Source organism: Euleptes europaea, chromosome 2 (genome assembly GCF_029931775.1).
Source record: "Euleptes europaea isolate rEulEur1 chromosome 2, rEulEur1.hap1, whole genome shotgun sequence".
NCBI lineage: Eukaryota > Metazoa > Chordata > Lepidosauria > Squamata > Sphaerodactylidae > Euleptes > Euleptes europaea.
Genome location: NC_079313.1, coordinates 37,037,185 through 37,181,363, shown reverse-complemented (window position 1 = coordinate 37,181,363; position 144,179 = coordinate 37,037,185).

Sequence of the window (144,179 nt, the reverse complement as noted above, 5' to 3'; positions counted from 1 at the left end):
GGTCCCTTCAAGAGGATTAAAAAAATACACTCACCCAGGACTTGAGCACATAGTATGTTGAGCCTGGGTCAATCAGATTTGCATTTTACACACACACACACACACACACACACACACACACACACACACACACACACACACGGAACCCCCTCACAAGTAACTTGCAATGTGTATCCATGCAAAAATGGAACTATACTATCCCTCAAAAAAAAGGTAGGGATCAGTCGGGGTGGTGAAACAAGCCAGCTGAGTGGGTTGGAGAGGGAAAAAGGCAGTTAGACAGAGGAAGGAATCAGGGCCCAATGAGGAGATAGGATATTCCCACCCCTAGGAATAATTATAAGTCTGTCTCTTGCATTACTATAATATCCAAAACAGATCATTTTTCTTAACAAGTAGATGTATAAGCTATCATCATTGGTGATTCTAAAAGAACTAGATGGGAAAAAACAAAGAGGTAACAGAGACCACTGGTAGGGAAACAAGACTTTTGCAATGCACATAAAGTAACAGAGAGGTCAATAAAATTTTAATCCATGTTATATGACCTTGACATTCTGTGACTGAGAACTGGGGAGTGAAACGGTTTAAGGACCCATTTTGGGAGAGCGCCCACTACCCCCTTGCTATCTATTGGAAACATCCCTTGCTCTGAGAATTTGCGCATCTCCCTTTTATGGATATCAGGATCTGTTTTAGATGTTATGATGATGTGAAAGAACAGGATGCTTCCTGTTCCTTTTTATTGGTCTCATATCCAGAGTGGCATAAAGTATCATTGAAAGTTGTGACCGAAGTACTTATAAGGAATAATATAAGATAAAATGCAGTGGGCAGGAAAACATGTTCTTTTGAAACTACCAAGTGACCACTTCAATGGATTCCTGGAAGCTGTACTGAAGCTCGAAGCCATATGTCCTTGCTGATGCTCCTGAAAAGATCTTGGTGTGCTATCAGTTCATCTGCTCTACTTGTTTTATGGTTGCAGTCCAAAGGCCAGAGATTACAAGTGATGTGTAAGACAAGATCAAACACTGGATGAAGTAAGTTGATCGGAAAAACCTGTGACTAGCACTGACTGGAGCTGTATGGTTCTCATACCATTTACCGAAGTGCGGCAAACTTTGTTCTAGTCAACACAAACAGCAATTCATGGACCAGATGGTTTCAGACTGCAAGAGCAGGAATAACATGGCTGACCATTCCATCATATAAAAAACCCAAATCCTTGAATACAGGCAACCGGGTGTCTGGGACACGTGTTCAGGCCTAGCCTTGACATGCCAGGGCCTAGCAGTGCAATTCTAACCAGAACAACACCCTGCAACGCCCATTCCATTTAGACAGTTGTAACTCTGCTTAGGATTGCACTGTATGTCTGTCTTGTTTGTAAAGGGGAGCATGCAGACATGCAACGCCACACCTGAAGTCAGTATAGCCTAGAAGCAGTTTAACCATGGTATCTGGTATCTGTTGTTTGTGTGGCTCAGACCAATGCTTACTTTGCTGGTACGACAGTGATACCTCTTCTCAGCCACTATCAGTTCAATCCTAAACAGAGTTACACCCTTCTAAGTCTACGGAAGTCAATGAGCTCAGAGGGTGCAAAACTGTTTAGAACTACATTGAACAAGTATTCACTAGCTTAGCAAGACTGGAGAAATTACTGGGGTGAATCTAACCAGCTTTCCCACTCAATCTTGCCTAACTCCCGTGCTTGCTACAGCCCCTGCATCACACAGCAGGGCTCATGATCCCCACCTTAACCCTTTTGGTTATTAAAGGGGGCACTTTCAACTTTTTTATCACTGGAAAAGCTGGATGGATCCAACAAACGATTACTATCCACTTACCGTCCAATTGCTGCTATTGTGAATTATCTCTCTATTTTTCATGATTACATCTGAATTTTACATAATTACATTTCATGGCCCCTTGACCTTGCTGTATATTTTTCTTTGTAATCTCAAGTATAAATACTTGCTAAGTGAGGAGCCACGTTGTTTGTTTACCCTTGTTTTTTCTCTCCAACAGGGGCCCAAAGCAGTTTACATCATTTTCTTTTCCTCCATTTTATCCTCCAACAACCCTGTGAGGTTGGCTAGGCTGACCATATGTGACTGGCCCAAAGTCCTCCAACAAGCTTCCCTGTTACAATGCATCTGACAAAATGGACTGACAACGTAAATCCACAAAAGCTGGTGCTTGAATAAAACCATGTTATTATTTAAGGTGGCTCCAGATGCCTTTTTATTTGCATTCTGCTGAAATGAGTGCCACTCTCAACATTTCTGTTGGTTCCTCCTCAACTATCTGCTCCATCAAACATTGTACCTTACACCAAACCTCACTAGTTTGTCTAGGCTGCCTTTGCCATTACAATGGCACTCAGCTTTTGTTGCAAGAAAGGCAGAAAAATGATGACTGTAGGCCACGACACAGCATGTGTCACTTATCAGGCTGATAAGGTTTGCCCCTTGCTCACGCGTTACAGTCCGATGCAGAAAACAATCAGAAGGAACACGGTTAATGTAACTATGAGCCATTCCGAGCAGCGCAATATACAGCCGTAAATTTGCCAGGACAGTTATTATAGTTATCTCCTCAACAATTACATACTGGATGGCTCTGAAAATGACTGCTTAGCTGTATGCTCATTTGAAATGGTTTTATAAGAAATGGGAAGGCATGAGGAAGGTGTGGGCAACTTGTTTTCAGGGGAAAAAATAACGAGCCTGAATTTTGGACTCAAGAGGGCTTCAGGAGATCACCACTTGACAAAGGTTCCCCACTTCCTTTCTGTCTCCACATCCGTTGAAACCCACCACCATTACACCACCCTCATCTCACACCTATTGGCATGTCTAGCAAACAACACTCTTCATGCTACAGGAAGGAGCAATGGTTACAAATACTTCACAGACTGAGAAGCAAAAGGTCAGAAATTGACATTTTTTCTGTGGAGATTCAGTAGTGAGTAGTATAAGGTTTAGGATATCAAAAAAGTCGTGAGAATTGCAAAGGTTTAGAAAGGGAGGAAACGGGAGTCATGGTAAGGCAGAGACTGTTGGGAAGACCCTGGGATTGCCATTCACCTGCCCAATAAGTTCTTTACATCAACATGTTCATACGGATTCTCCTTCTCATTATTTGATATCATGCTGATTAGGCAATAAGTCTTTTGATGATGGTAGCTTAGTACCGGACACCTAAATAAGCAGGAGGATTTCTACTTAGATTTTGAGGATTCTCTTCCTTTTTTATTTAAAATATTTATATCCCACTATCTCCTCATACTCAGGGTGGCTAACATTACCTTCTCAACTTTACTGTTATTAGGACATGAAATTGATCTTTCACAGCCATGTAAGGATTCCAGAATGGGACGAATGCCACAGTTTCTGTGTTTCTAAACAAGCCAGGTTTCTTTTGTCATGCTGTCTGAGACACGACAACTGAAGAAGTTACAGTGCACATCAGACACGTTAAGATATCATGCTGGGGAGATGCCACCAGACAGAGGCAGCAACAGGGCAACAACCTGCAACCATAAAAGTCATCTGGTGCAGCTTTGCAGGAGTGCACCATTCCCAGTTCATCCCATGTCTGCCCTGATTGGTGTTTTGTGGTCATGTGTTCCCCTGTCCTCTAAGCCCAGGCATCCAAGCTGAAGCAATTTGGCTCCAAGAACTTGTTGTTTTCTTCTTTTCATTCAACAAGTATAGGCATTGTTTATGAGCTTAATGGTCTCTCACACGCTCTGAAGCATTGTTTTTAGGACTGCACCTTTGAAAGAAACATTTTCCCTCCAATAAACGTATTGTCTGATTGTTGAAATCTTATCAAAGCAATGTTATTTTAGTTAAGAGAATATTTAGGAGAGGGAAAAGTTTGCGGCCAGGCAGCTGATTCCTGGAAAACCTCTGGAGAAATGCTTCTTTAAACACAGTTTGAAGAACGATGAGTCACAGGCTTCCTTGGCATTTTCTCTTTCCTAAGGGATGCTTTTGTGTTTTGAAGATTCGGCCCATTTTTCACTTCCTTGCCATTTTTGTGTCACTGCATTTGATGTGAACCTGCATGACTTTGCCCCATAAATTTGGTAGGTTGTTTTTCTGAATCCAGATTTATTCACTTCTATGTTTTCTGTCTTTTTCCTCTGAACATGCAGCACTTGTAGGCATTGGGGATCATTTACAAGGAGTTCCCACAGTTCTAATAGTAGCACTTTTAAAGTTAAACATTTTCAAAGGAATGTTCATTATGGATTTTGATTGGCTAACTTGTGGATGTGCCTTCCAAATATTTCCCTGTCAACCAGAAGAGAAAGCAGATATGTCGGCCAAACAAGATTACCCCCTCAGGTGTTTCAAGGCACAATATTTTCTTTTAAAATAGACATCAGCACCGTAATTGAAGTTCTCAGGAAAGGAGGAAAAACCCACTCATATGCCAGTGGTTTCACACACCCTTTTGGCTGCTCGGGAAGTGAAATTTTTACAGTGCAATCTTAAGCATGTATACTCAGTGGCACTCCTTCCTGGATTTTTAGGGGAAAAAGGGGGAGGTGCCGTGGCTCAGTGGTAGAGCATCTGCTTGGCATGCAGAAGGTCCTAGGTTCAATCCCCAGCATCGCCAGTTAGAGGGACTAGGCAAGCAGGTGATGTGAAAGACGTCTGCCTGAGACCCTGGTGAGCTGTTGAGTAGACAATGCTGACTTTGATGGACCAAGGGTCTGATTCAGTATAAGGCAGCTTCATGTGTTCATGTGACTTACCCTGTAGTAAGTGTGCTTAGGATTGCAACCTTAATTGACTGTAAAGCAGCAACACTTTCTCCAATCCGTATGAAATTTGATAGGGAAGATCGAAGGTGGCTGAGAGTGAGGGCAGTGTTTCTTTGGACTAGTCCAATGGGTAACTCCCGACAACTAGATTCACAATTGCCCTCACACTGTATGAGCATATACTTTTACCCTCTTTTGATGCCATCCTTGTTGCACTTTTCACCACTTTTTTTTTGCCATGAGTTTTAACATGTGAGATTGAAGGGAAAGAAGCAATATTTAACATATAGTAAATATACTTACCTTAATCCAGCATGAAGATGAAATATGCTACAATTTTAGAAACTCTCATAAACCAATGGATGTAGCAGTGGGGTTGGACCTTTAGAATACCTTAGGCCTTTGGGTATCAAAACTCATGGCACACCCTTAGTCCTCTCCCTCAGTTTCTGCCCACCAATACAGACAAAATTTGTCACATAGGGCTGAGGAAAGCATGACAATGTTATGCATGCTAACTTTGGGGCAGGTTCCATTTAACCCCCCCCCCCCGAATAATCATGCTTAAGATCAGGCTGTAAAGTACATGACTTTAGATCTGTGTTTCCCAAACTTCTGATCCTTCAGGCACATTTTTCCAAGTTAAAATTGGAATTACACTTCACAGTTATACCCACAAAAGTCTAGTTTTGAATGACCCACCCACCTCCAGGAGTCCACCTCTTGAGTTTCTGTATGAGTCACTTCTCTGGATGGGCTCACAGATGGGTAGGATCAAACTCATGAAGAGATTAAACATGTATCCTCTTTTCTGAGGGCAGAAAAGTATGCTGTGACATTACATCAGAGTGATTAAATAAAGTAACTATAAGAACACAGACACATGGCTGAATTACTATCCCCCACACCCCCACAAACCCAGAGTCAGGGCCAGAACAATGAATCATGCAGAGATGCAGTGAATGGCCTCCTTTGTGGGTTGATATTTAGGCTCCTGCCTTAGAAATCATCATCTTGTGACAACACACTAGGGATGAATGTTCCCTATTTAATTTCTTTATACTCAGATATTTTTGTCACCGATTTGAATTTTCAGCTTTCTGGAGTCAGTTTGTCTATTATGAGCATGTGTTGCAGGGTGCTTATACACAACTGATATATTATTTGTGCATACAATGCACATTATTTATATATTTCATATAATTCTGGTTTATTGATGTATGAAGAACATTGATAATGAATACATTTTGGCAGGAGGATAAAGAATCACCATTTGAGTTGCACAAGGGAGAAACAAAATCCAAATGAGAATTTGGGGGCAAAACAGCAGGGAGGAGAAATGTAAAGTCATCCCTGCAATAAAGGTGGTAGGTGACTGTAGATAGCATGATAATGTCCTTCTGTATCCTCTTAATTTTCCTCTTTAATCTTGGGTTCTCCTCTGCCTCTCTCATGCCCACAGATGGTCTTCAGTTTTGCACAGAAGCTTCTGTTCCCTGGTGGTTGCTATGCAACATGAGGCATCCTATCTGCATCCTTTCTGTGCTGTATCCCGTTTCCTTTCAGCAACTCAAAATAACCACCGCGGTGCTTCAATGTGCCTACTTCCTCTTCTCTTACGGAGCTGAATATCTATCAAGTATCTTCCTGGGTTTCCTATCTCTTCCTGTTTCAACCTTGAAAAAATGTGTTTGCTCTGAATTGATTTTCCTCATCATTTCCTATTTACACCAGCCCTCTTAGGGCCGAGGCAGGCAAACACTCACTCACACACAACCCTCCCCACACATAAATGAGTCACGCAGCTGTTGGCCCATAAAAAGCGCCAGCCAATTGTGCAGCCTATGAAACCAAGATTCTTCACTGCTGTCAGGTGTGGGGGTTCCTGTTTGTCTTTTTTTCCCTCCCCCAGTAATGGTTGTGTTTCCCTGCTGATACCAGAACAGTGAAAACAAACTTCCCTTTCTCTTTATGTACGAGAGGCCTGAAACAGCAAAATGTTCATTTGGCAGCACAATGTGAAACATGAAGGATAAGACTGGAAACTTCATTTGCTTGGGTTTCACAGTAGTCAAGATGAAACATCAAGTGCAGGCAATAAGTTAGTTAGAGTGTTGGTAGCTCTCAGATCACATTTTCTTATGCAGGCATCAATAAAATAATAACCATGATTGATCATTGTTATGTCCAGGCTGATAAAACCCTTGTAACAGCTATGACTTGCTGCAGAACGTGCAGATTTGACCAAGCAGAAGATATCCCAGGGGATGTCGGAAGAATGCAGAGAAGCTGCCTCATGCCGAGTCAGACCATTGATCTGTCAAAGTCAGTACTGTTTCCTCCGACTGACCGGCAGAAGCTCTCCAGGGTCTTTCACATCACCTCCCACCTGATCTTTTTAACTGGAGATGTTGGGGACTGAACCCGGGACCTTCTGAGCCACAGCTCCTCCCCTGATCCCCTTTCCCTTGCCTGCTCAACTTTGTGGCTTTCACAGGTTGAAGGATTGAGCTGATGAATTGTTAGCACATGGGAAAAATCATGCCCACAGTTTATTGTAACAGGGTAAGTTTATTATAAACTCTGTTCTCTTATCACACTACTTTATTGTGAAAATTAGCACACAGTGCCTCTTTTCGTGCATGTGTGCATGTATTTTCAGACCACGTTACTCACAAGACTCCAAAAGGAACAGAAAATGGCAAGACCCACAAAGAAATGCCAGCCGTTTCAAACATTTTTCTAAGAGGAGGGAACCGACCGGGGCATCATCATCTTCTTGGTACAGCTAATCTGGTGTTACCATGTTCTTCAATTTTCTGCAGGATCAAGGGACATTAAAGAGTGCCAAATATTGATAATGCTGCAGAGACCTTGAAAACAAATGGTGCAGTTAGAATTTATCATTTGAGCCGTTTTCCTTAAACCAAGCAATCAACAACAATTTATCTGCCAATATTTCAAAGGAGAAAGACTAATTTCCATTTAAGGTTTAGCAATCTTATGAAGACATAATAGATTTGAAAACATTTTGGGTATTTTGCTGAAATAAGACTTTAAAAAATGTATTGGCCCCAACCCAGCTATGCACACGAAAAGCTGCACCTGCCTTAAAGGATCCTTCCAATGTTATTGTTAGCAGTGTGACACCTTCCAATGCTGCAAATGTATGAGCAGCTTACAACATTATTCCCCCTCCTCTTCCTTGTTATTCTCATAGGTCAGGCTGAGAGAGTGAATGACTAGCCTAAGGTCACCGAGCATGTTTCCATGGCAGAGTAGGGATTCGAACCTGGGTGTCCCAGATCATAATTTGACATTCTAATCACCACACCATGCTGACTCTTAAGGTTACATAGGATGAATCTATGCTACGCCTCCTTCCACCATAGTCCAGTTGTCCTGGTATTGTTAGCTTTCACATTACAAATTACCTTTGGGGAGAAGAGAAAGGCATCTTATTCTGTTCCCTGTACATTAGTGACTGGATCTGTTAGAACTGGAACCACCAACTTTCCTGACTCATAATTCCCATTCCTGTTATAGAATCTCTGTGAGTAGCCCCAGTGTAACTAGTACACAAGAGCAGATGTACCAGGTCCATCTAGTCCTGCATCTTGTTTCCCATGGTGGCCAACGAGGTATCCCAGAAGGCCCAAGGAGGAGGCCAAATACCCAATGTTGCCCCTCCCAGCAATTGTTATTCAGAGGCATGCTGCTTCTGAACATGGATGTTCCATTTAACCATCAAGGCGAATAGCCATTGATGGACCTATCTTTCATGAGCATGTCACATCCTCTTCTAAAACCATCAAAACTACTGGCCATTGCTTCATCCTGTGGCTGGATGTTGTAAGGAAGTAGTATTAGTTTAATGAGATTCCCCTGTTTGCATAGACTGTTCCTCACCCAACATGTCTGCTCCCATGTGTGTCTCACTTTAGTTGAATGATGGTATGATTCTTTGTTAATCTTAGTCAAGCTAATACAGGGAGTAGTAGAGTAGTATAATATCGTGATCCACAAGCATTGCTATATTAACTGTGACCAGAATAGCAATATGTTGAAACCCATTTATTTGTACAGTTTTCAGTTGTACTCTGAAAGAAACAAAATCCACATTATAAATCTTAATTAGAAACAACCCACATGATCTTATAATATTAGGTCATCCTGTATCAGAGAACATGCTTTGTAAGAGGTTGTATATTTTCAATAAACACCTCCATTCTCTTTATTTATATCTTCTGGAGAATTATAGGAAGTGCGGAAACTGGGGAAGCTAAAACTTTCTTCATAAAAAAGGTATTTCCTGTCAAACTCACTATATTAACTTCCTATTGTTCAGAGGCATAAACAGTGCATTTACAATGAGATTGTTTGGGGAAGAACTTACCTTAGTGCTTTACTAGTATTCATCCGGGAAGTGCAGTGAAAATGTAAAATCATGCAACTGCGGAAAATACTCTTCAGTTTGAAGAGCAAACGGGTTGCAAATTCCGGACCATATAACCAGCCAGTGAACACAGAACAGGGAAAACAGCTATTGATCTATGGGCTAAGGATATGCACCCAATTTCTACGTATTTTGTATCTTTATTCATGGGGCTTGCTGCAAATATAAGTCATCTTCTGGCCACTAGAAAATTTGCAAACTTATTAAACAAGCTGCACGCTCCTCCTACCAGGGGCAGACAGCTATGTTAGCTGAGCCAAGCGGCCTCGGCAGGACTGACTTCCTACTCCTATTATTGTTGATACAGTCCAGGTGCAAACGAAGAGGACCCAGCAGCACCATCAGCCCCACAGAGGCCGCGGGACTTGGCTTGCTGATGGCCCCCAGTTGCTCTCCAAGGCCATGGCCCACCAGGAGATTTCCCTGTAAGAAAGAGCCATTCTAACTGGCCTGACAAAGTCATTTTCCTACTGACCCTTGCAGTATACCTGCTTGACTCTGCCCTACACTTGCCAGATCTGATCTATCCTGCCGGTTGGAATTTGGTCTGCAGGAGAATGTGGCCTGCTTGGTGGCATGCTGTGACTGCTTTGCCCAGCACATTGCATCTAAAATCTTTCCTATACATTTCAACTTGGATTCTCCATTGGCAGTGATAGGGTCAGATGGTGCCAGGGTGCCAACTTGTCCAGTTGTTTGGGATAATTTTCAGTTTATTCAATCTGAGGATATGGGCAGATCTAGGATTGGGTTGCCAGGTCCCGCTTCGCCTCTGGTGGGAGGTTTTGGGGGTGGAGCCTGAGGAGGGCAGGGTTTGGGGAGGGGAGGAACTTCAATGCCATAGAGTTCAATTGCCGAAGTGGCCATTATCTCCAGGTAAAGGCCCAGGTTAGTCTGATCTCGTCAGATCTCAGAAGCTAAGCAGCATCAGCCCTGGTTAGTATTTGGATGGGAAACCACCAAGGAATACTAGGGTTGCTGTGCAGAGGAAGGCACTGGCAAACCACCTCTGTTAGTCTCTTGCCATGAAAACCCCAAAAGGGGGTCGCCATAAGTCGGCTGCAACTTGAAGGCACTTTACACACACACACACACAAACTGATCACACACACATACATAGACCTTTATTGGCATAATAACCGCACTACAGCATGCATTTATACAGACACCTTAAAGAAAGAAATCATGTTCCATCGTAAAATGACCAACTGTTAAAATCAGTATATGGCTAACATTAAAAAAACTCTCCTTCTCATATGATAAGCTGATAATACCATATAGACCCTTTAATGTCAAATACACTGATGCATATTTATGGACACAGTTCCTATCCTATACCACCATTCTCTCTCTGGTCTTTTATGCATGGGTTGGATCTCCCTGCTTGGACCTGGGTTCATAGCACATTAAAGTAACCCGGGTTGGGGGGAACTGTATGCATTGGCTGGAATGATCAGGGACGAAACTGTGTGCTAATTGAACCATGAATACAGAAAAACAGTTTCCCAAGCTCAAATCAAGTCCCACGCCTTTAAATGCTGCTCTGTAATTGGCTTACTTCGCAGTGCTCCCCGTGACAGAAGATTTCCTTTCCCCCAAACCCAACTGCCGCATAAAAAAGCATTTTAAGAACAAAAAACAGAGCTACCTGAAAGAAGGGGGGGAGAAATCCAAGCCTCATTTTAAAAGAGCCTTTCTTTTGCTCAGAAAGAGCTCTGAGGTAGCAGAAAGCAGGAAGCACTTGAATCCCTGCCTCTTTACACACTGCTTCGTGATTGGCTGTGAAAGAAGCCCATCTACTGTTTCCCCCTGTTTAACCATCAGCATGCTACTTTGAGGAGGGGGTTGGAAAAGGGTGGGGCATGATTGAGTGGGGAAGCTCAACAGAAGAACCGAGTATGCACGCTCTGTGACTCCGGAATGAGCCAGGATGAATGGTTTATTTCGGGCCAGAAGAAGAATGGGAAAAGCCGGGTTCATTTTGCGTCAAAACAGCGTTGAGCTTCCAAGGAATGAGATATCGTGCATACTAAAAAATTTGATCCTGGCTGAAACAGGGAATATACCGTATATACTCGGGTATAAGCCGACCCGAGTATAAGCCGAGGTGCCTAATTTCACCCCCAAAATGGGGAAAAATTAGGCACCCACGTATAAGCCGAGGGGGAAATGCACCCCCCCCCGCAGGCTTACCTGACTGGGCTCCAGGCGCGCAGGCAGGCGGTGGCGGCGGCCCCCTCCCTGCGCGCAGGAGGCCCCGCACGCTGCTCCTGGCCCCGCAGGGAAGGCGCGCGGGCAGGTGGCGGCGGCAGCCCCCTCCCTGTGCGCAGGAGGCCCCGCAGGGTCAGCTGGCAAGCGGGAGGACCGGCCTGGGTGAGGTGGGTGAGGTGGGGGGAAGAAACCACCGCCGCCCAGCAGAAGGCGGGGTGGGGTTGAAGAAATCGCTGCCGCCGCACAGAAGGTGCCATCGGATGGGGGGGAAGAAACCGCCGCCGCGCAGAAGGCGCGGTGGAGTGGGGGGGGGAGAAGGCGGGACAGCCCGCCCATCAGCTGGCTGGCGGGAGCGCGCTGGGAGAGGGCCCGGCAGGCGAATTACCGTATTGACCCGAGTATAAGCCGAGGTGAGTTTTTTAAGCCAAAAATCATGGCTAAAAAACTCGGCTTATACTCGAGTATATACGGTAGGAGGATAAAGCGACCATGCATAAAACACCTCTGCCTCTTTATCTTTATAACAATTGCAAGAAATTCAGCAACATGCTCAGTGACTTCTGGGGTTTTATCCATCAATAAACATTTAATACTCTTGTCTACTGAGATTTTTTGGACTTGTAGGTGAGGATTAATTACTTGTGAATGCTGTTGGGTAAAAAATGGACAGCGCAAGAGGATATGTTGGACTGAGTCTGGTTCTTTAAGATGACAACTGCAAAACCTTTTCTTCCGTGGTACTTTCTTATAACTGCCACTAACCATAGCTGAAGGAAATATATTCAGCCTAGCCAACATGAAGGCTCTACGCTGCTGGGGGAGAACTAAATTTGAAAAATACTGGGCCATGGCCTTCTGTGTGTAGGTGAGGCCGAAGAAACATGGTGAACAGATCTTGTTTGCTCCAGCAATTATTATTTGTTGTTCTATATCCCAGATCCTCCTTTGGATCACCCAGAAGATGTAGGTTTCTCCAGAGTTGGCCATAGCCTCCAAATCAATACCTATGGAGTGAATTTTTTGTGATATTGAATGTGACCATTTATAAGGGTAAGGGTCAGCAAGTAGACTGACTATAAGACTATTGGAGGGAGATAGAAAATGGAGGTGCAGCGAAAATCTAATGGCCAGAAGCCACGCTCTAGATTCCAAAAGATGAAGTCCCAACTCGGCACATAATGTAAAGTATCCAACTGAATTGGGAATACCAAGTATGCAACATCCTGAGCCCTGGATAGGGTGGCTATGAGTGTGGCAGCAGTGGGAGCCTCTTGTTTTTCCCCTTCCATCAGGGACCAGGGCTATGGCTGGTTCGGCTCCCCCAAGCATGAGGCTCAGGTCAACTGCCCCTGTTGCCCATTGGCTAAGACTGCCCTTGCCCAGAATCACCTTTCGAGGTAGACAAGAGGGACTCATCTTTTTCACTAGCAGAAAAACTGGTTGGATCCAACCCTTCCTTATGGCTCAGTTGAGCAATAGGGTTGCCAACCTCCAGGTATTAGCTGGAGATTGCCTGTTTTTACAACTGATCTCCAGGCGATAGAGATCAGTTCACCTGGAGAAAATGGCCGCTTTGGCAATTGGACTCTATGGCATTGAGGTCCCTCCCCTCCCCAAAACCTGTCCACCTCAGGCTACACCCCAAAAGTCTCCAGGTATTTCCCAACTCAGAGCTGGCAACCCTATTGAGCAACGGCCCGCCCCCAGAATGCCCCCCTGCACCGGCGTGGCCTCTCCATGCCATTGCCAGCGCCACAGAGAGGCCTCGCCGGTGGAGGGGGGAGGTGTGGTCCTGCGGTGCTTGGCCTCACCGCCGGTGTGAATGCATGTAAACCTGTGATTACACACATTTATGCCAGCGGCAAGGTCATGCCACCTCCTAAAAACATTTGGCCCCATTTTCAGGAATGGGCTGTTAGTGTAGGTTTACCACAAACTCTTGCTGACTGTTCCACACGACAGCCATGTTGGAAGTTTGCCCTTTGGGGGGGCCTTAAGCCAAGGCATTCTCAGCCTAGCTTGAGACTGTTGTGAAGCTGAAATGATAAAACTGGACAACACATGGTTCACTTCACACAGGGGCAGGAGAAGACAGCTCACACCTTTACTACTCCATCCATTGTTACAACCCCACTTCCAATTAAACAATCCATGCAGTAGCCTAATGTATGAATCTGTCTTCGAGACTAACCACTTATTGAGAGCATTACACACTTTAGATTTGATCAGAGGCAGAACAGGCATGGTAGGTGGGCTAGGAGATAAACGTATGTTTTCCTCTGGCCTTTTTCCACAGTATGTAGGGCCATGCACTTTCCGAATCAGCCTTTAGAGGTAAGAGAGACTATAAATAAATGCTATTTGGAAGGCAAATATTGCTGACATTTTACTGAACAATGCTGCAAAAGCAGTGAACTGCTCTATGGTAGTCACGCCGATTATTTCTAGGTACACTCTGGCACATCTACATCATGCCTTTTGAAGTATTTGTTGCCATTGAATATCACTTCCCATTTCTAAAGTCCTTTTCTCTGCTTGTGCCATAAGCTTGTAGTAGATTGTAAAGAGGATATTGCAATGGCCAACATTTAATAAAGATATCAATGATATTGAAGTTTTCCAACAGCAACACTATCTTTGGTATTGACACACCAATACAAGAAAAGCAAATATAGTAATTAGCAATCAATTTTAGTATCACATAGATTTCCAGAAAACCAGAAGAGTCTCGATTCTACTTCCTTTCTCAGAAATCAGGCTGTATAACCCCCAAGTCCACAAATAAACTGCTTTTCACTGAGTTTAAGAGAACAGTGGCAGGAACATATTGTGAGCTAGTAATCTCAGATACTTTCAGTGCTCATGCAAAAATAATTTCAACCCCCTCCCTCGATATGATGCATCTCATGGGTAATTTATGCATGGTCGCTTAACCTTCCTTTATTCCCTGTTTCAGCCAAGATCAAAATTTTTGGGAATGCACCTTACCTCATTCCTTGGAAGCTCAACGCTGCTTCAACGCAAAACGAACCCGGCTTTTCCCATTCCTCTTCTGGCCCGAATTAAACTGTTCATCCGGCTCATTCCAAAGTCACAGAGTGTGCATACTCTGTTCTCGGGTTGAGCTTCGCCCCACCCTTTTCCAACCCCCTCCTCAAAGCAGCATGCTGATGGTTAAACAGGGGGAAACAGAAGATGGGCTTCTCTCACAGCCAATCACGAAGCAGTGTGTAAAGAGGCAGGGATTCAAGTGCTTCCTGCTTCCTCTGAGCTCTTTCTGAGCAAAAGAAAGGCTTTTTTAAAACAAGGCTTGGATTTCTCCCCCCCCCTTTCAGATTGCTCAGTTTTTTGTTCTTAAAATGCTTTTTTTATGCGAGAGTTGGGTCTGTGGGGGAAGGAAGTCTCTCAGGGTGAGTCAGCCAATTACAGAGCAGCATTTAAAGGGGTGGGACTTGATTTCAGCTTGGGAGACTGCTTTTCTGTATTCATGCCTCCATTAGCACACAGTTTCGTCCCTGATCATTCCAGCCAATGCATACAGTTTTCCCCATCCCAGGTTACTGTGATCCTGGCTGAAACAGGGAATAAAGGAGGTTAAAGCGACCGTGCATAAATTACCCTTGAGATGCATCATGACAAGGGAGGGGGTTGAAATTATTTTTCATAAAACACCATGGCCACTCACCACTTCTACCCTTTACTTATCACACGTTTGGGGACAATCAGATCCCATTTCCAAGAGTGGGGTGGGGGTGGCTCTTCATCAATAACCTTTCCTGAAAGAAGGGCAGAAATAGCCTTAAGATTGGGTGGGTCTACCCCCTCATTCCACTTGAACAGCCACCACAGAACTAAAGAAGCTGCTCTAATTTTCTTCTGTTTCATCTGCTTTTCCCATACCAACTTTTGTCTTCCTTTTAGTCAGTGATGCAGACTCAGATAATTTTAGACTCAAGACAATGATCTTATTCCCCCCTTTCACTCCGAGAGAGTTCTTCAAATGCGAAGCTACAGCTTGCCTTTGAGTTCATGAGCTAGGACCATAGACTTGCGCCCCAAAGTCCAGCCCAGATGCCACCATGATGTTTAGTACTCATGATCTGTCTCTAATAGAACTCTGGAGAAGCAGCATATTTTAAATAAATAAATAAATACATCTCTACTCTCAAACTCACCTTTCTCTTTCACCTAGACTTTTGCCTCTGTTGTCTCCTTCACTAGGCAGGTGCAGTCAAATGGTAACTAATCAAAATCCAAGCTGAGAACATCCTGTCCATTAACCTCAGGAGGGGATTTAATCTGACATAAACTTTCAGACATAAACTGACTAGGCCAGATGATCAGGCTGTTTTTCTAATGCTGCTGCAAGGCCTGTGGCCAAGCTCAGTTTTCAGTTAACACTACCTCACCCCATCTTTAACTGAGGGGTAAGAGGAAAGAGTGGGTGTTCTTGGTAGACCCACTGTACCAGTAGGGCTCTTAACGCATCCTCTGACTGCAGAATGACACATTTGATTTCTGAATACAGCATTTCCCCTAGTTGCTTTTCTCGTTCACTGGCTTAGGGATGGAATTTCTATCCCTTAATATGTGAAGAGGAGGTGGGGTGTGCTCTTATAAAAAATGGAGCATAGAGGCAAAGGGAAAGAAAACCCATGGCAAACCCATGGTTTAAAATTCTGAATGTGTTGTTCTATATTGTGTATTTTAAACTGTTGGAAGCCTCCCCAAGCCCTGCTTGATGGGGAAAAGGAGCGGGGTAAAAATTGAATAAAATAAATAAAATACTCCTTTTTTCATTGCTCTGCTGTTTGATGTGCTTCATTGTTGAAATGAATGAATCTAGAACAGGGTTTATGGGAATGAGCAGGGTTAATCTCCTTTGCCACTCTGTCTGCAACTTGGCAGAGGGTACAGCCTCCGAGAATTTCACCCCAATGGGTAGAAATATGTTTCTTATTGAAACCAATGCAAACATTGGTTACATTTAATGTCCTCACCTAACAATTACCAAAATCTTGGTAGTGTGTAAGGAACCCTTCTATTGAGGGACATTTAAATTAAAAGTACCCGGATTTAATTATCATGGTTAAATCAATAAATTATATTAAACTGAGAAGGGACTTGAAGAATTTTATCTTTTCAGGGTGTGTGTGTGTGAAGTGTTCCTTTCCCTAATTTTGAATTAAGACCTGTGATCTGAAACCAATGTCTTAGTGCTGTACATTGGGATAAAAGCCGGTGTATTTCGAGATATTAAACTAGGTATATACATGATTCACTATATTCTATTGATAAAATATTTTAAATGACAAGGCTATGAAACTGGGAAGTTTAGGTGATGAAGCATTTATTCCTGCTGCCTGACAACTTATTTTGAGACTAGAAGAAACACTTATAAAACATTTCTCTTTAATCTTAATGCTACCAATCTCGTATTAGGCCCATAATGTAATGATCACTTGATGTTGTAAGTACTCTTATACTTAAATTGATGCCAATGTTAAATATTGAGCACAAAAGACACTCCATTTTGCAAACGCACTGTTCTCATATAGTTAGCATATAGTTGAAACTCTCCTGTGTTGCTGGGTTTGTCCCAGAACATTTCTGGTCTCAGTCCTACACCCAACAGTCACAAGAGACAAATAACTTTGTATTGACATTGCTTTAAATATATTGAAAAGGCATAAATCAGAGTAATGAGATTCAAATACCCGTTAATATTAATGGCAAAATCTTTTGGGAAGCCTGTTGTAAAAAAAAAAAAAATCAAAGAAAAACATGAACCCTAGATATAAACGAGGAGTCTAGTTAAATGAATAAAAAAGCATTCAATTTATTGATTTATATTTATTAACTGTATTTGTACCTCACCCTTCCTTTAAAGAACTCTCATAAGCATAACCTCCAGATGGTGGTTGGAGATCTCCCGCTTCTACAATTGATCTCCAGGAGACAGAGATCAGTTCACCTGGAGAAAACGGCCATTTTGGAAGGTGGACTCTATGGCATTGAAGACCCTCCCCTCACAAAACCCCACCCTCCTCAGGCTCCACCCCCAAAATCTCTAGGTATTTCCCAACCCAGAGCTGGCAACCCTAAAAGTAGGGAGTATTTTAGCTGCGGCAATTGTCCCTTTCCCCCTTTGTTTTCACTATGCTTGAAAGAGGTGGGATTCAAACTGGCAATACCCCCTGTAATAACTCCACACCACCCAGTACCAAAACAGAACAGAACTTTATTAGAACATGAGTAAGGCCTGATCAGTAGAGTTGCCAGGTCCCTCTTCTCCTCCAATGGGAGGCTTTTGCGTGTAAGCGTGTGCGTGCGTGCATCGGCGCACGCACATCACTTCTGGTTTAGAACCGGAAGGGCCGCCTCGCAAGGGGCCTTATACCTCTTCATTTGAGTGGTAAAACGGCCCTTTACCACTCAAACTAAGAGGTATAAGGCCCCTCGCGAGGCGGAACTTTTGGTTCTAAACCAGAAGTGACGCGTGCGGTATGCACAGCTGCGTGCGTGCACGTTTGCCAGCTGACCCTCAGGTGGTTGGCAGGCAGAGGGGTCAATTGCCGGGGGGTTTGCCTGCCACCAGTTTGTCACCTGGCAACCCTACTGATCAGGGCCCCACTAGCCCATAACCAGCCACAGCTAGCAACCAACAACATAAGCAAAAAACTAAAGCAAAGGTATCATGTTAAAATAACTATGCCATACAATAAGGAAATATCAACAAATTCACAACTGCCATGATATAACACCCTCTAATGCTAAGCTCACCAGTTAGAGACTCCCCCAGTGAGGGGTATCAACTGAAGATGCTGGCAACCCCTGGGAGATTGGCGGGGGGGGGGGGAGGCAGAAACTTACTGAAATGGTGCTTGGTGACATCACTTCCAGCTGTGTAACCAGAAGTGATGTCACAGAATAGCTGGATGCTCTGGGATTTCCCCAGAACTCTATGTCCCCCCATCCCCTCCACTCTATTGAGGAGCAGCGGATGACAGAGGCCAAGGATGGACAGCCTAGCTACTCTTTCTGTTGTGGAAGGGGAAGTAGGACTGCCATTGGAGTCTGTGGGAATGAACATGTACGAAATACTGCTGATTGCACTGCACTATACAATCGGAATACTTGAAAAGTAATCTGATGGACAGGCTAAAACTGTTCATAAACAGTGAACTGACTGTTGGACCATCATCTCCTGTTTTCCAATTGCGAACAGTTGGTGAGCTGAACAAGCTAGTATTTAAGAGTCCATGCAATAGCACAAGATGGCAGTGATGTATAGTGAGGAATTCCTTTCACTAATCAAATTCCCTTTGGTCAATGAAATCTCTCTGTTAGTCTGTTTCCTTTTCACACAGGCACAAAATAACATTTACAGGGACCTAATTTTGTTCTCGGCAAAAATCTATCCTGTGTCTCAGTGCCAGGAGGGAATGTTCAGGAAATTTTTTTGTTGCTTTCATACCCCATTCAGGGTCTTCACAAAGCCAACAGACCAGCTTGGCTTCAGCGTTTCTTCTGAGGCAGATTTTCTTACCCCCCCATAGGTTCTTGAGCTCAAATAGACACTCTCACATTCTCCTCTGTCTAGTTCCTAAAAGACATTTGAGTTAGCCTCTCTGATCTTTTATGCATGAATACTTTGACTCATGTTCGCCCCTGGACTGACTCAGTTGTTCCTTGGAGTTATGCATGAGTTTTCCGTCCCTCAGAGTTGACCTTGTGCCCAGCCTACCTCTCATAACATGGGGGGGATCTAGAGAGAGCAAACAATGAAATACAGAGCCTGAGACCAAATTCCCCCATGGTGGAGAGATCCATGGTGGAAGGGTGGGGGCATAGGGCACTCTTGAACAGAGATAGGGAGCTACATCATGCTTCCTCCTGAAGTTTTCTAAAATAATACATCACATTCCTAGCAGTCCTAATCCTATGTCTTCTAAGTTCACTGAAGTCAATTGGTTTAGAAAGGTCTGCTTATGATGATACTGCTCATGTCTTACCATTCCGCATGCCTCTGCAGATGTGTTCCTCTCCTATAACTTAGAATGGAACTACATCTTGCCTGCATATTCATGTAACAAATGCCCGATGGATGTTTTTCAGAAGTTACAATTGAGAGTATCCTATCATATATATCAGGAGTGAAGGCTAGTCTCAACCCTCCCAATATGCTCGGTCGAATAGGGCACCACCCTTATTTTTGAGGGTTCACATTTGCATGTACAGAAGCTGGAAAACATATGTGGTGCCCTATTCAGATGAAACAGAGAATGCGTGTATCAGGAGGATCACAGGCAGTGTGCATTACCAGTACGCATGGTTGGCTATCATGTGAAAAAAGCTCTAGTGAAGCAGTTTCAGTAAGAGGTGATTTGGAGTGAAGAAGCTGTGAGAAGAGTTTAGTGCTACCTCTCCATTCAAAATCTTGCCCCCCAGCTATTTCCTGTCTGGTAGGCTTCCAAATATGGATATGCTCTGGCTAACATTCTTTTGGAACCCTATAGAGGGGAAAGTGTCTTGAGGATTGATTTGGAATGGAGACCAAATAAGCAGGGAAGGTTTAAGCACCCACCTATGGCTCCTTTGTTTCAAATCAGACCCTCATGAAGTTCCTTTTTCCTTAGAAAACACACATACATGGAGGGCCCTATGACAAGTAGACCCTCCTTTCCACATATAGCCTGTCTATCTTAATGATGGGCATGTGGTTATTCATAAGAGGCAGCTCCCCAGCGGGGCAATGTCATAATATAGACATCTCACATAAATATAGATATCTCAGAACATCTATTCTGATAAACTCCAAAAACTATGGCTATTATGTGCTTGGGGAAGTTCTCAAGTTTGCAAAAGACACTGCATATCTGAATGATAAATATGTTAATGAGTCGTATCTCAATGCAATTTCCCAGATCACTGCTGATCTTATGGGAATTTTAATGTTCCAAGAACCTGAAAGGATGCATACTTTATTTCCAAGCTGAGCTGTCTGTTTACATAACAATAGAAGTCACAAAAATTGTAGTATATTTTCTCCTTTAGAATTCCCCGTATAGATAATTCTCATCCAAGTGTAACTGGCTAGTGTACATCAATAGCATCTTCAAATCTCAGATCGATAACCTAGACATTTTCAGAGAATACTAATTAGTCTCACAGAGGAGTTATCCTGCTTGGTTGAAAAAAACAAACCCTGTAATCTGCAGCAAGCATTGACTGTACAATTTTTTTTTATCCCCCTAAGAGGTCAATTTAAGGGCTTTGAGCAATACACTTGAAGGAAAAGCACACCCTTTTCTACATGTTCATTTGCAAACCATGATGTTTTTCACATTAGGACTACTGAATAAAATCCATATGCTGCTCTGGCTGATGCAAACATAGTTATTGTTGGACCCCCTCATCCCTGCCATCTCCCATGTCCATGTCTGCAATGAAAGAGAAATTCACTGGAAAGAAAAAAGCTAGTCCTGGTTTGTTTCATGCAGCTACCGTTGCCAACCTCTAGGAGGGGACTGGAGGTCTCCCGGAATTACAACTGATCTCCAGACTACATAAATCACTTATTTATTTATTTAAAACATTTATTCCACTTTTCCTGAAGAAAGTGGCTGCTTTGGAAGGTGGACTGCATGGCATTATACCCTACAAAGGTCCCTCCCCCTCTCTAAACTCCATTCTCCCAAGCTCCACCCTCAAATCACCAGGTATTTCCAAACCTGGATTTGGTAATCCAAAACTGAGGGTATATATCACTGGGAGTCCTGCCAGACTTGGGATCTTGCAAGATTTCAGATGGGGAAAAATGGATGCCACAAATTTCTTAGCCAATATGTTTGGCAGCTGAACATACTGTGTTAGACACTTGTGACCAGACCCTGAGCTGATCCCAGATATGTTTCATTGGCACCAAACAATTTGAACGCCTGGAAGTGGACTTCCTTTCTAGGTTTTACCATAGTTTCCAGTGATTCCTAGCCAGGCATGACAACACTTCTGGGTTTTCCCTGGGAGTAATGTTATATGGTTGCCAATGGCTGCTTGGTTAACAGCCCATTCCTGAGAATTTGGCCGAAAGTTCTTTGGAGGTGGCATGACCTCGCCGCCAGTGTAAGTGCATATAATTGCGCGATTACACGCACTTATGCTGGCGGCGAGGCCAGCCCCACTGACGGCCGTGGGCTGCGAGACAGTGCCTCGCCCCTATGCCGGTGCGGCCTCTCTGTGGCGCAGGCCACAGAGTAGAGAGGCCGCGCCGGCGCAGGGGGGCGTTCCGGGGGCCAGCTCGGGGTAGGAGCTGTCAGTTAGGCGGCTTCCTATCCCGGTTCGCTGCAGTACGCCGGCGCCGGCAACGGCGTTGCTGTGCCTGCTTTTTGGCAGGCGCATCCTTGCTGTTTTCAATGGGGCTTTTGGCCCTGTTGAAAACAACAACAACAAAAAGCCGCGAAATGGCTTTTTTTGTTCCCACAGATTGCGCGAATTGGCTTAGGAAGAGGCGCCATTGCGCCTCTTCCCCACCGCTTCCGGACGCCGACTTTTCAGGAATGGGCTGTTAGAATAGTAAATGGCTGTCATCTATGGCTACCCCCCATGTCCCCGCCCTCCAGGTCTCCCACAGACAACCCTAGCCCAAGGAGAAGTGGTAGCAGAATTCAGAGTAAGGCCCTGGCAGGCCTGGCAGATCTAGTCATTTAACAGAGTAGGCCCAACCTACTAAATTATTATCTGAGGGTAGGGTTGCCAGCTCTGGGTTGGGAAATTCCTGGAGGTTTTTGGGTCGGAGCCTGAGGTGGGTGGGGTTTGGGGAGGGGAGGGACTTCAATGCCATAGAGTCCAATTGCCAAAGCGGCCATTTTCTCCAGGTGAACTGATCCCTATCAGTTGGAGATCAGTTGTAATAGCAGGAGATCTCCAGCTAGTACCGGGAGTTTGGCAATTACAACTGATCTCCAGGTGATCAGCTCCCCTGGAGAAATGGCCACTTTGGCCATTGGACTCTATGGCATTGAAGTCCCTCCCTTCTCCAAACCCTGCCCTCCTCAGGCTCACCCTCCAAAATCTCCAGGTAATTCCCATCTGGAGCTGGCAACCATATGCCCAGAAGATGGCCAAAAAAATCCCCCAGGATCCCTGGCCAATCTGTCCTGGAGGAAAATTGCTTCCTGACCCCAAAGTGGCAATCGGCATTTCTCTAGGCATGTAAGAATCAAACACTGGCCACAAGAGCGAAACACTGATGTAACCCTTTCTGTCCTCCCTCTCTTGATCTGCCTAAGTTCACAGAATCAGCATTGCGGACAGATGGCCAACTAGCCTCTGCTTAAAAGACTCCAAAGAAGGAGAGCCCATCACCTCCTGAGGAAGCCTGTTCCACTGACGAACTCCTCTGTCAGAAAGTTCTTCCTAACATTTAGCTGGAAACTCTTCTCTCTCTCTCTCTCTCTCTCTCTCTCTCTCTCTCTCTCTCTCTCTCTGTCTGTCTGTCTGTCTGTCTGTCTGTCTGTCTGTCTGTCTATCTATCTATCTATCTATCTATCTATCTATCTATCTATCTATCTATCTATCTAAAAGCATTAAAATAGCACAATGCTGAGGTTGATTACTGTAACCACATACCAAATGTGTTTTGGCCTATGGGGCCTTCATCAGTGGTTAATTAAAACCCTTTCTTAAGCCTGCACACATTTACAGAAATACAATAATGAATACAAATACAAACAGTTCAAACCCAACCAGGCATGTGTATATGTTGTAATTTCTATTCCCAATTACTCTAACATCTGGTATAATAGGTTCTTGTTGTAATACTGGTTAGTATAAGTCTCTCATATATTCTGTGTGCAGGTATCAAACTAGTAAAGCAGTAGCTTCAATGCCATGGAGTCCAATTGCCAAAGTGGCCATTTTCTCCAGGTGAACTGATCTCTATTGACTGGAGATCAGTTTTAATAGCAGGAGATCTTCAGGCACCACCTGGAGGTTGGCAGCCCTACGTGAAACATCAGTGTGATTAAGCAGACTGCACGGTGTAACTTGACACGAGTACATAAAACATCTGTGTAGCTCTGTCAAATATGATATTAACTACCACTTCAAAGTGCTGAGATTCTACAGACATTAGGTCTTCACTTTATGGCAGCCTGGGTAGCTCATAGCCATGAACAGATTATCTTATTTGGTTAAAAAAGATACAGTTTTGTGGAGTAAACCTCCCCCTTCCTTCAAGGGCTAGAAATTGCAGCCTGACTAAGACATAAGGCTTTACCTTGAAAGAACAGCAGGAACAATGTGACCTGAGGCGAGGCCTACTTGATAAGCATGTAACTTGCTGTCTCAGGCGTGGGGGAGACTTTCGGCTACATTATTATTGGCAGTGGGTCTGTGTATTTGTTATTTTATTTAGTGCCAAAATAAAAAAAGTTAAAACATAGCCAGCTAATCAGCTCTGAATGATTGCCCTGTTTGGATTATTGCTATTTTTGTTATCTGAATGCCATTTCATGATACAAGAAATTGAATTATGTCTTGCAAGGGCTGTGGATTGTCTGAATTGGACAGAATGATGATTCTCAAGAGAGAAGTAGAAGCAATTTTACCTAAGGCCCAGTTAATAAACCTATTCTGTCCCAGGTGAGTCCAACTGGAAGAATAGTTAAAGGTAAAGTTCCCCTGTGCAAGTACCGGGTCATTCCTGACCCATGGGGTGACGTCACATCCCGATGTTTCCAAGGCAGACTTTGTTTGCGGGGTGGTTTGCCAGTGCCTTCCCCAGTCATCTTCCCTTTACCCTCAGCAAGCTGGGTCCTCATTTCACAGACCTCGGAAGGGTGGAAGGCTGAATCAACCTTGAGCCGGCTACCTGATACCGGCTTCCGTCGGGATTGAACTCTGGTCGTGAGTAGAGCTTTTGACTGCAGTACTGCAGCTTACCACTCTGTGCCATAGGGCTCCTGGAAGAATAGACAGCAGCTGAAATCAGGCATCCCAGAGATAACACCATCCTGGGTGGAACAGAACCAATAAGAAAGTGCACATTGAACATTTTGGACAATGTGCCCATCAGTTAAGCTTGGACACTGAAAAAAAACCCTTATATTTTATACACACTGTATGTTTTGATAAAACAATAAATGTTAAAATGGAAAAGCTTGTTAATCTATGCCTAAGTAATAGTGTCTACTGTTATAGATCCAGGAAAACTTCAAGGTGAGAACATGCTGTCCAGCCTGAGCTCATTCATCCCAGTTGTGGCTGTTCTGATGAGTTCCTGTATGATTCCATTTTATGTAGAGGAGGAAACTAAGAGCTGCACCCAAAAGTAAATCAATATGAGCCAAAGGCTACTTTAATCATGTGTTACAGAGCCCATTGTGGTGAACAGTGACAGACACAATTCAGACCACTGTTGCTTCACATCGAAAAACTTCATGGTGGCCTCTTTGATGTAACCCTCAAGAGCACTGACCACCTGCGTTGTTCTTACACAGCATGTACTGTGATGATTTGCTAGTCAGGTAAACAAGTAACTCAATAGGTTCTTAAGTAAACCTTTGAGTAATTTTAGATTCAAAGACGTTTTTGATCTTGGTATTATAAATAGGAAGGATACAGAAAAATGATACTGCCATTCTTCTATAACCAATAGATTCTGGTATCACTACCAGCAGCAGAAATATGTTATGAAGGAAATGTGAATAGCAACTGCAGAAATTCCAGTTGACTCCATTTGTCTTGTAAATCTTTTATTGTCACCTGACATCATAATCTATTGAATAATGAATCACGATAATTTCTGATGGTGCAAGTGAACTTTGTCATAAAGCGTTCTCCATCTGCTTCGCAGCATTCTTTTTGCATACAGTTTACTGACCAAATACTGATCAATGGCAGAATGACAGATATCTTCCCCACTGTTCCATCATCTGTAAATCAAATTCATTAATTGTAACACAGGATGATGCTGAACAGTTAATATATCATGCTGCACAATACCCCAAGCATTCAAGAACGATAAACATTTCTTTAACTAGTATCAAAATGACACTTCTGAAAATTTTAATTCCAGCCATTTAAATAGAGTGGGAATGTGCATGGAATAGCTGAGCTTGTCGTTGTTCACCTCTGTGTTCTTGCTTTTTTGGTTCCAGGCCTGCTGAGTACCTAGGGTTGCCAGGTCCCTCTTCGCCACCTGCGGAAGGTTTTTGGGGTGGAGCCTGAGGAAGGCGGGGTTTGAGGAGGGGAGGGACCTCAATGTCATAGACTCCAGTTGCCAAAGCAGCCATTTTCCTCAGGTGAACTGATCTCTATAAGCTGGAGATCAGTTGTAATAGCGGGAGATCTCCAGCTAGTACCTGGAGGTTTCCAACGCTATCAGCATCTATTGCAATTCTATGAGATTTTTTGGTTGCTAGCATTGGAAGTAGATCTGAGATGAATATGGACATTGGCGTAATGGCTGAAAACATCACAAAGGCAGAGATCTTCTTAAGATAGAGAAGAGCAGTGATAGTTCCCCACATTGCTCTGGGTGGGCATTTGGGTAGTTCTCTCTCAAGTGAAAAATGAAAGCTCTCCAAATAAAATCTATTACTTTCTCCACCTTCAATACTTTCTAAAGGTAGTCCTTTCCAGCAAAGTGGTTTAGGAGAAGAATGCAGACAGACAGAGAGTCATAGACACCTGGGACATTATTATAAAATATTTAACTGCAGGCAACCATGGCCTTTAGTGAATGCAAACCCACATAAGGAAAAGATTTGACATAAATACTGAGCCAATTAGGAACTGCTCCTCATGTCACTCATCAGGGTTTTCTTAGTTGTCAGCTACAGAAATTTTTCTCAAAGACATGGACACAACTGTAAGTATTTAGTTTAAAATGCACTGCTGCCTCCTGTAGTATTCATGATACTGAAGAATTAAAATAAACTCATTTACATGCTAACATATATTTGCAAGTGATGGAAGCTTAATACTTTTATTGAGCTGGGTGTGCTCATTTAGAAATTGCCTAGCTCATATGCTATTCTGATGCAGTTGTTCCATACTCCTGATTTCTAAAGGTACACATTTAGACAAGTTCACAGAGATCTCTCATCTGATCTCATGACTAGTGGTGGGAAAAGTCTCCCAATATGATAGGCCTTACCAATTTGTTGCAAAAGTCTCCCAATATGATAGGCCTTACCAATAATTGACAAAAACATTTGGTATGATAGGCACAGATTTGGGATTGACCCGAGACCTTTACAGACGTTATAACTGAGTAGCAGAAACTTGCCAACCATGTGTATTGGAGAGCATGTGCTACCTGTGATCCTCCCCCTGCATGCAGTCACCATTTCATCTGAAATAGGCACCGTGCTGCTACAGTACATAAGAAAAGCCATGCTGGATCAGACCAAAGCCCATGAAGTCCAGCAGTCTGTTCATGTTATATGTACAGTTAGACAGCCCTAAACATAATGTCTGAAAAGGGCTCCATTCATTGTATTATTGGGATACATGTATGAAACTGTGAGAAGCGAAGATAGATTCTTTATAATAAATATTCTAGAAGCAGCAAAGAGCACACTTACAAAATGATGGAAGTAGAACATTTCCAAATGCAAACAAACAATTGACCAACTTCTGCTCAATAGCTGAGATTGAAAATTTAACCATTAAAATTGATTCACAAACTTGGATGATGGATTTTACTAGTTTTAATAATACCTGGTCAAGAGTAATTGTAAAAAAATATAAACCTGTACAAATCCAGCTAATTGAATTTGGATCATTTAAAATATCTTATAGCATGATATTTTATGGTCTGATAAATAGCCTTTCCTACACAAAATGCAAAAATGGCTTAACCCATGCGCCAGCTGTCTTTAACTTTTGATCTTCCCCCTTCCTGGGCTACATTCATAACAATGACCTAGAGGTCTAAGTCACAGCCTATGTCAAATCCCAGGAGCCATCCTCTCTCCAGCACCATATCTTTGCCTATATTTTGAACAGTTGCTTGACCATTCACAAGAGAATCTACCAGAATCTTGTAACACTCCCTTCTGTGGTCAAAGCAGCTGTTCAAAGCAGCTTTTTAAAAGCGTTGAATACTCCTGGAAGAAATTTAGAGTTTAAACTTCTGTCTGAATACATACATGTGAAATGTTGGATATAGTTTCACAAATCATTCCTTCTGGAATCATTGCAGGGTCACTTCAATAAGACTGAAAACAACTCACTGAGAAGGATAGAACATGCCCTGCCGGAATTAACACAAGTTCCTCCAGAATGGGCTGTGCCATTGTTAAAACAAAGAAGGAAACATAAATTGAGAACACATTAGAATTCAAGAGAAAGGCCGATTACAGTTGAATATGTAAAAGCGAACGTTAAGAAGATTAAGCAGAACTGACGACCAGTGTGCTATTCCAGAGGGGAATCCCTAACATCAACACTATCCCAATCAGTCATACCCAAAGGCAATCGCTATTTTGGTGTGTCGACCTGACTGAAGCAGGAACTCAGAGACTCTGGCCACGGGTAATGATAAATATTAAAAGCCTTTATTATTAATGTTTGATAGAAGTATGAAAAATTTATCCTTGTATACAAATTATGTTTCTTTTCACCATGATGACGCATGAGGTTCTTGCAATGCAATGGTCAAGTTATTTTTTGTTCCTTTTTTAAAAAGCAGAGAGAGAGAGAGAGAGAGAGAGAGAGAGAGAGAGAGAGAGAGAGAGAGAGAGAGACAATTATATTTTCTCAAATTTTTGCCAGTATTATCCACATTCAGTCACAGTGAATAGTAAGAATGTTGCTGGCAGCGAAATAGTTGATTTCATATGAAGGTCACAAGAGCAGCCTATTACTTTTTGTTTCATTTTTAATTTCCCCTCCCTCTGACTCTCTGTGCTCTTTTCAGAGTAGAGCTTCACAGTAGGGTCTGGGAGACCCAGGTCCGAATCCCCATCTTCCTGTGGAAGCTCACTGGGTGATTTTAGACCCGTCCCACACTTTCATCCCAACGGACCTCTCAGGGTTGTTGTGAGGATGAAAATATGTATTTACCACAGTTTCACTCCTTTTATTTAAAGTAAAATATTTTCAGTTAAACATGGGTGTATATAAAAGCAATTTGAAATTCCAGCACTTTTATGAATAAGAATTACTCTTTCAAAGGATGCCAGACAAACCTCCAGAATTCATGTAATGTATTTGGTACAGTACAGGGGAGGGGAAGGAAGAGAAGGACAGGAACATCTCAATGAATTGAGTTTTTAAAGTCTCCCAGCACTGTGGAAAGATGATCTATATCACTGAGGGTCACCATCTCTTTTCACGAATTCTGCTATTGCCACCTAAGTACTCCTGAGATTATGGAAAGTTATTTCCTCTAGACTTTTTTGATTTAACATCAAAATGTCTCTGACCATGTTCAAAGCGCCTTTCCTTTGCCTTTGTTGACTGGAAGGCCATTCCTCAATTGTATCCCATGTAAGATGCAGTTAGGAATATGTTGAGGGTCTTCTTCGGTAAAGAGAGTATAAGTTTATTCGGAACAAACAGTAGTAGTAATAGCAGTAAACAGCAGTAAACTTTACTAGAAACTTTACTAGAAATACAACCACCCCACATACAGTATACATTAACAACAAAAATAGCTCACCTGGAGTTATTTTGAATCCTCCAACTCTTGCAATGAGCAAAGACAGCAAAACTCGTGTAAAATCTGGGAGTAATATATATATGTAGTAAATGGAAAGCTTGACCTTTAAATCGTGAGACTTTGCACCTAATGCACAGTAAACAGTGGCTACAGAACTGTACTAGCTACCGGCTGAGGAATCCTTAACCAGCTCTAACTTTACTAAAAAACTAACAGTCCATTCCTGACTTCTGAGGATCGAAGTCCTCAGGAGGCCAGGAAGGGGCTGAACCAGTGTTGGGGCCCCTGCGCTGGACCCAGGCTACTTGCGCTATCATGAGTGGCCCCAATGCCAGTGGGGAGGCCTGGAAATCTTAAAAAAACAACACTGGGGAGTTAAAAAAAGCAAAATAAGAAATGGAGTGCCTGTAGCTTTAAGCAACATATTCCCTCTGTGGCTGCTGCTAGCTAACCACAGCGGTTAGAGCTTCAGAGTAGGGTCTGGGAGACCCAGGTCCGAATCCCCATCTTCCTGTGGAAGCTCCCTGGGCGATTTTAGACCCGTCCCACACTTTCATCCCAACGGACCTCTCAGGGTTGTTGTGAGGATGAAAAGAAGAGAGGAGAATAATGTCAGCTGCTCGGGTCCCCACTGTGGAAAAAGGCAGGGTGTAAATGAAGTCAATAAATAATAAATGTAGCTGAAGATGGAAAGTAGGTAAAAGGTAGGTTGGTCAACTGCCGGGAAGTGAATGAGGCAGGGGAAAGGGAAAGAGGAAATAGAGGGGGATAGAGTGGAAAGTGAGGGGCCACCCCACAAGTCCTTGAGGGTTCCCTGCCATGCAAATAGGCGTGGCCCATCACACAACTGGGCCACATTTTTTCCAGGTAGAGGCTGCTGGGGGGGGGCACTTAAGAAAGAGGAGCAGTTGGGTGGGAAGGAGGTAGGGCTCCCAATTCCAGGTTAGGAGATACTGTAATGCCCAGATATAAGGGCTGGTTTAGAACACTATGTATTCATACGCACACACATGGAAGCTTTGGGAACGTTGGCTTCCGGGAGCCATGAACCAACAAATCATGCTCTCTGTGCCTGGTACGGCCTCTCGCCAGTAGAGAGCTCTGAATTACGTTCATCTTCAGGAATGTGGTTTCTGGTTACCGAGCTCACAAAATCAGGCACTCACTAAGTGACGCCTTCGGCCAACATCTATCAGTTATGCTAATGAGAGTGAAGTAGACACTTAATGTGCATTGGTGCTTTTGTATCAATCTGCTTGTCAGCAGCCATGGGCCTGCCCCATGCGAATGCATAAATGATATTGACTTTCCTTTGTTTCTCGGATGAGTAACTCTGCATCTTATTTGTGGGTTATTTCACCCCAGGGTCTCTGTTTAGCTAAATAAAGAACTGTTGCTTATTTTAACCTCCTCCTAGTTGTCTTCATTGGACTCTATAAGACAACCGGGGCACTTCAATACCAGGAGATTTGGGGGAGAGGAAGCCTGGGGAGAGTGCAGTTTGAGGAGGGGAGGGAAGGGTATAATGCCTCAGACTCCACCCTCCAAAGCAGCCATTTCCTCCAAGGGAACTAGGGTTACCAACCTCCAGGTGGCGGCTGAAGATAGGGTTGCCAGGTCCCTCTTTGCCACCGGCGGGAGGTTTTGGGGGTAGAACCTGAGGAAGGCAGGGTTTGGGAAGGGGAGGGACTTCAATGCCATAGAGTCCAATTGCCAAAGTAGTCATTTTCTCTAGGTGAACTGATCTCTATCGGCTGGAGGTCAATTATAATCGCAGGAGATCCCCAGTTAGTACCTGGAGGTTAGCAACCCTAGCTGGTGATCGCCTGAGTCCAGATGACAGAGATCAGTTCCACTGGAGATAATGGGTGCTTTGGGGGGTGGACTCTTATGGCATTATACCCAGTTGAGGTCGCTTCCCTCCCCAAACCTTGCCTCCAAAGGCACAGCCCCCAAATATCCAGGATTTTCCCAACTAAGAGGTGGCAGTCCTAAAAAGGAAGCAAGAAAAGGGGAGAGGCTATGGGGGTTTTCAGGAAAGGGAAAGACGAAATAGTGGGGCCGGGGGAAATGAGATGCCTCCCACAAGTCCTTGCGGTTTCCCACTTGTGTGGATCTATTTGTATAATTTTATCCCTCTCTTCCTTAACTTTTATTTGGAGGGGCTGTGGCTCAGTGGTAGAGCATATGCTTGGCATGCAGAAGGTCCCAGGTTCAATCCCCGGCATCTCCAGTTAAAGGGACTAGGCAAACAGGTGATGTGAAAGACCTCTGCCTGAGACCCTGGAGAGCTGCTGCTAGTCTGAGTAGACAATACTGACTTTAATGGAGCAAGGGTCTGATTCAGTATAAGGCAACTTCATGTGTTCATGGGTTTATGTGTTTATTTACATTTATATGTTGCCTTCCCACCCAAATAGGGTACTCAAGACGGTGGACATCAGGCATTAAAAACCTTTAAACATTAAAACATTAAAATGTATATGTAAAAATTTAATAATACAATAAAGCATATATACACATAAACACACAAAGGTCTGTTTTGCATGGCTATTTCACTCATCGTCACCCCTCTGACAAATTTGAAAACGTGGGCAAAACGTGGGGAAAGGCAGGGGGAGAACGAGGCAACCTCTAATGGTCGGAAACAGCATGCATAATCAACACAAAGACCTGAAGTCGCTGGAGGGGTGACGGCGAGTGAAACAGCCATGCATAAAAGACCACAGACAACCAGGGAGGACAGCCAATAAGAGTTTACTTTAAGAAGCTTAAATCTACATGCATTTATTTATTTATTTTGCCTCATTTTTATACCCCACTTCCCCCCCCCCCAAAAAAAACAGTCTAACCCAAAGCAGGTGTGGGAAGCTGGCAGCATAGAGTTTGTGTGCGTGTGTGTGAGAGAGATTTTAATTCTTTCCTTGTCAACTACTTTCCCTATAAAAATCATCGCCCAAGCTGCTTTTCATTCCAAGTGGAAGGATATATGGGGGTAGGATACATTACTGTTTCCCAAGGCCTGTGTTAGTTATTAAAGTCACCTTGCTACAGCTGGTTGGAGCTGGTATGCTTTAGTGATCAGTATGCCCACTTAGGATTGGAAAAGGCAGCCTTTGGTTCAAATTGCCATGAAGTGGAGTGCCCCTGGATCATGCTGGACATTATTTATTTATTTACTTCATATATACCCTGCCTTTCTTCCCAGTGGGGACCCAAAGCAGCTCAACAACGTGCTCCTCGCCTCCATTTTGTCCTCACAACAACCCTGTGAGGTAGGTTGGGGCTGAGGATGTGCCACTTTCCTAAAGTCACTCAGGAAGTTCCATGGCAGAGTGGGGATTTGAACCTGGGTCTCCCAGATCCCAGTCTGACGCTTTAAGTACTGCGCCATGCTGACTTTCATATCACTCCACATGCCTGAGCCTACTGGCATAAGATACTGAGCCTTTGCTATGCCAAGGTTGTTTTTGGAAAAGACTAGAACCTGCTGGGAAAAGTGCCCTGGCAGTACACCTTAAAATATAAATGCTCCATATAGCTGCCATATTATGTCTAAACACGACAGTTTGCATATCACTGGGTTTAAGCTCCGGTTAGGTAAAACCACAGTCACTGATGTTACTTCGGTGTGATATATTTTGGCTTAGGCTGCGTTGTTTTGCTAGAACTTTCAGAGACCTACCTTCCAATTTCTTTCACGTATGAGAATAAAAAGAGGTCCTGATCTTAAACAGAAGTGTAATAAAATATAAAATGTGGTTTTTCTAAATCAAAAACTACTTTCCTATGCTAGAATAAGCATTGTTAAATTTTATTCTGCCACTCAGCGCGATGTAATACAGAAAACTCCTTAAATATCTGCAGCTGTAAATGAATGTTTTGGAATAAAATGAGTAATCTAAAGGTAATTAAATGTAGTTTATGTAGGCTACAATAAGCAGCTATTGTTGCGTCTACAAAGCATTCACTTATGCTATTGTGGCTGCAATGTCTTTTTTGCCCTTCTGTCTGCTTTGGGGAAATAAATTCGGAGGGCGCTTGTCTGAAAGAAACAAGGACACGATAATAGTGGGAGACAATTAATCTGTGTGTTTCTGAAGAGGGCCAACTGTTAACAACAATCATAGGAAAACTGTGCAGAGGTTGTACTGAGACAAGATAATGCCAGGCTTGGGGCGGGGGAGAGACTTTAACCAAGAACGTTAACAAGAGCACAGCAGTCATGAAAAAAGATGATGAAGAAACAAATGCAGAATGTATATAGTTATATTCCATATGGAACATTGGTGTCTAGTGGAAATCAAAGTGTTATTTCATTTAATGCCTTCTAAGGGGTTATAGAAACATGACGTTTCAGCTTTGTAACAGAAAGGTCCCACCGTGCAAAAAATATGGGGAAGTCTGGTCTTGGCAGGTGACTCCTGGTTTAACACGCATACGAAATGTGTGGTGTTAATGATACCACATGGCTAGAATTATTGATCACCAAACAGCCACATGGTGAGAGAAACAACCGTAAGGTACATTGGCAGGGCCAAAGCTCCTAAGACTGCACTAGTTCAGGGGGTGGCCAGACCCTTCCATAACGGGACATGAACAATGACCTCATTTCCAGGGAGAATGTGACTGCGAGGCTTACATTGCTTTCTGGCTTTAATAAATCCTTTAGCCCCTTCGATCCCCTTGCCAAGCTCCCAGTCATAGAAAATAAAGAACCAGAAAATTTCCTTAAAACTCCTTTCCCCTAAAAATAAGTCTTGAAAGGTCTCATTAAAAAAAAAATCCTTAAGGTGAGGTAAAACAGAGCTCCAGGTGAGACTGCACACCCATTTACCGAAAGCAGTCCTTGGCCCCAAAGTCATCCATACTCAGGTTTCCACTGAAATCAGCGTTACTTTGGGTGAATTAACACAATCGTTTAGGACAAGGAAAAGTCACAGTCTGTTTCTAGACCCAGAGAAATGCCACTTAGGGAAAGGAACAACCCTTGCCCTCATGTTTCAGACCAGATGTGATTGTTCTTCCAGAGCACTTATATTTCTGGTTATTGTGAAGCATCAAAAAGTAACTACAGCAAATCCTCTTAAAGTATGCTGCTTTAGGGGGACAATTTGTCCATAAACATAGCCAAGTGTGGGCATTTGAGCCATCATGCCACACTTGCTCCCCCATGACTGAAATCTGTTCCCCTGCCAGTGAAACCTCAACTGCTGGGGCTCACTGAACCATATGGAACTTGTTTTGTGACTGGGCTCAGTCTGTGTTTAGTTGTCCTGACCCTATATGTCACCTCTGAGCAAGGTGATGGTGGGGGTAGTATTAGCATACTATTCTGAATCAAGAATCTTGAGCAGGTTCTTCTGAATGTGATGGAGGGCACATATGATACGAGGTGTCTCAGTGCCGAGGACTCCGTGATGGCTCACCATAGCCCTAAAGACACCCTGGAGTTCACTGGGATCCAATTTGTAAATAATGGCAATAAAAGTCGAAGAAATACAAGATTTCCTTTTGGAAGGTCATTCTGACCCCACATTCTGACTAATGTCTTATGCATTTGTGTGCGTATGTCTTGTGTTTGTTTGTGGGCATTGCATTTCTCAGTTTTACTTCATATGAGAGGGTATCCAGATGTACAGAAATGCTAGATGCTAACAGGATGGAAAGTTTCTTTAAGGTACTTCCTTATGCTTTAAATCTTGGAAGGGTTTTCTCGCTGCGTGCTTTATAGGGAGCCATTAAGTATAAAAACAAACTTATTCAGGAGACGGCTTTGATGTACGCTTCCTGCAATTTATTTCTGCTGCCCATAGCATGAACTGAATTCCTACCTGATTGTTATTAGCTCCCCAAATATTTATATCACACGAGATAATCAATGCTTATCACGGTCAATACAGATGTTACAAGTTCCTCCAAGAAAGGCGCTGTCAGCATAATAACATTTTAATTATTGCAGCATATGTTTTCAAATGGATTGCTTGTAAACAGAGACACTGTATATGTAATTAATAGGCAATGGGAAAGGATATTGTACATGTAAATTATAGCTTTTCCTCCAGCAAAGATTCCAAGCAATAATGCAACCTCTTTTTGAGGTATTAACACTGCCTATTTAATTCATGTGGCTAGCACTGTGTTTCCCATTCCCTTGAGTGGGCATTCTCTGCAAGGGTTTTTTTTCTTTCCATATGGACACTGTGTAAAACAAATCTGCTGATGGGAGTTTGGAGATATATAAAATAGCCATCCTGCTCCACTCATTTTTTAATTTCTATGTGATTGAGAACATGGTCAACGATATTTCCAGAAGAGGAAGAAGAAGTGAAGAAGAGTTGGTTTTTATACCCCACTTTTCTCTACCTTTAAGGAGTCTCAAAGGGGCTTACAATCACCTTGTGAGGTAGGTGGGGCTGAGAGAGTTCAGAGAGAACTGTGACTAGCCCAAGATCACCCAGCAGGTTTCATGTGGAGGAATGGGAAATAAACCTGGTTCTCCAGATTAGAGCCCGTGACTCTTAACCACCACATCATGCTGGCTGTCAGGAGAAGGCATGAGGGTATGTGTATGTGCATGTGTGGATGCCTAAAATTATCCATGTCTTCAATCATGACGCAGAATTCTCAGTGAAGAGTCAAGTGTGGTAGCCTTCCCCTTCGACAGCAGGTCGGGGATTCAGGACCAAATTAGGCAATACATCTATCATGAGTCTGTCTGCAGACAGACATTATGTCAGGAAACCAATATTCCCAAATGTGGTGGGGCCCAATTAGGGTGAGCATCCTCCAGGTGGGTCTAGAGATCTCCTGGAATTACAACTGATCTCCAGACTATACAGATTGGTTCTCCTGAACAAAATGACAGCTTTGGATGGTGGACACTATAGTATTATACTCTGCTGAGGTCTGTCACCTCCCCATACTCCACCCTTCCCAGTCTTCACTCCCAAAGCTCCAGGAATTTCCCAACCTGGAGTTGGCAGTCCTAAACATGATTCAGCTTGGGAATGGAGTATGGTGGGAAGAGTGGCTTCAGCTTTCTCTTCTGCACCTAAGCCAAAACAGCCACAGGAGGGCTCATTTGCAGCATTTGGACCTCCACAGCAGAGCAAATGGGGATTCCTGTGGCCATTTTGGCTCCCAAAAATGATGCAGAAAGGAAAGCTGAAGCCCCTCCTTCCCCTGATTTATAGCAGATATATCATCTATTTTGGCCTTTAGTCAGGTAAAATGGGAAGCCAGGTGACCACCATAGAAGAAACAAAGTAACTCTTTTATTAGCATTTTCCCCTAGGCCCTTCTGAATCAAGTAGACAGGGTACAGCTAGATGGCTTCATTCTGGATTGGTGCCTTCTCACAAGTAACCCACAATTCTGAAGTGGCTGTACAAGATTGTCTACATGCAAAGTATACGTGATCCAAGTTAGCACACTCAAGGAAAAATAATGCATTATTTTTATTGTTCAATGGTACTGCTAGAGATACCCAATCAAATTATGATGCAAATAGAGGCATGTCTGCAGGATTAAATCCCTTTCTTTTCCTGACTATGGGGGTTACCGCATTATGTATTCCCTGCGATGCATTAAGAATTTGAAAATGTTATAAAAAACATTGCTTTAAAAGGGTTTTTGGATACAACGGCTAACAAATGGTTGGAAGATGTCTTCACAGCTAAAGGGGCCAAAGTGCGAACAGTATTTTTTATAACATTTTCAAACTCTTAATACATCACTGGAATACATAATGCGGTAACCTCCTATGTCACTGAGTAGAAGGATTACTGTCTTGGAAGGAGTGCTGAATGATGGTATGTTCACAAGTGGGTAATGCAGTCCTTCCTGGAGTCACAATGTATGTGTAAAGTGCCATCAAGTCGCAGACAACTTATAGTAACCCAGTAGGATTTTCAAACCAAGAGACTAACGGAGGTGGTTGCCATTGCCTTCCTCTGCATAGCAACCCTGGTATTCCTTGGTGGTCTCCCATCCAAGTACTAGCCAGGACCAACTCTGCTTAGCTTCTGAGATCTGACAAGACCAGGATAGACAAGACAAATCACAGCTAGTTGGCTCCTGTTTGGGTATGATGGTATTTCAGAATAATGGAGGTATTTTGGAGGCAACATTTAGGATCAGCTTTCTAAAGGAGAGAGAATACTGGATAATGTCCATATCATCCATTAAAAAAATATACCAGTTGATCCTGGGAGAGCCAGCTCCCACCCAGAAAAGATCTCACACAGCATTAGTGAGTCCCAAAGTACACAACATGCCTTTGGAGCTCACCCAGCCAGCTGTAAAAGTCAGACTTCTTGTTGAGCTCCATCTATCATACTTCTTTCAGACCCCCACCCTAACAGGTGTTTTGCATACTGTAGCTTGTAACCACCAGTCATGAAATGCTATTAAAGAAACGTGCTTAGCTAATAACTAGAGAAAAGCAGAGAGGCAGTTGTCTCATCACTCAGCATAACGCAATAGATTCCCTCTTACAATAGTCATCATCACTAAACTGGGAACAATGAGACAGTGTCCAACTGACCAGGGTGCCAGCGTGGTGTAGTGGTTAAGAGTGGTGGTTTGGAGTGGTGGACTCTGATCTAGAGAACCGGGTTTGATTTTCCACTCCTCCACATGAGCTGCTGAGGCTAATCTGGTGTACTGGATTTGTTTCCCCACTCCTACACATGAAGCCAGCTGGGTGACCTTGGGCTAGTCACACTCTCTCAGCCCCTTTAATTCTATTTTGTAATTGATATGGGTGTTTTGGTGGCTTTGCTGTATTCATAAAACTGATTAGCAGTCATATATAAAGTCCGCTGCTTAAAGTTGGGTCATGGCAACCAGATTATTGTTTTTTAATTTTTCTTTTAATACTTAGTGAATTTTAGTTTTTTAAATATTAGTCAAGAATTTTAGCCTGGTGTTGTCTTTTAAAAATCTATGTAATCATTTATCTCATGTATAGATTTTTTTTATAATAATTTTTTTATTTTCCAAAACATATAAACACACATATCAACAATAATAAAAATCCACAGGTTAAAAAGTAAAAAAGAAAAAGCAATTAATTATTGTTGAAATTTCAAAACATAATAAAGATAGAATATATGACTTCCCCTTCATCTCTGTCTATCTCTTCATAAATTTGCGTACTCTTTTGATAACGGTTCTAATCCTTATATTACTAAATAACTATGAATATGTAGTTATATTTAAAGCAATCATAAAAATTTCATTAAAATATATAATTCATAAGTATCTATAATCTATCATATAATCAATTGTTCCAGTGAATATGTATTCAATTATAGAAACATCCTTAAAAATAGTATAAAATGGATTAGATCAGAGAATAACCCTCAAATTTCCCCATTTGCAATTAATTTTCACAATACATTCTCCAAGCCTCCCACTCTCCCATAAATTGTATATTGTCTTTTTGGTTTATCAATGCTGTAAGTTTAGCCATTTCCACCAGTTCTAACATTTTTTGTATCCAATCTGTTTTGTCCGGAATATCTGATGATTTCCATTTAGCTGCATAAACCAGTCTTGCAGCCGTGGTGGCATACATTAAAAATGTTCTTTGAGTCAAAATAGAGTTCGGTATCATACTAAGCAACATCATCTCTGGTGTTCTGGGTATGTTGTTCTGTATTATCAGTCTTATTTCATTGTAGACCATATGTGAGAGACCCCCTCTCTCTGAGTTTACTTCTCCAAATCAAATGTTCAGACTCCCTTGAGGGTCTTGGAGCTCTGGTCAGGCTTGGAGCTCTGGCGTGACGGGGGCGGAACCGAATGGACCGAATTCCGTCCCGTATATTACTTGGAAGGGACTAAAGCCGGTAGAGGAATGAGGCGCATTGTTGTACGCATATTCGGCGAATGGCAGCAGGTCGACCCAGTCGTCCTGGTGGAAATTTACATAGCAACGCAAATAACATTCTACCACCGCGTTTACTCGTTCCGTTTGACCATCCGTCTGGGGGTGATAGGCGGAAGACAGACCCTGTTCCTCCACCCCCATGAGCTTTAGGAAGGCTCGCCAGAATTTGGCAACAAACTGGACCCCCCGGTCGGAGAGGACCTTCCTCGGGATCGAGTGTAGCCTGAGGACATGTGTAACGAATAGTTTAGCCAAGCCCTGGGCTGAAGGAAGACCTGCACATGGAACGAAATGGACCTGTTTGGAAAAAAGGTCCGTGATTACCCAGAGAACCGTTTTTCCCCGACTAGGAGGTAGGTCGGTGATAAAATCCATGGCTATGACTTCCCAGGGGCGGGAGGGGTTCTCCAGCGGTTTGAGAAGCCCTGGGGGTTTTCCCATCCGTTTCTTAGCTGTGGCGCAAGTGGGGCAGCTGCGCACATACAGCTCCACATCAGCTCTCATACCTGGCCACCAGAACTGCCTCCGTACCAGGTGAAGTGTTTTTATGAAACCAAAATGACCTGCCAACCTGGCACCATGTACAAGTCCCAATACCTCCTTGCGAAGGGAGGATGGAACATACAGTTTTCCCCCTTGCATCCACCAAGTGTTGGTTCGTTCCAGGCCAGTGGGGAGGAGATGGTGCTCCTCCTCCTGTAAGGAAGCGTTCCGGAGCCGCTGTTGGAAGGCTTCCGGGATACCTTTGAGCGTGGGGGGGGTCTCTGGTCGATGGGCTTGGGACCGGGTAGTGACGGCTAAGCTTGGAACCTCCCCACGCTGCTCGGGAGTGAACAGGGAGTCAACAGGGCGATCGAAATCGTTGCGATACTGGGGAAGTCGTGATAAAGCGTCGGCTAGGGCATTTTCCTTGCCCGGGACATGTTTGAGAGTGAACCGGAATTTAGCGAAAAATTGGGCCCACCGAATTTGTTTGGCGTTGAGCTTTCTAGCTCCCTTGAGAGCCTCAAGATTCTTGTGATCGGTACACACTTCAAACGGCAGTTCGGCACCTTCTAAGAAGTGTCTCCATATGGTGAGGGCATGTTTGACCGCCGCCGCCTCCTTCTCCCAAATAGCCCAGTTGATTTCGGACTGGGAAAACTTTTTGGAGAAGTAGGCGCATGGTCTCAACCGCCCCCCTTCATCCCTCTGCAATAGGGCTCCGCCCATGGCCACATCCGAGGCATCCACCTGCACCACGAAAGGCTTGGTGCAATCTGGGTGAGCCAAAACGGGTTCGGATGAAAAAAGCTGTTTTAAACGTTCAAAAGCTTGCTGGCACTGGGGGGACCATTGCAAACGGGCTGAGGGTAGCGCGGCGCTGGCCCCCTTGTCCTTGGTACGTAACAGGGCAGTGAGGGGAAGCGCAACCTGGGCAAAGTTAGGAATGAAGTTCCGGTAAAAGTTGGCGAACCCCAAAAACTGCTGAAGCTGACGGCGAGTAGTGGGGGGTTCCCAATCCTGTACCGCCTGGACCTTTGCGGGGTCCATCTCTAACCCTTGGTGGGAAATCACGTACCCAAGAAAAGTAATGGAAGGTTGGTGGAACTCACATTTGGACACCTTAGCATACAGTTTGTGCTCCCGCAACCGCTGGAGCACTTCTCGCACTAGGCGCACATGTTCTTCCATGGTTTCAGAGTAAATAAGGATGTCATCGAGAAATACCACCACCCCCCGAAACAGCAAATCATGCAAAACCTCATTAATTAATTGCATAAACACACTGGGAGCCCCCGAAAGTCCGAATGGCATGACTAGGTACTCAAACATTCCAAAACAGCTGGAAAAGGCTGTTTTGAATTCGTCTCCTTCTTTAATGCGAATGCGGTGGTATGCTTCCACTAAGTCCAGTTTGGTGACGATTCGGCCCTCCTTTAATTGTGCTAGAAGGTCGGGAATAAGAGGGAGAGGGTAAGCGTTAGACTGGGTAACGGCGTTTAGCCTACGAAAGTCAATACACAGTCTTAAATCTCCTGTCTTTTTCTTCACAAAGAAGGCTGGGGCCGAATAAGGAGCTTTGGAAGGGCGTATGAAACCTCTCGCCAAGTTGGCATCCAGATAGTCCCGTAACACCGCCTTTTCACTAGGGCTCATGGGGTAGACTTTCCCTTTAGACAGTTTGCCTTCCCCCACTATTTCGATGGCACAGTCCGTTTCTCTGTGGGGGGGTAACTCGTCACATTCCCTAACATCAAAGACGTCCGCAAACTGCGAGTATTCGGTGGGTAGTTGAGGAGGAACGGTGGCTGGGGGGGGAAACCCTACTACCGCGGCTGCCGGAGTCCGGACAACCCGTTCCTTATCATGTAACCCACAGGGGCTTTCGGGAAACGAGAGCACCCGTTTAACCCAGTCGATGGAAGGGTTGTGTCCCCGTAGCCAGTTCATCCCTAATACCACGGGGGTGACAATAGGGGCAATAGTAAAATACAAGCGTTCCCAATGTTCCCCCACGGACATAATCACGGCTGCAGTTCTGTGGGTCACCGGGCCCCGTTTAAAATCACTCCCGTCCATTTGGGAAAAGCGGAGGGGTCCCGGAAGCCGCTTGCGCCGGACCCCCAGTTTCTTGGCAGTTTCCTCGCTAATCATGGTGCGGGCGCACCCCGAGTCAACCAAGGCGGGGAATTCTAAACTGGGACCCCCTTTCGGTAGGGACAGGTGAACACGCACATACACATTGTCCTCTTGGGCGCTTACCATCGGTGGAGCTCCTTGCACAACGACAGGGGCGGTCTGCTGCAGAGCCCCCTCTACAGCAGACCGACGGCGTTTTTTGCCGGCTGTTCCCACTCCTCCTCCTCGCTGGAAGAGGGGGAAGGAGTGGTGGCGGTTGGAGACCCGTCCGAATCAAAAGTAGTATTTGTAATCCGGGACCCCGTTGGGCCGGTAGAAGTGGAGGCCCCATCCTGGGGGCGCGCATGGAGAGCGGAGGGTGCGCCGGAGCGTCGGCCCGGTGGTCCGCTCCTGCGGCGGGGCTGGTCCTCGGCAGCCGCCTTCTGCGGTTCGGTCGGGGCTTGGCGTGGGGGGTTGGGACGGCCCGCACGAGAGGGGCATTGCGACGCAAAGTGTCCCTTACCTCCGCAGGTCAGGCAGACACCGGTCTCAAATCGCTTGCGGCGTTCCGCGGCTGAGGGAACCCCGCTGCCCCCCAGTCGGAAGTCTCGGCCCCGGTCGCTTCGGGGTCTTGGGTCTCGTCCGATGCGTTGTTTGGACAAGGTCAGGAGTTGTTTGCGATTTTCTATGTCGGCAGCGTGACGAACCCAACCTTCCACGTCCGGGGGGTTCCCTTGCATGAATGCCCAATGTTGGAGGTCTGGGTTGAGGCCCTCCCTGAAACATTGTACCAAAGTGGCTTCACTCCAGTCTAGGATCCGGCTGGCCAGTGACTGGAACTCACTTGCATACTGCGCCACCGACTTGGTCCCTTGGCGCAGTTGCATTAGGGAGGCTTTAGCCCGCTCACCCAGAGTCGGGTCCTCAAAGCGGTTGCGAAGTGCTATCATAAACTCGTCCAGAGTTCGCAGTACCGGCGAGCGGAGTTCATACTGCAACACCATCCAGGCGGCCGCCTCCCCTTGCAGTAAGGAAGCCACGTACTGCACTCGGGACTCCTCGGAAGTGAAGGTTCGGCCCTGTTCTCGCATAAAAATGTCCACTTGGACCATGAAAAAGGTCAACTGGTCCCCTGAACCGTCATACGTGACTTTCAGGTCCCGACGGGACGGGAGGCTAGGAGGCGCGGGAGGGGCTGCCGGTGCTCCGTCCGGGGGGTTGCCGGCAGGCGGTTGCACTTTCAGCGCGTCCAGGGCCGCTGCCATCTCACCCATCACAAGCCGCATGGACTCCATCTGCTCCTGCATGGCTTGGCGATCCTCCTGCCACTGCCTGCGTTCCTCTTCCATCAGGGCCTCCTTGCGCGCCGGGTCCCCTTCAAGTCCCGTGCTGGGGAAGGCCAAACGGCGATCCTTCGCCGCGGTTCGGGAGAGAGACCAACCCTTGGGGGAGTCCAGCCAATTGTTAAAAAGTCCTCGGGGACGTCCGTCCCGGCCTTGGTCGGGGATGGGATCCCTAGGCTTTTTTGGCTTGGCACCCTCCTCCTTGGGGTCCGGTTTCTCCGGTACCACCGGTCCGTCCGGTGCGTCAGGGGTAGTAGGGGTGTTTTCCTCGTCGCCTGGCATTCTGTCCCAAAAGGTACAGCAGCAGTTCGAGAGGCAACGACTTGCAACTTAATGTGAGAGACCCCCTCTCTCTGAGTTTACTTCTCCAAATCAAATGTTCAGACGTTGATAAAGAAACAAAGGATTTATTGAAGACATCAGGAGATGAGACAGGCACAGGTAGCAAGTTGCAAGTGAGGGGCTAATCGGGTTTACAGAATATATTGACTCCAGGGCACTGGGGCACTGGGGTTCACACTTATTGTTATGGGAAGTTACAAGCTTGGCATAATACAAAACATCAGACGAGTCCCAGGAAGTCTGGTGAAGCTATCACACTTCCAAGGCCGCATCGGCCTGAGGGAGTACTGACAGGAAGAACAGCGGGGGGGAAGATACTTGGGGCAATCAGGCCTGGCGCCTGAGACCAGAAGGTGTGAACTGCTTTTACGAGTTCACTGAAAGGCAGGTGATGGGAAGCAGAGACATAAACAGAGACCCTCACACCATGTCCCAAATTTTTTTTGCTTTGTCGCAGGTCCACCACATGTGGTGAAATGAACTGTTTCTACATTACACTTCCAACATTTTGGAGACATTGTACTGTAAATTGTCACCATCTTTTGGGGTGTTAAATACCATCTATAAATCATTTTATAAATGTTTTCTCTCAAAGATTGCGCAAGCATCATTTTCATATCTCGAGACCAAAGTCTTTTCCATTTATCCAGTAGTATATCATGGCCCAAAGTTTGTGCCCAGGTAATCATGGAGGGTTTGATCCGGTCTTGTTCACAATGAATTTCCAATAACAATTTATACATCTTGGAGATTAGGTGAACATTTGTATCCAATAATGCTTTTTGAAAAGGTGATTTATTTTTAGAAAACCCTGTTTTCAAATCTTGTATGTAAACAGAGTTAATCTGGTGAAATTGAAACCAGGTCAATAGGTCTTTTACTTCCTCATAGTCTTTCAATAAACATTTGTTACCCTCCCATTTTTAAAGTTCCTGATACGTAACAAACTGTTCAGGTCTAAATGGGCGTAGGGTCAGCATTTCTTGTGATGATATCCACATCGGTGTCTTCGGTTCGAGTAAGTGTTTGTATTTCTTCCATGTTCTGAATAAAGAGGATTTAACTCTATGTTGTTGAAATGATGTATGCATTTTGATTTTATCATACCATAAGTAACCATGCCAGCCACTTCTGTTATCAAAACACTCTAAGTCAAGTAGTTGTGTGTTAGAAAGTTCAATCCAGTCTTTAAACCATACTAAAGCTGCCGCTTCAGCATATAATTGAAAATTAGGTAGTGCAAAGACTCCTCTATCTTTAGAGTCCACAGATATTTATAAGCAATTCTTGTTTTTCCCCCCTGCCAGATGAAATCCAATAAGTCTTTCCTCCAGACCTTAAAATATTTTGCTTGGGAGATGATTGGTAAATTCTGAAATAAAAATAATATCCTCGGTAGAATGTTCATTTGGGTCACTGAAATAAGGCCCAGAAAAGAGAGTTTTTTATTAGACCAACTTATCATGTCTTTTTTAATTGTTTCCCATAATTTGAAATAATTATTGTATATGAAGTCTTTATTCTTAGTAGAAATCCAAACACCCAGGTATTTCACTTTAATTGCTTTCTCCCATCTAGTAGTTACAAAATGTTTCTGTTCTATTTCAGAAAGATTTTTAAACATCGTTTGTGTTTTTTCTTGGTTGATCTTAAATCCTGAAACTTGGCCATATAAGTTCAATATGTCCAACAGTTTTTCCATTGATTGAATGGGGTCCTCCAAAATTAACAGAAGATCATCCACAAATGCTCTCATCTTGAATTCATGTTTATTTATTTGTAGACCGCGGATGGCTTCCGTATCTCTTAATTTACAACATAAAGTTTCCAGGACTAAAATAAAAAGTAGTGGTGAGAGTGGACACCCTTGTTGTGTCCCTTTTTGTATATCACAATTACCTGACATGGATTCATTGACCAAAATCTTTGCTTGTTGTTTCGTATATATAGCAGTTATGCCGCTCCTAAAACGTTCCTCAAAGTTCATTTTTTCTAAAACTTTTTTCATGAAGTCCCAAGAGACCATGTCAGAAGCTTTTTCTGCATCCAAAAAAAACAAAGGCAGCTTTATGTTGATTATGATGTTCATAGTATTCCAGTGCATCTAATAAAATCCTAAGATTGTCTTTAATTTGTCTTCCTGGTACAAGGCCTGCTTGGTCTTCATGTACTAAGTCCTTAATAAATTGTTTAACTCTATTTGACAAAATTGAGGCATAAATTTTATAAAGAGATAGGTCTATAATTTGATACTTTTTCTGGATCTCTTCCAGACTTATGGATCAATGAAATAAAAGCATGTGACCATGTTTCAGGTGAAATTCCAGTATCTAATATTGTATTACAAACCATTAGAAATGGATTCAGTAAATTCCCTTTAAATATTCGATAGAACAGAGCTGTTATTCCATCTGGACCAGGGGTTTTATTCGTCTTCTGTTTAATGATAGCTTTCTCTAATCCTTCAATGGTAATAGGAGCATCAACAGATTGTTGTTGGGCTAAAGAGAGTTTTTTCAAATTTATAGAGTTCAAGAACTTTTCTATCTTCTTATCAGAAATATCATCTTTTTGGTACAACTTTGTATAATATGATACAAATTCTTTTTGTATATCAGATGTAGTATAGATCGGACCTCTTATAGATTGTTGTTTGGCTATAATCTTTTTTTGAAAAGAGTCCCTTAGTTGACAAGCCAAAAACCTACCAGGTTGATTGGCTTGTTCAAAATGCTTTTGTTTTGCAAGTCTCAAATTTTTATTCATCTCTTCTGAAACCACCAAATTCAGCTGCTGTTTAAAAGCAGATATCTTAAGCCTAATATTGTTTTTCATATCTTCTTATAATTCCAAAGTCAGTTATTGTTCTAATTTTTGTAAATCCCAAAGTATGTTGATTGTCAATTGTAATTGTGTCTTTCTCCAGGCCGTATGTTTCTGTATCATAAAGCCTCTCAATACCCCTTTGAAGGCATCCCATACTGTGTTCAAGGTGGTTTCTCCATTCATATTTATTTCAAAAAAGTCTTTAATAAGAGTAGTCAGTTCCGCCTGTATTTTCTCATCTTTCAAAAGATTGTTATTTAATCTCCATCTGAATGCTTGTCTGTTATTCCATTCAAAAGAAACTGGATTGTGATCAGAAAAAGTCCTTGATATAATATGAACTTTACGTAGTTGAGTAAAAATTGCCTTACTTGCCCATATCATATCTATTCTGGAGTGAGAGTTGTGTCTTGCTGAATAAAAGGTGTATTCTTTAGCTAAAGTGTTCATTGTTCTCCAAATGTCCCATAATTCCAATTCTTCCATCATTAAAAAATTTTTTTTGGTAAACATCCTTCTTTATCATCTTTGGCTTTTGTTTTTTTATCTATGGTTGGCAGAGTAACTCCATTAAAGTCTCCCATGAGCAGGATCTGTTCTTCGGCATGTTGTAATACAGTGTCATGAAGCTGAGCATAAAATTTAGCTTTCCCTTCATTTGGGGCATAGATCCTGACTACCATCGTTTTTTGTCCCAATACTGTTATTCTGATTATCACAATTCTGCCTTCCTCATCTTTGTAAACCAGTTCAGGATTTAAATTAGAGTGAGCATATAAAACTACTCCTTTAGTTTTAGATTTGGATGATGAAATAAATGCCTGTCCCAGCTTTGGTCTTTCCAAATGTTTCCTATATTTCCTGAAAATATGAGTTTCCTGTAGACAGATTAGTGAATATTTTTGTTTTTGTAGGAGATCCTTGCTCTTTTAATTTTTTCATTTAGTCCATTTACATTCCAAGAAATTGCTTTAGCCATGGTGGTTAAATGTAAAGGCTAATTTTATGAAGTAAATCCCCCAACTGCACCTTGTGTTGAGGAATCAGCTTCATCTTGGTCTTGGTCTTGCTCTTGTTCTGGGGTGAGACCCGCTAAGTCCTTTTTGTATCTTCTCGTGACCTTTCCAGCATCCGCCAGAGAAGTAATGGTCATTCTGACCTCTTTGTAGGTAAAGGTAAGACTGTAGGAATTTTTGAAGCCAAATTATTAATTGGCGGCTGGGCACACCCTCGCCATTTTAATATTAGTTCCACAGAACCCTGATTCTTGCCATATTGAAATATTGGTCCACAACCAAATTCTGGGTCTCTGAAATGCTCCTGGGCAAAGTTCACTAACTATACGATGACCTCCTTACCTCAATGGAGCAACATTAAAGGGATTAGCAACTCTAAAGAGATTAAAGTCTACTAAGCTCATCATTCTATGTAACAGACAGCCAGTGTTTGCTTAAGGAATGCTGTCCACAGAAAGGAATGTTTCATTGTCTTTTCTGTGCCTTGATCTTATTAATCATTAATCGTGGTATGCCTTGCCTAAGTTCCATTGTCTAAAATACTGATCAACCTTGCTATTCATTATGTGTCTTTCTTAATAAAAACCTGAGAGCTCCACTCAGATGGCAGAGCTGGTTCTCTCACCAATCAAGACACAGCATCCGTGTCTCTCCTTCATAAGACCTTGTGGCATTATCCAGCGATACCTTGTTCCATTCTTCCTCAACATCATTATAAAGTCTTTATATTTATTTCTCTATGTCAAAGGATGGCAAGGAATGTCTTTAAGAATGACTAGCGGTATTTCCCCTATGATAATGGGTTTCTCATAATGAGATTGCATCATGATGTCTTTAACCCTAATATCGTAGAAGGTGATCATAACATCTCTGGGTTTAGATTTTTTCAATCTTGATGGTAAAGGTATCCTTATATTCTATTTATTGCATGGTCTAAATCTTGATATTGGATTTGAAAAAGGTCAGCAAGTGCTTTGATTAAAGTCTCTCTTGAGTCTCCTAGGTCTTCAGGCAAGTTACGCAGACGAAGATTAGTTTCTCTCACCTTCAAGTCCATCATGGCAAGTTGGTCCTTAACTGTATCCTCTTGAGAATGAATTGCATCAAGTTGTCTTTCATGTCCTTCCATCTTCTTCTTCACTTCTTTTTGTTCTTCCATCACTTTTTTGACTGAAGTATCCATTGTCTTCATATCTGCTTTTATTGTTGTAACTTGGGTCTTCATATCCTTGCCGTCTTCTGTCACAACATCTAGTTTCTGGTTAATAGCTTGTGTAGATTGGCTTAGAGTAGTAATCATGGAGGTCAGTTGTGCCATTTGAGAGGACATTTGTTCATGTTGTTTTGCAAATGTCTCAGTTTGTTTGGCTAACATTTCTTGTACCTTCTTTTCCATGGTTGTATCTTGTAGGGTTTCTTTAAGTTTGGAAAATGCAGGACTATGCAGAGAATCAGATCTCTGACGGGCTCCAGACATTTACAGCATAAACAGTTTTTGGAAAAAATTGGCAGGCTTCTAGAAGTCAAGTCCTATGGCTTATAGCAGTAAAATCAGCAGACATGCATTTTCGCCACTGTAATTAGTCTGAAAATCGGCTTATTAACAAAATAGCCAAGTTTTTAAACTGAAAGTACCAACAAGTTGTAGTGGATGCTCTAGGTCAGCATATAAGACAGGAAATAGGAAGTTCACAGGAAGTTGTAAGGCGCGGACCTTCTGTTGTCTCTTCTCGCTGGTTAGAATGTAGGAGCATTTAAGCTGTAGCACAAGGGAGACGAACTTCCGGCCCTACGACCTTCTTCCTTGATGGTATATATTACTTCCTTACCTTAAGGAGTGACTCGCAATCTTCCGGTTCCAGGATAAATCACTTCCGTTAAAGGGATCTGGAGGACTCTCCTAAACTGGTAAGACATCACTAGTCGCAAGGGGGGAGATTTCACTCTTCCCTCCCCTTCCAGCGATGCCACATCTAATTGGTAAGTTCTATGCCAGTCAAAAAGTCCCGTATTGTTTAGTCTATGTGCCGATCACATTGATAAGGCTCCTGCTGATTAATCTGATGGATATTTCAATAACAAATCCGTTTATATGTTGGGTGGAGAAGCGTGGAGTGCGCAGGTGTTTTTATCGGCTCCCCGGGGCTTGTTATTCAAAGTGAAAACAAAAGAGATCAAATGACTCACTTGGATTTCTGGAGATGAGGTTTTCCTTTATGATGTAGATCTTTGATGGCAATTGATAGAGGAGGATTGAGCCTAATGCCAAAGGAGCGTTCGTGGTGATGTTGTTTCCCTCAATGCCGGCGGGACAGTCATCCAGATCTCCGGGGGACTTAAAAAAGCTCCCTCGGAGAGTTTGGGAGTCAAACCACTCTTCTCGGCTTCAGGGTCGTTCCTGCTTCCTGGACCACTGTTTAGGAACCTGGTTGGGGTGCTTAACAGCACCTCAGTTCAAACGCTTCTTGGATTTCCCCGGGAGAACCCGAGAAACGTGGCGCTCAGTCCAGCATCTCTACCAGAAGTCCCATCTCATGTATAGATTATACAAATGTTTTACTGACATATGCCGTACTAATAAATCTGATTCTGACTCTCTCAGCCCCACCTACCTCACAGGGTGTCTGTTGTGGGGAAGGGAAGGTGATTGTAAGCCGGTTTGAGTCTTCCTTAATTAATTCCAATAAAGGTATTGATTGATTGAGTCCTCTTTAAGTGGTAGAGAAAGTCGGCATATAAAAACCAACTCTTCTTCTTCTATTGATCTATCTATCTATCTATCGATTGATCGATCTGTCTGTCATCTATCTGTCTATCTATCTATCTATCTAGTGCTCCTGGGGCAACCTGGAGTCCCAAAATTTGGTACCTCTAGCCCCCCCCCCACTCCAGGTGAGTCCTGCAACTGATTCACAATCTACTAACTACTTCTTCATATCCAGGAAAAGCCATTCTCCTGAAACCAAGAGTTGAGTCATTAGGGGAGCATTATGGAGGCCGAGTAAACTTTATTAGTTCTCTTTATAGATAAGAAGGCGTACTAAGTTTAAATGACTGCGAGATCAAATATTTGTCCACAAAAATGTGAAAAGCAAAGAAATGGAGAGGAATGAGAGAACAAGAAACAGAGCATGATGCTAGTTAGCTTAGGGAGGATGCCACATAAGGATTGAATTCCAAGAATTTTGTTACTTCTCTATTTTTTTATTACCTTGGCAAGTAACTGAATACATATGGCATGCTTGTAAGTAAAGCAGTTGGTGATGTTAGTTACACCTCTGCATTTATTACCTTACTCCAGAGTATTATTAACTTTTACATTCCTCATAAAATATAATTTATCACTTAAATAATTTGCTTTGTGTCAAGGTTCAGTGTGCTCCAGTGCTTTCTTGCTCATTAAATGAGATATTTTTACTTAATGAGCCAAGGATGTCCTTTGCGTTTAACATTAGAATTGATTTCAAACACTCCATTTTCCCAACATTTGTGAGTGTAATTTCTTTGTGCTGGCTTTGTCCACAATCTTAAAGAGGGGAAAAAACACTACAAAGAATAATGACCCATGAATTCCATAGATTTTTTTACCCTTAATGTATGCAACACGCATAGTTGGTTATTCTGAAAAACATCAACTTGAACTTTGGTCTGCACTCATGCAGGCCATTTTTAAAGTCTCGGTGAATCAGAGGCTGTGGAAGGTGGTTGCCTGTAAGCCAACAGTCTATTCTGTCTTGTGCTCAACTTATCCCTGATAGGCACAAAAGTGGCTGATACTGCCCCAAATAGAAAACACTGAAAGCTCCACCCACTTCTAAAGCTCCACCCAAAGCACTGCCCCCAGCTGTGCTGAGGTTTACCCTTCTTAAAAAGAAGAAGAGTTGGTTTTATTTGCCGACTTTCTCTACCACTTAAGGAAGAATCAAACTAGCTTACAATCACCTTCCCTTCCCCACAATAGACACCCTGTGAGGTAGGTGGGGCTGAGAAAGTAACTGGCTCAAGGTCACCTAGCATAGTTGCAGCTCAGCAGTTAAACTGAGTGTAGTGACTAGCCCAAGATCACCCAAATGCTCCTGACTTTACCAGCAAATATTAACAGACAATAATATTTCTGTCATTGTGGCAAAAGCATCACCTACGGATTCATATATATCTGTGAACAACTGAGAATCAGGCCAAGCTATATTTTAGTACCCTACCAAAGGTACTAATGTCGGGGAGAAAATCAGGACATGGACAGCATAGAAAGGAATTTGCTTGGGCAGCACTGGTCCCAGGAAAATGGCACGAAATGGCAAAGATGACTGAACAGGATTCAGAGCAAGCTGGTTGGCAAATTGGAATGGAAATGAGCAAAAGGGCAGAAAGGTGCAAAGAGGAGGAAAAGCAGGCTTGTTCAGGGATAAAGGAAAAGGAGACAGGATGGACAGCCAGTGAGGACAAACACAGTCCCTAGGAGCACTGCAGACTTAATTGGGATTTCCAAGATGCCTTCGGTGTGGAGCTTTTGGTCTACCTTCCTCCCCAGTTCCAGCTTTTATTTCCATATGATGTTGTGCTCCTTCCAGGCATCATGTGTGTGACTTTCAGGGCTTTCCTCTTTCAACCACAGCATCCTGGCCCCCTTGCTCTGGCTCAAAAGGAAATGGTGGGGTGGATGTGGGCATGTGTCCTGGGGAGGTGGCAGAGCTAAGCTGATCAGCTGTTACAGGGAAGGGGGAACCGCTGGGCCTCTGCAAGATCTTCGTTATGTCAGCACTTCTGCTGTGATGTGGCAAAGGGGAAGAGGTGGGATGGTGGCAGCCGCCAGTAGTGTGGGGTCAGAGCATGCAGATGCCATCCCTGTACGACTCCACCCCACTTGCTCCTGCTTCCACAGTAGGAGCAACGATTCCTTCCCATGTATGGAAGCTGTGCTGTGTAGGTATACCAAGAGGGACGCAAGTGGACTATGCTTTTCACTCCTGTTGTGAGTGCTTATACTTATGTTACTGCCATATTACACTAGCACCATCCCCAATGCTGCCCATTTTTGGCACATCACTCATTCCATGAGGTTTCATGAAGGGGTTTTTGTTGTTGTTAGTTATTCCAGTAGGAAACAATGAAATTTTGTGAGAACACTGAAAAATTTACTATGAAGTATTTTCTTTTTTATAATGAACGGGATGCTTTTTAAGACAAAGTTTTACTCACTTGATCTGTTTTCTAAGAATTGTGTAGTGTGACAGTGTTTCTAAACCCATGTAATAAGTTTTCTTGTGTTTAGAACAAAATTTATGGCTCCTTTTTCAACTCTCATTTTTTTCCTGCTTTCATATTGCACAAACTAAAATATATGAGCCTCCATAGCATTGGGTGCAGCAGTTTGCAATGCACTTTCTTTCCCTCTTTCTTTCAAGTATATATGCAACTTTGAACAGAATAAACAGTGGCATCCGAATCCGAATTATATCCTTTGGAGTCCCTTAAAGTCAATTGGCTTAGAACAGTGTTACTCTGCTCACTAGGGCACTAATGAGGCATCTACATGTTCAAATTGTGTAACTATGTCAATTAATTTTACATGCTAAAAGTTATGAACAATACATTTTATGCTAGACATTATGGATGATGCACAGTAATAAGTTGGGATTTGATGAGAAAGTAAGTCGTGCTGATTTAATTCTTTCCCCAAAATGTCCATCCCCCTCCCCCACAGTCCCACCATAAAAGTACATCCCGACTTGAAATTTACACCTATAATTGTTGAGTGGTTTTTTGTGTGTGTGTGTGTGGGGGGGGGGGCATAATACACAGTCAGCCAGAAAGTATCACATGCTGGAAGCATATTACTATCTGTAAAAGAGTGGATGCGTTACAATGAAATGTGCAAAATCTGCAAAATTTCTTCACCCTGTGAAAACCATGCTGACAGAGGGTACTTTTTATGCAAGTACTTCTAGCACATGGAAGAGTTCAGCTATGCAAGACTTTGGGGAGGTGAAAAACCACTAAAAGTTGATGTCCATCTCCTGCACCACTACAACCAAAGACTTCAAAAATCCTTTATGATGCAATTGATCATTCTCAGCATGGAACATCCACCCAGAGTTTGCCAGCTGTTTCCTCTCATTTGTTGTAGGCCCCCAGTAAACCATAATGACTGGACAGAAATAAAAACTGTGGATACTAAAACACTGTTGCATATATGCAATGAAAATTAAGTTGTTCACAAACTAAGGTATGATTTTGGAAGGCTGGCTGCTTATGACAGAGTTTAGTACCCTTTCATGTAATATTTGAAACATATCCCATTTAATAATGACCAAACTGTCACCAGAGTTTGTTGTTAAAGGCCTGACTACACTTTCCCAGTCATGGAAATGCATAACAAAAATGTCTAAGCTTAGCGGGCCCTAAGAACTCCCAGGAAATCCATAGTAGTGCTTTTTCTAAAATTTGCAAATCATGGTATTATGGAGATGTGTGCCTATTGAACATGACTTCCCCTCTATAATGTCCGCAGTCTCTGTTAATGCCGAACAGAGGGTAAAGAAGAGGGGGTTTCAATCACTGAGCCTCAATGAAGGATCAAAATCTCAAATGTAAGATTGTGGATCAAATTTCAAAGAATAAAGAGAGATTGGACCCTGATCACCATAAAGCTGAGGAATCTGATCATCCATAATTACAATGCTCAGCTGGATGCATCTTTTGATAGGAACTATCCAGGGTCCATATTTGGTATATTCAAGTAGTTAATGGTAGCTAGAGATGGATTAGGGGTCAGTGTTCCACTTGTATATCAGCCGTTCTTATTGTCCTGCCAACATTAATAAGATAGGGTGTCTCAACACAGAGTTCATTATGAGATCAGCAACCAGTAGACCAATTTGCCTTCCCCTCTACTTACACCCTTGAAACTTCCAAGTTTGCAATATTATTTTAGGCCATACTGCAAAATTCCAATATTTCCACCATTTAATGGGCATCTTGTCAGCAATAAGATAGTTTCTGCAATTAAACCCCATTGAAAGAGATGTAGTGAAAATTATATCTTCTGGGTCAGAAGGCATCCAAGATGAAAAATCTGGGGCAGAATTTTCATTAGAAGATAAGAGACTTTTCTCGAGACACCTGACCTGGGAATTATGGAGACTTGCGTCCTACTGCAGCCATATAATTTTAATGTCCTGCTGAGCTGACTGGCTTTGACACTAACAACTGCACAGGGAGAGAACTGATTTACAAGGGGCAGGACCTTTTTGTCAAGGGAAGTGAAGCAGGCTTGATTTCAGTGAAACCACAGCCCCCAAACAGGACATTTAATAAAAATAGATCCCACATACCATCCTTATATAGCTTAATCCCTATAGAAACAGTAGTTCTTAATATTTTTTCATATCTTTTTACACTGAAGTGGAGCCATTTTCAAATGCATACAGACGTTGTGGGTAGCTGCACTGGTCCAGAGCAAAATCCAAACCACCACCATCACCATATAATACCGTTTATTAAAACCAACCCAAATGAAATTATACAAAACAATGTGAGAGCTTTCAAGTACTGCAGAACTCTTCATCAGACTGGATGCTAAAAAAAGAAAGGAAGATGGAGAGAAAAATATGATTAAGGCTATGATCATCAGATTTTTAAATATTTAGAAATAGTCCCACTGCCGCAAAGCCCCATGCTGGTGTCCACGGGGTGTTCCCGAGGCATGCTGGGGGGCGGAGCTGCCAGTAGGCAGCTTCCTATCCCCTTTCGGCCCAGTGCGCCAACAGGGAGACCAGCGTTGCTGCGCCAGCTTTTTTGTTGGGGCAGCCTCGCTGTTCTCAATGGGGCAAAATGCCCCATTAAAAAAATGAAAAGCCTCTGAAAGGCTTTTTAAAGCCTTTCGGCAGCAGGGAAACGGCTTTGGAGGTGCTGCGGCGGTGCCTCGGCCACGCTGTCCCCCGTCTCCGAAGGCTTAGGAATGGGCAGTTAATTAAAGTGGTTTCTCCAAGTTGTGCTATTATGTGATCCAATACAGCTAGAGCCTAGGCTTCAGTACATGTCTCATGCTGGATGAGGATCCACATGCAATAACGGAGTAGCTATGGCTCTGTTCTTTGATTTAACAGCTGGGCTGCCTGTAGGGTCGCCAACTTCCAGGTACTAGCTGGAGATCTCCTGCTATTACAACTGATCTCCAGCCGATAGAGATCAGTTCACCTGGAAAAAATGGCCGCTTTGGAAATTGGACTCTATGGCACTGAAGTCCCTCCACTCCCCAAACCCCACCCTACTGAGGCTACGCCCCAAAAACCTCCAGCCAGTGGCGAAGAGGGACCTGGCAATCCTAGCTGCCTGCATGGTCTCTTCTGGGTTATTTCCAAACCAGATGTTTAGCCTGCTTGGATGGTAATGGGAAGCAGTTTCTCCCCTTTTCCACACAGCACTGTGTGTTCTCATTTGTCTTCTGGCTTTGCTGCAGCCGTCCCAAAGATCTGCTTTATTGTGATCTTTTTGGTCCCAGATCCTTCCTGGTCCCATCCACGTTAGTGCCCTTTTTCCTGTCACAGTCCCCATTGTGACAATTTCACCCTGTACCACTAGGGAGCTTTTGGGTGGGGGGTGTTAAAAGATAAGTAGCACTTTCAACCACCATTTGACAGATTGCTTTAACATTAAAATGTCTCCGTATGGTAGCCGCTTGTAAACACTGTTTGGTTATTTGGGAGAAGAATCAGGTGCCAGACTCACCCTCTTCCTGAGAAACATGGTTTGTTTGGTGATTGTAAGCTGGTTTGATTCTTCCTTAAGTGGTAGAGAAAGTTGACATATAAAACCCAACTCTTCTTCTCCTCCTCCTCATCCTCCTCGTTTTTTCAAAACGCTCCGCAGTCCCAGCTGTCTCACTTGTACTGTGTTGGATCAGAGTTATAGTATTCTGGACAGGAAAGATCAGGCCTCAGTACCAGTCTTAGGAATAGATGTCTGGAATACAGGGACACAAGAACCATCTGCTTAAGACCATTGTAATAATACGTCTAACCATTTTTCAAGAACTGAATTCACAGTCCCTTTTCCCCATCTGTCATGAGGTCTGAGCCCTATACCTGAATACTGCTGCTTGTTTCTCTTGTTATCAAATCTAAGTAATATTGTGTTTTGAGCAAACTTGTCTTCACTACCTGGTAACTGTGTTTCTATAGCTACTAATAGCTAAGCCATTCTACAAAAATAATTGAAGTTTCCTTTCCTTTCAGTTTTGTTTTTATTTTTTTAAATGGGAACTTGAGAAGATAGCAAACTCCAGGCTTTTTAAAAATCAAAATGTTCATGGATTACAGTTCATTTCTTGTCTACAGTGTTTTTGCACATCATAATGCTCCAATTATCTTTTCTTCTGCTTAAGTAAAACAAATGGAAGAATTTCTTTCTCTTGGGTCAGACTGAAATCTGGACATCCCTCTGAACTCAGAGGACTGTGTGCACTCAATAGGATCTGTGGACTCATGATGCGCACAGGAGTGCAGCCTGGCAACTCTTATTTTAATCATAGAATCTTTGAATTATAGAGTTGGAAGGGACCTCCAGTGTCATCTAGTCCAACTATGGTTGTCAACCTCCAGGTACTAGCTAGAGATCTCCTGCTATTACAGCTGATCTCCAGCCAATAGAGATCAGTTCCCCTGGAGAAAATGGCTGCTTTGGCAATTGGACTCTATGGCACTGAAGTCCCTCCCCTCCCCAAACCCTGCCCTCCTCAGGCTCCACCCCAAAAATCTCCCACAGAATGTGAAGAGGGACCTGGCAACCCTAAGTCCCACCTCCTGCACAATGCAGGAAATTCACAACTACGCCCTCCCCCCATACCCACCCTTTGTATCAAAGCAGAACTAGACAAGGGACATTTGGAAAGGAGAAGCAGCAGGCTTGGGTGCCACAGCTCAGTATCAGAGCATCTGCTTTGCATGACCCCAGCTTCGGTCCCTGGCCTCTCCAGTTTATTTGGTTGGAGATGATGTGAAAGACATCTACATGAGACCCTGCAGAGCTGCTGTCGATCAGAGAAGGCAATACTGATCTTGATGGAACCATGGTCTGACTCAGTAAAAGTAAGCTTCATGTTCATTCCTTTGACCCTCCTGCCACTTCTTTGCAAACCCTCCCCATTTCTGTGTTTTTTTCCCCTTCAGGATGGTTGTCAAACACCAAGTTCCAGCCTTAGTGATTACTTCACATTTTAATAGCTAAAATCTCACAATAGCGTAAGCATATAGAGTCACAACATTCTCAAAGATGCACACCAATCCTATTAGGTGGGGTTGTACTTCTTTCAAATTAGGGTTCTGCGCACATATCTTTAGCTGGATGAGGAATGGCCCATGCAGGGAGTTTGATTGGGCCTACAGATGGCAATTTTGGTTTATGACCACCTATGGGAGGTTTTTCTCCCCTGAAAGAGCAGCAATTTAGCCTTAATATAAAGACATTTTCAAATAAAGGTGTTTTTTTTTAAAAAAAAAATACAGGTGTTGTTAATTGATAGGGAGGAAATGCTGATGCAAATGCATCTTTCCCCTTCCTTAAATCTCTCTCTCTTAACCTTTAAAGGAGAATGAAAAATCCTTAAGAGTAACTGCTACCAAAGTGGCCCTTGCAGACATATGAAAAGGACTCAGTCAGAGACCTGCGAAGAAGTGGGAGGAAAAAGAATGCTTCAGCATTACATCTATATCATTCCAAGGTCTGCTGACCCTGTATTCATTGCAGATAATTAATTTACAACACATTAAGTCCCTGTGTGGAGAAAGATGCCACACATCAGTTCAGTAGGAATAAAAAGTGCTATTGATTTAAGGGTTTGACTGTATCATATCCTGACAGAATGAAAAAAAATAAAGTTGTATCTCAGAAAATCACTGCTAATCCCTAGTATGAAAGACAGTTTTGCTAAACAAGAACACTTTGAACCAAGCATAACTGAAATAGGGTGGACCTCTTAAGGTGGGTGGCTGGGGGCTTGCATAAAATTATAAATACACGGTTGACTGAGACGTATTGGCAGATAAGGTGGTAATGGTGTGTTTTACAGTAAGCATCTAAAATAGGCAAATGCATTGACAAGGATTATTTAATGAATAAAATATGAGTGAAGGGGTGCCATTAACCACAGTGAAAATTCCAATATGCAGGAGTCAAGCTGCATCTCCCTACTGAAGTGCAGCCATTTCTTAGGCAAAGAAACTGGCTTGAAGGGAGGCAAAGTTTAAAAGCGGACAAGCAAGTATGCATTAAAGATCCAATTGTCTTGTCAAAGGTTTATTGATGGAATAAACATTGTGGGTTTTTTTCAGGAGCAGTTCCCACCAAAAATCTGCAGACCAGTGAATGCATCTCATGCTAAAATAATCAAAGAATTTCCAGGGAAGTACCAGGAGATCTTGAACAACAAGTATGGGCAGTTAGGTATGGTTAGGGTTGCCAGCTCCGGGTTGAGAAATACTTGGAGATTTGGGGGGCAGAGCCTGAGGAGGGTGGGGTTTGGGGAGGGGAGGGACTTCAGTGCCATAGAGTCTAATTGCCAAAGCAGCCATTTTCTCCAGGGGAACTGATCTCTATCAGCTGGAGATCAGTTGTAATAGCAGGAGATCTCCAGCTGCTGCCTGGAGGTTGGCAACCCTAGGTATGGTGTGGCAGAAGAAGCCTTATAGGTATGGCATTGATAGCCTATTTTCTTCATGATCTGATTTCTTTATTTGGCCTTTGGTACATTTGTTTAACTAGGTATCTTGATAAATGGAAATACTATCCCGTTAAGGCTGCAGTGAAGTCATGAAATGCCTAAGAATATAGAGTTCCGTGAAAAAAGATGTTTGCAAGATCAAAGTTCACAAATACAGCATGGTGAATTTTTAAATGTGACATTGCATATTTCATTTGGAGTATGATTTTTTAATCTCAAAAAGCTCATTTTTTTGGCATCACTGAAGAGATGATGTTTTCATGCATTTGAAACACATACATGGTAGATGAACACAAGGATGTGTGGGCATGTAGCAACAAGCACTGCCCTGGGCTCTGCACATGTATGCACAGTTTAAATGTAGGTGCTCACACATCTACATGTACAGGTTCTATGGCTATGTAGCCCAGGGCAGAATGTACTGCTGTATCCTGCCTTCCTCTAAGTATAGTCATTGTTTGTGCTTAGAAATGGCTCAGATTTAAATACTTAAGTCTGACACATTAGGGAGCTTATAATTTATTGTGTATGTATTACTAAACTGCACATTCTTTTTTGAAAGAAGGGGTGAATCCCAGCTAGCTCTCAGTGTTCCTCTAAGCTAAAAATACCTGTGTTAAATCCATTAGGATATCTTGAAGCTTTTGTCTTGACGGCAGGAGAGGACAGCATAAAAAAGAAGCCCTGCTGGAGAGTAACATGCCTTCAGTAGTAATTGCCCCCAATGGCTATGAATGGCACCTATTCTTCCATAAATAAATCTGTGGACACCTTCGGACTTTTTTCTCTCTCCCTTTGAAATCAATTTATTGTCCAGTGTTGCAGTTCATGCGCTAAAAGAAAATCTTTCATGATTTCACTGGGAATTTTGCCATGCTGACAAATGACAGAGAGGGCTTCAAATACAGTGCATTTTTGCAGAGCCAGCCTCCATGGGTGGGGATGTCAGCCAACATCAAGCATGAGGTGGTGCTTTCCTCACTAAACATTCCTGACAGAATGGTGTCCTGGCCAAGGGGCTTCACATCTCACTCAGCTTGTCAGGTAAGAGATTCTGAAAGTATTGCCAGGTTCAAAGGTTGGATCCAGGAATGGATCCGGGAATGAGTGGAAAAGAAATGTGTTTGGCACAGTTTCAGTTATGCAAGCAATAGTGCAACAGCTGCAGCACCACAAAGCACTTTTATACAGTCTTTAACAAAGTGACAATGTGCATATGACAGCCCCTATAGCCTTTCTGCTACCTTTTCTAACCTCCAGTTGCCAACAAACCTACCATTATCTGCGCAAGTCTGCAGTTTTCCTTCCTCTCTATTCCTAACAGCCTCTCCCCTTTTCTCCTCTCCTCTCCCACCCACCTATCTTTTTCGGGGCTTCCCCCTGTCAGCTTTTTCTTCTTCCATCCCCTTTTTCTGCTTATTTCTCCCCCTTCCATCTTTTACCTTTTTCAGTCCCCCACCTTTGATGGGCAGAAACCAACTGACAACAACCAACCAAGAACAACCAACAATCTTATTGTCATGGTTGCCTAGTAACTCCTAAAATGGCCAACAAGAACTTAGAATGCAGTCTTGAAAGATCTCAGTGGGCATTCATCTCTTAAAGCTTCAGACTGCTTACTTTATTTGGTGAATTTTTAACCCTGAAATGTACATTTTTTTTAGATTTCAGGTTTTTCTGCAAACCTAGAGTTTCCCTCAGGTTTGTAGAAAAATCCTTCCTGTTTGTCTCTGGCCCCAATGTATAGATTTTTTTTTGATCCATACTCTAGTACCCAGTACTAGATAGGACGATATTTTGGGTATTCGTTCAATTTTGCTTTGAAATAGATTTACTTTATTTTATTCAATTTATACCCCATCCTCCCCCAACACAAGTTAGGCTCAAATTGTACCTTGCCTCCTGCTAAAATGTTGGTACTAAAGTATTAAAGAACTAAATACAAATGACCTAGAACAGTTGAATTTCCATTTCCTTTGGAACACTGTGAGGGAATTAGAGGGCGGAAACACATCCAAAGAGGTAAACCAAATAATTTCTGCAGATACAAAGTATGAGGGAGACACTTCAGATCTTGGCAACAATCCAGAATTCTGGGTGTTGAAAGCAGCATATAAATTAAAACATTCGGACATGCAGGAAAAGCTACAGGACAGAAAGCACAAACAAAAACTCACGAAGCCCAGACACATACATGTTTCATCAGAAACCAGTCCCACTGAATTCAATAAGCCTTACACTCAGATGTGCATAGGTCTGCAGTCTTAAAGACCAGTTCTGGAGATGCAGTGTTAACTTGAGAATAGGCAGCTTCTTGAAAGAAGGTCCTAACAGCAACTACTGGAGGCTAAGCACACTGAGTGAGAAATCCAGCAAACACAGACATGGCAGATGTGGTGTCTTAAAGTAGGGTCAACTCTATAACGAGGCCAGGTGAGATAGTAGATCTTGGGGTATGCTAGTCTCAGCCTCTGCTGCCCACTCTACCTTGTCACCCCGTGTGCTGCTTCTTCACTCTTATTGCTCCCTTTCCCACTCAAGAGGTAGAGCAGCTAACACTGTTTCCCAGATTCTTGCAATAGTCTCACAAGAGTTTCTATTGGTAGGGTTGCCAACCTCCAGGTACTAGCTGGAGATCTCTTGCTATTACAACTGATATCCAGCTGATAGAGATCAGTTCACCTGGAGAAAATGGCTCCTTCGGCAATTGGACTCTATGGCATTGAAGTCCCTCCCTTCCCCAAACCCTGCCCTCCTCAGGCTCTGCCTCAAAAACTTCCCACTGGAGGTGAAGAGGGACCTGGCAACCCTATCTATTGGGCCTGAGTAACTTGTTCTGGTGTGTTTAAAGATGCCTGGGGAATGAGGAAGGAAGAAGCATTAGGTGCTCTGGGAGAGGCAGTGCAGGTGAGAACTGGCAGTGGTAGCACTGCAATGGCTAGTCATGTGGGGGGGGGGAGCCTGCTGCCCTACAGATTTAATTTATTATTATTAATTTGAGTACAAAAAACTGCTAGACCAATGTTCTATCAAGAACATTATCATCTACTCTGACTGGAAGTGGCTTTCCAGAGTCTGAGGCAGAGGTCCTTCACCTTACCTGTTTTCAGTTGGAGACACCCAGGGATTGAACCTAAGGCCTTCTGCATACAAAGAAGATGCTCTACCACTGAGCCATGATATATGTCTATCCATCAACTCTCAAGTCAAATGGTTTTTAGGTGGCTTACAACAGATCTAAAATATGACAACAATAAAAGCAGTCATAAATATGAACACAAAAAGCAGTTGCAAATATCCTAAAACGTAAAAGCCCGCAAAAATCAGGCAGCATTTTAAAATGGCCAAGTAAGAAATAAAATAAGCAGCATTAAGTCAGCAAAACAAACAGCATCACTATCAGCAAAGGCGGACAACATCAAAACATATTATTACTAAAGTTCCAGTATAAAAATGCGGACACCCAACAACTACAGATCAACAATATGCCTGGGAAAACAAATATCCTGGATGCCAAATATTCAGAAGACTTAGGTGTTAAGTGGAGAGTGGTGGGGTGGGTGGCAGTAAGATGTCAGAGAATCCCAAGTTCAGCAGCTGTACACGTTCATCCTTACATACTCACCCTCATATTCAAAACCAGCCCTATAATTTCACCACATCAAAGCTGAAGGGAGCACAAGGTAGGGGATAACCTGTTGCAGAGTTATTTGAAAAATGCAGACAATGGGTCAAACTATTTCCATACACAAACCCAGGTTTGCCTTGCTTTCTGTCAGATGGCTGCTCTTGTCAAGTGATATGTGGCTGAGAACGAAGCCATCTGCAAAAAGAGTTTAGTGCTTAAATAAAGGAAGCCATTATCCATATAAAGTCGTGGCTGAGTCTGTCTCTAGGTCAGCCTCAGCCGTGGTAACGGACAAGAATTAAAAGCTCTCGACAACAGGAAGACATACTAAACGTAAGGCTCCACACTCTGCATTGTCTGCATCACTGAGCAGAGAAAAGCAAAGACTACATTTTTTTGAACAAGACGTGTCCAGTTTTGGTGTGACGCTGCAAGGAGTGCATCCTTTGGTGCAATACGAGACATGTTCTATTCCAAACTCTCAGCAATGTGTCAATGCCGAGAAGAAACATTATCTGCTAAGAAGCTCAGCACTGCACACTGAAGCACATTTTTTACGCCAGACACATGGGGGGCCCGCATATCATAGCCAAGCAGTGTTATTTTTAATGGAGCATGTGTTTGTCTTGTAAGTGTGTCAGAAGACAAGGAACGGGTCTTAGGTTTCCTTTTTGCCGTGCTTAGCACAGAAGGCGAACTGACCGGCTCACCCATTGGCAATGGAGATCTTTGGTACAAGAGACACCATGACTATTCAGATTGAATGGACAACACTTTCTGGCTTGATATTTGTGTCTCGTTATATCCATAGTAAACTGTGCTCAACAGGAACAGGGGAGAGAGAGGGAAGATAATAAAGAACTTTTCAGAGCAAGCACAAGGGGTGATCCAATTTGTGTTAAGACCAAGATTAGCAGGCCTATAAACAGAACTGATATACCTCTCTAGGATTAATGCAACTGACTTTCGATCTGAGGGACAGAAATTCCCTTCCACTGGAAATGTGAAAATGCTATGGCAGGACTGGTGCATTAAGAACCACTGCACAGTCTATGAGGCAATCCCAGAAACTGTATTTTCTCATTTACAGCACAGAAACAAGGAACATTTTAGTATAAAATGCCAATATTGGAAGTCCAATAGGGTATTTTGAACTTCAGCTCTTATATTTTTTCTTCTTCTGAAAATAGGTAACCAATTTCAATTAAAACAGGTAATGGAAATCCTGGGTCAAGATGTATCATCAAACTGTTCTCTATGATACACACAATGTAGACTCACTCAGTACTATATTAGTACTATGTTACAAAGTATAATCTGACTTCTAGCAGCCAGCTGAGGCTGCTTGTTTCTGGTAGCCATTCCCGCTATTCCTAATAAATGAATGAAGAGCAAAAGCCCTACAAACGTTTCTAAGTAGAACCAGTTGTGCAGGGTAAAATTTGTTACTAGCAGAGGGCACAGGCCCTCGGGAATTCCCAAGCAGCCCCCCTCTGAAAGGAATGGTGACTCGCCCATGAAATAGTTGTTCATTTGGCCGAACTCACTGCTGTCATAGAACTCAAGTTAGCATGCATGGAGACCCCAGAAAGATGCTCCATCGAGGCACTGACCAGACCAGACCCTGTTGAGCTTCAGCAAGGCTGTAACTGGCATACATATAATACATTTCATGCACTCATATATACAGTCATCCTTACAATACCCCTGCACATTGCAGATGGGACATTTATGGCTAGGGAAACTGTGAACTGGGGACAAGCTTATACTAGCTATTAGCCTGCACCAGCAACTGTCTCCATTTTACTGTGTTTACAGTTGCCTAGGTTGTCATAAGTGTTAATTTACAGGAGAATTTTGGAGGTCTTCTTGAGACTAGAGTAGGGTCCCCAGCATGGTGCCTGCTGACTCCTTTTCTGGCGCTCACCAAGTGTTTTTACAAAGTGGGTGGGACTAGGAAGGGCTTTTCCCCAGCAAGGCTTGTGATTGACTATTGGACATTTGATTGGCTGTACAGATTATTTTAATGTTCCTTTGGCAGTAGTTGCCACTACAGCACAAGGATCTGCACTGTGTTACTAAGGCTGGTGCTGGGGAAAGCTCTACACAGTGCTCAAAGTGTCATCCTAGGATTGGGGAGTCCCAGTGTGGGCAAACAACTTAGTGGGATTCTTGAAAGGTTTCAAGAAAATGTCTTAAGGGTCTTGAAAGAGGAAGTGGATGGCATTGTCTGATTGGTTCTCATTTGGTGCAGTATTGCATTGTCAATCAATAATTGGAGAATGTTTACTTTTCTGTAGTGTTGTATTTTTGCTTATGAGAGCTGTAAGTTTTGGTTTGTTCAAGGATCAGCATCTTTAGCTCATGTAAGGATAGATGCTTTCCTTGAGCTTGATCAACCAAATAAAGACCTAAGTATCTTAGAAGGAATTTCTCTGTTATTTGCCTCCTTTGAACCCCTTTGGTCAAACACAGTTTTTTCTCTGTTACTACTCACAAGAAAGAAAAACTATATGATATGATAAATCAAATAAGGAATGGCAATCAAATAAAAAAAATGAGAAGACCCACCACACTATATGTCAGAGCACACATTCTGCACACATCTGGCACCATGTTCAAATTCTGGCATCTGTAGTTATGAGGATCTGAGGTCGCCAGCCTACAAAGGTACTGATACATTTGGCTCCATTTACATGTGTGATGGGAGCCTTGTGCTCCCCACAGACACACACCGGCTCTTTTCTGTGTGTGACCCCACACACAGGGAGAAGTGGCTGTAGCCTCCATCCTGCTGTGCTTGTGCCCTGAAACCATCCCCCTGGAGCTGCTATTGGCTCCCTTGTAGAAAATCATAACACTTATGTGGCCATGTGCAAGTTTTACAAGGGAGCCAACGGTGGCTCCAGGGGGCATTCTGAGGACAGGGAAAACAGAAGATGGGGGGGGGGGAGGCTACAGCACCTTCTCTTTGCTGTGGTCACAAACAGAAAAGAGCTGTTGTATATCTGGGAGGCACAAAACTCCTGTTGTACATACGATAGAATCATAAGATTGGAAAGGGCCATACATAGGGTTGCCAACTGCCAGGTAGTAGCAGGAGATCTCCTGCTAATTCAACTGATCTCCAGCCGAAAGAAATCGCCTGGAGAAAAATGGCTGCTTTGGCAATTGGACTCTATGGCATTGAAGTCCCTCCCCCTCCACAAACCCCGCCCTTCTCAGGCTCCACCCGGTTTCAAAGAAGGACCTGGCAACCCTAGCCATACAGGCCATCTAGTCCAACCCCCTGCTCAATGCAGGATCAACCTAAAGCATCCCTGACAAGTGTTTGTACAGCTGGTGCTTGAAGACTGCCAGTGAGGAGGAGCTCACCACCTCCCTGGGCAGCTGATTCCACCGCTGAACTACTCTTACTGTAAAAGTTTTTCCTTATATCCAGCCAGTACCTTTCTGTCCATAATTGAAACCCATTATTTCATGTCATACAAATGGCTCATGTTTCTCAGCAAACTTGAGGAGTTTGTAATGTTTGATGGACCCTTAGAAAGCTGCTAGAACTGCCCAAAAGAGCAGACAATACTGAGCTGGATGTAAAGCAGCTTCATGTGCATTCAAGTGACCTTTGAGCCAAATCAGATCTTCCTCATTGAACCTTTTTTGTACTCCTTAAAGCAGCATCAAGAAGAGGAGTGATTGCTATTTAAACTCCATGATCCAAGGAGCTTTCAAAAGCATTAACTTCAGGTATTACCAGGCAAAGCACTTTGCCTGCAATCTCTGAAAAAGCTGAAGTCACCTGCCAATGTATCAGCAAATGGGATCAAATACATTCCATATTGCTGTCAATTCACCACTCCATCTCAATATTTCTATAGCTACCGATAAAGTGAGAAACATATATTTGAAATGGATTGCATTTTCTATTCTTTGGTTCACCCAACCTTTGCTTTCCTCAATATCCTTCCTCTTGCATGAACATTTTCTTAAACACGTGGGTGTTTTAGAACAAATCGGGACCAGAAGTGAGGAGAGAGGATTAGGGGTAAGCACCAAGCTCTGGAAGCAAAAATTCAGAGTAGAATCCTAAAAGATTACCCATCTGAACCCAATTCCTTATGCCTGCAACAGAAAACCCAGACTAATTATTTGCAAGTATTTTTCCTTCAGGGCACCTTCCCACATTTACAGCTCTGCTGAAGAACCTCTACAAAGTATCCCTTTATGGTATCCCTTTTATTAATTAGTCAAAACATTTGTACACCTCACTGTCACCACACAGGACTCAAGACATTGGTTCTTGTAGGTTATCCGGGCTGTGTAACCGTGGTCTTGGAATTTTCTTTCCTGACGTTTCGCCAGCAACTGTGGCAGGCATCTTCAGAGTAGTAACACTGAAGGACAGTGTCTCTGTCCTTCAGTGTTACTACTCTGAAGATGCCTGCCACAGTTGCTGGCGAAACGTCAGGAAAGAAAATTCCAAGACCACGGTTACACAGCCCGGATAACCTACAAGAACCAATGAACTCTGACCGTGAAAGCCTTCGACAATATTTAGGACTCAAGACAGTTCCCAATTTCATAATAACAAGAGACAGAAATAAAAATCCTTCCTGCCCAAGGATACAATATAGTTCATACCTAATATGCTCTGGAGAAAAGCTGGCATATAGATATTTTAAATAAAACAAATAAATAACAAATGCTCATTCTGTCTAGCATCAACTCCTAAATGCTAATAAAGCTGATTGTTTGAGCTCCTCTGGGGGCCATTCCCCGGCAGTGGGGCTTTCACTGGGTGGGAAATTGTTGCCAGGATGCCGCAGTTCCTTTGGGGTGTTTGCTTGGTTCACAAGTTCACTGCTGTACATATCCACTAAACCTCACTATTACCCTGCAACTGCAGAGGATGAGGAGGGAACATTAGTGGTAGGTAAGCTGTCATGAAAGCTGTCTGCAGTAGTAGAAAAGATACCTGAAGAAGTGTGCTGTGGCTCACGAAAGCTCATACCCTACCAGAAAATATTTTTGTTAGTCTTTAAGGTGCTACTGGACTCTTGCCCTTTTCTACTACTGTCATGAAAGCTGATCTGCCATAGCTGTTCTTCCAATTATGCAACCCCTGACAGGGTTCTGAGGGACTCTCGGGGTCCCTGGACCACAGTTTGAAAACTACTACCCCAGACCTAAAATACGGGATAGCTCTCCATTGATTCCTTTAAATTCATGGTTGACACAGGGCTAGCCTATGTCACAAGCAGCAGCAGTTCTCTTTTCGGTCCTCTTCCCACTCTTACAGTGCAATCCAAAGCACAATTATACACTTCTAAGCCCAACAGCTTGGATCCTCCAGAAGATTTCTGTATTTGCTAGGGTCCTTGCACAGGCAGACATGTGAAAAAACAAAACCAACCTGACACTCATCCATTGTGGTAAGTTAAACATAGGATACCCCAAACTGCTCTTCCACTTGATCAAGACATTGTATAAGCAATTTCTGGATATTGTAAGATAAAGGGAGGAAAGCGCTATGTGTTGCACAAGATCTTGCATAAGCTGAACTGTGCTAATTCTATTTACATTTCCACTTGTGCATTGCTGGATTCAGGCCACTGATTTCAATGGACTTGGAAGGGTGTAACTCTGCTTAGGATGGCCCTGTTAGTGTGCACAGAACCAGCTCTGCAGCGAGGCCAGGACAGGCAGTGGTCTCGGACATTGGTTCTGCCTGTATATCTGCTCCACTTCTGCTTGCTCTGCTGCTTTGCTCCCAGCCATCATCACCCCTGCCTGGGAGCAGGACCTGCTAATTCACTTTCTATCCTTACTTCCCTAGTTCTCTAGTGCACATGCCCTGGGTTTAGGAATTGATTGATGGCCATCTAGGAAGCTTGGTTTACAATTTCATTTCAACCTTCTAGCAATGTACATGAGATTTCTCATGTTCAGGTTTCTCTCTTTTGTGCATGCTTTTAAAGCATAAAACTGAATAAAGTATAACCTACCCTGCTTACTTAGGACAGAGAGGGGTGTGTGTATATTAATAAAAACAAGCAGATCTTCTCACTGGGGTCAAGCTAGGCACATGCAGCATGAGTTTGGGATATTTAAATAGCTTTTACTTTAAAATACCTTTGCTTTAACAGTTTTTTTAAGGAGTAATTATGTAAGAGGGATCTCCTCAAAAATAAATTATCCCTGCTGCAGCATGGCATGACAGGATGTAATAGTTAGCATTACAACAGCAACGCTCTGTGTAGCCTTTGGGGAAAGCCATCCACCAGGCCAGCAATAGAATCAATTCCTTACATTCCGCAAGCATTAAATTCATCATTAAAATGATGCTCTTCTTTTTCCCAACCTTCTCTGTAATGAGCACCTTGATAAGATGAAAAGTGTTTAGAACCAAAAAGAGCCTTAAGGAAAGTAGGGTATAAAAAAATGTGGAAAACATATTCAGATTTTTTTTCACTGGGAAAATGGGTGCCATTCATAAAACATTTGGTGAGTTCAAGGTCAACTTGTTCTCCTTCTGTATACTATTCATAACAAGCAGTTCTGTATACTATTCATAACTCCATGACAGTCAATCCAGGGGTCAGTTTGAATCTATTGGGTTAGCCTGTTCAAAGGACGCTCACATTTTCCTTATGGCATTTGTTACTGACCTGAACTGCAGCAGCAAAAGGTCTGTTTGCTCCAGAAGTATCAATTACAATTGAGCAATATCTTTATACAATGTGAACATAGATTATATAAATACAGCACAAGAACAAACAAACCTTCTTTAATACAAATGCCAGTAAATGTTATATGCATACTAATATATGCATATTGCATTCTGTGGAAAATGTCCACTAACAGAAGCTGGTGGTGGGGAGACCCAATTTTTACTGATTCCCACCTCCCATGGCAGACCTTCAGTCCTCTCCGTTTGTTGTTCCTCTGGACCCCTGTCCCCAGGAGGAGCTTTTCGGGGTATTGGAGGCTGTTGTGGAAAGGAAAACTCCACTCTGTTCACAGAATTGTTTTCCATTGGCAGGGATTTACCACTGGATCCAAACCAGTCCCTTCAAGGTAGACAGAAGCATGCAGCAGAGCCCGTGCTCTAGAAATCCAGTTCTCTGCTGAGCATCTTAAAAGCAGGAGGACAAGCACAATTTTGAGAGGAGAAGCATCAGGCAGGGAAGAGGAAGTTATCCACCTCTTTGGGCCGCACTCTCCTTGCTTCCTACATGCATGTCCAACAGGGGTGCAATTTCAGGTTTGAATAGCATTTGCTGTGGTTCCTTTTTATGTGTGTGATTTTGCCGTCAAGTCACAGCCAACTCATGGCAACCCCGTGTCCTGACTGCCCCTTCTCCCTGCCTTTCCTCAATGACCTTCCTACTGGTTGATAAGACAATACCAACATTAAAATAAGCAAATTCTTAACCAAACAGAATATTTGCCTTTGGTAACACTTGTATAGGTTAATTAATAATTTCTAACAAGATTTATTATGCAACTATAATTTTAAAAAGCCTTTTCACATTAAGGGTGCTGCCTGCAGTTACCAAACTAAGACTGATCACTCTCATTGGTTTTATAAATTACTTTCACCATTTACTACAAAACAAGCCCATTGTAGATAAAATTAACATTTTTTGATTGCTTGAAGTAATGGCAAAACAGACCTTATAACAGTATTATCACTTAATACTGTGACGTTGAAAGCTACTCACTGGTAAACCTCATATGACATTCTAAAGTTTGTTTGTCTACTTAGGAAAACTCCCAAGGAGAAGTACAAACATCAAACCCTGCTTTAGCATGTGCAGGTTAACCGTAAGGAAGCTGATACCATGTTTGTGTTGCACTGTACACTGTAGAGTGTGTCATGTTCTCAAGGTGGGATGCAGACACTTTGGTCATGTGGTTGACCATTTTGATGGAATCAAAAATGTGGAGGAAGACAGGAACACCCTAAAGGCACAAGTATATTCCAGCTCATGACATCAAGGAAAAATGGTCCTTCACTGAGCCAGTGTCAGAAGCCCATTTCCCTTAGCATGTAATATTGGGATGGGACACAGTGTCTTACATGGCTGGACATAGCAAGAAGACTGGTTGGAAAGTGTTCCCCACAGTCACCTGCTTTACAGATTCAGAGATAGAGAACTAACAGTTGAAACAGACAGTCTGTAAGCACTTAGAAAGAAATGCCGTGATCACTGACAGTCAACATAGGCTTCTCAAAAACAGGTCATGCCAAATTAATCTCATATCTTTTTTTGAAAGAGTGACAGGTATGGTGGATGAAGGGAATGCTGTAGATGTAGCGTACCTTGAGTTCAGTAAAGCCTTTGATAAAGTCCCCCGAGGTTGGGGTTGCTGGGAATGTGGGGGGGGGGGAGGTAGTTGTTAATTTCCTGCATTGTGCAGGCGGTTGGACTAGATGACCCTAGTGGTCCCTTCCAACTCTATGATTCTATGAAATTCAGAACAACTGTTCTGTAGGTTGTACTTTGTAACAGAAGCAGCAGCTGTAATGAGCCCTAAGTCCAACAGTTTAATGAATGTCTGCTGCCAGAAACATTGTCTCTCATATCTGATGCACCAAGATTTCTTCAGTTATCACACTACCAAACCATAATGTGGAAGCAAGCCACCAATCCCAAATTTATCCTATCATCTTCTGATATAATGGTCCAGAAAATGGAAGATCCCTAAGGCGTTATGACTTGCTCCTATTCCAGAGTCATGCAATACATTTATTCCACGTGGTTGTACAAAAGGATTCAAATATTCATGATTGCTCCTGAACAAAAGGGGAACTGGAGCAAGCAAGTGCACAGACAGTATCGTGTATCAAATATTTTTCTATCCCTCCTTCATGGAGCTCAGAGTGGCACACAGGGTTCTGTCTTCCCCATTGTATCTTAAATTAATGTAATGATAAATAAATATATGGGTTAGGTAGAGAGAGAATAAAATGCCAGAGTCACCCAGTCAGCTTTGTGGCAGAGTGGAAATATCAAGGTGTGTCTCTCAGTTCCTAAACAGACACACTTAACCACTATACCACACTGGCTATCACTGGCTGTACTAACAAATGTAACTAGAAAAAACCTACCTCTACTTGACAGAAAGGTGAATGTAGAAAAAAATCTTTCAAATTGCACAGAAAACATCAATTGTAATTCATCTATTTGGCAACTAGACACAGCACTTTTTTTAAAAAAACCTCTTCAATTAATTACCATTAATTGAATATAGCCCAGTTTGGCCTGGGATTGTCAGGGCCTGGATGCTAAGCAGCATCAGCCATGGTAGGTACATGAATGGGAGACCATCAGTGAAGTCAGGGTTTGCTACCTGGAGACAGACAATGGTAAACCACCTCTGCTCATCTCTTGGCAGTAACACCCCATGGTTAGGATTGTTGTGAGTCGGTAGAGACTCAACAGCACATTCTTCTTCTTGACTTTTTTTTTGCTTGATTTAAATGAACATACAAAATACCTATAACATTTATGAATCTATCCTAGAACACTTGTCACCTAAAAAATCCCATAAAATAAGTTTCACTCAAACCGATTGAGAATGTTTTCTTGTGTGTTAATTTGGGTCAGCAGATATTGAAAACATGGCAAAACACATAAAAAACTGGGTCATTATCGTCTTCCATGTAATGGTCATCAGAGGGTTGAGGTGGTAGCTGCTTTATTTTTGAGAATTTTGACCTTTGAATTTCATACAGCTTCAAAAAGAAGAGATTTGGTTTCAGCACACCTGAAACCTTTGCAGAAAAGTGGTTTGCCTATTTCTTCTCAAAAACATTCTCATTTTTAAAAGTTGTCCTCACCTATGTCTCTCCATATACAGAAGGCCTCTGACAACAATGTCTCCATGTTATATGGATTGCATTTCAATTTGTTTGCCCACGTCCAGTCCATGGCCAACCTGAGCTGCTGGTCCAGGACTTTATAATGATGTCTGATCAAATACACCTGAAGATACTGGCCACAGTGATGAAAATGTAGCCATTTAGTTTCCATTAAGATGATATACACTCACAAATTCCAAAACACCAGCCAGTAGGATCTGTTTTTAGCACACTTTAAAATAGGATCTTTGCAAAACATAAGAAGGTGACTAAATATATATTTAAATTTTATTTAAGTTAAATTATAATTTTAAAGTGTATCTAAATTATATTAAAGCTTGATCACTATTTAATTCCTGGTTACTTTTCAACAATAATTTGCTTCTAAGTGGACATATACATTTTGGATATTATTTATTCACAGAGTATTTTGGCTCCAAAGAAACATGAACTTTATTGTGATATGTACATATCCTAGGCTGGGTTACCTATCTTATTGCTATTTATTTGGAAATACTGGCCAATTTATTTTCTCTGTATCTGATGCTTCTTGACACCAGCAGGAGGAGCTGTTCTGACAGTATAAAGCTATTTCTTATTAGACAGAATAGTCCCCCCCCACAACATTGCTGTTTTGTTCTGAAATAATCCCTTTGTTCCCCAAATTTAAAAGAACAAGGTGAAATTGTCACAATTAATTTCCATATACAAAAGGAGTCTATAAAATTAGGGGCTCAAGCACTTTGGGGCTGAAACTTTATATTGTTTTTTCTGAATGTTCACATAAGATGAAACAAAACCTTCATAAATCATTACTTTCTCTTCCTTAAGCAACACTAAAAGCAATGGATGCTGTCTTCAGATTTACAGTACATTTCAAACTTTTCTCATGCACAATCTCAACCATCCTTAAAACAGCCAACTATGATTATTTTCATGTTGTAATAAGGGCATGAGTAGAGTTGCCAACCTCCAGGTGGTGACTGGAGATCTCCTGCTATTACAACTAATCTCCAGGTGACAAAGATCAGTTCCAGCTGTTTTGGAAGTTGAACCCTATGACATTATTCCTCATCAGGCTCCACCCCCAAATTCTCCAGGTATTTCCCAATCCATAGCTGGAAACCCTAGGCATGAGGCTGTGGTATGTCCAAATTCACTGAGCCCACGGCTGAGGTGTGATTCAATCTTGAGCTTTTCAACTCACAGTTTACCACCAAAATGGACAACCACACACTCCAACTTGAGTGTCAGTGAGAAAGGGAGACTATAAATTAAATAAGAAGAGTGAAAAAACAAAGGCCATTTTTGCAGGGTCAATTTTGCTGCTCGCTCAAAGCTGTTTTTTTAAATGTGACCTTTAAAATGCTTATTCACGGTCCCAATGCAAAAGGAGAAATTCCACCCCCCACTCACCTGCTCCTTTGCTCCTTCCATTAGCAACCTCTGTTTGCATAGCTAACGAACGGCTGTGAATTCTGCATGCTTCCTTGAGGGGATTCTTCGTGGCAGGGGCGGAGCAAACACAAAAGTTCGCTTTAAAGGTGCTCTTAAGAAATGTGAAGCAGGTATGCGCCGGCTTCGCAGTTACTTCCTAAATGATGGTTCAGCGTGAAAAACTAAAAAAAAGCTGTGGGGCAATTCAGCCTGGAACGTGCTGCTAATTATGCAATATTTTCATCCTCTCAGAAGAAAGGGGGAGTGTTGCTGCCACCAAGCTTTGAGGCTTGCAGCAGGGCTTAGATGCAGAGAGTGGGAACAGTCCCAGAGAAATTCCGGAGTAACACATACCTGCATGGTTTACAGTTTGATTTGGGAAATCCATCAGTTTCTACCTGATCTGCTGGATGGAGCCAGCCATGTTTGGTGGCATAAGCAATAAACTTGGCAGTGCAAGGGCACTGCTGGGCACAGTTGACATGACACTTATGAAACAGCATGCACATGCAATATAAGCAAATACATCAAAGAAACAGCCAAAAGTGGACAATGAAAACCACCGGCCAATTATAAACAAATATAAAAAGAAACAAGATCAAGAACATTCACTCATCCCTAGCTGCAAAAATATTTTGGGATTTATGGCCATTTGTGCATTTCACTGGAAGCTCAGCTGTGATGGATAAAACAAGTTTTTGTGACATAATTGTGTTTTTTTCCAGTGGAACTCTGGATAAGTTGCTAAAGAACTTTATAGTTTTCCAGAATACAAAAAAGATAAATTAAACAATAACAACAAATGCTACTCTGAAAATGAGAGCTTTAGCTCTTGAAAGCTTATATCCTCGAAATCTTGTCTGTCTCTAAAGTGCTACTGAACTCAAATCTAGTTGAACAAATACAACTACTTCTTCTGCTACTACTACTAGTAGTGACTAGTAGGGAACCCACAAGGACTCGCGAATAGCTTTTCATTTTCCCCTTCTCCACCATTTCTTCTTTCCTTTCCCTGAAAGCCCCTATAGCTTCTCCCCTTTTCCTGCTTCCTTCTCTCCTTCCCACCCAACAGCCAAACTACCTTTATCTGCCCCCCTGCAGCTTTCCCTTCAGCAGCCTCTAACTAGTAAAACCATGGCCCATATGGTGTCCATAAACCTCCCATGTGTGGTGAAGAGGGATCTGGCAACCCTATTTATCTGCTCGCCCACCTTCAGCTATATTTATGATTTATATACTTCATTTATACCCCACCTGTCTCCACAGTGGAGAGACAAACGATCTTACATCATTTGCCTCTTCTCCTTTTTATCCTCACAACAGCCTTGTGAGATATGTTACGCTGAGAGTATGTGGCTGGCTCAAGGTCACCAATTGAGCTTCCATGGCAGACTGGTGATTCATACCTGGGTCTCCCAGATCCCAGGCTGAAGGTTTAACCGCTACACCACATTGGCTTTTATGGGGGTGTCTATTGTTGAAAAGTAGGAGGCAGCTGGGCCTGGGAGGGTCATGCAAGTCAGGTGATAGCAAGTAGTCTGTGGTTGCTGGCAGGATAGGCCCCAAATGAGTCTACTCTCAAAGTCCAAAACAACCGTGGAAAGGGCTCTGCCTTTTACTGACAGAAACCAAGGTTGGAGGTCTACCAGTACTATTGTGGTGACCTAGCAACTGCCATTGAGGGAATCCATTTATTAAAAGTACAGGTTTCCTTCAACAGTATGGGAGATTAAACCCTCCCCCCTTTAGAGTTCAGATTTTTCTGCAAACCTGGGGCATTTCCCAGGCTTGTAGAAAGATCTGTCTTGTCTGTTCATGGCTCCACTCTCCAGACTTAAGTATCCAAAGATTTGGCCATGTTGAGAATTATATATATTTATGATGAATGATGATGGGAAACTGTCTAGGGTGAGTGGAGCTGTGGTAGATGAAGAGAAACGTTCCCTCCTACCTCTGCAACCTGCTGCACCCTCCAAAATCAGACAGTTTCTCCAGTGGAACTGATCCTTGTAGTCTGGAGATCAGTTGTAATTCAGGAGATCTCCCGGCCCCACATGGAGGCTGCCAACCCTATTAAAAACAGAATAGATTTTCACACAACACTTAACAAATGAAATGAAGAATAATTAGTTATCTTCAATAGTTTGAGGGCTCTAGGCTAAGAATGCTCATCCTTTTACCTCAAGGAATATTTCTCCCCTCAGTTTATTAATAATTCTATTGTTTTCTTTTCACCTTTAACCAATATTCAGAATGAGAAGATTTGTGTCAAAAGAAATCAAATACATTTAACAGTGAAATCCCCGTATGGAGGCAAGAAATGTGACTTAAGTTCAGTTCATGATAATGTTCTGAGCAGGGCCAAGACAATGCATTCCAAAACCTAGAGCTTGATGCAAGAAGAAAAATTAATCCCTATATCTCGTTTAGGATATAACAAAGAATCGATATGTGAGGGAAAATCTATGGTTTTGCCCTGAGGTGAAATGCTAAGGTGATGGGAAAAACCGTTATTATAAATGAACTATGCAAAAAACGCTGCTCCTTATAAATGGAAAAAAAATCACAGTCAATTCTGGTAAAGTTCTGTTCACTCTGAAACAAATGAAAGGTTTCATGGTGTCGATTCAGAAGCCATCTGGTACTGTATCTTCCTCTTCCCCATGTCATTACAACCCAGTTGATGCTGGAATGAAGAAATCACTGAATTTCTATTCATTCTCATATTTGTACCCCTCTTCCTCAAAGGAGGTCAGGGATCAACAAACATGGATGTATGTGGCTTGGCTTATTTCATTTATTTTCCCTCTCAGCAACTCCAAGAGGACGAGTGAGAACAACCTGCTCAAGGATACCCAGTGAACTTTAGGGCTTGATCTGAATGCCAAACTATACTTTATAAAGTATGAAAGTCTTCTCTAGGTACTTGTAGACATATCATGGGGCTCCGCATGCTAGCATTCAGTGCATATGGAGCCCTTCCAATGGGATAAACAGTGCCCCCTGGTACTGTTTTAGCTTGAGGAACTGGTGGAGGGGGGAGGCAGGAGCCCTCCTCCCCCTTTGCCATGGTCTCAAGCTGAATTGGGCCACCATAGCACTTTTAAATGGAGTTCCCACTGGGAACTTGCAACTCCAATGTGACTGTGAGTCCTTGTGGTGGACTCACACACTTCATAAAGTGTAGTTTGGCCCAGGTTGATTCAAGCCCAGATTTCCTTGGTCAAAGTCTATCACCCCAACCATTACCATACTAGCTGTTACATATATTAACATAGAACCAGGTGGCAGCTTCAAAATTCTAGGCTGGTCTCCCAGAGATGAAATTCAGTTCTGAATCACGAGTACAAGTCCAAAAATAATACTGAGCCTGGGTGGTATAGTGAATAATAGGGTCAGACTACTATCTGGAAAATCTACATTTGAATGCCACTTGCACCATGGAAACTTGCTGGGTGACCCTGGGCCACTCACACTCTCTCAGCTTAATCTACCTCACAGGGTTGTTGTGAGGATAAAATGGAGGAGAGTGTGTAATGTAAGCTGCTTTGGGACACCATTGGGGGAAAGGCAAGGTATAAATGAATGAATTAAATAAATATTAAGAACAATTAACAGCCCAATCCTGAAGGAGGGGCAGTTCCACAGTGGCCGGGAGCGGTACAGTGGCCAGGAGCGGAGGCACCGTCTCCTCCGAGGCTTCCTGGCCACAGAAGAGGGAACACCCCCCCACACACACACACACCGCTGTGGGCTTTCTCTTCCAGGAAAGCCCTGCCGGTGTGATTGCACTGGGGGCAGCTCCTGCTGGCGCTTGGATGCCACCATGTTTGCCCCTCTCTTATTCCATGAGAAGGTGGCATCTACGCCAGCACGGGGTCATGCCATCTCCAGAGGAGTTCCCTCCTTTTAGGAATGGGCTCTAAGTTGGATTAATTATGAATATATAAATAAAAAGAGCACCTTCCACATGAAAAGGAAAGAAACAGGTAAGTCTTGGCTCCAGAAACTTATACTAACCCAGAGACTCCAATGAGTAGTGGCAGCATCACTGAGAGAAAGAAGAATGGGGATCCATTCAAAACACCTCATGTGAAGCTTTTTTGACAGAAACACCCACAAGCAAGAGCCTATACACAATCTACTCTTCTGTAAAGGTTAAAATGAAATAGATCTAGAATAGCTGAGACACAAGAGAAGGAAAAAAATCGATGCTTTCTTAATATCTACAGCAATTCTCTGGTTCTGTCTGGTGGTAAAGGGGGCCAATTTTTATTTTCTAATTAACAAGGAATACATGTTATGCATTAAATGTGACACAAGAGATATGAATTATGCAGCAAATGCGGCATGTGCAGATCCACACAAAGCCCAAGGCACATTCAGCAGAGTTTCTGTGAAGATCTGTAATGAGTTTCAAGTACATCATTTCCTGATGGAGAGCAAGAAAACATCCATCAATGCTAATTTTCTCAGATAGTTGTTAGCTGTTATAAATTCTTTACAATTTGAAAAAAGGGGACAGAAGAATCTTCAATGCGCAACTCAAACACATTGCAGATGGGTATATGCCAAAACTACAATGTATATCTTAGATAGTGAAATCAGGAACGTACAACCGTAAAGCTTCTTAATCAAGATCTGACCACCAACAAGCCCATTTACAAATGTCTGAAATGCTCCAGATCTGACCAGAATTATTTACTGCATTTGGGAGAGGTAAGAAGCCTTCCAGTTTGACAGTTGTTCTGGTACTCTGCTGTCTAATTTTATCTCTCTAGGCAGTGGGAGGTGGAAGTGACCAACACGGTGAGAAGTTTAGCAGATATTTGTCTGAAAGGGATGTTTTTCCCCAATTGAAACAGTTAGCCAAATATGATTTTTCTAACTAGGATTTCTGTGCACATAGTTCCCACTTTTCATCAAACTGTACATCATTCCAGTGTCTTTGGCAGAGTTTGTTGGTGTATGGTTTAGTGTTTACATTTATTTATTTATTTATTTATTTATTTATTTATTTATTTATTTATTTATTTATCTGGAAAATCTCTATGCTGCCTTTCCAGGCCTGCTTCAGGCGGCACACAGCAACAAAACCAAGCAGACAATAAAAACAAAAACAGATCACATCAATAAAAACATATTAACAGAACAATCCAAGTCAATAAAATACCAATAAAAACATCCAATAAAGCAAGCCATAGCATAAAAGCACATAAATCAGAACCGTCTAAAATTGATATTAATAAAGCAGTCTTCATTTATTTGTTTACTTACCTCACTTATACCCCACCTTTCTCCCCAATAGGGACCCAAAGCACCTCTTCTCCTCCATTTATCCTCATAACAATCCTGTGCGGTTGAGGTTGCCAACCTCCAGGTGGGGCCTTGAGATATCCCAGAATTTCAACTGATCTCCAGACTACAGAGACCAGTTACCCTGGAGAAGTCAGCTGCTTTGGATGCCCCTGCCCAAATCTCACCCGCCGTAGGTTGCCTCCCCAAACCTCTGGAAATTTCCCAACCCAGAGTTGGCAACCCTATGTGAGGTATGTTAGAGTGTGTGTGACTGGCCCAAGGTCACCCAGCAAGCTTCCATGGCAGATTGGGGGTTAGAACCCAGGTCTCCCAGATTCCAGTCTGACACTATAACCACTGCACCACACTGTCTCTCTTCAGGCTAGCAGCAGACCATGAACAGTTACCATGGGACCATTTTTTTTAAAAAACAGCCAGGGCATAATATGTGAGGATTTTCATGGTAACCTTTTTTCAAAAGAACAACAACTCCTCTAAGGTAAGTTAGGCTTGACCTAGTGACCCTCCTAAGATTACGCAGGGAGCTTTGTGGCTAAGTAGGGGTTTCATTGAGGCCTCCTTTATAAATTTCCAATACTCCTTTCTGCTACTTGTTCCTGAACTTACGGAATCTTTTTAAAAAATTGTCTAAGCTAATAGTGATTCGTATGACTGATAGCAATAAATTCCATAAATTACATTGCAAGTTGTTACAGGGGATATATGACCCGTGTGTGCCCCAAACATCAAGAACCAGAATGTGTGATATGACATCATAACATTTAGTGTTGTCTCACCCCTTGTAAGCAGTGCCAATCACACTAGGCATTCCTAATGAAGTTCATGGGGAAGAAAAGGGTTTCTAAGCAGCCGTACCTCCCTCATAATATCTAGTTAGGCCTTAAAAAAAAAAAAAACATCCATATTCAGAGCCTGTATGTTTCCAAGTGCCAGACGCTGGTGAGCACAACAGAGCAGAGACTTCTCAATTTAAAATATTTATACCCCACTTTTTTTTAAAAAAAAATGGACTCAAGACAGCTTATAACAACAGAGCTGAAGACTCTAGGAAATACATTAAGATAAAATTCAAAACCAAAGAGGCTCCCTCACACTACATTCAAAGTACATTCTACTCAGTCACAGCTGAAGAAGTTGCCTATTCCTTTTAGGAATTATGCCCCATGAATAGAGGCTTAACAGGATGGTATTGAAGGCTTCAGCTACCCATGTCTACACATTGAACCTCTATTAAAGGGCAGAGCTTTTTTCTTCAGGCCTGTTGGCAGCCCTAATTCCTTTAAATGTTCTCAGGAAGCACTTATGGGGTAGGGCTGTTGATTCAGTAAAAACTGAACCGGAAAAATACCGAATAAATGCAAATTCGGTAAATTTCTGGTTTGGGTATACCGAGTCAGCAAAATCTGGGAGGTTGGCAAAGCCAAATTTGCCATTCCCGAATATCCAGCTTTCCGTGGCTCCTACGGGGGCATTTTTGCAGGTAGAGGTCCCAAATTTTCAGGTTAGCTAGAAGGGACTCTCCTTGCAAGAACCCCCAAGCTTGGTAAAGATTGGGTCAGGGGGTCTGGAGTTATGGGGTCTGGAAGGGGTCGCCCATCCTCCTCCATTCAGATGCATTTGGCAGACTCTTTAATATGAAGTTAACAATCTATCTGAATGTAGAAGCTGGGCTTTAAACGGTGGGTGGGAAAGTTCACCCGGTGCCTTCATAGAGATACAGTGTGATACATTTTGTCTCTATGGAGGTGCAGGGTGAACTTACCCACCATTTAAAGCCCTGTTTCTCCATTCAGATACATTGAAAACATCACATTAAAGAGTCTGAACACAGCCACTTTGCCAATGCATTTGAATGGAGGATGGAGGCGACCGCTTCCAGACCCCATAACTCCAGACCCCTGACCCAATCTTTACCAAACTTGAGGGTTCTTGCAAGGAGAGTCCCTTCTAGCTACCCTGAAAATTTGGGACCTCTACCTGTAAAAAGCCCCTGTAGGAGCTGTTGCCACCATTGAGATGCATAGGGAATTTATTTGCACAGCTTCTGCGGGGGGGGGGGGCATTTTTGCAGGTAGATGTCCCAATTTTTCAGGGTAGCTAGAAGGGACTCTCCTTGCAAGAAACCTCAAGTTTGGTAAAGATTGGGTCAGGGGGTCCAGCGTTATGGGGTGTGGAAAAGGTCACCCCATTCCCCCATAACTCCAGACCCTCTGACCCAATTTTTACCAATCTTGGGGGTTCTTGCAAGGAGAGTCCCTTCTAGCTACCCTGAAAATATGGGACACTACCTGCAAAATGCCCCCCCCCAGGAGCTGTGCAAAAAAAAAAAAAACACTCCCAAAGTGCAAAAAAACTCCCGAAGCAACTCAATCTTGGGAAAAAAACAGAGGGCAGTTTAATTACAGTAACCTAGTTCACAGGCTCCCTGTGAAAAAAAAGAGGAAGTTCTGGCTCCCAGCCTGCTCCTATCCATTCCTATGGGGGAAAGGGGGTGACCCCTTCCACACCCCATAGCTCCGGACCCCCTCACCCAATCTTCACCAAACTTGGGGGTTCTTGCAAGGAGAGTCCCTTCAAGCTACCCGGAAAATGTGGGACCTCTACCTGCAAAAATGCCCCCCCAGAGCCGCGGAAAGGCGCAAATGTGTTTAAATGGCTTTAAATGGCCGGATTATGTGAGAATCCCGAATTTAATCCCGAATTCCTACCTATACCGGTATAGGGGCATTCGGGATTCGGGATTTCCTGAAAAACAGGCCATTTAAACCTGAATCCAAATTATACCGAATTTTTTTTCAACAGCCCTAGTGTGGGGGTTAGCATGTCAGACTGGGATCTGGAAGACCCAGATTCAAATCCCCACTCTGCCATGGAAGCTCATTGGGTGACATTGGGCTATTCATTCTTAGCCTCACCTACCTTACAGGACTTTTGTGAGGATAAAATGGGGAAGACAGAATTATATAAGCTGCCTTGAGCTTTTTGGAGAAAGGGTGGGAGAAAAATGTAGTCAAGATTTACTGAGAAAAAAGTGCAGCCATAACTTCTCCTGCCTTGTTCAACTCCCTGACCTCCATCTTTTGCTCCCTTTAGTCACCTGTTGTCAGATGCTTCTGTGGCCTAGTTCTCACTTATAGTAGATGAGGACATAAATCCTGTTACTGGAGTGTACCACCTCAGTCTGCTAGCTCACATTACTCCTGGGTCCTGGGGATCCCCCGGAATTATAGCCCATCTCCAGACTACACAGATCAGTTCCCTTGGAGAAAATGCCTGCTTTGGAGGGTGGTCTCTATGGCATTGTACCCCACTGAGGTCCCTGTTCTCCCCAGTCTCCACTCCCAAATCTCTAGGAGTTTCCCAGCCTGGATCTGGCAACCCTACCCCCCATCCCCCACCTGTGGCCGGGGGGCGGGGGAAACTGCCAACTGTAGAATGGATCTTCATACCTCACCCCCATCCCAAATCCCTGCACATAGAAAGTGATGTGTCAGGAAGACTAAGCTAGAAAGCTGCCCTCTCACAATCATGTACAATTGGAAGCAGTCCAGACCAGGCACAGGTTCACCACTGTTAAGAAAGCTAGGACTATTACCCATGCCTTTATTAGACATGCCTTAAATGTATTTCCAGTATCATAGTCTGACAAAGCACAATCGTCTTTAACTATGCAGCAAACAGGAAAAGGATGCACCTACTGCAGGATCCGTGTGGATGAATGGAAATGCTAAAGCTATCACTTTGGAAACAGAAACTCAGACAACTCCAGGGGGAGAAAGTATGCACATTACAAAACATTATTCCAGCCACATCAAGGACCCTCTGGGAGAAATAAAGATAAAAAAGAGAAGACAACAGTGTCTAAATTCATTAACTTTTGAAGCTAAAAAAGGGAATGTTCTTTCACCTAATGAAGAGTGTTGCAGGGTTAAGAGAATTCATCTCTCCAACATTCGTTTTGGATCATATTATGCAAAAGAGCTAAAGAGTATGTCAACGTTACCCTGTTAAATATATCTGCTTTTTGATCATCCAAGGTTCCCAACACCGTGGGTGGCCATAACTAATAAGGAGCTCTGATCTGCTTTTACTACTTCATTTTACAAAGTAGGTTACAAACTGCTCACAATTAATGTTTGCTAATATTGTCCTATTTGAATCCCCAGACATATGCATATTTTTTTGGATAAGTAGTAAGCTTGATCTATCACTTATTAATTCTTCTTGGGTTTGTGAGATTCAAAGAAAGGGTTTAGGGGTGCTGCTGATTGACATGGAATTTGTCTAGAATTCTGAGAATGGCAGTTGGAGAGTTCTGACAGTTGATAACTGGCAGTTGACTGAGACAGAAGTTAACAGACAGAGCTTGGAGACAGTGGTGTGAGCTGAAAACTGGCTGGTGGAAGATTCTCCTCTGAAGTGAAAAGGAACATATTTGGGTTTTGGATCAGGTAGGATCCATAGCCAGTTATTTAGGGAAATAGCTCTAAGGTTGAGAGAGGGATCCCCAAAGGTTTAACGGGATCCTCATAGGGCTTCAGAGATTCCTGTTTCCCTTCTTCCCACCCAGCATATACTCATACAACATTGGGCCGAATGCAGAGCCTGTATTTTCTTCAACTGTACTCCCATCTGGGCTTCATCTCAGGTCAATGCAAATTACTTAAGGAAAATCAAGACTGTTGAGACTTATAACTTGTTATATCACCATTGCCACTAATTATGACAGATTCCTTATTTTCTATACAAAGTCAGAAATATAAGGCACGAGAGAATTTTTGAAGTACAGTTTAAAATGGTTTTATTTGTCTCTTTTGGGGGATTTAAAGTCAGGTTAGAAAAGCATTATAACAGGAATGTGGTTCGTAACAGAATAATAGAATTGAGGAACTTGAGATGGTTATGTTCAATTAATATATTGTAATTCCAAATGTATCAAAGTGGTTCGCATACAAATGTTTAAACTTTTATTTTCTACTGAGAGTGATTTTCTTAGCAGTCACTGGTTTGTTTCTTAAACTTAAGCTTCTTTTACACAGTGGTTCTTTAGTTGGAGGAGTTAGGTATCAAGTAAAAAGATATTCCACTGTGATTTTCGCATTTAATTTGTTTTCAAAAATACATTTGTGGAGAGCTGAATTTACTCACAAGCTAAACAAACTACCATGTAGTGTCTCAGATTATGACGGGCATCTAAATACAAACAATTAACAAATTTTTAGATACCACTAAAAGGCCTCTTATGCATATGACGTAGTTTAGTACCTCAGCATATCTTAATCTGTCACAGATTTATGGGGCATTACCTTAATGCACTGTTTCTTAAACTTTTTTGAAATGCCATCCACTTGTAAATTTACTCTACTTTTTGAGATCCACTGTCACTGCTTAGCTCTCCAGAGCACCGACCCACTAGAAAGTCTACCAGTAAGTTAAAGGGTAAGTTAAAGGGACTTACTGGACTACCAGTAAGTCACTTTTCCCAGTGGCTGTTAGTCTACTGGCTGGTAAGTGGGCCAGTTACCCCCAGGAAACAGGGCTACTACTCAGAACAAGCAGGAGAGAAAGAGGGCAAAGTCCAGCAGTCTGCCAGTTTCCACCGGACAGCACACTAGTTGTATCCTCTGCCCTTGTACTAAAGAACGCTGGTTTTAGTCTCACTGGAAGACAGCACTAGTCACGTTTACACTTTGTTCCTATGAGCATCAGTCCTCAGCAAAGCCAAATATGGTCCCAATTACATATAGTCTTGTTGAGTTCAGTTGATCTAAAGCAGTGGTTCTCAACCTTTTTCTAACTGTGGCCCCCTTCCAACCTTGTTTCCTTCCTGTGGCCCCCCTGTCCTACTGGTAGAAAGGTAGCTATTTAAATGTTTAGTTTGTAAATAGCCAAGGAACAAAGAAGCATAAACAGCCACACAAAATGCACACATGCAGTTCTTATTAGGAAACTGAAATTTACAAAAAGTGCCCCACAAAAAGGGAATACAACATGTTAATAAACAACAATGTTCGCATACAAGGGAGAACAAAGCCTCTACCATCGTTGCACAAGATTACAGCGATACAAAAATCCACAGTTGCAAACGATGCATAGAAGTGCAATGAAGAAAGTCATGAAGAAACAGCACCCCCACACACTGACACTGCTGAAGCCACGCACCTTGCCCGTGACAAACGAGATGCGGATAGCTTGGTGCGCGCAGCGGTGGAGTGCGGAAGTGGGAGGGAGAAGGAAGCTGAAGCGATGTTGCCGCAGAGTGTGCATGGCGATCTATCCACTGGAAAGCACGGTCACTTCTCTGTTCACTCTACTTCTCTGTTTTCTATTTTCTTCACTTCTCCGTTTTCTTTTTTCTTTTCTGGCAAAGAGGGGTTAACACTTTCACAATATAAATAGTATATTCACTCATGGGGGGAGTGGGTAGGTGGGAAGGGGCACCACTCTTTGACCAACTCTGTGGTCCTGAACTTAATCTGCTTGTAAGAGAAGTGTAAATGGAGAGTTGATAATAGATTTCTAATATTTTGTCTATTTTGGCTTTTTGTTACAACAAACATTAGCAATATAGGGGCCTTATATCTTTATGAGCCTGCTCTTAGGTTCAAAATCATATATATGATGTTTCAATTCACCATCAAGAGACCTAAGTGGCACAATGTTTCCTGTGTTATTTGCCCATTTGAGGGATTTAAAAAATCTAATAACTTCTCTGACATATTTCTCTATAGGTTGATTGCTTTGAATAAAAGCAATTGCTTTTATTCCTCCATGTGATATTTTCAACAACTAGGAGTACATATATCACTGCCCGTTTTTAACAATGTTTAACAATACATTCTGCATAAAGCACTCTAGGTGGGAAAATCCCCGTTATTCATCAGGCATACGGGGGAAATACTGTGCGATGCTGTTATTCAAACTGGGACAAAAATCTAAGAGCCAGGCACTATTTTTAAAAGAGTTTAAAGCAATGTGAGAGAGGCTTTGCTCCTGCTGGAGCACACACACATTTCTTTTGCCCTGTCTCTGGTCAAAGAGCTTTTGCAAGTTTTGAAGCAATACAAAACTTGCAGAATCTGTTTACTAGAGGTGACTGAGGGATAAGTGTATAGACCTGCAGCCAATTCCCATCCTATTTCAAACAATCCAAGTCTGTGAAAAGAAAGGATCACCTGTCTCCAGTCAAACCGACATCAGAAGTCCGCCAACGTGGAAGGGAGCTTATTTGATAGTTCTGTCCACTCGGCCTGTCTCTTCCTTTCATTGGATAGGCCAGAGGCATCACACTGCTGAAACAATGACTTCCAATCAATAGCCTGTAAAACAGTAAGGCCAGCTGGCCCTGTGAACATTCAGATGGGCTGCCTCTCAGTGTAATAGGATCAAGAGCCTGCTGAGCCACTGAAGTGAGTCTGACAGTGCCTGATAGAAAGAGCAAAGTAGAGAGGGAAGAATTACTTGGAAGATGCAGAGTTGTAAGCCAAGCGCCAGTCTTCAAATGACCAACGAACAATGGGGAAGAATCCGGAAAGGATGCCACTTTCTTGCTGAAAATTAAAACCAAATTCCAAGGAGCCAGGCAACTAGTTCCGTACATTAAAGGGGATGTGTTCCTTGCATAGCAATGCCCTAGTTGAAGGATTGTGTGATTTGGGGGGGGGGGTGTTAGTTCCAAAGTGACTGGTGATGTAGGATGTGAGTTTGTTGTTTATTAAACAAGAAATAAAACCATTTAAAAACTGTACTTCAAAAAGCCTCTCAAGTGCCACATATTTCTGCCTTTTTATAGAAAATACAGGATCTGTCATAATTAGTGGCAATGGTGACATAAGTCATATATAAGTTATAAGAAATAAAATACACTGGAGCACCTAATGTGGCTCTTCGGATCTTGTCAGACCATTTGTAAAACAGTGATAGTCCCAAATGAGCATTATTCTCAATAAAAATATTTCAAACTATATTATATTTTCTTTAGCTGTTAACCTTCATACCACATGAATTATGTAATATAGTAACATGCTCCTTGCTCAAAGAGTTTGATCAAGAAAATAACTGCTATACTTATAAGAGAATGCTAACATATATGTTATCTTTCCTGCTTACATTTTTGGGGAGGAATTACTGAAGGAACAGTATGATATAAAGATGGGGCAAAAAACACATGTTCCTTAAACTATTTAAGCCCTTGGTTAAGCAAATAACCTCACTGGTTCAACCAGTTCACATGGCGAGTACACTTCTGTGCTAACTATGATCCTAGACCTAGCTGAACCCTGATCTCAGTACTCTTTGGATGACCAGACTCTGCTTCCAGTTACTCCTGAATAGAGAAGGCCTTGGAAAAAAAACAGAAAAATTGGGGGGAAAACAGGTCCCCCCCGTTTTCCCCTTTTTTTCCAAAGGAGCTTCCCCCCCCAACCCCCCAAATTTTTCTGTTTTTTTCCAGGCCTTCTCATCTTTACTCCTGAAGACTGCTCCAGAAGACAGAACTCCCCCTCCCATGTCCACGTGGAAGTGTTTTCAACTCATGCGAAGGTACCTTTAAATTCAGCCCTCAGAAATATGTCATAAGCTTCGTGGACCAGAGCCCATTTCACCAGATGTATGGTTGAAGCTGATACTGGAAAATTTGCCAACTTTGGATACTTCTGAAAGACAGCATTTGCGTCCTTGGATCTGCTGATCAGTCATATTGTGCACATCTATGTAAAAGAATGGCATTTTCCCATGCACAGTCTTGGGATTCCAATAGGAAGTGCTCAATATCACCCACTCAGCATGAGTTTCCTCTTTGCTCCCATTTATAGCCGCAATCTCCAAATACTGTGAAGAAAGGATATGCATTCAAGCAAACAGCTCAATGATAGAAAATCCATTGCATGCCCCAGGGCATGGAGAGCTAAAATGCAGCCTGTGGACAGCAGATATTCCCAGGACATTTGTGTGTAGCTAACAGGCACCTGTTAAAATCCCAAGAATATCATCTTTCATTTTTTTTTTGAACGCTAGCTCTAATAGTTGTGGAGAACATGGAAACAAGACAGCAATATGCTCGAGATAGTTAGAAACTCAAGGCTTATCCACAATATGTCCCAAAGCACAAACCCTGCCCATTTTCCTTTGTATGATCCTTCTCCAGATTCTTTATATATTCAGTCTTCTTGGGATGGAAAGTATATGAAGACTTTGTTGTGCAGTTCTGTCAATTTCACCAGTTACCTTTTTAATATCACTAGAGAGCTGTAAACTGCCGTGCTAAGAAATGGGACCACACTTCTGTCAAGCATTTGTGAAGAGATAAGTCTATGGATAGATGAGGCAGGAGTCAGACTCCAAGAAAGGGGCAGCTTGTTTTTAAGAGGAAAGTACAGGAGCATTTTAAACGAAAACATCACAGCACGAGGATATGCACTGTGTGACTGAAGGTACGCTGTGGCAGCCATTTTGTGACTGTCTCTGTCTCTTAGAGTACTGTGTAGCTGCGCCCATCACTCTGTGACAGAAATCCAAAGGTGCCCACAGGATCAAAAAGATTGGACCCCAAGTATACAATATGTTTAGGCCATAATGCAGGAACAGACAAATCCCAGCAAGCATGCCAAATTGTGTCATGCCAGAATAATCGGCTCTGTACACAGGACATATGTTCTATCCAAGAAACCAAGGCAAGCCCCCTGAGGCACTCTCAGCTTGCTCCCAGTGTGTCTGGCCAAGTACAACCCTAATCTCTCCTTCCCCTTTTTGTTTGCCAGCATACCTATATCTTCACAGGCAGACCAGGTGAGATTTATTTTGGCATTTGGACCATAAGGTTGTCTATCTCTGGCATAAAAGATGATTTGTGTCACTTCTCACAAATAATGTCACTGTCTAGAAGGTGCCTGTGTCACCACCATGGTACCTGTGCCACAGCCACAATGCTAGCTGATTGGGGAGAAGGCACCACAATTTAAAAAAATGAGTACTGTAATGTATGTATAAGGCTACATGCAGGGGGAAACTTGGGAGCTTGAGTCCTGGATGGAGGATCCTAAATCCTGCATGCACCATTGGTCCAAACCGGCTTGCGCCATTGGCCCTAAGCCGGCACGCGTCATTGGTAACCCAGGGTTGTTTCCCCCCCATCACGGATCGGGGGGGAGTGGCACGGGCAGGCCAAGGGAGCATATAAGTACGGCCATTTGCACTAAGTTCCTGCAAGTTCCGCGACGCCAACTGCCGGGCATGTGGCCGCTCGGGCCACATCGCCAAGGTCTGCCGCTCAGCAAAGAAGGGCTGCCCAGCGGGCCCGGCCAGAAGAGATGGCACCGCCCTGCCTGTCCACGACCTGGTCGATGACGAGCACGCTGCCTCTTGCCGTTGCCGCCACGACTCGCAGCTGCACAGCATCACCCTCCAAAAAGTACACTGTGTGGAGAAGGTCTCCATCTCCATGGAGATCGGAGGCGCCCCCTGCGAGATGGAGGTGGACTCGGGCTCTTCCCTCTCCATTATCTTGATGGACACATTCCGCGACCTGGGCCACTGCGCCTCCCTCCCCAAGCTGCAGCCGACCAGCGTCGTTATTTCGGACTACCAGTGATGTCGGGTCCCAGTCGGGTCCTGACGTCAGGGCCCACGTGCCTGTCCGATTCCAAGGTCGTACCACCTGCCTCCGCCTCATCGTGGTCGAAGGCCCCCACTTCAGCCCCCTGGGCCTTGAATGGTTCCTGGCCCTTGGGATCCATCTTGCGGGCATCCACTGCATCAGAGTTTGAGGACATTTGGAAGGGCCTGCTGGGCTGCTACAAGGGTCTGCCGGTCCGGCTCCACGTCGACCCCGCCGCCACCCCTATCCGCCTCAAGCCTCGCGGGGTCCCCTTCACACTCAAGGACTGGATCGACGCTGGGATCGACCGCCTCATCGCTCAAGGCGTCCTGGTGCCGGTGCCCAATGCCAAATGGGAGACCCCAATCATGACGCCGTTGAAGGCGAATGGTGACATCCGCATTTGTGCAGATTACAAATGCACGGTGAACAAGGCGCTCCAAAGCCACGTGTACCCGGTACCGGTGGTCAGTCACCTCCTGGCTTCCCTCGCTGGGGACTGGGTCTTTGCAAAGCTCGACCTGGCCCAGGCATACCAGCAGCTGCCTGTGGACTCCGAGTCGGCCGAGGCGCAGACGATCATCACCCACCGGGGTGCCTTCCGGGTGACTCGCCTTCAGTTTGGGGTCAGCACGGCCCCGGGCATCTTCCAGAACCTTATGGAAGACCTCCTCAAGGGCTTACCGGGCATTGTCCCATACTTTGACGATGTCTTGGTCGCCGCCGGCTCCAAAGTCGAGCTCCTGGAGCGCGTCCGCTGGGTGCTCAGCTGTTTCCGGGACTCCGGATTGATGGTCAAGCGGGAGAAGTGCCAGCTGGGCCTGCCGCCGGTGGAGTTTCTGGGCTACCTGATCGATGCAGACGGCATTCACCCCACGCCCGACAAGATCAAGGCCATCCACTGCACCCCGCCGCCCCATTGCAAGCAGGAACTCCAGTCGTTCCTGGGGCTCCTCAACTTCTACCACGCCTTCCTGCCCAACAACGTGTCGGTAGCGGAGCTGCTTCACCGCCTGCTGGACAAGGCCGCCCTGTGGTCCTGAAGCGCGATGCAGCAACGGGCGTTCGGGCCACCAAAAGTCTTCTCTCCTCCTCAAGCCTCCTCGTATACTTCGATGAGCGCCTGCCAGTGGTACTGACTTGCAATGTTTTGCCCTATGGCATCGGCGCTGTCCTTAATCACTTGTTGCCGAGTGGTTGGGAGGCCCCGATCGCCTTTTACTCCTGGACCCTCTCTGCGGCGGAGCTCAACTACGCCCAGATAGACCGGGAGGCCCTCGCCGTCATGGCTGGCATAAAGAAGTTCCACGACCACCTGTACGGTCGTCCCTTCACCATCGTCATGGACCACAAGCCACTGTTGGGTCTGTTCGTGCCGGATCGCCAGACACCGCAGATTCTGTCCCCCCACATGCTCCAGCGGTCTATTTTCCTGAATGCCTATGAGTTCAGGCTTCTGCATTGGCCCGGGACCAGCATCGCGAACGCGGACGCCCTCAGTTGCCTGCTGCTCGAGGACACCGATCCAGACCCGTCCCCGGCCTATGACATCATGCTACTGGAGACCCTACCGGAGCTGCCCCTCCGTGCCTCAGACATTGCCGCCCACACTGCTAAGGACCGCACCCTCACCCGTGTTCTCAACTGGGTGGGGAAGGGGTGGCTGGCCGTCAGTCTGGACGGCGATTTCAAGCCGTTCGCCATGTGCCAGCACGAGCTTTCGCTTAACAAGGGGTGCTTGCTCTGGGGGAACAGTGTGGTAGTTCTGGCAAAGCTGCGCACAAAAGTCCCTGCGCACCCGGGGATCATGCGTATGAAGGCCCTGGCACGGAGCTAAGTATAGTGGCTGGGCATCGACTAGGCCATCGAGGAGTGGGTGAGCCATTGCTGGCCATGTCAAGAGTCGGGACTGGAGATGCCGTGAGCTCCGACCCACCACTGGGAGTCCACTCACACACCCTGGTCCCACATCCACATAGACTTTGCAGGGCCTTTTCAGGGTAAGACTTTCCTCATCATTGTGGACTCCTACTCTAAGTGGCTGGAAGTGGCCGACATCGGATACATGACATCGCGTGTTGTCATCCGGGAGCTGCGCAAGGTTTTCTCCACCCACGGCTTGCCAGACACCATGGTCTCCGACAACGGGGCCCAATTTACGTCCTCGGAGTTTAAGGAGTTCCTGGACAAAAACTTAATCTGCCACACAACCTTGGCTCCGTTCCACCCCGCCACCAACGGTCAGGTGGAGAGAATGGTCCGGACGACCAAAGAGGCGTTACGATGCATCGAGCGCCATGATTGCGACTGGCTGCTAGTGGAATTCCTCCTCGTCCAGCACACCACACCCAACTCCGTGACCGGGAAGTGTCCTGCAGAACTCATGGGCCGCCGGCCAAAAATGCTACTCGACCGACTGCACCCCGACCTGGCTCCAAAGTGCCCCCGTCACAAGTCCCCGGTGGCCGGCCTGAGAGTCATGGCACAGGACGCTCTGGTCTACACCTGTAACTATGGGGTGGGGCCCACATGGATCCCAGCCACCGTACAGGAGTCAATGGGACCAGTGTCTTACTGGGTCTCCACCCCGGAGGGGCAACTGCTGCACCGGCACATTGACCAGCTCCGCCGCCGCCCAGCAGACCTGCTCATCGTTCCTGTCCCAGCAACACCGACGCGTCCCGATGCCCCAGCTCAGGAGCCAGCGGCGATGCTGGACCACGAGCAGCCAGGGGATTGGTTGTGGCCCAGCGACACGGCCGCCACGGACGACCCAATGGAGGACACCCCTGCTGCCGCAGAGGCAAGCCCCGTACCGGTTTTCTCGGCGGCAACCCCCGTTCTTGTGCCACGCCATTCCCAGCACCCCCGAGCACCCCCAAGCCACCTAAAGGACTTTGTGTGTTCCCGCATTGTCCGGACTTAGGGGGGAGGGGTGTAATGTATGTATATAGTTAGGCAACATGCAGGGGGAAACTTGGGAGCTTGAGTCCTGGACGAAGGATCCTAAGTCCTGCATGCGCCATTGGTCCAAACCGGCTTGCGCCATTGGCCCTAAGCCGGCCCACCCCATTGGTAACCCGGGGTTGTTTTCCCCCTATCAGGGATCAGGGGGGGAGTGGTGCGGGCCGGCCAAGGGAGCATATAAGCAGGGCCGTTTGCACTGAGTTCTCCAGTTCTGTTCTGTTCTACAATAAAGCGTTGTTGTTGGAACTCCGTCTCGACCTTGTGTGTCCTCCCCACGCGGACTTAACAAGTACAGAAATGGCAGAGAACAATGGAGAAAGGACTGTAAAGAACTACCTTGGTCTCCCCCTCACATGACATATGAAGTTACCTTACAATGAAGCAGACCATTGGTCTATCAAGGTCAGGATTGTTTGCTCTGGCAAGCATTGGCTTTCCAGGCAGTGGCTTTCCAGGCAGACACATCCAGGCTTTTCTGACACATCATCTTATGCTTGTTAACTAGAGATGCTAGGGACTGAACCTGGAACCTTTCGCGTGCAAAGCAGATGTTCTGCTACTGAACCACAGGCCCTCATATCAGCCAGACCCCACCCAAACATCATATGAAAACAAGTTACATGACTTGTCTACTTCAAGGTGACCAGGTTCCTAGAATTTTATTCCTCTAGTCTCCCCATTTGCTGGCCCTGCTGGCCCTGCCAGCAAAATGTCAAAGCCGGAAGATTTCCAGAAGAGGACAACGAGAAAAAGATTCTGAAACAAAGACATACAACATTTATTAGAGACCTACTTCATTTCACTCATTCTGACTCCATGCCCTGGTATGAGCTCTCTCACTTCTGAATGTGTGTGTGTGTGAAGTGATGTCAAGTCGCAGCCAACTTAGAGAGACCCTATAGGCTCTTCAAGGCAGGAGACTCACAGAAGTGGTTGGTTTGCCATTGCCTGCCTCTGCATAGTGACCCTGGTATTCCTTTGTGGTATCCCATCCAAATACTAGCCGAGGCTAATCCTACTTAGCTTCTGCGATCTGACAAGATTGGGCTCACCTGGCCCTCCCAGGTCAGTTTATTCTTTGTTTGTGTTTCATATTACAAACTTTATTCAGGATAGTGTTTTTTTTTTCATATGTATCATCCTACCGATTGGTCAAGAGAACTTTAACACACACTAGCTGCCCAGGCATGGTAAAATGGGAGGCAGAAGGAATGGTTAAATGATCCCCCACATAGGATCACACACCTGGAGGGGAATGCCAGCACAGAAATACATGCTACAGCGGAATGAATACGGCTCAGCCACATGTGAGCACACCCTCGCAAGCACTTGGCTCGTTGGTGATTTCTTTCTCTGAATTGGGGCCTCAGATGACAACTGTCTACTTTGTTCCAGTGCTGCCTGCAGATGGTAAAGAGTATCAAGTTGCATAACGTTTCACTGCTAGGAATTGTTGTAACCTAATGATTACGCCGAAGCGATGCAAAGCTTTCTTGGGATAACAATTTAGAGGAGTGAGGTCAGATTTACAAAAGAGCTCAGTGCCAGGCATTCTAAAGGGACCAGCACTCAACAGCTCCCACCTTGCCAATTATGGTCTGATATTCAAGGGTTCAAAAAAACTCATCAGATTTTCAAACCTCGCAATTTACATTACATCTAAATCAAGGCAAAAGCCATTATGAAACACAAACTACATATTCTTGTTTGCAATGGATGGGGGAAAATAAATATACATAAGAAAACTTTCTTTTTCTGTTATCAGAGCTACAGTTATGCAGGCCTGGATTAATCTGGATCAGGGTTTATCAGAGCTGAATCCTAAAGTCTTGCCAGGCAGAACATTTGAAATAATAAAAAGAGCATCTGAACATGTACAGACAAATGTTTTCCTTAAAGAGCAGTAAATGCAAATTCACATGCTTTCCTCACCTGCATGTTACCAGGAAGATGTGGAGGGAGATAAAAGTTAGGGGTGTCCTCATATCTTCCCATAATATCTAAGCCTGGGCTTCAGTTTCTTGTCATTGTTCATAAATTCCTGGAAGAAATCCAGTTGTGAGGTCCTTAGGTACAGGAGGAACACATAATTTAATCTACCCTGTATGAGTTTATATATCTCATAGCCAAGGATAGATTCCCCATGTGGATCAAACAATCTGCAGAGTTCAGGTACAAATTTCTTCAAACTGAGAGGGAACTCCATGTTTGCAGAAAAGTGCAAAATATTTTTTAAAAGGATGAATGAAATCCACATAAGTGTTTCTGAATGCATGGATCTAGCCCTGCTTTTAACAAGAATGAAGCAGCCCGTGTACACGAGGGCATATGAACACAGTGCAACAAACTCAGAGCTCTGAATCAGGGCCACTTCTGTTATCTATTTGCATGGTGTAGTGATGGTGTCAGATTAGGATCTGGGAGTCCCAGGTTTGAATCCCCGTTCTGCCTTGGAAGCTTGCTGGGTGACCTTGGGCCCATCACACACACTGTCTCAGCCTAAGCTACCTGATAGATTTGTTGTGAGGATAAAATGGAGGAAGGGAGAATGGTGCTGGAAGCTGTCTTGTGTGTGTGTGTGTTAAGTGCAGTCAAGTCACTTCCGACTCATGGCGACCCTATGAATGAAAGTCCTCCAAAATGTCCTATCTTTGACAGCCTTGCTCAGATCTTGCAAATTGAGGGCTGTGGCTTCCTTTATTGAGTTAATCCATCTCTTGTTGGGTCTTCCTTTTCTTGCTGCCCTTAACTTTTCCTAGCATGCTTGTCTTTTCCAGTGACTCTTTTTTTTATTGTATACTTTTTTATTTTTTCATTAATAAGCAGATATACAGAGGGAAAAAATAGGGAAAGGGAAGATAATATTATTTACATATCATTTTGTTGGTATCTAACAATCTCTACCCCTCTTTATAATACCGTCTTCCATATTTTCTTAACATAATAGTAATTTGATTTGACTAGATCTTTTGTCTGGTGCTTTTAATATATTCATAAAAGGATTTCCATCTCTCATGATTCTGTTCTCGTGTATTATCTTTCTTATATTCTGTTAATTGTGCCATAGTAATATATTCTAGGGACTTATCTAACCATGTTTGAAGTTTTGGGATCTTATTTGTTTTCCAAAGTGATGCCAGGACTACTCTCGCCACTGTTACAAGATATTTTAATACGATCTGTTGGTCCTCATTCATGGTATCTGGTGATTTATTCAGAAGAAAGAGTTTGGGATCATATTTTATGCTCTGTCCTACAATGCCTTGGAGGTTCTTATGAATTTTTTTCCTATATTTCTGCACGGCTTTACATGTCCACCAACAGTGGAAAAAGGTGCCTCTGATTTTATGACATTTCCAACAGAGTCCCGAGGCTTTGCTGTTCATATTCTGAATATCGCTAGGAGTTATATACCATCTGGGCAGCATCTTAAGGCAATTTTCCTGAATACTTTGACATAAAGTAAACTTAGATTTTTTCCGAAAGATCTGTCCCCATTCTTTTATCGTTATCGTTTCATTTAAGTTCTCCATCCATTTGATTTGGCAGACTTTAACTTGTTCTTCCTCTGTATCTAACGATATTAGGAGTTTATAGATCTTTCCTAGAAGATGTTGTACTGGTTTGCTCATTAGTTGTTCAAATTCCGTCTCTTTTCTGATTTTACCTCTGACTGTACAGTCCTCCTTGAATCTCGACATTAATTGATGATATGTCATCCAAGACATCTGTGGGTGATCTTCCTGAATTTCCGTTAATGTTTTAAACGTTCCATCTTTTTTTATTATGTCACCATATCTAATGGATCCATTTTTCCAGTGACTCTTGTCGTCTCATGATGTGACCAAAATACGACAGCCTCAGTTTAGTCATTTTAGCGGAAGCTGTTTTAGCAGGACAGAAACACACACACACACACACAAACAAATGTTTTAGGAATAAGTAAGGAAAGCAACAAGATTTTTTCCTAATATTAAATGTAATAATATAATTTGGGTTAAACGAATGGTACAGTTGTTGTAGTGGTAATAAACATAGCCATTCTATGTCTTTAGCACAGATGTAAAAAAAACAACAGCAACGTCCTAAGCACATTACTTCAGAATAAAAATTCCACCTCCAAAGAGTTTTGTTCTCTCTACGCAGGGCTGTACAAGAGCCAGACCTGTTTAACAGTGTATGTTCACAGTAATTCAGACTTGTAAATTTTTCAAAACATAAAATATTGACATTTGTAATCTCATGTATTTAAATTACAGTCTCCCAATCAAATTACCATATTTCTTTCAGTAAGAATATGAGACTATTTCCACGCTGTGCCACAAAACAGGGAAGCAGCAGGAAGGAAGGGGCTTTTACAGTGCATTCCTGAGCCTCGAGGATGAAAGCCCTTAGGAGGCCAGGAAGGTGCTGTGCTGGCGTTCGGCCCCCCCGCGCCCGGGCTACTTACGTCAGCATTAGTGACCCCAGCTCTGGCCTGGAGGCCTGGACACCAGTTGCTGGGTGCTGCCGTGGCAGTGCCACCCCAGAACGCCAGTGGGGCCAACTGCCGGTGTCCCACTGGCGTAGAAGGCCATGCTGGAATCCTGGGAGGTGTCCTGGAAGGCATTCCTGGGGTGGGGCAGGGGGAGGATCTGCCATTAGGCAGCTTCCTGTCCCCTTTCACCCTGTGAATGCGGGTGCGGAGAAGAGCGAGGCTGTGCCTGCTTTTTAGCAGCTGCAGCCTCGCTTTTCTCTATGGGGCGAAAAGGCCCCATTTTATTTTTAAAAAAAGCTGCTTAAAGGCTTTTTTGTTTGTTTTTCAGTGTGCAGGGAACGGCTTTAGGGGGCGGCGCAGCAGCGCCTCTTTCCCGCCATTCCCCCTTAGCCTTACAACTATCCAGAGATGTGTGATAGGCTCTCTTTGAGAGAAATGTATTTGATCTCACCTAAAGTCTTGGATTTCCTCAAAATTCCTCTGATGTTTCACTTGAGGAAGAACCTTTATGTATCTTTTCAATTTTGTTTAAAGCAAGGCTGTCCAGAACAGGGTACTAGAGTGGAAAATCCCATCGGTTGGGTCACTCTGGAGTGTACCTTTATGAACGGTATGTAATTTTTAATATTGGTTATGAATTATTGTACTTACCTTAGCATTTCATGATAAATAGTGTGGTCTTTAGCTATATTTTTTCACAGAACCTTTGGCATACGGAAGGACTAGAAGCTTGAAAAAATTCTACATGAAATGGGAATTATACCGGAAGCCCATTGCACAGTGTCTTGATTCTGTTGCTTGATTGTTGCACTTTATATGTATGGACTTGATATGAATTGAGCGTTTCACGCCTATGTTTACAATTTTGTAACACCTAGTGCGCTATTATATTGGGTCTATTTTTGACCACTCTGTATATTTCTTGCCTTTTCTCAACTGCGGTTGTGTTTGTGAGATTCTACCTCGTAATATATTTTTCTAAACAGCAATAACGTATTTGAGTAGCCTTCTTGTGGGCTTGTTTTTGCTTGTGCTCTGACTTTGAATTCAGAACTCCTGTTTAGCACTTGTAGCCGTTTTTTGACTACAACCTCCAAATAGTAGCTGGAGATCTCCTGCTATTACAACTGATCTCCAGCTGATAGAGATCAGTTCACCTGGAGAAAATGGCCGCTTTGGCAATTGAACTCTATGGCATTAAAGTCTCTCCCCTCTCCAAATCCTGTCCTCTTCAGGCTCTGCCCCAAAAACCTCCCACAGGTGGAGAAGAGGGACCTGGCAACCCTAAGGCCCATGGAAATTAGTTAATCGTTTAGTATGCTCACAAACCAGCAGGATGAGGCCCATAGAACTGGGCAAGTTATGTGATTTCTTTTTATGTTTGGAGGCTGGATGATGTGAGGGAGTAAGCGGAAATCTACTTCTAGGTGCCCGTGGTAGCTCCCTTTTGTCATATCAAAATTACTCAGATGTTTCACATGCAAAAAAGCAGGGCTAGATCCATAAGACCATAGTTTCCAGCAATTCCTAGAGACTTTCCCCCCAGAAGTAACATCACACAATTACCCAGATGGCCATTTTATTAGTTTTTTTCTCTTGCCACCACTCCAAGTGGTGCCAGTGGGGACTTGGCAGCCCTTTATGGCCCTGTGCACAGCTCTGTTTCTCTGAGGTAAGAAGAGGAAGGAGAACCTGAGTGCTGCCAACTCAAACCTGCCCCATATTACATATTCACCTGGGGCAATTGCCACTCAGGCATAAAGTACACTGCAAATTACAGAGCTCAGATGTGACTCTGAAAATCTTTGTAAGTGACGTCATATGGAGCAACAACAAAGCCAGAATAAAGTATGTTTAAAAAGTAGACTAAAGATTTAGGTCATATTTCATCAAAGGTAATTTTAAGTTCCAATGAAAATGGAAACCAGTGGGACTTTGGATGAAACTGTGCATTACTTCTTTTGGTGAGTTATGTTTGAGTCCCCCGAACCCACCTTGTGTTCCTTGCTGTCACATGCGCCACTAGAAAGTTATTTAAAGACTACATTGGCCTTTTGGTGTAACTGATCACAGGGGTCTACCTAGACAGTTCACTGTTCCTAGGTAGGCTTGCCAACCTCCAGGTACTAGCTGGAGATCTCCTGCTATTACAACTGATCTCCAGCCGATAGAGATCAGTTCAGCTGGAGAAAATGGCTGCTTTGGCAATTGGACTCTATCGCATTGAAGTCCCTCCCCTCTCCAAACCCTGCCCTCCTCAGGCTCTGCCCCAAAAATCTCCAGGTATTTTCCAACCCGGAGCTGGCAACCCTATTCCTAGAACTATCCCTGGAGTCTGCCCTGGGCCCATTCATTCCAGTGGGCTTAGACTGGAGTAACTATCCTTAGGAATGCACTGTTAGGTTCTCAGATGCATGGGAGAGGATTCAGATTGGAACCATAGCATACAGAGAGATGAGGCTGAAGCTACCTCCCCATGTCATTTTCCTGACCTGAAACAGTCCTGTGGAGCCACTATTTGCCACATTGGAGAAACCTATCTGTACCAGTGGCCTACCCATAATCTTTCTGAATGGGGTAAATAGCAGCTCTCTGTGGCCATTTCAGGTTTAAAAAGTGAGATGGGAAGGCCTTCACTTTAGCATCTAAGCTTCACCCAGGAACACCTAGCGCACGTCTAATTCATAGGGCCTGTGCGGTTCCAGGAAACAATCAGGTAATTAAGGGGCAATCCTAAATTACTACTAGAGAGTAATTCCTATTGAACTAAGTGGGGCTTGCTTCAGAGTAAACATGCAAAGGCTCACACTACATGCCCCACTGCATAGTGGGGTTGCAAACTCCAGGTTGAAAAATTCTTGGAGATTTTAGTGGTGGAACCTGAAGAGGTTAGGGTTTGGGGAGGGAGCTCAGCAGGGTATGATGCCATATAGTCCATCCTCCAAGAAGCCATATTATCCAGGGGAACCAATGTCTGTTGTCTGAAGACTACTTGTAACTCTGGGAGATCTCCAGGCCCCAACTGGAGGATGGCAACCTTATTCCCTAGACTTTACCTGTGACCAGTGCTTACACTAAGCATTACACCAGATAAATGGAAGCTGAGAGCATCTTGTGGGGCCAGGCTGTATGGATTCTCTGTTATCTTGTGGGACTTGGGATGGCCAGTACTGAGTCTGGCTTTGAAAGTGATTTTTTCCTGCTATCTCTTCTGAAACTCCCTTTTACACTTTGGACACGACCACTTTCTGAGAGTTCTATACTTTCAATTTCTACAGAATATAAAATATGGGGATAACTGATTTTCAGGGTCAATTACATTTACTGTATATTAAGCCAGACAGACATATCTTCAGAGGCAATGGGGGAAAGCTTATTATTGTGAACAAATAAAACAAAAACTGCAATCAACTGTACGTGGTACAGCGAGGATCTCTTGCAAAAGGAATGTTGAGGTGGTCCTGTTGGATGCTTGCAGAATTAAGGATGCATTACCCAGGATTGTTGTTTGTTGTTTTTTCAGATCTAAAAGTGCTGCATGTCCATTTTTATTACAGATGTAAATTGATGCTGAACTGCATGACTGACATCTAGTGGATGTTAGCCAGAGTTGCTGTTTACAATTATAGGCTCTTTCTCCTAAACTCTGGCCTTTAGCAAAGTACCAACAGATGCTAAGATCCAGGAGCTGGATTCGAAAATCAAAGTCCAATTATAGTCTTCACAAGTTAAAAGGTATCATAGGTACACTGTGCTTTTAGTCCAGCAGTAGGTTTTCTCTCCCCCTGCTTTCACATCAATTGCTTACAAGGGGAGGCCAAATGAGACTCTGCTGTCAAAATCAGGCTCTCTCTGCAGTTTCATGTACGTTTTTGATGGTGCACCAATGATATAATATTGGACTGCTTGGTATCAGCATTGATACCAACAAGTGTCCCCTAGTTATTCACAGTTAGGTTGTGAATTCAGCTGATTGGATGTTTGTTTGTTACCACTTCGACGTTGCAATTGTCACACCTATTCCCAGTACCTGGCTATTTCTCCTAATTGGTTTGGTGTGCCTCCTAATTGGTTTGGTGTGCTGCAGCGAGCAAACTGATCAAGAATATCCCCAAGCCCTGTGAAACTGTTCTATGCAGTTTCATGGGGCTGTGTGTGTGCGTGTGTGGAAAGTGCCTTCAAGTCGCAGCCGACTTATGGCGACCCATTTTGGGGTTTTCATGGCAAGAGACTAACAGAAGTGGTTTGCCACCACCATTTTTGCTGGCATAACTTGACGCCAGCAAAAAGGAGCATTCCTGGGCAAAAGGGCTTTGGGAGCTGACTAAAATGACCCCCGCCCCTGGGAATGCCCCCTTTGGTGCTGGCATGAGGCTCGGTGTTGGAGATACACTGCCACCGAGGCTGCGCCCATGCCACGCAGCTCCTCAGTGCCAGTATAAGTGTAATTATGTAAATGCCCATTTAGCCAGCATAAGTGGCATTTATGCCGATGCAGGGTAAATGGGCATTTACACTGGCGCAGTGCCACTTATACTGGCCCTGAGGAGCTGCGTGGCATGGGCGCAGTTAACAGTAGTGAAGAATTGCCATGGAACAAACAATTTGGAAATTTTGCCCTGTTCCAAATCCCATGATTCAGAATACTGTAAATTCTTAAGGGCTTCAGCTGGCAACTTGCTTCCCCCACACACTTTAATTGACGCCAACTCCTCTCAGCATTCTGTAACTTCTGAAGCATGCTCTGTCCCCATCAGGTCACCTCAGATGGTGGAAGAGGAGTCTTCATTTACAAAACAGCATTTTCCTATATACTGGTGAGAGCCAACGTGGTATGGTGGTTAAGAGCGGTGGTTTGGAGCGGTGTAGTCTGATCTGGAGAACCGGGTTTGATTCCCCACTCCTCCACATGAGCAGTGAATGCCAACACTGGTGGATCAGATTGGTTTCCCCACTCCTACACATGAAGCCAGCTGGATGACCTTGGGCTAGTCACAGCTCTGTTAGCACTCTCTCAGCCTCTCCTACCTCGCAGGGTGTCTGTTGTGGGGCTCACCGAGTTCCATCCGGAGGGATATACCCTCCAACTAAAAAGAGCCAGCTTCAACAGCTGCTGACCACCAGGCTTCCAAAGGAGATTTCTTCATCCATGTGGATAAGCAATCTCCTTCAGACAGCCCCTGTGGTCGAGACTTTGGCTGGCTCCAATCTCACCCCCCCCCACAAACCTGCTCTGAAACTAAAGATCACCCCGAGTAGAGGCTTTGTTTCCCCACACCATGACGATCTCTTGAAATCAGATGTTTGATGACCACAATAAAGGACGGTTCACAGGATGTCAATTGCCACCAAAAGTAATGTTTTCCATGCCTTATTTTTCTTGCATTTAAGCCTTTTTCCTCCATTTGGAAGCTGATTTGCATGGACATCATGCTATGTTCCCCAGATACAAAGGCAGCCACCAGACTTTGAGGTGCCAGCCTGGCAATTGGCTCTTTCCACCAGTCCTTGGTTAATGCTGAACTTCTGAATCTGAAACCGATGGACAGTTCAGCTCACAAATGCCTGTAGGGTTGGGGGTGACCCCTTTGCAGGACTATAAATTTGGACCTTCTGTCCCAAAGTTCACCAAACTTTGGTGACCATCTAAGGAGAGTCCCTTACAGCCATGCTGCAATTTTGGGGACTACCTCCAAAAATGCTCCCACAGGAGCTTTGAAAAAATCCTCATAGACTATAATGGGCCTGAATTTTTCAGTAAACCTGGTAATAAGCTGAATGCCAATATTTACCAGTATGGGTATTCGGCTTATTCTGGGTTTACTGAAAAAAATTGGGCCCAATAAACTTGAACCTGAAATTTACCCGTTGTTTTTTTTGCGCAACCCTTCTTGTGACACATTTGTTTATAGGTAAGTACAAGCCCCATATTTTGTACTGCTTTCAAATGTGAATATTTGTTACATGAATCTAGTGCAATAAAATTTGAGTTTTAGTTATTTGTCAAGCTAAAATATCTGTGCACTTCTATGGAAATTAAATCCTACTAATAGACACATGTGATAAGATTTGGGTGGCCGGTCTGAATATGTGAAGTTCAATTTTACTTATCTCTTGGAACACCTTTCTATAAGAGCACCACAACTCTTCATTACATGAGTCTTAAAATTTGCTTTCAACATCAGGTCAAGCACTGGAACATATAAAAAATTACTGCATGAAGAAAATATTAGTTTTGAGTACACCTTGAGTGCCTTTATCACACTACTGTGTAACCTAGCTAACTTGCATGGAACCAGGATTGAATTTCCAGGTAGGTTCAGATCACCTCTTATTTTAGAAAGGAAATGCTGCCACAGGCAAACTTACCTGTTGGGTTTTTTTGGCGAACATTTCACTGGCATCATTATCTGACTAACTCTTTCCTGTAGTTGGAATGTTTGTGAACATTCCATGACATTATAGCAGCTTAGCCAACACTCAGGAAGGGAAGGAGGCTGATGTGGTGGTTTTCAGGTGACAGCCAATTTTTCTTTATTATATACATCTGGGATGGCCAAGTTCTTTACTCGCTGGGAACATTTCAGACATGATACATGCATATTCTAAAATAATAGGAACAGAGGCTGGATTAGAAATATAAAAACAAACAGATTCAGAATGCTCCCCTGCTTCCCTACAAAGAGAAATGAAACAAAAGAAAATCTATCCCCCATACAGCGATTTCTTTTTTCTGAAAACCACTGTCTTTTTATTGGAAACGCTTCCCCTGCACAGCTGCCAATATTTCCATATTGATTTGAACTGAAGGGAACATATGTTGTTTAACTAGGCTATGGTCCACTGAGGTAGGCCCTCTATTTAAAACATATGTTGAATATAATCTGTATAAGTAATACAGAAAACATTTCACTGGTTTAGGAAGTAGAATAAATGGGAATGACTTTTTAAGATTTAGAATTTTCTGTACCACCCATTATTCTGTCCTATCCAAACACTAAATAAATATGCCTTGTGATCGCATTTGCAACAATTTAAACTCCTCTTCTGCTCAGTTATCACATCTGTGGATGTTTAAGTTTACATTGTTCATGGTTGTATCCGCACCACTTAACTTTCCGTCTTAGAAGACTGGCCTTCTGTGCCAAACTAAACTTCTGAATTGACATAGGATTAAAATTTGTGATCATATTTTTCCCTAAACATGTTGTGGATTTCTGTGCCCCCTCCCTTGTTCACTTCCCAAATCTGACCGGGGCAATGTTTAGGAAACACAGAATCCATCACTAGCAGTTTCTAGAGGCTTCAAATCTATTTTGTATTTTTAGGGCTGCCACAAGGCTATAAATCGTCCTCTTTATCTGCTGTAGTCTTTCTTCTGTACAAACCTACAGTACTGAAAACTTTTTTTCTGAATGACCCTTTCCCAATGTTCTGTGCACATATGGTGAACACAAGTATCGGCGGGGAGTGGGAGCAGGATCACACCAACAAACTGGCGCCACCTAATGTGTACTTATTGGAACATATACTTTTATTTATTTACTTACTTTTATTTATTTACTTAGAACACTGATATATCCTGCCTTTCTCTCAACATGTTCAGAGCCAAGGTGGGTGACAATAAGAGATATAATAAGACAGTTAAAAATAATCATCTACTAAAGGTAAAGGTAGTTCCCTGTGCAAGCACCAGGTCATTACTGACCCATGGAGTGATATCACATCCTGACGTTTACTAGGCAGACTAGGTTTACGGGGTGGTTTGCCATTGCCTTCCCCAGTCATCTACACTTTACCCCCTGCAAGCTGGTACTCATTTTACCAACCTCGGAAGGATGGAAGGCTGAGCCAACCTTGAGCTTGCTACCTGAAACTGACTTCTGTTGGGATCGAACTCAGGTCATGAGGAGAGCTTTTGACTGCAGTAGTGCAGCTTACCACGCTGCGCCATTACATGAATTAAAATAGGTAATAGGCCCTGGTTGACCTTTGGATTGAGGAAATGACCCAATTGCTCCTAGGCACCCTTTCAGATCTAAGAGCTTGGGCAGCCCTTGGGTTTACTGAGGGACAGCAGATGATCAAAAGATAGGGTCGCCAACCTTCAGGTGGTGGCTGGGGAGCTCATGGGATTACAACTGATCTCCAGGTGACAGAGATCAGTTCACCTGGAGAAAACAGCTGCTTTGGAAGGTGCAGTCTATGGCATTATACCCCATTGAAATCCCTCCCCTTCCCAAACTATGCCCTTTTCAGGCTCCACCCCCAAAATCTCCAGGTATTTCCCAACCCAGAGCTGGCAACCTTATCAAAAGAACAGGGAGATGGCTAGAGCAACTGTGGAGAATGACTTGAGACAAATCTGACAAAGCACCGACTACAGTTCATTTTAAAGCCTACACTGTGGGGTGATTTATTTATTTTAATTTATGTTTTATTCTATTTGATGTTATTTATACTTTGCCCTTTCCCAGCAAGGCCGGGCTCAGGGCAGCTTGTAACAGTAAATAAATATACACATATGTTTAGAATTAATAGAATTAAAACATATTATTTAAAACTATAATTCCTAATCTAATTTTACAAGATGGTGTCCTGCACTATCAATCAATCTTTATTTTATTGACCAAAAATTGAACACATCCATTAAATTTGTAATAAAACAGTATCAGTCAAACGAAAAGTCCACAAAATAAAATATATCAATAAAATCCCATATCTAAAAAGGTAAGCAAGCTAGCTTCTAAAACGTTCATCAAATTGTACCTATTTGTACATTACATCCTTTCGGGTCTTATATATAGCAGCACAAAATTTGGCCACACATCTCGAAGTTTGTGTGTTACTATCTTCCAGTAGTCATTGGATACAGAATTTATCAGGTAGCCCTGTATTATTTCTTAGAGTTTCTTGAATAGTCTTAGATCTTAACTCATGATGGAGAGGGCAGTGTAAAAAGACGTGTTCGCGGGTCTCAATTTCTTCACCATTGCATGGGCAGACTCTCTCGGAAAGAGGATTTTTTTTTATACCTGCCTTCTAGGACAGCCGATGGCAAAGCTCCCCATTTGGCTAATGTGAAAAGTGTCCTGCACTACGTGGCCACCTCATATAGGTGGAGCTGTCATTGGTAGGTGAAGTTGGTCCGAGGATGGTAATAGGGAGACCAACAGCAGCACAGAACCTGCAGGTCCAGAATGGAACAAAGACAAGAGGGGAGGAAACAGGAGGGTGAAAGGGAGAAGGCTTCTGTAAAGGTAGGTCCTGTCTCACTGACCTTTTAGAGTTCTTTGAAAGCGTCAATAAGCATGTTGACAGGAATGAGCCTGTGGACATTGTGTATTTGGATTTCCAAAAGGCTTTTGACAAAGTCCCCATCAAAGACTGCTGAGCAATCCTCATAGTCATGGGATAAGAGGACAAGTCCTCTCGTGGATTGAGAGCTGGCTGAAAAATAGGAAGCAGAGTGTAGGAATCAATGGTAAGTTCTTCCAATGGAGGGAAATGAGCAGTGGGGTCCCTCAGGGATCTGTGTTGGGACCAGTGCTTTTCAACCGGTTCATCAATGACCTGGAGTTGGGGGTGGACAGCAAGGTGGCCAAGTTTGCAGATGACACCAAATTATTTAGGATGGTTAAAACAAAACCAGACTGTGAAGAGCTCCAAAAGGATCTCTACAAACTAGAAGAATGGGCATTAAAATGGCAAATGAGATTCAATGTGAGCAAATGAAAAGTGATGCATATTGGGGCAAAAAAACCCCCCCAACTTCACATATACACTGATGGGATCTGCACTAGCAGTGACAGACCAAGAAAGGGATCTTGGGGTGGTAGTGGATCGCTCAGTGAAGATGTCAACCCAGTGTGTGGCTGCTGTGAAAAAGGCAAATTCCATGCTGGCCATAATTAGACAAGGAATAGAGAATAAAACTGCTGCTATCATACTGTCCTTGGGCAAATCTACAGTGAGACCGCACTTGGAATACTGTGTACAGTTCTGATCACCACACCTAAAAAAAGGATATTACAGAGCTTGAGAAGGTGCAGAAAAGAGCAACCAAAATGATAAGGGGACTAGAGCAACTGCCCTATGAGGAGCGTTTAAAATGCTTAGGACTGTTTAGCTTGGAAAGAAGGTGGTTAAGGGGATACATGATAGAGGTCTATAAAATTATGCATGGTGTGGAGAGAGTGGACAGGGAGAAGCTTTCCTCCCTCTCTCATAATACTAGAATGAGGGGGCATCTGCTGAAGTTGGAGGGTGAGAGATTCAAAACAGATGAAAGGTAGTATTTCTTCACACAACACATAATTCAATTGTGGAACTCCCTGCCCCAGGATGTGGTGATGGCTACCAACTTGGAAGGCTTTAAGAGGGGAGTGGACATGTTCATGGAGGAGAGGGATATTCATGGCTACTAGTAAAAATGGATACTAGTCATGATGCATACCTATTCTCTCAGAGGAGCATGTCTAATACATTAGGTGCTGTGGAACACAGGCAGGATAATGCTGCTGCAGTAGTTTGTGAGGCACCTGGTTGGCCACTGCGTGAACAGACTGCTGGACTTGATGGACCTTGGTCTCATCCAGCATGGCTTTTCTTATGTTCTTAAGGGAAGGGAAGGGAAGGGAAGGGAAGGAAAGGAGAAGGGAAAAGGAAGGGAAGCCAGCTGATCGACCTAACTATTGCTGTCCTATGGAAGAACATCTCTGTCTTACATGGGTATCACTAGACAAAGAGTTCCACCAGGCTGGGACCAGAGCCAAGAAGGCCCTGGCCCTACTCAAGGACAGCCAGATAGTTCTTGGGCCAGGGATCACCAAAGAGTTGTTTCCAGAAGAGCTTAAAGCTCTCTGTGGGGGGTGTATCAGGAGAAGCGGCAGTAAAGAAGTAATGGCAGTAAAGAAGTAATGTTTCTCTATATTCACACGATGTAGTTGTGTGGAACCTTATCAAAAGCCTTACTGAAATAAAAAATAAACAATGTCCACAGCATTCCCCTGATCCAGCAAGGTAGTAACTTTCTCAAAAAAGGAGATAAGATTGGCTCTTAGTAATCACAACCATCCTTTCTAAATAGGGACTGTTTGATTATTTGTTGTAAAAAATTTCCAGATATAAACGTCAAATTGATGGGTCAATAGTTACCCAGATCCTCCTCTTTCCCCTTCTTGAAGATGGGGACAACACTTGCCTGGCTCTTGTCTTCTGTCACCTCACCTGTTCTCCAAGAATTCTAAAAAATAATGGACATAGGCTCAGAAATTATATCTGCAAGTTCTAGTACCCTTGGATGCAATTCATCTGGCCCTGAGGACTTTGTTTCATTTAAAGAAACTAGGTGCTTATGTAGTACCCTTATGTCGATCCTAGGTTGCAACTCCCTTTCCTTATCATCTGTTCTGTTTTAGCCATGTTGAGCACCGTTTCCCTCACAAGAGAAGACTGAGGAAAAGTAGGAATTGAGCAGTTCTTCCTTCTCTTATTCATTTGTTACAATTTCACTTTCCTGTCCCCACAATGGACCTACCATGACCATGTTCTTTTGCTTACTATGAACATAGCAAAATAACCCTTTATTGTTGTGTTTAGCATCTCTTGCTAGCTGCAGCTCTTACACTCTCCCTACAAGCACTGGTTATTTGTTTATATTCATCCATGGTAATAAGGCCATCCTTACACTTCCTAAATGAATCGTTTTAATTTCTCAAATCTTTAGAAAGCTGGTTATGGAGCCACCCTGGCCTCTATAGGCTCCTCCCATTTTTCCTTCTCATAGGAATCATTTGTGACTGTGCCTTCAATATTTTGCTTTTAGGAAACTCCCACCCCTCTTAAGCTTACTTCTTAAGTATTTCTGACCATGGGATTCTATCCAGCATAACTTTGTTTGTTAAAAATTTCTTTCCTAAAGTCCAACCGATATATCTGACTATCTAAAGCTTTCCCCTTCCCCAAGATTGTAAATTCCAAGATTACATGGTCACTATTACCCAGAGTGCCCACTGCATCCACCTCATTAACTAGTTCTTCTCCATTGGTGAGAATCAAGTGCAAGATAGCAAACCTCCTTGTTTCCATCTCTACTTTCTAGAAAATGAAGTCATCAGCAAGACACATCAGGAATTTATTTGACCTTTCACTTTTAGCAGAGTTGGATTTCCAACAGATAACTGGGTAATTGAAATCTCTCATGACCACTGTGTTCCATCTCTTTGATAACTTTGTAATCTGGTCTAGCAGTGTCTCATCCAAGTCCTCTGACTGGTTTGGTGGTCTATAGCACCCCCCCCCCACCATAATGTCGCTATTATTTCGTACTCCTTTTATTTTTACCCAGAGATTCTCAACTGAACTTCCAAACTCAGATTCATGTATTTCCTCACAAGTATACACATCCTTGAGATATAATGCTACTCCTCCCTTCCTTATTTATCTATTCCTTTTAAACAAGTTGTATCCCTCAGTCCTAATATTCCAATAGTGAGTGTCATCCCACCAAGTTTCAGTAATGCCTGTTAGGTCACAATCCCCTTCCTGTATTAGGATTTCCAGTTACTCTTGCTTGTTTCCCATACTCTGCACATGAGTGTAAAGACATTGGAATCCATGGTTTATGTGCCCTAAGGTTTTAGTTTCTGAACTTACCCGCGAGTTGTTTCCTTGCATACATGCCACTCCCCGCAAATCTTCAGTGTTCTCATCTCTAGTTATTGTCATACTAGGCTTTAAGTTTTTATCTCGCTCCCCCATAGGATTTAGTTTAAAGCCCTCTTTATCAGGTTTGCAAGGCTCTTACCAAACACATTTTCCTACCCTCATGAGGTACAAACCATCTTCTGAAAGAAGAGCTTCTTCTCAAAAGCGTAAGCCATGATCCAAAGAACCAAACCTCTCCTGATGACCCTTCCTAAGCAATGACCTTTGACAGAATGAACTGATGAAAATACAACCTGCGCTCCCAGGTCCATCACCTTTTTACCCAGAGCCACATAGTCTCTTTTGATACGTTCTGGACTATGCCGGGCGATATCATTTGTTCCCACATGAATGAGCAAGAAATGATAACAATCTGTGGACTTGATGAGTCATTTCTCTCTGAATCATTTCTCTCTGAGGTAAATACAGGTGTGGGACTAGAGGAGAAGAAAAATAATCTCACAATACACTCAGGCTAATGCTTTCCCTCAGCATATTCAGTCAGGCTGAGAGAGTGGATAGGGAAAACGGGTATAAAGAGGAGGTGCGTCATATAATTGGTGACAGCGTCATGATCCGAATAACACCCACAAATATTAGTCCCACCATAGGTGCTGAATAAGAAAAAGAACAATATTTTGACATTCTGAGAAAATTTACCTCAGAAATTTACCTCAGACATCTCTGTGAGAAATGGCACCCCCACACAAAACAAAAGAGGCACAGGGAGACAGACAGAGGGAGCCTCCTGTGAGGAAAATCCTAGTCAGGAGTTAGAACTGATGAAAATAAAACTGGAAATGGCTAGGATTGAGGGAGAAAAAGAAAAGGCTAAGATGGATGCTGAGAAAACCAGGACTGAAGCTGATAAGGAAAAAGAGAAAGCAAAAATTGAAGAAGAGAAGTTTAGGATTGAAGCAGACAAAGAGAAGGAAATTCAGTTAGCCAAGATCTAGGCAGAAGCCGAACAAGAAAAGACCAGGATAGAGGTTGAAAGAGAAGATAGAGAAAAAGAGTGGGGAGTTAAAATGGCACTCCAAGAAGCTGACAGGGAACATGAGAAAGAAATGAGAGAAATACAGCTCAGAGCAGAGTTACCAGCTCCACAGAGAAGTGGGGAAATCATCTCAGGTGATCAGACGAAGTTTCCCCATTACCAAAAAGGAGATGATCTAGAATCATTTCTGTTTAGCTTCGAGAGAACTTGCAAAGACTTGGACGTTTCAGATGAATCTAGGATGATATATTTGCGCCCACAAATATGTGGAAGCCTTAGTGAGGTTTATGCGGAAATGCGAGAGGAAGAAACCTCTAACTATGAGCTCTTTAAAGAAAGAGTGAGAGTACGTTTTGGGCTGACTGCTGAACAAAGCAGGAAAACCTTTAGAGAAATAAAAAGGAAGCCCGGTGAAACGTATGCCCAGTCGGAATGCCAATTGGATAGAGCCTTAAACAGATGGATTGAGGGAAGCAGAGTGCAGACCTTTGAAGAACTGAAAAATCTTGTGGGCTTAGAACAGTTCTACAAGCACGTTCCCTCACAATTCATTTTGTTCCTGAGGGACAAAAAACTAAAAACTGTAGAACAAGCAGCTACTCTACTTGATGAGATAGAAGGGAGGGTTCATATTCCCAATGCCCAGCAAAAGAAGTAGAGTGTGGGGCCCCTCAGAGAGACAAGAACCACCTAGAACCAACCCGGCAAGGTGGAACTCTCCTCCACAAAGAAGGAGGGGAGGGATAACATGCTTTAACTGCCAGGAAGAGGGACATGTAAGATATAATTGTCCAAAGTTAAACAAAGACAGAACACCAACGACTGCCATGTCTGTCAAGATTGTTAAGAAGGCAGACCAGGTTACAGAGCAGGCCAATAATCCTGACCAAGATGAAGCTAGTCAGCCTGAGAGACCAGCTAAAATCTTGCAGGTCTGGAGGGTCAGAGAGGATCTAAGGATTATATGGAAACTGTAACCATTAATAATGAGGAGTTGTTGGGATTGAGGGACACTGGGGCAGAGATTTCTTTGATTAAACTCCAGCTAGTCCAGAAACATCAGTACTTGACAGGCTGGTCCTATTGGATAAAAGGGATCAGTGGGCCTGAATTCAAAGTTAAACTGGCAGAAGTTCCCATCACATATAAGGACTTCCAGGGAAAGTTTATAATGGGAGTCGGGGAGGAGATAGAAGTACCTGTCTTACTGGGGAACGACTTAGAACAGCAAGTTAAGTCAGTAAAAATTATTACCAGGAGTAGGCCTCTGGCTTCAGAAGGGCAGACTCTTCCAGCAGAGCCCCAGACCTTACAAGCCAAGCTTAGTGAGAGTGGTTCAGATGAACTGTTGCAAGGGTTACATGCTACAGAGTTTCTGGCTGAGCAAAGACAAGATGAAACCTTGGCAGAACTCTGGAATCAGGCTGAAAACACTTCAGCAGCAGTGACTATAGTGAATCCCTGCACTTTTACCATCATGAATCAAAGACTGTATTGTGTGGCCAGGAGGAAAAAGTGCACTGCTCTCTGGGAAAAAAAACAACAGCTGGTCATTCCCAGAAGGTAGAGGCTACAGATACTGAAGCTAGCTCATGAGACAGCAATGGCTGCTCATTTGGGCATTAACAAAACCAGAGACAGGTAGGGTTGCCAGGTGCCCGGTGGTGGCGGGCAAACCTCTGGCAATTTGCCCCTTTGCCAGTCGACCAGCTGACGGTCGGCGGGCAAACGTGCACGTGCATACACCCTGCTGCAGGTCACTTCCAGTTTACAACCGGAAGTCCCGCGAGGTGCCTTATGCCACTCAAACTAAGAGTGGCGCGTCGCCGCGTCCATGTGTCCATGCGTGATCCCGAGCTGTGCCTTAAAAGTCTCCCACTGGAGGAGAGGTAGGACTTGGCAACCCTAGAGACAGGGTCCAAAGAAGATTTTATTGTCCAGGAATGGGCAAGAACATTAGAGACTTTTGCAGATCCTGTGAGACATGCCAGCTCGTGGGCAAGGCCCAGGACAAGACAAAAGGGCTCCTACAACCCATCCCTGTAGTGTCTGAAGCCTTTTCTAAAATCAGAGTAGACATTGTGGGGCCAATCTCTAGAGTCACCAGGAGGGGAAATAAGTACCTGCTGACCATTGTGGACTACGCCACAAAGTACCCTGAGGCCATACCACTGAGGGACATCGAGGCCAAGACTGTGGCCAATGCATTGCTGTCCATCTTTGCAAGGCTAGGTTTTCCACAGGAGATGGTGACTAATTTGGGAACCACTTTCATGTCCCAAGTCATGAGAGAGCTGTTGCAGGCTTGTGGCATCAAACACCTGACCACAACTGCGTACCATCCGCAGGCAAATGGCCTAACAGAAAAGTTCAATGGCACATTGAACCATATGCTGAAAACCTATGCCCACAAATATCCAAACGACTGGGACCAGTGGCTGCAGCATTTCCTGTTTGGGTATCGAGTAGTGCCACAGGAAAGGTAAATTCTATCCTTTTCATTGCATCCTGAATGTATGCACCTCCACCTTTAAGTTACAACTTAAGCTGCACTGTAGCACTGAGGGGCTCCTAGCTTCTCTGAAGTACGACCCTTTTAAACCCTCATGGCAAAAAATCTTAGATGAGAAATTGTCATAGTTGGGCTTCTCACTGGATATTATTAGATCTTGGGGAAACTGAAGCTTTCACCAAAATTAAAAAGCACATTAAAGAGCTTGATTATAATAGCACTACTTTTCGTGCTTGCCGTGTTTGTTCATCTCAGTTTTTGGGAATACCACCACCACACGGTTTGCCCGCTTATTATTGGACAACTCCTCATCTTTCTAGAGCCTTCTGTTTAGCTAGACTGAATGCTAACCCCTCTATGGTTATGCAGGGCAAGATTTTGAATATACCATACCCAGACAGGACTCGTCCTTGCTCTTCTGGCTCTATTGATTCATTAGCTCATGCCCTCTTGGAATGCCACTTTTATGAGGAACTTCGATCACATTATATCCCTCCCCTTTTAACATATAAATCTAATGCCTCTGTCTCTGACATAATGCCTTTTTTATTAAGTGACAGGGATCCCAAGGCTACATTGTCAGTGGAAGATTTATTTCAGTCCTTATATCCCTCAAACATTAGATTTATGCTGCTCAAGATCAATGGATCAATGGGCCTGAGAGATTTCCTTCAAGTGTTGGGGAGGCTGAGGGAGTAGCCCTTGTTCCAGTGGTCCAGAATCAATACCTATGGGGAGATCATGGAACCGATTGCTTAGCAACAGAGGATCAAAATTTCTCCTGATTTTCCTGCTCCTGTGAATTACATTTATCCATGCTCCCTCCTCCTGTGTTGGTTGCCTGTCCGTTTGGTGAGATACTTTTCTTTCCTCCTCCTGTTGCCCTCTCAAGAGTGCTTGATGTGTTATGTCCATGAACTCTTCACCTTCCCATGAACTCTTCACCTGCCCTTATAAGATAGATTGTGGACAAGCGTGCCTCAAGTCCCTGTATCTTCTCCTCCAACAAGGCTACCAACTTACACTTGCTGCAAGTGTAATTACTGTTACTCTCAGGTAAGAATATGGACATGCCACAGACATTGCATGTCACTGCTTCAGTTCCCTCACCAGCCATGCTGTTGCAATCCATGCCGAAATGGTTCAGTTTTTTCCTGTGCTTCCCTGATAACTCCCCTGACAAATTGCCTCACTAGACTCCCTGCTTCCAGAAGCAAAAATTCTCAACACATATAGGATGTACAAACTTCTCTGCTTCTTTGAGAGCCCCTAGGCCTGACCCCCCCAGGCCAAGAGCCACAGGGCAAGAGCCCTTTAGCTCTCGCTCTTCAGCTTGTGCCAAAGGCTCGCACCTCTGGCAAGGAGGAGCCTTGCAATTCAAAGGCTCACAGCCCCTACCTCTCAACAGTCAACAGCAGAGGGTGGGGCCAACAATTAACCCTTGTGCCGCTCCTGGCACTTCCGGGGGGAGGAATACCAGGACGGGTCTGCTACTCGGTGGTGGGATGGGGAGTTGAGAAAGACCAGAGAGCAGGAGGAACAGCAGGGGAAACAAAGTAGAGGCAAAGACGAGGAGCAGAACGAAGGGGTGGAGGGGGTGGACAGGTTACCCAGGGAGAAACAAATAAGGCAAAGCCAGGCCGAGAATAGGCAGATAGAACAGAAACAGAAAGAGGTTTCCTCTGATGAACAAGATAGAGATGCACAGGTAAACGTAAGGGAACAGAGGGCACGTGTAGATAATTGTTGGGTGGGTCAGGTAATGCTAGGGAGCATGTAGATATAAGCGTGAGGGAACGCTGGCCGAGGAGGAGCCTGGGTCTGTAGCCTAAAAGCCCAGACGGGCTGGCGCAGAGACAGAGAGTCAGAAGAGGGAAGCGAGCGGCATTCCATGACTCTGGTTACTGAGGCCAAGCGCTAAAAATAGAACGAGAAAGGAGGAGGACCAGGAGGAAAAGGGAAACTAAAGATAGGCAACGAAGAGGTCCCGCGTAAGCACTACGGAACCTGCTCCAACGGACAAGGTAGGAGGACTCACAACCCTAGGTAACAGGCCCTCTTTACTCAGTAACAACCTATACAACAACTTAGATCTTGCTCCTCCTGGCTGCTTAAATCTCTGTGTGTAGGGGGGATCGAGGACTGGGTCTGGGAGATAATAAATTCCTCCCTGAGAGAGGGGGTAGTCACCCCTGCCTTGAAGCGGACAGTGATGCATCCATTCCTAAAGAAACCTACTCTGGACTCAGGGGAATTAAAATAACTGAACGTTTTTGAGCAAGGTGATTGAATGGGGATTTCAACAATTCCTGAATGAAGTAGCGTGTTTGCATCCATTCCAGTCTGGTTTCTGGTCTAGGCATGGGATGAACCATTCTTGGTTGCACTGGTAGAAGACTTATGCCAGGAGATGGCCAGGGGAAGCACAATCCAGTTTATTCTCCTTGACCTTTTGGCAGCTTTTGATACCATTGATCATGGCATCCTTCTGGACTGTCTTTCAGGATTCGGAATAGGAAGCACCATTTTGCAGTGGATTTGGTCCTACCTCAAAGGTACTTTTCAGAGTGTGGTACTGGGGGACTCCTGCTCTGCCCCTTGGCCTGTAGCCTGCAGTGTCCTGCAAGGTTCCATCTTGTCATCAATTTTTTTTAACTTCTACAAAAAGCCACTAGGAGAGGTCATCCAGAGATTTGGGCTGAGTTGCCACTAGTATGCGGATGACACTCAGCTCTATCTTGCACTTCCAGCAGATCCCAAGGAGGCTGTGGAAACCATGAACAGGTGCCTGGAGGCATTGAAATGGATGAAGTCTAGCAAACAGGATTGTAATCCTGACAAAATGGAGGTGCTACTGTTGGGGGAAGATTTGACCCAGTATTTGGGATATCTCCTGTTCTGGACAGGGTTTCACTCCCCCTAAAGGAGCTGGTTCATATCTTGGGGATGCTCCTGGACCTCCTATTGGACAAACATGAAGCAGTGGTGGCCAGGGGTGTCTCATCAACTTTGGCTGGTGAGCCAGCTGCGGCCCTTCTTGGGCAGGAAATATCGTGCCACTGTGGTGCAGGCCCTGGTAACATCCAGATTAGATCACTGCAGTGTGCCGTACATGAGGCTTCCCTTGAAGTCTGTTTGGAAGGTACAATAGGTAGAGAATGCTACCGCCAAAATATTGACTAGAGAAGGTTGTAGGGACCATATCATTCTTGTCTTGTTCCATCTACACAGGCTCCCAATGCTTCTGGGCCCAATTCAAGGTTCTGGTATTGATCTTTAAAGCCCTAAATGGTTTGGGGCCAACATACCTTAAGGACTGCCAACTCCCATATGAACCTACCCAACCACTCCAGTCATCTTCAGAGGCCCTGCATCAGGTGCCTGTGTCATCCGAGGCTAGATGGGTCTTCTTGGTTGTGGTGGTTATACTTTGGAACTCCTCCCCAGGGAAATTGGTCTGTATCTCTCTCTCCCTCTCCCTCACTGTCTTCTGCCAGAAAGTGAAGACTTTTTGTTTTGTTTTGTTTTGGTTCACAATTTCCTCAATAACTCTTATTAGCCCTCCTCCTTGTGTGTTTTTATGTTTATAGAAAATTACAAGGCTGAGCCCAGCTTTGGCTGGGAATGAGGGCAGGTTATAAATCCAAACAAATAAATAAAATAAAGTATATTTTATGACTTTATATTATATTTTATTTGTGTTAAATTTTTATACATATGTATATTTTAAATTATTTGTAATGTCTGGAATGGCTCAATGTTTGAAATGTTTTAATGTTCATCACTTCAGGGACCCTGAATTGGGTGGAAAGGTGGCACAAAATGTTCGAAATAAACAAAATAGGTAATTAAAAAATTAAGCTGTAGCCTACATAAGTTGCCTCATAAGCTCTTTTACAGAATTGTTTTTCAGCCTGGCCAGAAGGCCCCAAGGGTAGGTGCCTACCTCACTCCTTCCACTAGGCTGTTCCACAGAAGTGGGACAGCAACTGAAAAGGACCACATCCTTTCAAGTATAGGGACAATTAGGATACCCTGTTTTGAGAAGCACAATTGATATGAGTTCATATGAGGAGAGACTGTCCTTTGAGTATGTGGGCTGCACCTGGAATGCAATAGCGAAAGGTAACATATAGTATCAAACAAATGCCACTCAAGAATGATGCTCAATAAGTAGGGTTGCCAAGATCTGGTCGGAGCAGAGGTCCCCTGCCCCCATGGCCCATCGCTGCTTTGAGTGGGGTGGGAGAATTAAAAGAAAACAAAAAACTCCTCACTGCCAGCGATGACATCATGTCACTTTCACCCAAAAATCAAACAAACAAAAACCAGAAGTGACATGGGGTAGCTCTAGGAATTACCAGAAACTTTATGGTAGAATCATAGAGTTTCTGACAATTCCTAGAGCTACTTCTGTTGCTTCCAGTTTTTTACTGGAAGTGAACAGCTCCCCCATACCCTGCCCACAGCTCTCCCACTGGTTACAGGATTTCTAATTCTCCACCCTTGGAAAAAAAAAGTAGAGGAGGGGAGAAGATTATGCAAGTAGGCAACAAGATGTTAGATATAGTATTATCAATGTGGGGAAGAGGAAGGAGGGATGCCGGTGCCTGGGTATACTGTTTTTTTCTGCAGATCTTTATCAGTGTCTCAGAGGACAAGCAGGGATGAGCCAAGTGGCACAGACCTTTTGAGGGATTCATTTCCTGGCTGGCAAGTGTTTCTTTTCTCATCCATACCATCACCTTTTGTTGGTACTCTACCCCACCCTGGATCTCATACCATTGGCTGCATGCTTCCATGGCATATTCCTGGCAGCTGAGAATTTGTGCGTCTGCACTGGATGACTTATGTAGCTTCCTCATGTCTGGCTGTCCACCCTACCCTTGGAAATAGCAGACCAATAATGTGTGAGTTTTGTGGGGTGGGGAGCAAAATCTCAGTCTCCCACATCACAAACATACCTAACAATATGGGAAGAAGAGACACACCTTTGATCAAAACCCTTTTTCTTGCATCCACTGCCTTAGATGACAACAGAAATTCCAAATATGCCTATTTTACTTCTGAAGCCAATGAGTCTCCCACAAAACGTGAGCCAAGCTAAAATCCTCATCCGGAAACACACATAGAAACAAGTGCACACATATCGTTGAGAACATATAGTTAACTAAATTTATTTGATTTTGTTTGTGGTCCACCACAGCAATAAACATGAATTGTTAATTTCATATTGCTCATAGCAGACGCACTCTGAATGTTTGCGGAGTTTACGGCATATATCAGTTACAAATGTGATTATACCAGCCATTCCTCAAGACTGACACCAGTTTCAAATTAGAAACTGATAGGCCTCACCTGCTCCTGAGTTCACCCACAGGTCACCTTCTTGTCACTTCAGCGAGACCCCCATTAAAATGACATCTGTGTTCATAAAGAGGCTGAGAGGGACTATGAGTTGTTAAAATTGTTGAGGAATAAGAATAAGGTGTCATCTGTTCAGATAATGTAGTGTTCAACTTTGGCCTTTTGTATAGCTCAGTGTTCGTAACACCTGACTATGTTTCCCAATACAGGAATAGACAAATTGGAGAAGTCACCAGCTGTTCTTTGTACAACCGACCAGAAGTTAGGATTTGTACTCAGCGTTTTGCAGCAGAACTGGAAGCAAAGCCCTACAGTGAAATTTTACACGCACGTACCTTAAAACCAGGGATAGCCAGCTAGCAACCCTTTTGCAAGATCTGAATATATATTTTACACTTCAGATTTTTCTGCAAATTTGGGACTTCTTCAGGTTTGTCCCTGGTTCTATTTTGCACATCAAGTAATCCACACGCTGTGGTCCAGTTCAGAAATTCATGCATGATATAGGTTATTTTGAATTGCCCTTTTCAGCCCATTCCTGAGCTGACGGTGTACAGAGATGGCGGGGAAGAGGCGCAGCGCCGCCTCTTCCTAAGCCATCATTTTTTGTTTTAACGGGGCCTTTCGCCCCATTGAAAACAGCAAGGCTGCGACTGCTCAAAACAGGCGCAGCAACGCTGTTCCCGCTGGCCAGGGCTGAAATGGGATAGGAAGCCGCCTAACCAGCGGTTCCTCCCCCCAGCCCACCTCTGGAACACCCCCCTGAGCCGCGTGGCCTCTCTACGCCGTGGGACTGGCCCCGCCGCCAGCGTAACTGTGTGTAATCGCGCAATCACACACACGCTGGCGGTGAGGTCACGCCGCCTCCTATGCACTTTCGGCCCGATTCTTACGAATGGGCTGTTAGTGTCTTATCCACCTTGTGTTGTCAGAACCTAAGTTGTCCCAACTTTTTGGGAATTTATTTACATTAAGTCATCCTGGTTACTATTTCTTTTTTATTTCCCAGTAAATTCCTGCTTTTTCTCTTGACTTGTGTGACAACTGTCTGAGCAAAGTGACTCAGGATGAGAGAGGTTAGTCTTGCCTGCAGTTGTTCAGGTTCACTATGTGGCATAGAGAGAGAAGCTGGGACCCTTCTTGTACTAAACCCTGGGCGGGGAAAAAGCCAAAGCATTCCCTCTCCTGTAAGTTAAAACCTTGTTGGTGGCAGTTGGTTTTTTATTACCTGGAGCCTGGTGGTGAGGGGAGGTTAAAGAGGGCCAGGCCTGAACCTTCCCCATCATCTGTGGCAACCTTTTCGAGAAATGGGTCTGTGCACCAGACCATGCCCTCACAGAAGAGGTTGTTATACCTTCTTTTTGGATTTTGAATGTAGTGCTACAGCTATGCTGTCCCAGTGCCTCCCACTGTGCCATGCCTATCTCTGCAATGCTGCCTGCTCAGTCCCATATGGCTGTTCATGATATCTAGGGTTGCCAGGTCCCTCTTTGAGACCAGCGAGAGGTTTTGGGGGCAGAGCTTGAGGAGGGCGGGGTTTGGGAAGGGGAGGGACTTCAATGCCATAGAGTCCAGTTGCCAAAGTGGCCATTTTTTCCAGGTGAACAGATCTCTATTGGCTGGAGATCAGTTGTAATAGCAGATCTCCAGCTAGTACCTGGAGGTTGGCAACCCTAGTGATGTCAGGGCTGCATTGAAGTGCCTAATGCTGGATGACATGCCTCCTCAGAATCTGCCTTCTTGGTAGGGTTCCCAACCTCGAGGTACTTTCATCTGGGCACCCCTCATTCTGAGCCTGAATGTATATACTGCATGTGTACGTTAATATCTTTACCTTAAAAGTAACTCTGGCTTCAAACTGAAGTAGCTCTGTTTGGTTTTTGGTTGCTGCGATATTTGTTTCTGTTTGGTTAGGAATGTGCTATGCTACTTATCTGTGCTTTTGACTTAGTATTGTTTTCCCCTCCCTAATATTGTACCAAATCCCTCAATAAACTCCATATTTATTTTAAAACTTTTAATCTGGTCTCTGTCATCCTTTTCCTACCATACGCACTATTTACAGCTACCTCTTTGGGTAAAAGATCTCTGTTTTCCGCTCTCCTTGCACAAACATGCAAGCTAATTTCCCATGTTTTTCTGAATATGCATACACATTTTTGTTGGGGCGCAGTAACAGTGCCACTCAGAGGAATGTCATCAGGTGCCGCCACCTGATTGGTGGGTGTTACCAGAGTTGGCTTGCATTCCTTTGTGCTCTTTACACAGCCTGTGCCTTGGGGAGGGGCGCCTCTTGTTTTTTTACCCTGCAGAATGTCCATGGGGATCCAACCAGCACCACTGCTATTATGTCAGTGGCAGGCTGCCACAGCAGCCCTCAGCACTGGGCTGTAATTGTGCTTCTTGTCCCTCTATGCCACTGGTTCCCAACCAGGGGTCTGTGGACCCCTATGGGTCCGCGAGAACTAAATTAAGGTCCGCGAAACAAAGTTATAAACCCATAATAAATTAATATTTTCAATTAAAAGTTCTCTATTATAAAAATATATATTCAAATATTATTCTAAGTTTAATGCTTAACTAACAGTTATGATTAAAGTTTATTTTCAAATTATCGGAATTTTTATTTTGAACCTTGGGGTCCCTGCACCGAACAAAAAAGTCCTAGTGGTCCCTGGTCAAAAAAAGTTTGGGAACCACTGCTCTATGCCAATCACAGTTTATGTGCCTGTAGGCTTACGAACTCTCAAAATCAACATTTCCAGTATCTACAAAGAGCCTGGGGGTGGAACTCTCTGACTCCAGTGATGGAGAGCAGAATTTGGGGAGTGGAAGCAAGTACAAAGGCTGCTTATTCAGCTAAAATACACAGTTCAAGGGAAGGAAACAACCTTGATTCTTGATTTTAATGCAATTGGGGTAAGAGCAAAAACCAAACCAGCCTAGGAAACACCAGATTGGGTATCCCCCATCCTGCCCTGGATGTTTGACAATCCTCTCTGCCACAGGAGTTAAGATCTCTAAGCTGGAATATGAATATGTTGATTCACTTTGCAAGGCAACAGGACTTACATCACTGGAGCCCTGGCTACTGGAAGCAAGGAGACCTTGATGGACTAAACAATTGTCTTCAACAACGTTACAGCTATACATGATGTTCTTCCAGCACTGAAAGCCAGGACAGCAGTATGCATGGCTGTTATACCATAACCATTCCCTCTGTCTCTGTAACCACGCATATATTTGCTTGGGGCAGCTATTAATTTGTTCATTTAGACTTATTGAGAATTCAGTTTTTTAAAGGTACAATAAACTTACACCCCCCCCCCCAAAAAAAACTTTTTTCTTGGTGGAGAAGCTCATACATAGATCTAAAAACTATCCATGCAGTTTGCTTTTTAACGGAAATCACTTTACTTTTTCATTGCGTTTTCAAAAGACCCCCTTGAAAACTTTATGAAACTTGTTTCACAAAATGGTTGCAAAACCTGACACAGAGACAAAAACTCACAAAGGTTTCAGCTCAGTTTTACTTATGTCCATTTGTTTTTGTTTTTTTCCCACCTAAGTACTGTTCTTACTAGTTTGGGGAACCACTTTCCCTCCGTCTAAAGTAAATTTAGAGAAGTCAACACTTTTAAAAATGATTTGGGTATTGATCACTTTTAATCTTCTGTTCAGAACAACTGGAAGATATATTATAACTTGAGTCAGCCAAGGGGGAGAAAAAACAGGCCTGTTCTTTAACCTGCCCCAATTCACTTGGACATATTTTATATCTCCAGGGATCCAACCACAAAGTCCATTAGTGCATCAACAGCCGTCAGGTCAAATCAATTGTCCATACTACAGACAAGGTAACCATCATTTACTGTAATTCTCTGCCGTCATGGTAGAGGAGAGGAAAGGTTAAAAGCAGTATTACCATGAGGGTGTCTCATCTATCTTTCAGTATGTAGGGAAGACCTAAACAGTGCTTAAAAAACTGAACGTGTAATCCTATTGCTACGATAAACTGGTCACAAAGCCAGAATTGACAGATCAAGATATTTTATTATTTTTCCAATTTGAAATTTGTTCAGGTGGAGAAGAGTTGTTGTTTTTTAAATCCCAATATTTCCAAAGAAGCAACTAAAGAGTTTCTTACATTGGAATAATTTCTTTTATTGAGGGCTGAATTTGTTCTGCACAATCAGGGTGCCACATAACAGGAAATGGATACAACATTCAGATTTTTTTTGGAAATCTTCTTTTATGTTGAATTAAAAAAAACCAAATTTTGGCTATGAAAATAAACCTGAAAATGTGCAAGTAACACCTGGAGTAACCTCAAAACTAACAACAGACTGAGGATGACTTCTATTAACCAGGGTTGTGGCTGTAGTAGTGACCTCTATAGCCCTTTACATCTCCACTTAAACTTAGCTGCAAAAATAGAATAGAATATGCAAAATAATAATTATTTATTTATATCTTGACACTCAGTATAATTATTTGTGAGGAAGCTTCCAGAGTTAAGACCATAGAACAATAGTATTAACACTAAAATTATACACTATAAATACACTCTTAGGACTAGCAACTAGAACAACAACAAAAATAAAATTCTGCCATCAGTTAAACCAGCTTGCAATAAAACATCATAAAAAGCCGAGCAACTCCTTCACCCCAGAGAATAGAAGCAGAGCAGCAGCCAAACACAACATTGAATAAGAGAGTAATGGAAATACGTGTGTGCTTGCTTGCTAGTTTGAATAAAAATGAGAATTATCTGACTTCCTTTCTTCTCTATGGAACAGGTTATTTGTTCCATACAGTAAGAAACCAATAATTGATAGTACTAAATGAACATTTATTCATAACAATGATGGTATTAAGTGAACACCAGTTTTAACTGAACATGGCGTAACATGTCCAAAGACACAAAATAAACAAGATTTCTGTGGAGCTGAAGAGGGCTAGCTGATCACCTACAGGTAGTATCAGGCTAGGGTTGCCAGGTCCCTCTTCGCCACTGGTGGGAGGTTTTGGGGGTGGGGCCTGAGGAGGGTGGGGTCTGGGGGGAGTCTGGAGCCTTCCAAGCCCTGCCGTGCACGCGCTCTGAGCGCATGTACAGCAGGGCTGGGACTGGGAGGAAGACTACAGTCTTCCTTTCCACGTTACAAGCCCAATCAGGCATGTAGCATGGGGGGGAGGCTGGAGCCTTGCAAGCCCCACTGCGCGCACACTTGGAGCGTGCACACAGCAGGGCTGGGAGGAATGCTGCAGCCTTCCTTTCCATGCTACAAACCCCATCGGGCTTGCCGCGTGGAAGAGGAGGCTGGAGCCTTCTAGGGAGCGAGCAGTGGATCGTTCTCCCCTTTTTGCTCCTCCCGCCGGCCATCAGCTGGTCGGTGGGCAGCCCGGTTGATTGGCGGGCAATTGCCCACCACAACCGGGCAGTTGGCAAACCTATATCAGGCCCACAGCATGATTGATTTGGCTCCCCTAACTATGTTGATTCTTGTGTGTCGTTTTGTAATACGAGACACAGAGCACAACAATGGTTTTGATTCACTGGAAGGTTTTTGAGGGTGGAATGGATTTTTGTCTGTGGAGCACGACCTCCTCTCCTCCTTCTCCTACTGCCATTCAATTTCCCCTCCAAATGCTGCTCCTAGGAGACAGAAGACCCCCAGGAAGAGCATGAGAGAGAAGTGAGGCTTGCCATGGGAGTGGGGAATTGGCAAAAATCCCACCTCCCACACACAGAAATTCTCTGGTCAATGTGAGCATTGAAGTGATTTGCTGTGAACAAACTAGCCTCTAATTATGTTATAATCTATTTACGATGGTGTATTTTGTGATAGATATGGATGGACAAGTTTGTCCCGTGCAATGCTTAGTTTCATCTTTCATCTTGACACCATCCTTGACTCTGTGTACACCTACAATCGTCCAAGGCAAGAAGAAAAGAGAGTGACAAGGAGGTTCTTCAGCCTGCCCTGAATATGGTCACAAGAAGAAAAAGCCACTTCTCTTCTTACATCCTCTGCAATGTTGTTATTATTGGGGATGATCCAGCCCACAAGTAGTTTGGCTTGATCAGGGAAATGAAGCAGTTAAGGTATGCACCCATTAGCTACAATTCAACTATTAAAAGTAGTGCAGTTTCAAACATGCTGAAAGGTCCTGGCTTCACTCAAGAACTCTGGGAATTATAATTGTGTGAGGTAGGGGCTCCAAAACTGTTTTAAAGTTGTAGGGTGAGATTTAAAATAATTAAGGACTTCCCAGCTCCTGGATAATATGGACCTTTCCAGACTTCTTGGAAATAATCAGGTCATCACAACCATTCATGGATTGTGTTTCATCTCAGATTCTTTAATTTCCTGACATTTTGTGATATAACATAACACGATCATTTGGTTACCAGTTTACATATTACCACTAGTAGATATGGAAACATGTAGAATTTGAAAATGACTTTGTGCCTAACTTTGGCTTGAATTTAAAACCAGTGCTCAGGATTTTGCAGTGAGTAGTGAAATTCTTGAAGTCACAGGTAAAAATTGTTCTGCAAAGCTTAGGAGCTAGCTTGTAGGGTGGGGGAGATGGAAATGTCAGATCAACAGTGAAGGGAGAACTTCTGGTCTTCCTGAAAGGTCTCTCCTCCTGCCTCTGTTCTCTCAGGCAATGCCAGGGAGAAGAACCATGGCTCAAGCCAACCTGGAAGTAACAACATCTGGGTGTGAGTTGGAATTAGAGACGAAGGGAAGTAGAAACTCGAGGTGCCTGGGTCTGTTACATAACTGAACACATGGGAGGAAGAGAAACTTTTCTCTTGCTCTCTTCAGGAGTCCAGACAACTCTCTCAGTAAAAATAGTAACATTGACCCAGTAAAGTAAATGAAACTACTTAAGATAAAATTATTTTAATGTGAAGAATTGAATTTCTTATATTTAACATTTTAAAATGTTCTAAGTCTTAGCCCAATTTATCGCCTCACTGCTCAGTTCTGTTTGTTATTTGAAGGGCAAGCAAATTTAATGCTTTCTCCTCAGTTTATCTCCCTTACTGAATCTTGTACAAAGCTTAGGTTGTAGAGGATAACATGGTTTGGATATCAATTCATAAGGGAATAAGAAAAATAAATACTAGCATCTTGTTGGTTCTTGGTTCCTAATTTCCAAAAATGAGAACTACTCACAATATGCTTCTAATGGCTTGATAGTACCTAAATAGGGTCTCAAAGTGCCTCTACAAGCAAACACACACACACACACACACACAAACACATATATATATATTTTAAAAAGCAGGCAAGAATTTAAGAACAAATCGAGAGGGATTATGTTACATCTCCCCCTCTCCGTGAAATGGTACACACTAAAAGTGCATTTCTGAGCCTGAAGGGTGAAAGCCCTTTGGAGGCCAGTAAGGCGCTGCGCCGGCATTTGCCCCCCCCCCCGCTGGCATCTGGGCAGCTTACACTGGAGTTAGTAGCCACAACGCCAGCGGGAAGGCCTGGATGCTGGTCGCTGTTGTGGCAGCGCTGCCCCGGGACACCAACGGAGCCTTCTGCCGATATCCTACCAGCGTACAAGCCCTTGCTGGCATCCCAGGAGGCGTTCTGATGTCCCGGAAGGCATTCCTGGGGCATTTCACCACCGGCCTGGGGGATGAGCCGCCTTTAGGTGGCCTCCAAAGCCCTTTTGGGCTGGGAACACCCTTTTTTATTCTCCCTATGAATAGTTGCATGGATTTTTCTTGCTGCGAGGAGGTTTTGACCCCAGTGTGGGGGGGAACCTCCTTAGGAGTCAGTGCAGCCATGCTGCCTCCTGAAACCAGTGCAGCCATTCCTCTCAGGAATGTACTGTAAGAGCTTGCCGACTGACTAGTTTATACTAACCATTTTCACATTTCTATTAAAACCTTTTGATGCTTTGTAGTGCAATCCTAAGCAGAGTTATAACCTTCTGATACTGATAGACTGAGCTGGACTGAGCTGAGTTTAACTCTACTTAGAATGGTACTTACGATAGTAATCTCCTATATTAACTCTACTGTTGATCTGATGTGACGCCATTTGTTCTGAAGTCAGGATGCTCACAATACTTACTAAATCAATAATCTCATTTCATGTTGTTGCATTCTCAACCTGAATTACATTTGCGCTATTTCAATTTTTGTGTAGAGTATGACCTTCATGTGTTATTGTGAAGTACATTTAAGTGACTCTTCCTTGATCACTGCTCGTCTAATAGATCAATATCCACCTTGCCAAATTCTTACTGTGCACCTTTCATTTCTTAGCTTTTTGTGTGTGCTCTTTTTAGCCATCTTTTCCTTAGTATTAAACAATTGTTTTTTTCCATCCTACATCTGGGTAATCTTGTTTATATTCCTGCTGTAGAAATGCTTGGCCTGTTCCCTTCCACACTCTTTAATTAAAACATTCTATAATTAAGTAGAGCCAAGACTCTTGTCTTCTTGCACTTGCTTAAATTTTTTGAAGGAATTCTCTCACACCACATTTAGCTAGCCTTGCAATATCTATGGCCCACTACTGCATGACAAAAATCATAATTTTTTTGAACCAGTCAAGAATTCTTTAATTTTGAACTGTTACCTTTGGAATGCCATAATGTGTCTGAATGGAACCGACATTCTAATTATTATTGGTGGTACCTTCAAATGTATTATTGTTGGCATTTCTGACACATTCCAGACTTCTCCACTATATCTTCAATATCTTTGCAGCCAGAACATCTCCTTTTGTATTTGTTCAAGCCTTAATGTCCATGCAGTATCTTGATCAGTAGAGACACAAGAATGATACGTGTCATGGCGTGTGGTCATCTGAAAATGGATACAATGCCAAATTGCAGACCAGAATCCACCAGTAACAACAACACTTTCAATACTTTAGAGTGTTCAAACCTGGTATTCTCTCAATAATCCCTTTTATCAGTGCTGTCATAACTATTATCATAGTCTGCCTGAGTTCAAGGCACAGATGAGATCTGAACAAGGCACTTCTCGTTCATAGTTCTGTGACTGATGTGAAAGCACACTTATGCAAGCTGCACCAAACTGCCATTTGCACATATTTGCACACAGACCATCTCATTTTGCAAACTTTAAATGGTCTAGTCTTGAGTAAACACATATGAGTTGAGAGACATTAGAGGACAAACCAAGTGAAATCTGACAGGAGGAATACAAAGAATATATTCACTGGAAATAACACCTCACTTTTGCTTGAGATGAAGACTCTATCTCCTGCTTGGAAAGCAGCTGGGATCATGGTCCTGTCCTCATGCCTGGATACCATAGTGGATTGGTTAGGTGAGAGCTGGGTGAAGTAACATCCCTCAACAATGGAGATCATGAAGCTGGGGAGGTACAAACCTCAGAGGTGGCTGGCTTTACTTACACTTGATGGAGTCCAGCTTTTTACAGTAGACTCCATTAGGAGCTCAGGGGGGTGGCTCGATTCATCCCTTACCCTGCACAAAACATGTGTCCAGGCTGGTGAAGACAGCATTTTATCACCTACACTGAGCCTGCCAGCTGGCTCCCTATCTGTCTCCTTTTGACCTTGCCACTGTGATCCATGAGACGGTCACCTCCAGGTTAGACTACTGCAATGCGGTCCATGTAGGGCTGCTTTTGAAAATGCTTTGAAAGCTTCAGGCAGCTCAGAATGCAGCTGCTAGATTACTGACTGGGTCTCCCTGGTCTGCAGATATAATATCAATACTTTGGCACCTGCACTGGCTTCCAGTCAGCTTTTGGTGCAAATTAAAAGTGCTGGTTTTGACCTATAAAGCCCTAAATGGTCTGAGACTGTCCTACCTTCAAGACTGCCTCTCTCAGTATGACCCACCTCGCCTGCTTAGATAATCATCACAGGGCCTTCTACGGGGCCTGGCCAGTAAACTGCTCGCTTGTCAACCACCAGGGCAAGGGTATTCACCTTCCCCCCTGGAATCAGCTCCCCAGGATCTTTCAGCATTCTGCAGGGCATTTAAAGCTGTTTTATATTGTGCAGCCTTTGGCTAATATTACGAACTGGGGAGCTGGCCAGTTGTTTTATTTTTCCAACAGGTTTTGTAGTTGATATTTTAAGTGGTTTTATTATTCTATTTATTGCTTTTATTTCCATTTTATTTGTATTTATTGCATTTCAAAAGTATTTTTAAATGTTGTAAGCCACCCCGAATCCCCTGCAGGGAGAGGATGCGGGGTATGAATTGATTAATCAAGTACTTAATTATTTCAATATTGGGTGCAATCATAATTATACACACTAAATAAAATGAGACTTGCTTTGGAATAAACATGATACATAGCCATCTAAGTGACACAAGTAACTGTCAACAGGGATGTCAACAGAATACGGTGTTTTCCAAATGAGTACAGGCTTGTGTAGCTTCCCCAATGCTGTTGTGGCTGCTGATACTGCAATGGGGGTTCTACATGGCAGGTTTCAGGATAGCTTCCCTGCTCCAGTCTCCCCAGCAGCAGCTATCCCTCTGAAGCCATCAAGGCTTTTCCAGATTTTTGTATAAATATTGGCAACTGAATATCACTATAACAATTTGTGTTAAGTCTCTATCCCCTTTAAAATTAAGTCTCTATCCCCTTTCATTGCAGAGATGTATCTTTCTCCTTATGTCTCTGCAACAAAAGGGGATAGAGACTTACTTAAAAAAATGAAATTTGGGTATTCAGAGAACCTGATACACAGATAGTTATAATATTATAACAATATTCAATTGCCATTTTTAAAAAGCTCCCCAGTGGTGGTGGTGGGGAGGAAAGGGCCACTGTGAGGACCGGTTAGGGAAAATGGCTGCCATGTAGGCAGACCAGGAAAGTCTAAACTTTCCTGCTCACTTGGCAGCCATACAATCTTTGCTGTGATCTTTCCCAAAATGTCATAGCAAAGCAGGTTTGGGAAAGATTGGAAAAAAGCAAATGCACCACAATGCTGTGGGGAAGCAAGGGGAAAACCTGCTTCCAAAGAGCATCAAAAATGAGGCAAGTAAACTAGGTTTACCAGGTCCCTCTTCACCACCAGTGGGAGGTTTTGGGGGCAGAGCCTGAGGAGGGCGGGGTTTGCAGAGGGAAGGGACTTCAATGCCATAGAGTCCAATTGCCAAAGCAGCCATTTTCTCCAGGTGAACTGATCTCTATCGGCTGGAGATCAGTTGCAATAGCAGGAGATCTCCAGCTAGTGCCTGGGGGTTGGCAACCCTAAAGTAAACCCATGTGGAAAAAACCTTAGAACTAGGGATGATTTTTAATTTCTTAGAAGTTGTGCTTGAATCTGAAAAATTACCATTTTGCTTTTGCTTTTCCCTTGTTTGAACTGAACCTTTCAATTAAAAAACAGTTCATACTGCTTTCTGTTTCATCACACTGTTTTCCCCAATAACATTATTTATATATCAATAAATCCATTATGATATACATAATGTATATATTGTGCATAAAAAAACATACTCAGTATAGAGGAATCTACAAGCCCAAAGGGGAAAAAAAAACAGGGAACCAAAAGCATTAACAACAATATAAATGAATTAAAAAAATAATGAAATAAGTAACATTTGCTCTTCCCTAGCTAGAACTTCATCTCTTCTATTGGATTTTGTCCTTCAAATTCCCCCTTCCCATACAGAAAGCAGTTTAGGAGTAGGTGACTGCTTAACATCTCCCCAAGTACACCAAAATACACAAAAAATCTAGCTCCTCCACAATGTTTCAACCCTGATTCAGGAATCCTTGGATTCATTTGTTGCTTAATGTTTGAATACTTCTCTCACTGACTTCCTGTTTATGTATTTAAGCATTATACAATTGTTCTTTCTTATATTTTTAGCAACATGCTCCTCAACTTCTTTTTCTGCATAATGTTAACTTACTGTTTTTGCCAGTTTGTGATTTTGGGGGGATTCATTTGGGCTTGAAGTCAGCTTTTTATACTGGCCAAAAAATAACAGCTAAAGTTCTCAGCTCTGGATTGGCAAATTCCCAAGTTTCAGAGGAGGAGCCCATAAAATAATAATATTAATAATAATTTATTGGACTTCTAGGCTGTTCTATTCTGACAAGTTGGGCCCAGAGCAGCTTACAACATTATTATGCAGTTAAAAACCACTACAATATAAACCACTGCAATATATAACATCAATTAAAATCAACAGCACTGTTCATTCCTAATATCCCAGCAGTAAATAAAAAGAGGGGGAAGGAAGATAAGGGAGGCCAGCAAGATGGAAACTGTTGCTGTCCTCAACCATATGCTTGGTGGAATGTACGATTTGGGGTGGGGAGACCTCAGCAGGGTATACTGTGGTAGAGTCCACCCCCAAAGTGGCCATTTTCTCCAGGGGAACTGGCCAATGGAGATCTGTTGTGATTATGGGACATTTCCAGGCCCCACCTGGAGGCTGGCAACCCTAAAAGAGAAGGCAATTTTGGGATGTGGGTGGGGCCTAGCCTTCAGCCAACTCCTTTCAACATCTGTTGCATAAATCCTGAACAGGCTTCAAAGCATGCTTGGTATCAGGAAATACGTTACTCCAGCAACTTTAAAGAGGATTATCTCTGTGGTGCAACTAACCTAGTGACACAATTCCATTAAAAAGTAATTACAGTTGTATTGAAATAATCATAATTGTAGCAAGTAACCCAGCAACAGAACAGCTTAATGAACTGGGAGTTGGGGGCAGCAGGGGGAGGCAGTTCCACCTACCTTTCTTCACCTGCCTGCTTGTCCATAGCACCACTGCCTCTGCCCGCAAGACCAACTAGCAGGGGGAAGGGGCTTGTACGCACCCTCCCACCTGTCCCTGTGCAGGTACACTGCTTTACGTTGCCTGTACAAGATCAGCGTTTCTCTGTTGGGGGTGGGGGGTTAGATCCTCCTCCTCCTCCATTTTTAAAACTTTTACCATGTGTCTGTAAACCTGGGAGGTCCCTCACATCTATAGAAAAATGTTTTCTGTTTGCATGTGGGCCCAGTCTCTGCATCTGGGGTCATGTTCAGAATCAGATGTAATGATAACCAGAAGTCGATTATAATAATCATCACTCTTAGATTGCTCCACTAAAACAGAGAATATCATACAATCCAATTGCAGATGTACCTTTCTGCTTTAGCATGCTTAAAATAATTTAGGCAATATTCATGTGCATGTACATATGCAACAACAGAGAATCAAAAATTGAGGTCTGAATTTGAGAATATAAAATTTGGGTCCGAGTGCAACATTCTAGGTGTGAAATTCAGCCAACATAGAAAGTGCAAACAAATGTCTCCATCGGAGCCCATATTGACATCTTTTGTTGTTGTTGTTGTTAATTTTGCAGTGATTATATGGTGCACTACTTTCTTCAGGGAAATGCACTCATGCCACCATATACCTCACTGACTAAATTTGTAGCTACCCCTGTCCTAATTTACAACTGCATATACTCCTAGAATATCTCGATGAATTTGGCTCAGCAGCACTATCATTTTCCAGGATAGAGGGAGTGCCCTAACAGTAATCCAGTCCATCATAAAATTTCATAAGTTGGTCTCTGGAGTTGATATAGCATACCATGATATTAATACGCCATCTTCAATAAATCCACATTGAGTCAGTAACTATTTACAGGATTAAATGCTTAAGTACTTCAAGGTTAATAACTACACTTCACTGAAGTTGTTGAAGGATATGAGAACCTGGAAAGAAGTCAGACATCTTAAACTAAGATTCCCTCCCTCAGTGATAATGCCAAGTTCTGGTACGGTGTCTTTGCATGAGCTGATGTTAAAAGACTTCATGGATTATTACTTGATTAAAGCTCATTCTTGCCATAGTTCAAACAAAGGCATTGTGCGCCAAGTGTCTCGGCTCACTTGTGAAATGTATAATGGAAGCATCCTGGGGCAGGGAGCATTGTTTTTTGGTTATGCATTTCTGTGAAGTGCCATTTGTGTTGATGGGTACTACGACATAACAATGGCCATTATATAATACACAAGTTTTCTTCCATCTATAAAATGTAAAACATTGACCAGTTTTTTCTTTTTCTTTTTGCTGGGATCTCTGTTCAGGAAAACGTGTTTAGACACCACAGGAATAATGGATATATAGCCCAATATAATGCTGTAGATATATTATCAAGATTTTTTTAAACTACACTGGTCCTAAGCCTGATCATTATAATGGAAATTATTTTTGCCCAATATAGCACAACCCCTCACCCCGGTGATACACTGTTCCCAACATCCACTAACAATTTCCTAGCAACCTAATAACATACCAGTATGTCCCAACTCTAGTGGGAACCACTGATGGTGTCCAGAATCTTCATTTGTTCACCTTGTGAGGCCTTTCAGAGCATCTGGAAATGCTGAACAATGATGGGGACAGCTCTGACTTTAGTAATTTTGAAAAGCTTGCACTTTAACTGTGTTTAAAAATGAGCTGAACTTGTTTAAAAAAATATGCCCCACAGTGATTTTTTGGAAACTGGTTTGTTTCAAAATTCATTGAAGACGAAGAAGAGGGTTCAGATTGCTACTGTATGTCTGGAATATATCTTATTCTCATTTTCAGAAGAAACCAAAACCTCTAATGAAACATTTTTTGGGATCTGGAATCCACTCAGGAGTTCTGATAGAGAAGAATTAATCCCTTCCATGAGCTTCCCAAACATTTTGACCTCTTCCCCAGCTCAGCATGTGTCATCAAGACTGACAGTAGTAGCAACCTTTTATCTATAACTTAGAAAAAAAGATAATTAAGAAGTAACAGGCATAGTATGGAGAAAAGGCACAAAATTCTCCTCCCTCTCTGCAATAATAGAACTCAGCCCAAGACACTGATCACCACAGATTCAGGACAGACAAAAGACAGTACTTCATATAATACATAATCAATTTAAGGAATTTGCGACCACAAATGTTGCAGTGGCCTCTAATTTAGATAGAGTTCAACAGGAAATAGACAGATTTTTGATGGGTAGGTTTCTCAGTGATGATTACCCATGATGGATAAATGGAACTGTTTCTTAGAGGAGGCCAGTGTTCAAAGACAGTGGGTTTTTCTGCATGTGTTATTTTGTCTGTTGTGTGCCTGCATTGTCTTTCCCCCCTCTCCCACATGTGTTTCACTCCCTCTAGTGGCCACTTCGATCTTTCCTAGCTATTTCTCCATTTTTTAAAACAGCACTTTTAAAGTCCTTGTAAAAAAACCCCAGAGAAATGGCAAGGAAAGATCAAAGTGACCACTAGATGGAGCAACACACATGTGGAAAAGAAAAAAAACCCACACACAACACAGACACATAACCAACAGGAACAACACATGTGGAAACACCTAGTGTATTCCTGACTAATGGCTGTGAGGGGCAACCAATGTGGCAGATCTTCATGCCTTGCTTGTGGTCTTCTTAGAAACTGGCTGGCATTAATTGGAAAAAGTATGCTAGACTAGATGGATCTTTGGTCTGGTCCAACAGCACTCTTCTCAATAGGGATGAACGATAAGTCCCTTTCCAGCACATTTTGTGACTGTGAGACTTTTTACTCTGACATTTTCATTGCTAGTGTTCCCAACTGTTTCTTTCTCACAGTTTTAAGCTATTAATGCAAAAACCCAACGTCAATTTTAATGGCAGCAGTTCTATTGAATTTCATTTGTATGGTTTGGCGGGAAACCCAGCTGTAGTTTCATCCAAGGAGGAAGAACCCATGTCAGAAATTGGGATATCTGAATCGAAACAATGTGTTCAGAAAATTCTATAACATTCTTACTTCTTACATTCTTATGCTCTTGTGACTTGGACTGGGCAGAGTGTCCAGTTATCTATTGACTATACTTTGCAGAAATTAGCTTTTGCATAGGGGGGATGGAACATTAGCTTTATAATGCAAAGTCAATCTTTCCTTTAAGCCTATCTGTTTCCTCTTCTCAAGCAACTCAATAAAGCTGAAACAGTAAAGAGGATGTGTGTATGCTACACACTGTGCCAGCATTTCTAATTCAGATGAGACCTTTGAAAAATGAGTATTTGATTTTACAATAATTCCAGGCCTGCACAAAAAACAAATGTATTTTAACGGAAATCTGTTTAAGCAGGGAAATCACTAAGGAATTCCTCAAAGAGTTATATATAGCTCCAAATCGACAGACTTCTCAGAGAGCTCCTTTTTTATGTCTGCAGTAATTAAAATGAAAGTTACCCTTTGACTGTTTGCCGTTGGCAAGATGTGTTTAGTTTAATCTTCTCCAAATGCTAAAGAGGTTACTACAGTTATGGGGAAGTAGTTATGTCTGATGAACAAAAAGAAAGTCATCTGTGAACTTGCCATAAGGTAATATATTCAAGCAGACATTCCTAAGTCATTGAAAGGAGAAGCTGGGAGGCCGTCAATACAGTGATTGTATACTGGATAATAAGGATGCAAACAATGCACTAAAACAGAGCAAACTGTGGTGCAGTAAGACAGAATTGTGCAATGGTGGTGCAGTAAGTTAGAAAGTGTAATGCAATAAGTAAGACAGAATTCTTTTGCAGTGAATGGGTTGGATCCTGCCGAATATTTCCACATACATGAGGGGGTGATTTTTGCCAAGTCTCCCCTACCATTGTGTACCCCTAATTCCCCCTATGCTGTTGCTGGGTTTCCTCTGTCCCTCAGGACAGCATTTTCAGAGGTATTTGGGGCTGCGGTGGGGGGGGGGGAGGCTAGAAAGTTGCTGATGGAAATCAGCAGCTAAGAGAAAAGACAGAGTATAAATAAACAAATAATATCCTTCTGCCAGTAGTAATTTTGACAGGATTGTGTCCTGTTCAAGGCTGATGTCCAGGAGTCAGTGCAGCAGCCAAGTTACTAGAGGTGGCCAACTCTACTGTAGCTCAGATGTTGCTCCAGCACAGGTGGAGGATGAACTAAGGCCTTTAAAACTAATACAAGGATGTGGAGGTGCGAGCCCTGCCCCTTCCAGTCTTCAACCGCTGGCAGAAAATGGAACCAGAAGGGGAGAGACAAATCTCCCTGGGGAGAGAATTCTAAAGAGTGGATGACATGACTGAGAAGGCCCCCTCCCAGGTTGCCACCTGCTTACTCAGAAGGCAGGGGCACCCAAAACAGGGCCTCTGAAGACGACCTGAGTGGTCAGACAAGAAATAGGCTGTCTTTCAGGTATGTTGGTCCCAAACCATATAAGGCTTTGAAGGTCAAGACCTTGAATTGTGCCCAGAAACAAATTGGGAGCCAGTGTAGATGGGCCAAGATGGGAGTGATATGGTGGTCCCCATGACCCACTCCAGTCAACGTCCTGCCTGCAGCATTCTGTACTAACTGAAGTTGCTGAACACTTCTCAAGGGCAGCCCCACATAGAGCACAATACAGCAATCTAATCTAGATGTAACCAGGGCAATGCACCATGGTGGCCAAATCTTTTCTGCTCAGGAAAGGCTACAGCTGGCTAAGCAGTCAAAGCTAGTAAAAGGCACTGCTGTTATGGTATCCTAATAGGCCCTAGGCTGCCCTGGTACACCCCACAAGGTGTTCAGGACTGGAGCTAGTGTGCAAGGGATGGAACAGTGCTGTGTAGCCAGAGACTAAAGGGGTCTTGTGGCATCCATCTTGTTTGTGCCAATGCTGCAGAAAGCTGACTGGGCTAAGTCAAGACTTGTTTTACCACGCTTTCCCTCAAGAAGACACTGGAGGTACAGGGCAAACAAAGAGACAATGGGGGGTTACCGCACTTTGTATTCCCAGAGATGTATTAAGAGTTTGAACATGTTATAAAAAAAACATCTCTTTAAAAGGGTTTTTGGATACCACGGCTAATAAATGGTTGGAAGACGTCTTCACAGCTAAAGGGGCCAAACAAAGTGTGAACAGTATTTTTTATAACATTTTCAAACTCTTAATACATCACTGGGAATACATAGAAAGTGCGAACAGCATTTTTTATAACATTTTCAAACTCTTAATACATCACTGGGAATACATAGAAAGTGCGAACAGCATTTTTTATAACATTTTCAAACTCTTAATACATCGCTGGGAATACAAAGTGCGGTAACCCCCAATGGACAAGCATTTAGCATTTCTATAGTTTTCCTGCAGTAGGTCCCAAGCATCCTGCCAGATCTCATCAACTCCATTCAGATAGACCTAATCTCATCCTGTAGCCAGCTAAGCCCTCTTTGACTCACCTTCTCAGACCCCACCTTAATTTCCAATTCTATAACTCAATGCTTGGATACTCAAGTATCCAGACATCATTTCTGATGACCTTACATCCTGGTTCTATTCACTGCACCCTCTTAATCCAATCTCGATCAGTCGAGCCTTTATCACGGGCAATGACCAACCATTCCCAGACATTGCCAGACATACCCTCCAGCGACATTAAGGGGTATAAATATACCACCATTGGCCACAGTAAAATTGCTACCACTTTCCTGGATCCAAAGTGTGAGCCACGATACTTGCGTGTATCATTTTCCTTGCCAGTCGTGCTGGTCACTACTTGCTTTCTTGCAGCTGCCTCTATCTGGGACCTTGCTCTTCAGAAAGTAACTATAACCCCCCTGGGACCCTTTTATCTTTGTCACCACACCCTCAAACCTTTGCTTTCTTAGCTCTGTATGTGTTGGGAATTTTGTGTGTGCAACAAATTTGATTACTTTTAATAAAATCCTTCAGATTCATAAAACATTTCATTATTGGGACTTTTTCCATTGGTTTGCTCATCTGGCACATAACTGATTTAAAGATCCCCATGCCAGCCTCTTGCAAAGCTCTATCAGTCTCCAGCTAATTTCCCAATAAAAGGAGACCCCTGTGCCTGGAGTAACACTGCTGGCCATGTTTGCCACCTGTTCATCGAGCAGCAGGTCTGGGTCCAGGAGCTCCCCCAGACTACGGACCTGTTCCTTCAAAGGTAGTGCAACTCCATCCAGTTTTAATACTACCTACAGGTAGTCCCTTGTGCAAGCACCAGATCATTACTGACCCATGGGGTGACGTCACATCATAACATTTACTAGGCAGACTATGTTTATGGGGCAGTTTGCCATTGCCTTCCCCAGTCATCTACACTTTATCCCAAGCAAGCTGGGTACTCATTTTACCGACTTCAGAAGTAGGGCTGTCAAAAAAAAAAAATTCGGTACAGTTCGGATTTGGCCGAATTTGGCCCTTGTGGGTTCGGTACATGCTGAAGTCCGAACTCCCCCACTTCGGATCCGTTCAATTCGGCGGGAATTCAAAGTTCGGAAAAAAAATTCGGCCGAATAAAGCCATTAAAAACACAATCGCGCCTTTCCGCGGCTCTTGGGGGGGGCATTTTTGGGCTTAGAGGTCCCAAACTTTCAGCAGAGCTTCAAAGGACGTATATTGAAAGACTCCCCAAGTTTTGTAAAGATTGGGTCAGGGGGGGCTGAGATATGGGCCCTGAAAGGGGTCCCCCCACCCTTAATGTGCATCTCTCAGCAGAGCTTGCCGCCCACGCACAAAGCTCCCAGCCCCGACAAACAGCTGATGAGAGCAAGGGCGGGGCAGGTGGTAAGAACTTTGCAAAGCAACACAACTGAAAAGCAACACCTTTGCAAACATGGAAAAGGCGGGGCAGGTGTGAAGAATTTTGCAAAACAATACAACTGCAAAGCAACACAAGCACGCAATGCAACACCTTTGCAACAGTGCAAAGCAACACCTGACACCTGGGAGTTTGCATACCATGGAAAGGGACAGAGGCAGCTAGCTATGCATAATGAGCAGGAGGGGTAAAATTTCACCTTTTGCATTGGACTTGGGACCAAGCAGATGCATTCTTTAAGTCACCATTTGAAAACCAGTTTTGAGCAAGCATCAAAATAACCTAACTGATCTTATGAATGAGGAAAAACCTGAAGAATAAAAATGAAGCCCCCCCTCAAACCAGGGAGAGAGAGACTGGAGGGGGAACACACACCCCAGGCAGAACCGGCAAAAGCCCCCTTTGGCTTCCCCCACCCACCCACAGAAACTGCTCCCTCCCCACACACACACACACAGACTCTGCTTTCCCCCCCACACACACAGAAAAGAAAAATTATAGATTAAAGCCCCCAAAGGGGTCTTACTGTGGCTTTCTTCTGTTCCAGCAGGAGGGGCTGGGAGGCTGGGTAATTCAATATGATTCCATTTGTATCCAATATAAGATCCATATGTGTGCATCTCTCGAGGGTGATCCATTCATCCCAATAAGGAAAAGGGGAAAGCCCATATCTTGGGGGCCCCTGACCCAATGTTTACAAAACTTGGGTGGTCTCTTAAAAAGCTTTGTCTGAAGCTCCGCTGAAAGTTTGGGGTCAGCACACCCAAAAATGCGCCCCCTGCAGCCACGGAAAGAGAAAAGGGGGGGAGCCGATATTTCAGCCCCCACTGAACCCATCTTTACAAAACTTGGGTGGTCTCTTAAGAGGGATTGTCTGAAGCTATGATAAAAGTTTGGGGGCTGCACCCCCAAAAAAGCGCCCCCTGCAGCCACAAAAATGGAAAAGGGGGGAGAGGAAAAAGGGGTGGAGCCCATATCTCGGGACCCCCTGACCCAATGTTTACAAAACTTGGGGGTCTCTTAAGAAGCCTTGTCTGATGCTCCGCTGAAAGTTTGGGGTCGGTACACCCAAAAATGCGCCCTCTGCAGCCATGGAAAGAAAAAGGGGGGAGCCCATATCTCGGGACCCCCTGACCCAATGTTTACAAAACTTGGGTGGTCTCTTAAGAAAACTTGTCTGAATATCCCCTGAAAGTTTGGGGTCTGTACCCCAAAAAATGCGCCCCTGCAGCCACGGAAAGGAGCGAATGTGCACCACCCCCTCACACACACATGAGGATTTCCCTCTCTCTCTCTCTTTCCCCGGCCGGCCGCACATCAGCTGATTCCTCCAGTACTCAATCCTGACTGATTGGCCAGAAGAAGACCCAGCTTGGCCACCGATTGGCCAGGGGAGGAGAATGCTGCTTACTGAAGGTTATGCTGCTTACTGACGGCCCCGAATTGGCCGAATTTATTCGCGAACTCCCGAACTCGCTGAATTCGCCCCCCCCGGTTGCCTGCCAGTTTTGAGTTCGGTTCCTCCCGAACTAAAAACCACCGAATCAAGGGAAATTCGGCTGATTTTCAGTTCGGGCCGAACCGAATTGACAGCCCTATTCAGAAGGATGGAAGGCTAAGTCAGTCTTGAGCTGGCTACCTGAAACTGACTTCCATCAGGATCAAACTCAGGTCGTGAGCAGAGCTTTGACTGCCGTACGGCAGCTTACTACTCTGAGCCATGGGACTCTTACCAAAAACAGCTATTTAATAACCATTAAAATATTCTGACTCTTTCTCTAAAAACACTTTCATTTTTAACTTTTTTTTTAAAAAAAAGAACTAGTAATTGTGCGCCAAAACTGTGGAAACAGAGAGTCCTGGTTTCTCCTCCTATCCTTCCTACTACCCCAGTTCTTTCTCCTATGGACCATAAGAAGCAATCCTTTTTTTCATAATCACCTCTAACACTTCAAGAACATCCATTGGCTATCCTCAGCTACAGACAGCCCAACAGCCTAATAAAGTCAAACAGATCCAGTTTGGATCATGTACTAGCAATATGTACACTTGATGCAAAAATAGGCAGTATTGTAAGGCAGCTTTATTTCAGCTGTATGTTATTGAATTGATCAGCACCTAAACAGACATTTTCACTTATGGTCCATAGAAACAACAGAAATTTGCATTTCTCTGGTAAGGGGGTAGGTGGAATTGGTGTGCAAGAGATTCTCCTTGCTAAGTATTTATACGATATATGCATGGCATAAAACTTGCTATGTTTTGCCTGAGTTCATAACCTTCCTGTTCATGACAGTCTTTTGAATTAATGAGAAAGGATTTTCTGCAGTCAAATGAAAAAGTGAAATGAAAAATGAAATGTTCTCCTTTGTAATTCCAGTTCCCATATCCAGGCATTACTTCTGAAGTGCAAGAATGCCATGATACCAAGGAGTGAGATCAGCAGACTTGCATAGGTTGCCAAATGTAGGAGAAGATGGTCTTTTTACTAAATGCATTTGTTTGTTGAGAAGACACTCCAATACCATGACACACAAAGGCCATTTGGAGAATATATGGGAGCAAACAGAAAGCAATTTTGGCCCTGACGATTGATGCTGTTATAAATGGCAGTAGGAACCAACTATGCCAAAACGCAAACTGTCTCTTAGACAAGGGGGGGGGGAGAGTTCTATGTCTGTAAGCAAGACACAGTGATTTCAAAAGCAGCACCCCCCTTTTCTCCTGGGTCTGGGGTGATGGAAAAATGGAGGGGGGAGATGGCTGGTCTAGTGGCTTTTTAAGATGGATGGAGAGCCCTTCCAACATATATAGAGTAATTCTGGGAGGGGTTGTGGCTTAGTGCAAGAGCATCTGCTTGGCATGCAGAAGGTCCCAGGTTCAATTCCCAGCATCTCCAGTTAAAGGGACTAGGCAAGTAGGTGATGTGAAAGACCTCTACCTGAGACCTTGGAGAGCTGCTGCCTGTCTGTGTAGACAATACTGAGTTTGATGGACCAAGGGTCTGATTCAGTATAAGGCAGCTTCATGTATTCATGTGTATTCTATGTGTCTCAGAGGCAACAAATATTGCAGCACACACTCAACCGTGTTACATGCCGTTAGACTCAATTCCTGCCAAGTAATGGGGCCCCAAGTGCAAGAACCAAGGCAAGACTTTATGCAGGCCTGTGACAAGGTACAGCACCATCCACCAAGTTGCCTTCTTACTTAGTTCAAATCAAGGGGGTCACGGTCCCTATGCAGCTGGATCAGCACTTCCTGTTTCAAACTACATGGGCAATTTGGGTCGCGAACAACACTAGGCAAATCGAATGTTACTCCACGGAGATGCAAGGATGGGACAACTCTACTGTGTATTATTGCACTATCACTCAAACTGGGGCTTTCAACTGGGTGCAGGAAGTAAGGGCTGTGTGCTACTAGTTTCTTTCTCTATGGATAAGAAAGCAAGACTGACCTGGACACTTTCATAGGGCTCAGGCCTTACTAGTTGACTAGTGCTGGCCGAACATTTTTTAAAGGCTTCTTTTCATTGCCCAATCTGAGAATCCAGGAACTATGCAACGTTAAAGCACAGAAGCACAAAAGTCCCAGAAATTCGGTTATCTAGTAACTCATCCTTCTCCTAAGGAACTCTGGTTAGCATCTATGCCTTTCCCCTCCTTTTATTCTCACAACAACCCTGTGAAATAGGTTAAGCAGAGAGATCACGACTGGCCCAAAATCACCTAGTGAGCTTTGTGGCTGAATGGGGGTTTGAACCCAGGTCTCACTAGTCAAACCAGACTTATTTAGGATAAAACAGCAACACAGAGACATTGCTGAGAAGCCCAGTCCTTTCATGACATGTGTTGGGTGGAACATGATGACAGCATAAATCTCAGTCTCCTAGAGACCTGGCTCAATTTTATTTATTAACACATTTATACGCTTTCTCTCATGGTTCAAGGTGGCTTACAATCGAAAGCAGCAGCACAGAAATAGCCTCCAGCATTTTCTCGGGTATCCACAAAGCACAGCCATACAATCCCTGGAGCTGCTGCCTTGCAGACAGGAATGGGGCAGGATCCAGCGGCCATGGTGGATAGCAGTTGAAAGACCTAGAGGGCAAGACACTACTCAAATCTTTGACATTTAATGTGATTCCTCGTATGGGGTGTTAAGTTCTAGTTCACACATTACATTTTTAACTATTTATTTAATTCATTTATACCCCGCCTTTCACCCAATGGAAGCCCAAAGCTGCTTACATTATTCTCCTCTCCTTCATTTTATTCTCACAACAACCCTGTGAGGTAGGTTAGGCTGAGAGACTGTGACTAGCCCAAGGTTACCCAGTGAGCTTCCACGGCACAAGCAGGGATTTGAACCTGGATCTTCTAGATACTAGTCCAACACTCTTAGCCATTACACCACACTGGCTCATGCACATATTCAGAGTTCACATTTTCCAAATACACGAGTGGTATGCTCTTCACTGCAAACAGATCTTACAGAAGCCCCACTCTTCCCCTGTTTTTTTTTTTTTAAATGGAAGAAATTGAACAAGATCAGTCATCAGCATAGATTGCCTTTTCATACATTACTTGCCATAAGTATCAGCAGCAGCTGGGCCAACCCACATAGGGAAACTGGAATAAATAAACTGGAGTTAAGTGTATCAATCTGGGATAATTTCCATCTGAACTCATTTTATTTGCCAGCTCAGTTTTTCTTACAAAAGCCTTTTTTCCTTGGCACTTTCCATGCCAATGTCACAATAGCCGGGACTCTTTAGTGGTTAAAGTCATGGCAGCAGGTTAAATCATCTGACTTTACCGATAACCTTATAGCACATTAACTCCTGTAATAATGAACAGAGAAATCAGTGGATTCATTACTGGGCAACCTTTAGGATTTATGTCTCTTTAAGCCGACACCAAAGTACTTCATTTATAATGGAGATTACGGTAAGAAGAAAATGAAGTTGTCTAAGGGAAAGTGATGTCTCCTGAGTCTTTTCTTCTGCATTGGCCGCAAGTTAATAACGTGACCAGCACTTAACAGCAAATCTCAGGCCTGCATTATCTTTTAGCAGAATGCCAGTCACATGCAATCTAAACAGGTCAATTACTAGCAAATCTCAGAAGATTTGCCCTCAAAACCTCACAAGAGTTAGAGATGCCAAGAAAATGTTGAGCTGCACAAAGACATGAGAACAAAAACAGGCCACAGACCAATTTTGCACAAATGGGGCTTAACCCTTCGAGGGGCAAACATAATTGTTTCCATTTCATTATTTATGAAGGGAGCATGCATCAAATATGAGGTTATTAGCCACATGCACACATGGACACACACACATTTAGCATTTACCATGAACTTGAGAATGTACAGTTCTTCCATTCTTTACTTCAACATACTAGCTGGGGGGGGGGTGTCAACTGAGAAAAATTGGTATTTCCATTTGTATTTATTTCCCCATTATGTACCATGTTTTCTGACCCTCCCACACAATACTTTCTATGGCTTGGATCCTAAGCAATGAGAGTAGAGTCATGTTTGAGGAAGGCAGTTACCCTTTTACCATCCATCTGCAGCCTTCAGTGTCCCCGCCCACAACTGTGTTCCAGCAAGTAAGTGAATGGTGTGCAGAGCAAAATGGGAACATGCAGGAGAAGGGTAACAGGCAAAAAATGTGCCGTCCTCCCATTTGAAGAACTGCAGTTGTGTGGATGGACTGATACCTCCAAGCCTCAATATCTACATCTAAAAGGCAATTTCCAATGATCAGTCACATTGCATTCTGACCAAGAACTAAAGGAGGGGCTTGTAGCAATGAGAA